Source organism: Lepisosteus platostomus, chromosome 2, assembly GCF_059453375.1.
Source record: "Lepisosteus platostomus isolate fLepPlt1 chromosome 2, fLepPlt1.hap1, whole genome shotgun sequence".
Taxonomy (NCBI): domain Eukaryota; kingdom Metazoa; phylum Chordata; class Actinopteri; order Semionotiformes; family Lepisosteidae; genus Lepisosteus; species Lepisosteus platostomus.
In genome coordinates this window covers 57,787,301-57,931,479 of record NC_142612.1, presented here as the reverse complement: position 1 = coordinate 57,931,479, position 144,179 = coordinate 57,787,301, and the positions used below count along the sequence as shown (strand labels likewise).

The following is a 144,179-nucleotide window of genomic DNA, read 5'->3' as shown; positions in this document are numbered from 1 at the left end:
GGAGATTAAATTTATTAGTTAACACAGGCTCTGTAGCCTAGTGGAAAAGGAGAAGGTCTTAAAGCAGGGAGATGTGAAGTGACAGCTGCTAGCGCCTTTGCCCAACATTTCTGAACTCTCCAGAGCAACAGAGATCAAAAGCCACATGTAAGCAATATTAAAAAGTTGCACCGCGTGACAGAGCAGCAAACATGGTAAGTGCAGTAAATATACTGTTTTGCAGTTGTGTTTAAAACTGTGTTAAATGTCACACCAATCATACTGTACCTTCACACATGTTTCAAAGTTATAGAACAAATATGAGCAGGATAAGACTATTACTTTGGGTAAGTTGTTACAAAATTTGAAGTTATATAAGCCACCAACTCATTTACTGTATGTATATATAGATGTCTTTCTTGTTTATATATCTGTATGTGGATATCACAATATACTTGATATACATGTAAACAGATATAAACAGATATACTTGCATATCTGCCTTAAATCTGGCATTGCATTCTCTCCACAATACATTACTACCATGCCTGCTCCCCGCGTACTGTATCTAGTTTTTCTGGTTCTCTTCTTTCTACTTTCTCTTAGCTTGATGCTGCATGCCTTAGTACTGTAAATTGTTATCACGTATGAAATTTATCACCTGTTTATTAGATTCCATTCTAAGTACTTTATTCCAATTCTGTTTTTCTGCCCTCTGCCCTGTTGTCCTCAATAAAATTAATGAGTCCTTGAGCACTAGAGTAATACCAACAGTTACCCCATGCCAAAAAAACAATAACAAAAACAAACAAATATGGCTATGGACAATCTAAACACTTTTTGTCCTATATCCAACCTAACTTTTTTAGCAAAAATAGTGGAACATGCTGTTCCAATTTAATTAAACAACCACCTCATTGCAAAAAACCCCTTCGAACCCTTCCAATCTGGTTTCAGACAATTTCGCAATACTGAAGCTGCCATTGATAAAGTCACTAATGATCTTATGGCTTCTGATTCCAATTCTCTATCCTTATTCTCCTAGATCTCAGTGCACCTTTTGAAATTGTTAACCATGCCATCTTTCTGACACTGCTCTTAACATCTTGATCTCTTACCTTACAGTGTTTATATTTCAATATAAAGTGAAGAACTTGGAAGTGATTTTTGATCCAGGCATGACTATTGACCCACAAGTGCAAAATGTTTTTAAAAATATCATACTTCCATCTCAAAAATATCACCAGAATGCATCCTACAGTATATTGCCCATGACTGTAGCTGAAAAGCTGGTTAACACATTCGTCTTTTCTAGAATTAATTACTGCAACAATCTACTTGTTGGGGTATCCAAAACCACACTGAACACACTTCAGTATGTCCAGAATTCTTCAGGCAAAATCCTGAGAATCAAGGTCCTCGAGTCCTTTCACTAGCTTCCTATCAGGTTTTGTGTCAACTTCTCAAAATCCTTTCTATCACCTATACAGCACTTCATGACTTTATGATATGACCTGAGTGCCTGTTTGACTTATCTTCCTACTCCCCACCTCTCAGCCTTCGTTTGTCTAATTCTGGTCTCCTGTTTGTCCCAAAACACATTTACATTCTATGGATGACAGGGCCTTCTCCTAGTCTCCTACTATACCCTGTAACTCTGGAATTCTATCCTCAAGCATATCAGAGAATCACCTTCCCTGAGCACTTTCATATCCAAACTCCAACCCTTCTTTTTCAGAAAGGCTTATGTTTAATTAGTGTCAATGTCTGCTCCTTGCATCCTCTTCTGCATTCTAAACTCTTGTTTTTAATTGTGTTATCTCCTTGTCTTGTTAACATTTTCTTCTTTGAGAAACATTTTCTTTGAGAAACTACTTTTAAAGGGACTATGTAAAAACTGTATTATTACAAACCAGCAGCTAATAAACAATTTTATCAAACAAAATACAATATCAGTGAAAATAGGACAAACATGAACATGCAAATACTTTTTTCACATGGTGCAATCAGTGCAGACTAAATTGTTTTTAGAAACAAATCAATTTCCTCGTTTGCTTTCTTAATATTTAGTAGAAAGGATATAGATACATTGTTGCCTGTTAGTTTTTCTTAGACATGTGCTGCTTGCAAGAATATAATTCCACCATTTCTTCCTTTCTCCATAGATATCAAAGAAAATGAAGCATCCAAATACAGGGTAAATCCTGAAATGATGATGGAGCTGTTGCCTAACCAGCCACTCAGGATACTCAAGAGACCATAGTGTTCTGTTCTCATAATGTTTTGCAGCTCATAATTGTTTTCCTACCTCAATATCATGAGGTCTGAAGTAATTTTCAGATTTCTAGTATGTGAGGGGATATTATTTTGAAAACAGCCACGATTTTGGTATGGAAACTCATTTTCTAAAATAAAATCTTATTTCCAGAGCCATCTGGATTTTTAGGAAGTTTTAAGAAGCAAAGGTGGATTTTCTGGTAACGACAAAGGACAAAATAAATGTTTTACTTCATTAAAAAGGCTGCAAAGAAGTTACATTAAAACCAAGCATTATATAGTATATAATAATTATATATACTTTATTCTATTATAATCTAAAGTATATTAAAATAATAATTACCAAGCATTATGTTAATTAATATTATCCATGTCTGCAAGATTAGTAAATCGTTAATACTAACATATGAACTGTCTCTGTTTGAAGAATCTAGGTTCTCCTGTACTTTTCTGGAGTCCAGAGCCCTAACCACTACAACATGTTGCTGCCTTGCTATCACTGCTCCACACTATACTGTATATTATAGTTTTATTTTAACAGAAGAAAATCATGTGTCCTGATTGTATCACTTTGAAAAAAGCCCAGAAGGCTCAACTAAAATGCCACATTAAAAATTAGAGGGGAGAGGGTGTGTGTGTGGGCGCTTCATATCAGCAACCCATCACTTGCTCATGTCATTCATTGATGGAAATCAGAATCAGTTTCAGGGCTCCCTTCCTGTCTGAAGTGCTCTCTGGACTAAGCTTCAAAAAGTAAAGAATAACATACAGTAAGAGCACAGATACTGTGGGTAATATGCTGGAGAGCATTGTAAAGGTTTCTTGGAGAAGTAGTTCAATCACATTATGACATTATTTAGTTAATTTTTTAATGCAGTTTGTTTACATGAAACAAGAACAACTAATTTCTAGGTAATGTTAATTTTAGAAGGAAATTCAGTTTTCTAGCACCTGGTTTGCTTGTACAGCCTGTGTCAGTAAATGCCATGTTTATCAGATTTGGATGCTGTCCATTAGGTAAAACCTAAACAAATTGTTAAAGATTTACAAAACAGAACATAGAACGATAGTAGAATAGTACTTTACTTAACTGGAGTACAAATGCATTAGACTGTCTTTGTAAAATCATTATTTAAGACCTACTGACCATTCATTTGCAAAGACCTTTGTATCAGTCATTCTCCAAACAAGCTACCATTTTCTTTAATTTTTTTTTTTCTGCTCATGTTATATCTGTTATAAAAATTCCCTTTTCTGAATGATTGACATGTTTGGTGTGTTATTACCATTTGAAAAAAAAGTATGTTATGTCAATGTTTTTTTTATTTTTGACATTTCTATGATTACCATGTAAAATATAAAGAATAATGCTTTCAGTCTTCTGAAACAAAATGTATTTATTTATAGAAGGGTTATTTAATCCAATGTAATTTATTAATGAGATAATGAATTAGATAAAACCATATTTTCCAAAGTGCAGCAGCAGCTGCCTGCAATTTGTAATAAGTTTGAAAGTTACAGATTGAATTCAAGAAGGTTTTCATTATTTGTAATAGTATGCAGACATTATAAAAAGTTATCTGTTTGAAATTCATTTATTTAATGCCTACAAACACCATTTTGGTTCACACAATATACATTATATGTTTTATGTCTTTTCATAATTAATGGTCATTGATAAGACATAATGAAGATAGTTTCTTTTTGCTCTCTATGCTGTGCTTACTTTACAGCAACTTTACAGCAACGTGTACTGTGTTTTAGATGCAATCTTACAAAATTATAAAACATTTTACTCTGGAAATATTTTCTTATTATTTATATATCGTTTTTTAAAATACCTCATTATTTCTCATTCTGACACAGCAGTAAGTATAGCTTACTGGCATCTTCTTAATCACAAACAACATTTTTAATAACACGGTTATTAGTCAGGAGAACTGATGTGATTACCTTGTTATTACAGATTTAGATAAATTAGTATGTTTTGAAATTAATTATTTGCCCTTTAGCTTTGCCCTTGCCATTGCAAACTGCAGCCAGGGACTTCTGGCATGACCGACTGCCTGCAGGAAGCAGTGGAGAAAACCCAACAAAGCCAACAGAACAGCAGGAGCTAATTGGTTGAATGTAGAATGCAAAACTGTTTCTTGAAGACGACTCGTTTGTGTTACCAAACAGGTTACAAGATGATCATATTGAAAAAAAAAATTAAGATAAATCTGTGGCACATATACATTTCAGTTCTTTCACTGATTCCTTTGCCTATTTAACACTTGTAGAAGAAACACAATTTCTGTGTGTGTGTGTTGGGCATTAATGATGGGAATGTTATCCAATTGAATTCCAAATTAAACCTGTTCAGAAATTATAGTGACACTGTCTACAAAAGCGTGAATCTTCCAGCTTCCTTTTAACATTCATACAAGCTATATCATTTAAATACCCGCAGGAAATAAGCTGAAGGTTCTGAGTATGCTAATATAAAAGAGATTTCATTTCTTATGAATCATACATAAAGTATCGGAGAATATAAAGTAGGGAGCTGCGTATTGGCTGAAAATGAACAAGTACAGCTTGATTCGATACTGAAAATGGGGAAAGAAACAAATGTGTCGGCTGTTCAGCCTTCTTCAACTTTCAGACTTCAGAACAAAAAGAAAGCTCAACAGCCGAAAAATGTTTCTTCTCTTTACTTTTCAGCACGAAAAAAACCTTTATTTGTTCCTATACGTCAGAAACTATTTGCATGGTACCGCATTACCCATGAGAAGACTTCTAGTAAATCACACATTTTAACCACAAAATTAAACTAAACTGTTTTGAATAATTAACAAATCCTCCTAATTCAGAAAATCAGTAAGACATAAATTGTCTGATTACAAGAAACAGTTTTTTTATTATTATTTTAACTTCAATATTGGAAACTATACCCTTAAACTAATGTGGTTATTCTGCACATTTCTTCCATTCTTAACAGCAAGGGAGTGTTTTGTTTTTTTAATCAATCAGAAAGTATGGTTGTAATTTTCTAATTATTTAGTTTTGATGCATAACACTGTAGCTGGACACACAATATTAATATATCTAATATAGGTGCCTTTACACATGAAAGCACTTCAGTGTTTTACAAGCTAAAGAAGAAAAACAAAAATATATATCTGCCTCACCTACTGCTCAGTAAATAATCTATAATGCTTAAATTGTCTTTATTGATAAGGCATAATGACTATTGATTGACAGTAATTTATATGTTATACTTATATCTGGAAATGTATTTAAGTTTTCTTAAAAACATGTAATCATGCAGCTTTTATGAAGGCTTAAATTTCAGTGTTTTGTGGTCTGATATTTTTATTGATATGCTGAAATTCTGCTTGCTGTGCTGTTCTCTTTTGATGTACTGCACTCAGGGAACAATTTGAATGTCAGTTATGTTCACTGACTGCCTGGCTTTCCTTCATAAAGTGTAAACAGTTTTAGCCTGTGTCTGTTCTGATCCGTCTTTAGAGTAAGTGGAACCCATAACTTTGATGTATTGAACAAAAACCAGTGATATCATGATTTATGCAATTGTCGGTCTTGCTGTCCAGTCACAGTTAAACAGATGATATCAGCCTGCAGGTGGTTCAATAACTAATTTAACCTCCAACCTAATGTCTGAAATGATATATCAATCAAAGCCTTTAAACATCAGGATCTCTAAATGTTCACTGGGCTGCAAGACAACATGATATATTACTTTTCAATTCTACTATAATCTTGCTGCTTAATGGGTTTATGGCCAGGTTTGTTGTTTTATATGCCTATTTCTGATCATTAAAATCTCTGTTGTCTCTGTCAGTGGATTGTTTAGCTGTATTGCCATTTTTTACATTCTGTTCATGTGAGAGGTGATTTATTCAAGACCACTATAATCACCTGTGAATCATAGTCATATATCTAATTCTTTATCTTTGTACATCATTCTTTTCAGAACAAGAAATACAATCTGCCATGATGATCCAACGATATGCATATAATATAAGCATTTGTATTGTTATATAAAATGTAAAATATTCAAATGATGATGGTGATCAAAAACATTTTTTGATTTCAATTTATAGAAGCTGATTAAACACAGAATCAGCTGTGTTCAAGTCATTGTTTGAAATGTTAGTGTTAACTCTTCATCTAACATGGGTGATTTTGAAAGACAATAAAACCATTTTAGAGATTTGTTTAACTTTTGTAGTGGTTCTTGAGTCGTAAGCAATAAGTTGTAAGTTGCAACTTCTTCCATTTGTCCATTGCCTGTCCCATGGTTGTTCTGAGCAGGGCGGTGGCAAAATGGGAGGCTTGGGGACAGTTTGGAGAAAAGATCCTCAAGGATCAAGAATAGAGATGTCATGTGCAGGACTGTGGCAGGAAACTAGAGGACCTGGAGAAATCCTACGCAAACAAAGGAGAACATGTGAGCTGTGCAGATATGAGCACCTGAGGTCAGATTTGAGCTCAACATCCTGAGTCTCTGAGGCAGCAGCACTGACTCCCATGCGCTGCGCCAGCAGGTGGCCCAAGTGTTTGTGATTTACAAAGTGTCAAATTTCTTGAGGAATATTCTCGTAAAATGGAAATTACCATGTGGAAGTTCAATTAAAACTGATTCAAGGAGGCACTTCTTTACCCAGAAGGAGGTGGCAGAATGCAACAAGTAGCCTTTACTTCTTTGACTTCTTTCAAGTAACACCTGGGTAAGTTCTTCGGATCCATTAGCTACTAATTACCAAGTGTGACTGATGGCCTAATGCCTTGCTCTCATTTGTAACTTTCCTCAGGTTCTTAACTTCATATGACAGGGATAGGGACTTTTAGTTTGAAATCAGCTTAAAATGTTTTTCAAAGATAATTTGGTTGAGAAGGAGAACATAAATCTAAGACATACCTTATTTCTTTAATTTCAAAATAAAAAAACAATCATTTCAAAAAAACATTTTTTCAAGGAGCAAAATCGATCTTTTTTAAATCTGTTGTGCTGCTATAGTGCTTGATGAGTCATTAAAGTTTCAAATCATATTATTTTTTTTTCTTCCATGTTAGAAGGTACTCTTTTCTGAACAAAAAAATAATCTAAACTAATGATAGTTTTTTAATGTATGTATAGAGCTCTGATTATAGTAATAAGCTCAAATAAAATAATTCTGAATTATTCAGGAAATGAGAAATAATTCATACACAATGTGAGAGATCAAACAGAGTGAACAGAGCAAAAAAAAAAGAGCACAAAATGGAGCAAACAAAAACTCATGTATTTCTGCTGTATTGGCCTAGTGTGTCATGCAGAGCTGAATATACAGTATATCGGATGTGGTCTAAAGTATGGCAGAAAAACTAGAGAACAGTGCTGATTTTAGTGTTCTTTTAACATCGCAGGGCTCTGTACATGTTGTACACAAGGTAAAGAAAGTGTTCCATAAATGTTAGAAAACTATTTTAAAAAAAATCACTTACAGATAGAAATTATTTAAATGTTAAATTCAAAAAAGTATTTTCAGACCTCGACAGCATGTGGATTGGAATGATAGCAGAACATCTAAAGACATATTCCAAGGTGAAAACAAGCTCTTTCAACTCAGTCTCAGGTGCAGGTTGAAATCAGGCATTAAAGGTCTTTCTGGGTTGCATCTAGTTAAGATTAATTCTGCTTGGCAGGTCATGCAGTTTGGAGTCATGTGATATTAGTGTTAGTTCCATCAAAAAATAGATCTTTTTTTCTGAGGCCTTCAGGAAGGTTAGAATTGGTTTACTGTACTGCACAAAATCATTAATTACATGCCAGGTGAATGAAGATGATGGCCAGGTAGTTAGGGCCTTATACTGTAACTGGAAAGCTGTTGGTTCAAAGTGGGGTACTATAGTTGTACCCTCAAGCAAGGAACTTGACAAACAGCTCTCAAGTAAAATGCTTTCCTGTATAATATTGCCCTCCTGGTCTCCAGGTCATCTCTCTCTTTTACAGGTCAATAAATGAGTACTTAGTTGTTGTAGTTAAAGTTGTATATGATATGGCTGTAAAAAATGTTAGTATTATATTATATTTAATTTATGAAGGAGTGTGCACATGTCTATGTTTGTGTCTGTGTGTGCCCCGTGATGGACTGGTGACCTTTCAGGGTGTATCCTGCTTTGTGTCCATTGTTTGCTGGTATAGACTCTGGCTCCCCCTGTGACTCTGTATTTGATGAAGAGGTTAGGAAATGGTTAGAAATTGGACGGATGTATAAAAGGCTTGTAATCTTCATTTTACTGTATCTTCTCCTCACTTTACTGTCACTGTAGATTAGGGATCAGCAACCTTTCAGTGGGGTCATTCCAACAGTTAGCTCATTCACTTGTTTTGACGTATTTGATGACATTTTTATTTTTAATATCAATAATAGCTCTATTTTATTTATAATATCAATAATAGCTGTACTTACATTTTGATTGATAAATGTATTAAAACATACAGTAGTCATATCTAAAATTAAAAAAATAATAATATGCATATCGTATTATTTAGTGTGATGCTTGCCCTTACTTTTTTCTTCAATATCAAGCTCATAGCTTGACACTTTAAGTAACACACAAGTGTTCAGTTCAGTTGTTAACTGACATCGTATGTGAAAATACCTGTTCACAGAAGTATGTTGATCCATATTCTGAGAAATGAAAATAGAACTTTCATCAAACAATTACATTTCACTGCCAAGGATTTAACAGTTCATATTAGAGATGCTGTGATCAATTTCATTTACCTCAGATGAGTTTCACAGATCCAGTAACTTTGAGTTCCATAGGTCTGAGCATTATAATTTAATTAGTTGCATTTCAAAATCCTCTACACCCATCCACGGAAACCTTGAAAAATTTGTCACTGGTACCAAAACTATCTAGTTTAAGAAAACATTCAGCCAAAATGTTGGAAATGTGCCTGAAAATTCTGAAGCCTGTTCTCACATTTACATTCCAAATTCAACAACACAGATTGTGCAATGTTTTGAAAGATAAGATGTTAGAAATAGTGAAAGTTGAGGTGTCAAAGTCCCCAAGAAAAATGGCAAGATTTGTAAGAAATGTCATCCATGTTTCGAAAAGACCTAAACAGTTTGATCTGTAGTCTGCAGAGGCTGAACTCAAATACAAATGCATGGTGATGAACTTTTTTCTGACAAGAAGATCTTGATTACATCAAGAGAGTACACAAAGTGTGCCAAAGGACTCCCACAGTTTATCCAATGAACTTTTTTGTGAAACAGAATGTCCTTTAATGCACTGTCGATCTCCTGAAGCTGAGTTTGAAACTGCCTGGCATTGAGGCAGATCCAGCAACAAGAAAATTCACTATTTTCACCACTGTAATCATGTTTAAAGTGCATAGTTCAAAATGTTTCTGATCAATAATACAATGACAATTTAAAGTGGGCTGGCCAGTGTATTCTGCAATATGATCTTACGAATCCCTTCTGTTTTCTGACCATAGCAGGGACACCATTAATCATCACAGGAAATATTTGCTTGATATAAATTCCTCAAAATAATAAATAAATATCTTAGCTATATCTTTCCCTGTAGTATTCCTATGCTTAGGTTTTAGACAGAACAGCTCTTCTTGAATTCCATCTGAATCACAGTATCTCTCAAGACTTGCTAATCATGGTACGTCTTCTATCCATGCACTCTTCAAGTGCAACACTAAATACTTTTAAATCTTTTAAAATAATGTCTGTTTCTTGTTAACATTTTTTTGAGATTTACTTAGGCATCTCTCCATCAGTCTAACAGGTAAATCCTTAATTCAACAAATGATTATATCTTTGTAGTCATATTACACTGCAGCTCTCAAATGGCTACCCACTGAAGCTAAGCAGGGTTGAGTCAGTACCTGAATGGGAGACCTCCTGGGAAGCTATGGTTGCTACTGGAAGTGGTGTTAGTGGGACCAGTGGGGGTCGCCCACTCTGTGGTCTGTGTGGGTCCTAATGCCCCAGTAGTATAGTGGCGGGGACAATATACTGTAGTGGGCGCTCTCTTTCGATTGAGACATTAATCCGATGTCCTGACTCTCAATGGTCATATAGATCCCCGGGTATTTCTTGATAAGATTAGGGAGTTATCCCGGTGTCCAGGCCAAATTTACCCCTTCGGCCTTAACTGTGGCATCCAAATTGTCCCCATGTATGATGGGCTTGCACTTGTCCTGTGATGGACTGGCGCCCCACCCAAGATGTACACCTGCCTTGCTCTTGTTGCTTGTTGGGTAGGCTCCAGCTTCCTGCGACAACCACATGGTATAAGGCGGTTTGGCAAATGACATGACATAATTTCTTTGTTGGACAAACCATTAAACGGGACAGCAGAACAACTAAGAAAAGCCTCTTTTATATATTTCCATCCATAAATGGCTTTCCATGTTTCATAGCACATGGTGCAATTTTGTAACTTGCTTCTATAGCTTTAAATTTACTTACACAGAAATCTGTAAAGATGCTGCTTTACTTCCCATGCTATGTTATGCCCCTTTTGATAGATTCAGCCTTGTCCACTTCATCCTTGAAGTGTTGTCGTGTTTTGTCTGAAAATGTCTTTTGACACATGATTTTGTCACAGCAAAGAACACAAACAGCACAGCCTTTGTGTCGAATAAATCCATATTTATTTATTCAAAAAAGCTGAAGAGACCCAACGTGTACGGTAACTTTGTTTTCTTAGCAACCTCTTTTTTGTCCGAAATGTCTGACACTTAAGTGTGAAAAATGTTATAAGTGGCATGGATTGCAAGCTTTCTTGTGAAAACAATAGGTCAACCCTGCTAAAAATGCTGCAGTAAATAAATCAAGTGAATTCCTTCTTTCTAGAAGAGTTTTCATTGGGTAGCATGTCCTAAAGAATTACAGTCAACAGTTAAGCATAGTTTCTATCATTTTTTTCTAATTCATTTCTTTGTGGCCTATTAGACATTCATTGCATGTTCCGCTTTCTTTGCACGTGCTGTTAAAAATCCCTTTGTCTGCCCATAATGGCAAGCGAGCTGTACGTTGCTGACACAATTGATTAATTATGCTGATTTGACAATTCAAAACTGGCATCAATTAAATTTCCATTTAATGGTCAAGAATTGCTCGGGTTCTGGCATAAAAGAAGCTTTCCAACTGTCAAAATTGTCTCTAAATATGTCTAAATATCTCTTTGTAAATGGCAAATAGATTATTTCATTACTCCTCCTTTAATAGACCAAGTATTTTAATTTTTTCAAAATGTCATGTTTGTTTTATTTCCATCAAAACTTCAATACTAGTTGCATGCATTTTGTCATGTCTGGGCTCACAACTGTAATCTCTGGAAATGTAGAGCATTTCTGGCCAAGAGCATCACAAGTCTGAATGGTCTGGAAGTCGCCCGGTGGCATTACTGTTTCATTCAGCCAGGAATGATGCAGAGTAAATCCAGCTCTTCCCAGCTGTGTACAGCTGCTTGGAGAATCCCAAACACACTCAGTCAGTGATGTAAGGCAGGTTCGAACCTGCAGTACTTGGATCATAGAGTTCAACCAGCATTTAGACAAAAGGCTTTTAATGGTTGAGTCACCTGGGATCCCACCATTTCACTTTTTAGTGAAACTAAACTACAAACAAGGCATATCTTTTGCAGAAGAAAGAATTTTCTTTCCCAACTTAAAGCATTATGTAATCTTCAGAGGAGATACAAAATCAATTTTAGGGAGAGGGTGACCTTTTCATTTAGAATGCTTGACTGAAATCATTGGCTAACTGTCATTTTTTTCATCTCAAGGAAGTCATCATCCACAGTTTATAGAGTTTTCCTACCCATCTTTTCTTGATCAGTTGCTACCTGCCTTCTACAGTTTATAAGAATGTAAACCAGAAAAAGCCATATACAGTAGATTATCATTCGATTTAGGCAAGCAGTAGCTTACTGATCTAAGAAACCCATCAAGTCATTTCTTGAAATATTCCAGGGATCCAGCAGCTCTTCACTTGGAAATTAGTTCCACTATCCAACCACTGCTTTTTATTGAAACACACCTACAGGTATTTTGAAATCCAATATTTTATGTACATTAATGCCTACAACTTACAGTAAGCAGCTGCATTTGTGTAGTGCTTTTTATCCTAAAGCATTCCTAAATGCTTCACATAGAGGAGAAGAAACACTTCATTCATCACAAAAGCATGTGGCTGTCATTCTGCACAGCAGACCAGAGGCTGAGAAGTGAGAAATTGGTTTACCAATTGATTTGTGTAAAAGACCGTATAGGTCCCAACTAGAATTTAGCTAGGACACCAGGGTTGACACCCCTAATCTTACGAACAGTGCCATAGGATCTTTAATGACTAAGAAGACAAGCCCTTCATTTAACATCTCAGCTGAAGAACGGCTCCACCGACTATTACCCTGCCGGGACATTAGTTTTTGATAATTCTGATCCAGAGGGAAGAGCACTAGCTACTGGTATACGAGCACCACTTACATAATAGACTGGATGTTCTGTAGAGGTCTTACATCCCAGTCAAACCTGGCCCAGCCTTGCTTAGCTTCTGAGATCTTCTGAGATCAGGCAAATGCTAAACAAGTTTAAAAAAAAAACATTTCTGTTTGTTATGGTTTACAAGAAAAGATTTTGCAGCGAAAGTGCTTGTGTTTAAGAAGGCATATTAGACAGATAAAAATAGATTTACATACATGGTTTGTGTATACAGTACATTAAATTTATGCCATAAGGTTCTGACCATACATTTTAGGATGCAGCTCTATTGATAAAGGCTTTTTCATTATAAGTTGAAGCTCTTTTGCTAAGGAATGGGAATCAGAACACTGACAAAGTGGCTTTATGATGTTAAGCTTGATTTTATTTTTATTCTCCACATATTATTTTAATACCAATTTGCAGTTTTGTCTCATAATCAGAAAGTTAATAGTTCATGTATGGTAAATGTGACTAATGTTTTAACTACATTTGCATGGACCTTCGGATAAAGATGCGTCTGGTTTGATTCCACTTTTTATTATCTTGCTTAGCAGGAAACAGAGTTCTCTAATTAAAGTTGTTTCTCATTATATCTGTGTAAATGTATTTTTTACAATACTAGTGTCTTTTGCTTTAATGGAGAAAGGTAGAAAAAAAGGTTTTAGAATTCAGATTGTAAATCATTTTAATACTTTCTTTTTACTTCTATTTTTATGTGGAACATATTCTATTTTTTACTAGTCAGAAGTAGTATTGATATACACAATATCTTGACCCCATAATTTGATAATATACAGTATATGTACTACAGATACAAAAGGGTTCAGATTTGTTTGTTTTTCTGTGAAGAAATGACTGAAACACATAATATTATGTGAGCATATGACCAGCAATAGAAAGCCACGTGTCAGCAGGAAGTACCTTCTGTAATGTTACTGCCAACATTTATTATAGCTACCCTATAGGCATTAAATAAAAATAAATAAATGATCAGAATTAACTAGAAACATAGAGGATTGAAAGCACTAAAACCAGAAACTCAATGGGTTTGTTCTAATATTGACATGTATCTCTTTGTGAAGGTAAAATGCAGAAACGACCAGTCCCAAATCAACAGCAGATTTTTTTTTCCAAGCTGTGTTTGCAATCATGTTAAAATACACACACACAAAAGGTGAAGTCTATACATTCTTTTTCAAATAGGATGAAATCCCTTTTAAGTGCCATGCAAACAATTTTGTGATGGCTAGTTGACACAATGTCCACATAGAAAAAGATCTTAAACAAAACCCAGGCATTAGAGACCTTGAATACAATAGAGTGTAGCCATAATCTGAAGCATTAATGGGAATTACATTTTTACAGCACTGGAAGCTGAACAAGAGCTGCATCTTTTAAAGATTATGACCTATCTATAGTAAAGGCACACGCAGTGCAGCCATTTATTTCAGGTGTAGAAAGTGCTGTGAAGTGGATATTGCGTAACTGCGCATCAGAAAGTCACACCAATAACACTTAATTATACACCTTTAACAACTGATGCCTTGATGAGGTCAAAGCAGAGATGAAGTGGAGAAAAATGTTTGTATTCAACCTACTTGTTGACTGCAGTTTCCATTCCTTTTCTCATGACCCCTTGGAGACGTTTTGTGAGATATAATAAACATTTCCAAATAATGTATACAGTACTCATGGCAGTGCTTTGGAATATTTGTCATAATGTGTAAAACTTCTTAATCTGAAAGCGAATACAAGCTCTTGTTGTTTAAATTAGGAATGGGTATCTGATCTATTCTAAGTAACATATTCTGTGGTTAATTGCACTTTGGTTATTCCCATCATTCCCCTCTTAATTTGAATTAACCTCAGTTTCAGGAAACATTCAGTACACAGCTCTCTCCTTTTTTCCCATTGATTTTAACACCACTTTTTCAGAAGGTATAATATGATATTACCTTAAATTTTTGAAGTCTTCCCCTGCTCTGCAGTAGTCCACTTTCTATTGCACACTTCTCTGAAAAAAGATCTGGCTTAATGCACTCCGATAGATCATTCTAAATAGAAACATGGCATAGCTGTTAGTCTATTAGCAGATCAAGACACTGAGTGCATCTGGAAATGTAAGCCCTAAAGCCCAGTTACTTGTGAATGTGACCAGATCAAGTGAATATCTCCAGCTGCTGCTCAAATCTCTGTTCCTGTAAGGGAAACTTAAAGAGGGCACCAACAAAAAACACTTTTTTCTGCCAAGAGAAATCATTGCCTGAACATGGTATCTGCCACATTACCCCAGTGATGCAGAAATTCAGGAGTAGAAAGGACATCATCTGTTTTCTAGCTTGTAAGCATTATTGTATTTTAGGGATCTAAAGTAGGTCTAGGTCCAAGAAGAGCCAAATCACCATCACTGTCGCCAATATTCTGTAGTCTGTTGTAACACAGATTGGCTGCACATGCATTTGCTTACTGTTTGTCTTTTCCTTGGCACTGCAGATTTTTAAAGAGCTGCCAGGGCAACCATCGGCCTGGTCTATTTTAACTCCTTTGTGATACGTTTGATTGGTGAGTCCTGTTCAAACAGATCAATTTCACCCTATGATCTACAAGAGATTTTCAAAGCCATAGTGTGTTATTATAAATCAGGAATGCTAATCTTTTCAGTTCAAGGATGTATTCACTTCACTTTTTATACTACATGAAATGTTTTACAATTTACCATACCGGCTTAAACTGGATCCATGCTTTCATAAAGATAAACAAAAAAACATAACAGAGATTAACAGTGTACTGCTTTGGAAATCATTTTAATTACTGTATTTGGACCAGAAGTAGGAGTAGAGGCACCTACAGTATGGTATAGCCAGAAATTGTGCTTGAACAGTAAAGTACAATTCTGTTTTCATAATCCAAAAGAATACATTTACCTGGGGCATGCACATAAACCATTTGAGCTGAAATAAAGCATTTTATAACATTTCTCCCTATATAATATGAATAAGTTAAATGTTAAATATTTAACTTTAAACATAAATTTCTCATTCCACGCAGCAGAAGAGAAAAACTGTCAGATGCTGCAAAAAACGTTTTAATCAGATTGGGAACAATAACATGCTAGTCTTCTTTTCAAAAAGAAAAGAAAAATTAAGGATATCTGGTGAATTACTTTTCATATTTGTCCTTTATAATGATGAAAAATACAAAAGCGAATATCCAGTACTGTCTTGTTTGTGTATTATCCTTGGTGGTTATTGTTTTTCCAATTCTATGTTTAATGTCAATGGTGCACATGTTGCCCTAGTTTGTGATAACACAGAAGGAAGAAAATGAAAGCAGGCCATATTTGTGGCTGAAATCCTCTATATATTATATATATATTTTAAATATCTGAATAATTCACTACATGTGATGTGCTGTTAAAAGGCATGCTAAACCAATGAAAAAAAATGAAATGTTTATGTGTTAACATACATATAAGCTTGTGAAACCAGCAAGTTAAAAAATATGAAAAAATGTTATTCTGAAAAGCATGAAAAAAATGAAAAACAGTATATGAGTTTGTTGAGTGTCTTTTAACACCAAGAATCAAAGATGATCATTCTGTTTACAAGGAGTTAAAATGTATTGTATCAGAAAGAGGCATATGGAGTAGAAAGCAAAAATAAACATTAAAGGTAAAAAATACAACTGAACTCTACTTGGTCATTAATAAAACTAAGGATTAACGAAAGCTGTTTTTCAAACAAAGGCCTGAGAGACAGCATCCTGAAACTGCTGTGTAGTACCTTGAGCTTATTGCATTGTGTAAACATGTACTTATTACTAATACTGCATACATACTAAGCCATCACTAATACTGCATGATGGAAATGGATAATACATGGCTCCAGACCTTTTATTTAAATCTTTTTATAAGAAGGAATGTGAATTGTAAGAACCGCATATGCTTAATTTCATTCCATATTTTGAGAATGAACAACACTTAAAGAAACTAAAAGAAACGTGGAAAAATGCTTACTTTTCTGCTGATATTCTGTGAATCACAATATTTTCAAAACTATTCAAATGTAACTATAGTTACAAGGGAAAATTGTTCATGACTGAAAAGACATGAAAGTCTGAATACATTGCCAGACCACATGTCATATGCAGTATATGTAATTTCTTTTGTCAAGGAATAATAATCTTTCTGATCACATGTTATTGTGATACTGATGACATGTTATTCTGCAAACATACTGTATACTGTACAGCGAACAATTGCTAAAAGTATTAGAAACCTGGAAAAGCAAAACCCAACTGAAAAACGTTTGAATTAAAAAATATTTTTTGGCTACACTGTGTGTCTAGACGTTCCTTTAGCAACACAAATAGTCATTTGTTGAAGCAGAAATTTTGTTGAGTTGTTGAAGTTTATTGGCAAGAACAAAATGAATGGAAAGTGTTCTGTTAAAATTCAGCTGCAGTTGCAGATGTAGTGACAGTGAGATTGACTAGGAAAAGGAACTTGTCAGTCATGGCCATTATCACATTTGCTTAAATGAAAAAAAAAAACATGAATGCAGGGCATTCAGGACCTATTTCTTCCCATATTAAATCAAGCAAATGTATCAAAACCCATATAAACTGAAGCCATGCTAATAAAGTATCAGATATACTGTATGAGCATCACTGTTTTTCTGGTGCTTTTAACCTGTATCAGATTTTATGCTGATCAATTAATAAAAAATACACTTTGAAACTACACCTTTGCATAAAATGACCTAGTTTGACTCATATGTTCCAATATTAAAAACTTGCAGCCTCATAAGTCCCGAGGTGAAGTAGTAGTGATTAAAGTGGCTAAGTATTTTGAATCTAAGGTCAATTAACATTATTAAGTATCAAGAACAAAAATTCATAAGGTTTACTAATTACAAACCAGGTTTTTAGTTCAGGAATCTGCATGGAAAATAAATGAAATTATTTAAAAAAGGTGTAAATAATGCTTGGGTTTCATTCTTATTCTAAATTGCTCATTAAAAACAGAAAAAAAACAGATGACACAGCTGTATGAATGATGCTGCATGCTTATGTGAAATAGTTCTCAGTTTGCTTAATTTTCACACTGAAAAAAGACTCAAACTGCTGCATATGCCTCTGGCATTTTCTGACTCCTCTGATGAATCATTAGTGGGAGGTACTTTTCATTTCTCTCCACATTGTTCTTCTGAGCTCTTTCTGACACCTTTTTGTTTCTTCTCTGCTGTGTAAATTAAGGCCATTATACATCTTTGAGAAATTAGAATAAGTATGACAATGGTGTCTAAATTAGGATTAGAAATATGCAATTGTAATGTGAAACCAATGTTCCACATTGAACCAGGAGGTAAACTGTAATATGAAACACAATTAAAACAAAGGCTGTTCTATACAGCTTCTAATGGCTCTTCATGTATTGAACATATTCATAATTTCTTATCTCTTAATTGTAATTCTCATACAGCATCAATATACAAATCCCCAAGGCACACACCAAAAACAGATGTAGGAAAATTACTTTTTAACTCCCTCACAAGGTCTATACTACAGCACATTTCTATGACAGCTGCTGAAAGAAGCAGGTTACCTGTATTTTATTTGTACCTCCAATGCATATTTATTCATCTATTATCCTTTATTATCATATCTGGTGAATTGCTGGATAAATGGGATAAATAATGAACAATAATAATGAAAATACAATTTTATGTCAAAGGGAATGTCTCCAAATTTGCTTGTAAACGAATATAACGATTTTTTTTTAATTATGGTCTAAGTCCATTTTATGCTTGGGTCATGTAAGAAGTTTCTCATTGATAATCTGCAGAACAAGTATGCAATGTGTTTTTTTCCAATCCACATCTGACAACTTTTGTGCCCTGTAAGAAATCTACTTGAGATAACATTCCTACAGATCAGAAACGGAGATTTTATTGGGCTAAACTCAATAACCTACAGTATGTAATGCATTTTGTATAATTTTAGGTGTTGTCATTGCAAAGAGACTAATAATATGAGGTAACCGTAAAGGAAATGACAGTTAAAATGTTCCTGAAATAAGGTTTCCATATACTGTACACTCATAAAATCAACTGTATTTTTAAAATTAACAATCTTCTGACACCTTGGACAACTTGGGTACACAATATTTGAAGAGTTTTGAGGTTATTTGTTTATTTGCTAATGGTTGTCAGAGTGCAGGCAATCCACTGATTGAACGATACAACTGTCTGTATTAGGATAAACAATAAATTCTTATTGGATGATAGAAAATAAATCCTTTTTTATGGACAGTGCTTGTCTAGCTTTTGTAGCACCATCACTTAGATATTCAGGTACCTGAAAGAATGACCAACGCACAGGTCATAAGTTCTAAAGGACTGCTTTATACAAGCTAGTATTCATTGTTTTGATCCTCCCAAACTTAAGTTTTACATTGTTGATAACTTTTACCGCCGATTTTCTTGTGCATTAAAACACAAGGTAATAGTGGAATAGGGAAAAGTCTCTTGCAGCATATGCAAATAAATCTCAAAATCAATAGACTGAAAGAGAGAAAACCTTACAATAAAAGCTGACTAAGGCTCTTTGATAGTACTTGGAGAGGAAGAATTACTAAATTTCAACTGGGAAAGCAATAATAACCACAATTACTTTTAATACAGCGATTGCGAAAAAGCCCTTCTTTCACTTTCTGACAAAGACTCCTAATACAGTAATGCATTGTGAAATATAGCTCCAGGCTGTTTGATGACAGTTCAGCATTTCATGACTCATTTTAAAGATAAACCCATATGTAGATAGAAAATATTACAGTATATACACCACACATGCTAAACTATACTGCAGTGATCATCGGAAGGGCATTTTTGGTGTTTCTTTTAACAAAGTATTTCATTCTGTTGCTTAAGGAACACATCCAGCTGTACAAAGGAGCACAAATGTAAGTACCTTTGGATAAAATTACTAATAATAGTAGCAGTAGCTGTAGTATGTTTAATTAAATGATGGTGGTTGTGAAGATTTGTCTGATGGCATTAATGTAATGTTATTTTGTTTACTGTTTAACAGTCAATCACTTGTTTAATAGTGCCGAACATTAAGCACTTCAAAGACTGATAAAGACAAATAAAATACCTGAAAGTTCAACCATTGGGTGTGCCTTATGTTCTTAATCCTTCCAATGCAAAGTCGAAAACAACCTTTATTTAAAAGCAACCACAATAGAAAAGAGATATACATACTTATTGAATGCAGAGAGGTGGAGGTCCTACTCAACAGATGATTGGATTATGAAAAAGGCTGCTGACAATGTGTGTATTCCTTTCACCACTATCAACATGGAGGAAAATCCTTCCCATTTTCCAGTGTCTCACATAATGACTTTTTCAAAGGATATCTTCTCAATAACAATATATATGAAACTGATAAATGGAAGTGTTTATCAGTCTTGCATTTTACTGATGATAAAGAAACTATTTTTTTGTATCTAATATATAATACAGACATTGTGAGATTAATATCATGTAAAAAGCAAAATGCATGCATAATAACATGAAAGTTGTTCTATAAATATCTAATATGAACATAGCCATATTACGTTTTGATCCAAAATAATGGACTATGTTTTGAGGTGCTAAAGTATTCATTTTAAAAAGTGGATCGTGTAAAATTCAGTAAATGCACTGACATTTAATGAAGAAATATAAAACAAAAAACAATTCTTGTGTAAAGAAACTAGATTACTAAATTCAAGTGCATTAAAGCAAAGTGTGCTCAAAATAATTAAAATGTTTTCATGTTTTTGGTTGACAAATTCACAACCTGAATTATGCTTGTAAAGATCTGGGCACAACGGTGAGGTGGAATAATTTTGAAATAAGACAAATTAAAAAAAAATAAACAAAAAATACATTTGTTAGTTATTTGTGCATTTATGACCATTTTAAAAAGTTTTTTTTATATAAAATATGTTTTTTTTTCTGAAATCAAATGAAAATTCATAGCTGGAACATATAAAACATAATACAAAATACTCAAACGTGTAAGTTAAACAAATAAAAGTGGTTTGATTTTAAGCAATAATTTGCTTCTTCATTATTTGGAAACTAGTTTCTTCTTTAGACAAAATTGTATTCATTCATAATTTGCAGTGATCAAATATACTACACGTGAATCAAATAGGATTGCTGGAAATAGTTATAGCTCTATAAAATATGTTTATAACTGTTTATTTTTATACTGCATTTATTTCTTATCTATTTTTGTTGCCATCTGCAGCTGTTGAAAAAAAACTCATTAAGAAGCATCAATGATGCCACACAAATGTCATATTATAGTTTTCAGCACATTTCTCTCTTCAGGGTGGAGGTTACTTCAAAATGGCATGATGGAACAAATTAATACATGATGTCATTTCTATTGTAAACAAAGGGAATGCAACTAGAATGTAATGATATGCCTCTGGGTATGTATGTAATTTGCTTTAACTTTCATTTACATCAAAAGTGCCCTTTAAGCTCTTCCTGTAAATGCATCAATTTTGAGAGCCAATACAATTCTCTGCCATTATTTGCAGATATCTCAGTCAGTTATTTGTCTGTTAATTATATTATATTTATTTGCTTGTGTACGGCACTAAAGGAGTCACTCACCATTCATAGTGAACTATGTATTACACCCACTCTTGCAGAAACGATATTAATAGAGTGATAGCATGTTATTATCAATTTGTATTAATTTATTTAATACAATGAAGTACTGCTGGTTTCTTTTATATTACTAATGTTCCTCTCAGTGATGCTGAAATTATGTCTAAAAAAGGTTCAGGTTTTTCATCCTATTTTCATACTGCTTGAAGGTCTAATATGATTTCCTACACAGATGGACCTATGATTAAGCAAGCAAGACTAATGCTGAATCCTCAGGCAGACTGTACCTCACAAGCGTCTGTCCTTTGTATTAGAAATTTGGCTTCAGTTCTTAATTGTTATTTTTTGACAGAGAGGAAAATGGATGTAAAAACACTGGGTAGGTTAACAATATAAAAACTGCTAGAATAAAGTTGGAATATATACAGTATAGAGTACATACACTGATTGTAAAAATAAAACACTCAAACTGTCATTTTATTGAACGGATATGAAATAAGTTAATTTTCTATGCTAATTTTTCATCACCAGAGGTAGTGAACATGGTATCTACTGAGAAAGTAATAGACTCATAGCATGTCAGGCCACAGTTGGAAACAATACCTGTTGTACTGTACGTTTGAGATGCATATTTTTTCATCGTAATACAGATGCTGTCTTTTGCTGCCTTAAATGCTACGCATCATCCCAGTTCATCTCACAGATGTACAGTGGGGGCTCCACCCTGGGGAGCACATCATCCACAGTTATGTTCTCAGCTTGCAAAAAAACATTTGACCCATGAGCAGCAGGTGGATGTGCGTCGCCTGGATGCAGTGTTTTCACATGAGGATGGGCCCGTAGGAAGTGCAGCAGGCGACTTGAGTCAGCTGCCATTAATCCTTTCTTCTGATTCGTGGTATTATTTGAAACGGAACAGAATTGGCAGAACAAAAGTGATCACTAATATTAAGCATGACGATCTTGAACTGGATGTGATGTCACGATTTGTGGTCTACCAGATTGTGCCCTTTCAAATTGCTGGCTGAGAACACGGCAGTTGGAGAGTGACAGTGTGCAGTCAAGCCTCCACCACCCCAGTGGCACAAATGCGTTGCTCTCCTGATAAACAGCTTCCTAAGTAACAAAGTGATTTAGTGCTGCTATATTTCAGTGATTTATTATACTGTATACTATATATTTATTTTTTATATTTGTGACCTTTGCTAATAAACTTTCAGCACTTCTTGTGCTGTGCTTCTCTTTGTGGGCTCACTCTGCTCACTCTTTCTTGTGCGTCATTCATTTTCCATCCCAGCCGCTACCACCACACACATTTAGTCTTAGTATTTGTTTTAAATGAGTACAATGTATTTTAAAAGTCAGAAATGATTCTAGTTCCTTGAAAATTAACTTAATTATGTATTTAATAAGTTTGTCACACAAAATATAAAGAAGCACATGTACAATAGCCTACCGTTCAGACTTAAAAAATCGTGTAAGAATATTTTAAAAGTTTCTGTCACATAAACCATATTTCCATATCCTCTATTTGTAACCTACTAATTACACAAATGTCACAATTTCCAAATTTCCATTACACAACTTCCAAAACCATTTAGAATCAATAGATTTGCTTGTGTGACATGGTTGAGATATTTTGAGCTCTTGTATAGTATATGACATGTGGGATGGGAGTGGGTGGAGTGGAACACGGAGACAGGTGATAGCCGATTGAATCTGCCAGGGGTAAATGGCTGAAAGATTCATCACATCGGATCACTCAGGATATTGATTACATTAACAGAAATAAATCCCAGTAAGGATATTTCATTTGTTTCATAAAATAATACAAAGTGACACATTAATCAATTCAACAGACTAGATGATGCTCTTTAATTCATACTTTGTTTTCTCAACCTGCTCACTGAAAGACACAACTAAGACAGCATGACAGACTAAAGTAACTTGTCCCCAGGGTGCAGTGGTGGACTTCTCTGAGGTCTATTAACACAGTTTGAGTTGGATTTTCTTTTTTTCTTTGCTCTTTTGTTTTGCTTCGTAGCAACTCTGCTATGTCTGCAGATGATTCTCTTCTCTCGTATCTCACCCACTGACTCTGCTGGCTGATCCCTTTCCCAGATTTCCTTGGCTCTCTCATTATCTCTCAGATAGTGTCAGCATCTCCATGTGCAGGAGCTCAGTTTCTCAGTTGTCTTGTGAAAATGTCGTCGTTGATTTGTTTTGTATATCCACATACAGTAAGTGTAAGCTCCACCACACATCTAGGCCAAATTTCAATCTTTTTGTTTCACTTTGTCACAATAGGTTCTGCTTTTAGACCCTTTTTGTCATATATTCTGTATGTGATACTCTCTATTAATTTGTGCCCAGACTGTAGCTTAATGCCAGTCAAGTCTAATAATGATGAATGTAATGTGATATAAAACAATACAATAATTTGTTTACAGCAGTACCATCTTTACTGGACAAAAATGTGTCTGTAGGAAAATATTATACCAAAGAAGCATCTTTTACAGATACAACAAAGACCTGAGAATGTTATAGAATATGTCAAAGTTGATAGAAAAGTCTATTTCTATTCCTGAAATCTCTTGACAACCAAAGTGTCAAGACATTTCAGGAATAGGAAGCATGATATGCAGTAAAACACGAATACATAAATTTCAAAACAATCGTAATGTTAAATGGATTAAGCAGTATCTGACAAGAAATGCTAAAAGCAGAATAACCCAAGATCAACATTAATTTAAATGTAAGTGAATCACATCTCCCAGTCATACTGAACAAAACTGAATCACTACTACTGTATATAGAAATACATGCTTTCAATGGCAACTTTGTGAAGAACAGAATACTTGCTGTTTTACTCTGCTTGACAGAGAATAAAGATGCAATTACAGGACTTCATCACTTGGATTAAATTTTTACTTATACGTGCTGGTAGTTCCTCATTTTAAATTAAAGTCATCCTATGACAGGCTCCCTCAGTGTGCTCAGACAGAATGTCAGCAGGGAACAAATACTAATGAATGCTGTCAGAAAGGTGTAAAGAGACTGATAATAAAATGAATGTATACATATTGTACACTATATGAGGATAAAATATTTTACAGTACTTGGATATTAATTCTGCTGTGACTCTGAGAAATGAATGTGGGATTAAACAAAGTGGCAACACTTTAAAATTTGCAATCAATTACAACTGAATGTAGCTGTAATGTAGCCTACATGTATTAGGAATACTAATGTGGACCATATGCACATGCATTAGGATTAGATTGTTGTTGGATGATGACTAAAACAAGGACTTAATATGTGTGTGTAAAAACACTAATGCATTTTTCTTATGATATCAATTTTCATTTTTAAAAGGAGGTCTATCAAAGATTATATGTAATATAATCTCTTTCTCTATTTCCTGACAGCCCCATCATCTCTTATCGCCGACCACCTAATCCGCATAACCTTCTTGCTCACAGCTCTCTTGATCACCCGCAGCAACCATCCACACCAGGCACTTTCTCCTACAACAGAACTCGCTGCATCACCTGTAAATATATATTGAATACCACGCACATTCAAGGCCTCTCAGGACAAATCCAGACCACACAGATGACATCATGTATTTCAAGCAATCTCTTTTACTGCCTCTTCTGCAGAAAATGTTCAGCTATTTACACTGATAAGACAAGAAGGAGACTGGCAGACCATTTCAGGGTACACGTCAGAACTGTGAGGATCAAAGATTTCTCCAAACTGATAGTTCCCCATTTTCCTGTTAAAGACCTTGATCATACTGATCTCTCCATCTGCATTGCAGAAAGACAACATTTCCCCCTTCTCTCAACAACAGACTAGTCTCCTTCTAAATCCCATCTATTCATTTGCAGTTTTTAACTTTACACCTCTCCTCCTGATCTACCGGACTGTCTATACTTACAAGCTGGGGGGAATGAATATTTATTTTACTTATTGACTAAACCACTCAGTCTTTTCCTGATTTTCACTATTTTTGTAACCCCCAGCCCATTTCTTTCTAAGGTCATATTAAGTTATCTAAGTGTTTTCACAATATGTACATATGTGGACAATCAAAGCCTGTACTCTAAACACATATGCAGTAAAGTGTGTTTTATGACATTCTACAATTCTTTTATTTATCACAGAAACTAAATTATTACTGTACATTTTAAATATGTAGATATCAAATATGTAGATATATTTAATATATGTTTTAAAATTTTAAAATGATAGATTCTGCTATTTTTAAAACGTTATTGTTGATAATGAAGGACAAAGCTTTTATATAGTATTAGAATAATATACCGTCATAATTATCTTGAATTCATACAGTATAGAAAAGCAGTGTTTGTTTTTACCAATTTGCATCTTCAATTCTGATGCCATTACATTGCCTGAGATGCCACACACTCTCCGCTCCCACCTCTATCTTCCCACCACAGACCACTGTGCACGCTGTGCTCAGTCTCTTTGATTCTCTGCCTGACTAAAATACAAAAAAAACAATCTCAAGTACACCTATTTCACTCTATGTAACAGGTATTCATGAATAAACTTTAGTCTCTAAGCAACATGGATTCAATCGATTGGCACTTGAACAGTGTCTAGCCAATTTGTTAAGACATCCAAATGTTACCTCTCCCAGGGGTGAACAGTAAGTGCTAAAAACCACAGCAAGACTCACTGACAAGCTCAGGAAGGGCAGCACATGAGAGAAGGAATAAACAAATTCAGAATGCGGCTGAGCTGCTGACTGCTAGGAAGAACCAATTTGGTCAGGTGGAAGATCTGTAAAATAGTTAAGCTGTTTTAATGAAAATCTAATTCTGCTGCATTAAAGGTTGAGTTCTTAATCAATTCTATTCTTGACTAGCTCCAGGTCCCAGGGTCTCACATTTTGAATTTGGATGAATGTGTACTTACAATAAGGAAAGACCATTCAGAAAGTGATTTGATGTGCAACCAAAATTTGCTAAAAATAAGTCATCATAAACTATGTTAAAATCCAAGTTACTTATCTATTTATCGATAAAAATATTGTGACCATAGCCTCACATGTAGTGATCATAATTAGCGGTAAAGGATGAAGAATCTGTATGATGATTTAATTCTACAGAAATATCATTGTAACGTTTGCTTGGGTTCAAACCTTTAATCTGAAATAATACAGAACAAAACATTACATACAGAGTAAACATAAAAAAATGTTTTATGGGTTTTGAAAATGTTATCATGGGTCCAGATCAAAACTGGGGGAATCATACCAATTTCTTCTTTTGTGGAATTTTATTGCTTTTCTGTAAGATGGGTTTTCAGGTAGGGAGTCCAAGAGCAGGAACTTAATTAGAAAACCAAAGTTCCCTTCTGAAACTATTCTGTTCTTATCTCAATTTACCCCTCTTTGCCCAAAGCAGCACACAGACACTGACATATCCACCTGCTGCTGAGTCCTTAACAGTGTACTTTGTTTCATATTGTTTAAGAGGAATATTCTTTTACTCTTTGCTGTGGTAATACCACAAAACATTGACTAGTAAAAAAACAAGCCATTCCAGAACACATGGGAGAACATGAAAGACAATCAGGTTCTAAATCTGCTGCTGGTCCTCGTTTGGCATGCACAACCTTTTTTTAAGAAATCTGATCAAATGCTTTCTTGTACCTCCTTCACAGCACTTCCCAACTCTGGGAGGATTTTAAGAACAGAATAAAGGTGAAGAATGTGAGCAAGTTGCTCAGGCTGTCATGGTTGTATATTTGATTGGTATATTGGTATACTAGACACTACCAACGGAGGGGATTGTACACAGCTTCTACCAATATATATATATCATGGATTTGCATGGCCAGGGTGTTACTCCCAGTGACAAAATAAATTGGATTTGGAAAAACGAGTCATTAATTTGTTGGGTAATACAGCCCTTTCCAACAGAGAGTGTAGCATGCTTTATCATACACCTAGTCTTTAAAGACTTACTATGTTTGTATCCGGGTCAATACAGTATGGCCTCAACTGAACTTAAATGATTTAAAGACATTATATATTTTCTTCACTCATACTATCAAATTTATTTTACCATAGTCCCATAATTTCACAAAGCAGCAAAACTACTTCTCTTTGCTGCATATACTGTAACTAGAAAGGACTATGTGAATTTTCAATACCTTGTCAGTCTAAATCTATGACCATTGGGAGACCAATATTTAGTGACTAAAACACAAACCTGAAATACACTTTACCTTTTTGTATTGGAAATTTGAGTAAAAAAGCATGTAGACTTTTTCACCAAGTACTTTACAATCATAAACAATGTTTTGAAACCAGAACAATGTATATATAGATGATAAGAAGACTTTGTTAATCTGAAACAATGAGCAGAGGGGATTGAAAAATTGGGGATTGTATGTCCCAGGGCTGATGAATTCTCTCTTTGTTAAAATAGCAGACACTTATATATATTATGTAACTGTTTAGGATTGTCTAACAATACTCCTTCTGGCAAGAAAGACCGCACACTCCTTCAGTGCAGAGAGATAAAACAAATTTTGGCACTCTTCAGTTCACAACTTTGCTGTAAAATCAGACAGCAGTCCGGACTAATCTCCATTTATTGAGTGCTGACTACTACAAAAATCATCTGTACATGTATAAACCTGTTATCTGAAAAACACTGAGATGTGAAATGCTGTAATTTCTGCACAATCACATGAAACTGGAGGAATGGGACAACTGTATACAAATTCAGATGATCAAATTGTGAAATAATAATAATGTTAATAATAAAGTTAGCACTGGTTATTTAGATAACACTGCCCAACATAAACTATCTTTCTGAAAAAACTTATCTTAAACATATAACATAATTATTGTTTTGTTATACTTTAATTTACTTTTTAATTTAACTTAAAAGTACTTTGACAATTAATTCAGATTTACGTACACCACCAAATTACTAATTAATTTTCAGTGATGCATTAATAGCACACTAATTAATAGAGCATTTTAACAGATATTTTATAATTCAGAATGCAGAGGATCTAAACAGCGTTATGGATATTAATTAAAACATTGAATTTACTGTTGTCAGGATGTCTAGATGGCTATAATATTATGCATTAAAAGCTCTGAAGAATTTAAAGACATTTCTGCAGGATACAATCACAATGGCTTAAGACATGAGTACTGTAACTGTAGCCAATCCTATTAGATGAGTTTCCTCAAATGGAAGATTAACCATCACAGGCCTTCACCTTGACCACAAAAATCTGTACATTACGGCCAGCAATGGTATGCGTTATGAGAACGGCACTCCAGAAAGTGAGCTATCATAGCACTTAGGACACTTTGGATATTTGTCTATAATTAATATAAATAAAACAAATACGTTTTTTTCTGCAGCTGAATGTTTTAGAAAATGAAATGGTTGCTAAGATACATTTTTTCAAGAAATACACCATTCTGTGATTTCGAAATGTTCCTTTATTACTTCCATTATTTTTTTAAATATGCCCGAAAGGTTCAGATTTGAATCTTGTAAAAAGGGTGCTAATTTCTCTTAAAAAACCAAGCCAGCCTATTTTACCTATTTTTTATTCAATTGACTGTTCAATTGACTCACTCCATTCAATTGACTGTCCTATAATAACTTATCCTAAATGGGCACAATTTATACTTAAATGCATAATGCTTTTTGATCATGTTAAACAATGCACAGTGACTTTTGTCAAGCATCTATACAAAGCCCAAACAACCCTTGTCCTACTGTTACTTCATTCTCCACAGTAAAATTTGTGATGCTTTCCTTTAATATAAAATATATGATATTATGTTAAATATACATTTATTAAAACACACATTTAAGGATTTTCCTGCTAATTATTTTTTAAAAAAACTGTGTATTTACTACATCAATCAACATTACTTTAGTCATTCTCAAATATTTTGAAATTATCCTTTCAATGATGATTTCAAAATATTTGATTTGAGTAAATTGCTTATATTAGAATAGAAAAATATGCAGATCCATGGATTTTATTTTAGCTGGTGGGGGTCAGCAGAAAAAATCTTATTTCATGGCTCTTAAAGGAATTCATCATTTAGGAATGTTTCCAGGCCAAACTGCAATACAAGTAACAGGAAATCTGGAAAAAAACAAAACAAAATTTAAAGTAGTACAATAGTAAGTTACCACATTTGTTTAATTCACTGGATGCATTAAACCCTAATTGATGCAAATTCTAAGAACCCATAACACACTCGGAAACTTAACATAACAATTTCTTGGTCTTCCTTTGGCAGTAATTATGTCAAACAAAGGTTTTATATATCTCAATAAGAATCTCAACATCATTGTTCTCAATGTTTTTATCATAAGTCTTCACAAAACTGCATTGCAGTTTCAACGCCCTTTATATTTCAACGTTTCCTGGCTCGTATGGCTTGTTTTGGATCAATGCTCTTTTTTGATGAGGTCTGGACTTGGAGTATCTACTCAAAAACCCTGTTTTCTTAAACTAAGTGTAACCCTGTCTTAAGGGGATCTGGGTATTAAAACTGGCTATAATTGATCAAAGATGTATAAGATTACAAACTACAACACCCATAAACACACTGTGTGACTTAATGACGGTGTCTACATCACAGTCCCTATTCTGCCTGGCTATTCTTTTTCTTTAGGGAAGCCAGTAAGCAGCAGCATCATCAGCTAGGTATAAGGCCGAGAGTCCGCCATTGAAGCGGTATCAGTTCAACATTGTCCATAGTCGTCGCGGTAGGTCAAAGCCAGGAGGACAAACAGATGGCTCGGCCACGAGGGAGTGGTTCACAACACCTGTTGTTGACCACTCAGCACTCCAAGCTGAAACAGCTCTCATATCCTCTGGTGGCGGATCCAATCAGACTGGGCGTCTCGAAGACAGGCATGCTGTTGGATGAAATACAATGTCCATGTGATGCGGTAGCCTATTATTCACTCAAACTTTGGCCAACAGAGTGGCAGTAACTTCCTGTTCGACGTAGGTGTGGTGGTGGGATGTTGCTGAGTACCGGCAGCCATGGTAGTGGAGTAGGATGCAACGTTCCAGTGATGGTATGCATAGACATGTTAAGTTGCACGTCAACCAGGTTTGTGTGGGATGATCTGAACCAGATTGGGGCACAGTACTCTGCTGTTGAGTAGCACAGAGCAACTTGGGGAGTATTGGATCAGTGTTCTCGTCGCGCTGCCTGTAAGCACTGTCTCAGCCTCCAACCTTGTTCAGGTGTTGTGAATGATCCAACTAGCAGACCGAATTCCAGTAATGAATCTTGCTCATAAGTCATCACCAACAGAAGGCCCCAACACACCGGTGGACAATGACTTTCAAGCCATGGTGGAGTTCTACAACTGAACGTCGAGGGTTTCTTAGCAGCTAAATGAACTCTCATCAGCACTTTGGCAAATTGCTACAGTATTGATGCAGTCTGGATGTGCTGACATCTAGCAGGTCCCTCCCAGTTCTGGCAGCTTCACAGTTGGTTGTGTTTTGTCACCGGCACGCAGGAGGAATTCACATGGACATCCTTTTTTTAAAAGTTTATGTTCTAAACATATAGAAAAAAAATGAGAGGGTTATCAGAGATAAGTTGGGAGTACAGCAAGTTGGTAGCAATGGTCTAACTACCTGGCTCCACAAGGCACTATTCCCAATTCCTATGCCCCCAACTCATCACCTCGTTACATACTGTAAGCATGGGCGGAAAGTATCATGTGTGTGAAGTCTTTATCTTGTTGGAAGACCCAGACAATGTTGACAAATGAATGAAAGAAGCTTAAATTACTGATATATGTCTGACTTCATCTTCCTTCTGTGATCTCACTGGTGCCTTTTGATTGAGTCCTTCATCAAATGATCAAAAGGGCCCTACCTCAATGCTTCTTACTAGGCACAATGCTTTTTATTTGGAATTCAATATTTATTTGCACTGAACATATTGTATATCAAGTTTGACCAGAAACTTAAATATCAGTCTCTCAGAAGGCTTTGTATTTCTCTTGATAGTTTGACTTCTTTTCACATTTAAAACAAACTTCAATGTTGTTGGGACAGTGTACAGTGGGGGTATGAAGATGTAAGCCCACCACTGAAATGATCTTTTATAGATTTACAAGGGAGGAGACCACCAAACTCCTCTCATTTCAAAAGAAATGAAGCATGTGCATATTCTTTTTTTAAAAAAATCATGCTTATCCTCAACTTAGGACTAGATACGATCCTGCAACAATCAATTAGCTGTAAAAAACAATATAATACTTTGAAGAGGCATCATTTTTAGAACTACACAAAAACTTTAAAGATGTGTTTTTAGAAGCAGTACATCCGAAGATCCACTTTAGACTTAAGACACAATGGTGCTACATAGCAGTGCTGGGGCTCTGGGTTCCGGACCTAGGGTGCTATCAGTGTGGAGTTGTATGTATTCCCCATGATTGTGTTGGTTTCCTCCAGATGCTCTTTTTCCATCCCACAGCCCAAAAACATACTGGTACTGTACTGTAGGTTAACTGGGTTCTGAGAAAATTGTCCCTGGTGTGAGTGTGTGTGTTGGTGTCTATGCGTGCCCTGCGATGGACTTTTCCTGTCGCTTGCCAGTATAGCCTCCGGCTCCCCCACACCCTGTATTGGATGAAATGAGGGGATGGATAGAAGTTCTGTTATTATGAAAGAGAGCAGAAAATTTCTCTAAATGTCTCTGAAAAATGTATTTAAACTTTAGGGACCTAAAGTTCCTTAACAAACCCTTAAATTCATGCACGTTCAAAATTTCTGTTCTTTCTCATTGCAGATCACAACATTTTCTCTTAACACAGAAAATCAATACAATTTGCCCTTTCTAAGTCTTTTATGTAATTTAATTAAAACCGTCTTCTGACATAGCATCATACATAATGATATTACTTCTCCGTACGTCTGCTGACCTTTGAAGAGGATGCCATGGTTACATATGAAATTATTGTTTCTTTCTTTTATTTCATCCATTTTAGCTTTTAGCTTGTTAGTGCAGAAGCAATTTCTCCTACTTGAACCATACTTTAATCTTGCACATAAAAAGTGATATACTGATTTTTTAAGTATTTCTGTCCTTTCTATTCAAGTTCATATTATTCCTTTAGATTTATTGTTTATTTTTCTCTGTTGAATCCCACAAATGCTGTATTTCTTAAAAAAAACAACCTAAAAGGCTGTTTTTGGTCCAAGGGAAAAAAACAATTACCACAAAAATGCAATAAAAAGGGAAGGAAAGGGTTAATTGTTTCTGGAAAAAATGTGTGTGTATTTATATTGACAGACATAATCTTGTTGTATCTGTTATTTGTGCCATAGTGCTTTTCTGTCTATCTCATTCAGTTATCTACAGGATAATCCTAGATCTGTGTCCTTTTATCTATTACATTTTTATGAAGTGTTTAAATTCCATGCAAATGAATTTGCATTTAATAAAGCAGACATTATCTTGTACAAAGAACCCACTTGCTTTGTCAGTTGCGACAGCATTTTAAAAAGCACAGGGACACATCTGAGAGAGGGTACAACCCAGACAAGGTCATTCTAATCTAACTCATTTGGTTAGTTAAGTTGTTAATTGATCAAATAATCTTATTCAGCCACTTCCTTAAAAAAAACAGGATGTTGGCTTCAACAGCATGGTTTTGATAGGTTATTCCATACTCCCAAAAACCATTGGGTAATATAATTCAGATATTCGGTATGATTCAACATTTCATTATAACATTAAGAATATAATCAAAGGTACAAATTACTTTCATTAAGGATTTCCATTTTAGTAACTTGAATTGGAAAAAAAAACATTAGGAATATCAGAAACAGAAATGGCACATGATTGTTTCCTGAATCAGTTTGTCAAAACACCAAATATAAATACTTGTATGGATTTAGTCTCAAACGATAAAAGAAAAAAAAGAATTACGTGAGAGAACATTAGAGCACTGTGCCCATATTATGGTTTCCTTTGAAGTACTGTATATTTTCAAGCTGTACAAATAAAATCCTAAACAAAGATTTACAGCTTCAGAAAAGCAGCGTATGAATTAAAACAAGTAAAATGAGATAGTATAATGGACATTAATGGACGATAATAGAACAGAAACAGATCTATCTATCCCATAAAGAACAAAAAGAAAAAAAACAGTGAAGAATAAATAAAAATAGAAAGGAAGCACTTTACAAAACCATAAAAAAGTAGCAGTGCCCTTCCATCCATCCATTTCCTAAACTGCTTTAACCAGTACAGTGTTGCGGTCGATGCTGGATGCTAGCCCAGCAAGCAGCAGGATCCAGTTCAGATCACCAAGGCAGCTGTGAGGAGGAGCAGGCTGAGCTCTGAAATTGTAATTGGTTGTGGATTCAAGGCCTGTGTGGTACAGTACATTTGTTGTTGTACCTGTAGCGGCGAGGCTTATTAATAAGAAAGAATTAAGTGTTCTGAGCTTTCCCAAATGGTCCCATCTCTGTTCATCTCTGTGGTGCAGCCACAGAGAAACTATTCATGCAGGCTGATTTAAGGTTCCTTTGATAAGGTTTCCTAGGACAGCTCCCAAAGCGGGATGCACTTAGCTAAGCCTGGCTATCATGATCAATGGTCATCCATTGGCGCCTATCTGTCTAGGGAGTGCCAGATGGACATCTGGACTGCGTTCCTAAGTGTCAGGAGTAAGTGATTCATATCTCACCTTGATCAACCAATCAGGGACTGGTAGGGCCGAGTAACCCACGTGGGACTCTGATGCCCATGGAACTTTCAGCCAATCAACGAGCTGAAGTTTCTCCAGGTAAAAACAGGCAACACAGAGAGCCTGAGACTAGATTCTGAGAGATTCTGTGGACTTTTCTAAAGGGAATTCAAAGGAGAATTGCAGGGCAGGATGGCCCAGGAGCAGAAGGCTCCCAAGGGCAGGACATTCTCGCAGCGCCCCTCCTGACCATCCTGAGATTCAGCCCGGACAACCACGGAACGGCCAGTGTGTCCAAGTGCCAGAACTTTCCTTTGTTCTAAGAGTCTAGAGCGGAGGTTGCCAGAGAGTAACCAGAGGATCCACCCGAGGTTAGCACCAGCAGCAAGCCTCGTGAACAGGTTGGGACTGTGGACAGCTGAATCACTATTCAGAACTAGCGCTTCATCAGGAACGAACCGGTCCTCTTCCTGACTTGCTGGGACCCACAGTCATCTTTTCTCCTGTGCACAAACTGTGCTAGTTAAAGCCAACGGTAACTAGCCGGCCAGTGAGCATCTGCAGCGCACCGTCGCAAGCCGCACAGCACAGCCTGGCACCTAGCCAGAGAGCGCGGATTGGACAGCAACAAGCCTGCAACTGTTTCTTTGTGCCCCCAGGAGATCTGAATCCCCAGAGATTGGATGAGTATTCAACTTCAATGCATTACAGCTCGAGAATTCAATTGTTATCCCAACCAGTTGATATCAATTTAATTCCTAAGAGTTATGTACTTGTTTTGAGTATCTAATGTAGAAGTTATAACCAGGTTCATTTACGAAACGGTCTAAATGAATGATATACTGAACGTATGTCCTCTTGATGTGTAACACTTCGTAACTGACTGAATATATATCTTTTGTATTCTGATAACCCTCTCGATAAGATCTGTTAGGTTTATATGCATATTCTATGTATTAATAAATGTATCCTCGTGTATTAGTACCTGTGTGTGGGCGTTGTTTGAGTTATATCGCATGGTTGGATTCTAAAGCCATCAAAAGAATCAATTTTGTGATTTACTGCTACAATTAATAATTGTCCCAGTAAATGCCCAAACCCTACAGAACTGGTGCCTTCAGAGAGCACACTACATTACATACCCTTAGGCAAGATGCTTTGGTAGGAAGTCCAATCATATAAATGGGTCTAAATTTAAGTTGGTTTGGATAAAAGTGTTACCCACATTAATAATAATTGAATTATTTTAAAGCAAAGGTAAAAATAGTTATATTTTGATCCTAATGATCTGCAATCATAAATCTATGGAACCATGGTCATACAGTATGACTTAAAGTGACAAAATATGTAATTGTAGCCTTATAATTCCTTTCATGAGTCACATCTCATAGAAGATGACAAAATATCACATTCTTCAGTATTAGTCTACCATTAAGAAAATGTAAGAGTACATATCAAGATTTAATTCAATATGTTAAAGCAATGTAACTCAGCAGGATTCATTTTACATTATAAAGCCAAATTATGCAGTGTATAAATTGATGAAAACCTTTCCTGATATCTAAACTCCAATATCAGATAATTGTACTATATATGTGATTTACAATCCAAGCTCATTATATATTAATATGGGATATTTTATTCAGTATCAAAGATATTGCTTTGTATAATATGCTGCATATGCTTATGTAGTGCTTACTATAAAATATTATATAATGTTTAAATATGCTAATTAAAATACTAAGCATAATGTTTAAATGCAGTTTAAGTGAAACATAAAATCAACTCTTTGTTAGCCTTGCATTCTCTGTCTTTACAAAGCAGTTTGTAAACAGCTTCTTACCGCAGGCTGTCAGGCTCCTCAACACCCTGGAATCTACTTGCACCCACCCCAGTTCCAGAAATAGGGTTTAAATCCCCCCAGTGTGTTGTGTATATTGTATTGTATGTATTTGCCTTGTAATTTGACCTATCTGCACTTTGCACTAGGTGTATCCTGTCTGCAATGTCCATGTCAGTGTCCTGTCTGTCCTGCCTGTATTTGCACCTTGGACCAGGAGGAACAATATTTCGTTCCACTGTATACTTGTACTGTATATGGCTGGAATGCCAAATAAACGTGAACTTGAACTTGAAGGTAACAATGACAGGAGTACTGCCACCGTACGGACTGATCTCATCAAATCTCAGTATCTCAGCGTTCAATGCTGGGAGAGAAGATTTACAAGGAAAACCAGGTTTCTACTGTAAATGGTGTTGGTGGACCAGTAAGGGGCATCATTCTGGTGACCAGGGACTTTGCCGTAGAAGATACCATCCTTCCTCTGACATGTTTAAACAAGGTCTTGACTGCGTAGTCACTAAAAGTCAGATGTTGCTTATAAGAGTAGGTGTGTCCTAGGTAAATTCCAACTTGTGCTCTCTTAACTGAACTGGTGAGCCAAATTCTGACCTTCTTCCTGTTCTGCTGTGTAGTGGGGTGTTGCAAAATCACTAAGACATAAATATTTAAATCCTTTTAATAGACACCCTTCAATACATATTCATTCATTTGAGCACTGAATTCAATAATTAATTATAAAAACTACTGACATTTTAAACATTTAATTTTTTTCTGATAATCTGATGGAGAAAGGGGATTCTAAGAAGCTTAATTTTTGTTTCTTGCTAGTTATATCAGTCTTTAAGATGAAACAACAATCATCTTCTTGCTTATTTTTATCAGCTTTGTGAAAACCTAAAAGTAACTAATTGCAGAAAAATGAAATGGAATTTAAATGGAAGAATTAGAGACCTTGTTGTTTTACAGATTATATGCATTGTGAAACCTAATGTGCAGTATCATTAATCTAAAGATGTTAACTGGAACCCAAGAGTACTGCAATATTGTAGGTGACATTCAAATGGACTCCATAAAATCATTGACAAATTGCATTAACTTTAAAGTCCCAGCATGCGGCTAAAGTTAAATTGCCAGAGGAAGTTCTATATCAAATAATATTGCTTTGGAATGTTTTCATAATTAGCAGTTCACATTTGTATCTTTAACAAAGTAAACCCCAATTGTTCTTTACTTACTATGTCAATTCATATATAATAACTTATAATATAATATATAATTAAAATTAAAAATAATAATTTATCAGAATGGAAATTCACCAATGTATCAATATCTTTATAGTCCATTTTTACCACAAGGGTATTGTACCAAATAGTGCCCTACATCTCCCTCACCTACTAATGAATCTAGTCTCAATGTAAGAAAAAATATTTAATGCATTTAAAAACTCAAGATAAGACATTGGATATATATGTTAAAAACCATTAAGTTGTGACTTCAGCAATGAGGTTCTTTAATATAATGTACAATATAGAAAGCAGTGAATGATATTCTATAGTTTCAGATAAAAATGTACATAAGATAATGAGAAGTAAAATACACTTTAGACATTTACGGGCATCAGGTTACTTTGCCAGTAAGCCAGTACTGATGGCTCCTGCCCTCTTCAAACAACAGTGACATTTTATATTCCTGAAAGTTTTTCTTATCATAACAAATGATTTCAAAACACTTTACATTAGAGATTACATTAATTAATAAATAAATTGCAATCAATTCTTTAAATCTTCTTCAATTTACTCATTTAGTAGAAATTATTAAAGTGTGCTATTATTTAACAAACAGGACTTCAGGTTTATCTAGATTTAACAATTATCTTTGCTGGTTTACATTTGAGTCCAAATGAACACCACAACAAACAAAATATATAATTCTATGTTCTGAATACATCAGATTTGTTTGGTTCTGGCTAAAATGCCTTATTCTGAAACATGATCTCAACTCCTGAGATTTCCATTCACTTCCTAATTAGCCTTCATTGACAAATGAGTATTCATTTACAAACAAGTGTCTATTCAAAAACTAGCATTCATTCATAAACAGCAAGTCATTCACACAATATCAGCGTAATTGCTCCAGTAATCAGCTACAAAATAGATGCATTCCCCTCCATGTGAAAGTCCAGCAAATCTAGATAATCACATTGTAAACTATTCCAGTTAAAAGAGTGAATCTATTCACCAGATGGCATGCATTGAATTTGCTTGTAGTTCATAGATCCAGTTTTGTCACAAAAGCAGAAAGAAACCACATTTATCTTGAGATTTATATGGGATTGAAAATCCAAACATAAACAGTTGGGTTTTCCCCTTAAGATGCCATGTCATTCTTCTTGAATCACCCTGTGGCAGAATATAAGTTTAGGTTTTGGTCTTAATTGCCTCGGTTGATATTAATATTATTCTGGTGGGTAGCTGCGTCAGCATGCGTAGGCTGCAAAGGAACAAGTAATAGGTTTATTCCATGCTGAAAAGAGAAGAAAGAAAACACAAAGTTTTGACTGTGAAGCCTTCTTCATGTGTGAGCACTCTCTAAAGCACTCTCTCTGCTCACCCCCAAAGAAGGCTCCACAGCTGAAACGTTGTGTTTTCTTTCTTCTCTTTTCAGCATTAATATTATTCTATTAATATTATAAGAAATTGAATTGCTGTGTGACACATATACACCCAAATGTTTCCTGTTGCATAGAAGTATAGAGATCAGGAGTCTCCAATCTGGTCCTAGCAGAACCTAGAAGGGCTCACAGACTATGTTTATATCATCAGTTTCTAAAGGCCTGGAGCAATTGAACTTTTTTCAGTTAAACAAGTGGTGTAAAATCATCTTAGTGTAACTTCAGTATCTAATGTCCTTTAAATGCTCTGTCAAGCTTCTTTTGAAATGTTAGCCATCTTTGTTTGTTGTGAAACTGTACAGAAAGGGCAGTTGTCCCACAATGAATGTGGTGGTAGAAGGACACCTTGTACCTGTCGCAACAGCAGTAGAGGTATCCCCATCCCCAATGCCAGGAAGTCAAGCTAATAAGTTTTTAATTGTCGCCAGGGACATTGCTACATCCTGCAGCAGAAAATAGGTCATCTTGTCATCTTTAAATATAGCTGGGTCTTGTAAGTACTGCAGTACACCAGGTATGCTTCTCAGAAATTCTGGTTCTCAGTGCTTTAGAGATTGCATAGCTAAGAGGTGATATCTGTGATTCTAGTAGATGCAACCAAATTTCAGTGATGCATCAGTGAATTTGGAGAGTTGTGTCTGTATTGCAAAGCATAGCTACTTCAATCACCTGAAGTGCTGATGCAATGTTCAATATTGTACTGAACATTTTCTCTGTGAAGCAGATTTGTAACTTCATATTAAGTGTTTTCTGAAAGCCTTTTATTAATTAATAGAACATTTCCAACATGCCAAGGAAGGAATTCCATCCCAATGTTTTAGTAGTTGGCTGGCAGTGTTAATTTCTTTCCCATGTCTACTATTGCATATCTGGAGAAATGATTTATTTTTTGTTGGAGAGACAGTGCTGTAGTACTCTTGGGCAAAGTACTCCAACCTAATTGTTCCATTAAATTACAAATACAGTACAGTAGGTGCAAAAGTAAGCCACTTTGGATAAAAGCATCAGACAAATATACAGTATTTACAGTTTATTCTTAACCAGTTCAACACAGGATTCAGCAGACATGGTACCTACTGTACAGTATGTACTGCACATGAACAGGGTCTGAATTCCAATTTTTTCCTGAAATCTTCAGTTTGACCTCCTTCTAATATAGTGTATTCTCACTGAATGTCAAACAAGTCTTTTTCCCTTCTTTTTTATCAGCCATCTCTAAACTATGTACAGTATCTCTTTATAATCAACCACTAATTTCTGAATAGTTGTAGTTGGCATCTCTGAAAGCCCTCTGGATTCGATAGCTTGTGCAGAACACACTGAATGGCAATCTATCTCTGGCAGTCATCCACCATGGTGTAGCTGTAAGCAATTCATCATTCATATGATAGTAACTATGATTATTTACCTTAGTTACAGTTATTTTCCTTTTTCTATGTGATGTTCTAGGGATGAACTCAATTTTTCCTGTCTCTTCTGTAGCTGTAGCAGTGGGTAAAGTCTTTAGAACTGCTTTGAAAACTGACTCTGTGATGGTAACTAAATGCCCTTCCAGAGCCCTCAGATGTTTTCAGGACTTCTTTACATTTCACCTTTAGTAGATTGTCTGTTAGCTCAGATCACATCAATTTTCTTTGCACTCCTTTTATCTTGGAGCACTCATTATATTTTCGCCTTTGTCTGTAGTACAGTGACTGAATATTCCCACGTCTCGCTGATTTTATTTACAACAAATAACTGCTTTTGTGTGCTTTTGTTAAGACTAAAATGAAAAATGTTCATCAGCTGCATAAACATTAAGTATCAACATATTATTAGGAATAGCATTGTTTAATTTTTATTATAACTTCTATTAGGATGGTACACACTTTTTGTCTAAAATAAAACTACAAAAGATTATAGGTTGACAATCTGCCTTTCATCCATATACACTGAGATGAGTCCTAGCAGCTTCACTCTAAGGTTTCAACAGCTGAAGCTCATTGTCACTGAAAAGCATTTTCCTTGTGGCTGATATTATTCACAAGGGATGATCTCAAATATATTTTCTGATGAATGAAAATACATTCATTACCACTCACTCATTAACTCTTTACAACAATGAGTTCAAGTACATGTACGGTTTGGTTTTCGCAGTGACAAACACTTAAATCTCTTAAAGGGACTTGGTTATACAAACAGCAATTAATCAGTTTTTATTTTATTTTAAAAATTCCAACTTATTACATTAATTATAACAGAAAAGATAATACCTTTTTGTATATATTAGAACTCTATTATAGTCTCCATTTATCTATGGGGCTATTATCTTTGGTGTTATTTATTTATTCATATTTATTGCTCAGACAAGTGATTCAGAGGCCCACGGTTTAAATGCTATTCATGAATTTATTTTGAGACTGACAATTGGACAAGATACTGTGTCCGTGAAGAGATATAGTGGGTATACCTTTCACAGACTTATTAAATTCAGCAATCTGAATGTTTCACTTCAAATTAGATTTACTTCAGCGCCTGGCTCCTGTTCAACATAACATGTTTTGGTTTAATAGGCAGCATCAAACTAGATATTTACTTAATGAGCAAATCCTTCACATCAAGCCAAACCTTTTTGTCTGCATGGCCCTTCACACAGCCAGTTCCCCTATTGTGTAACAGACAGGGGACTCTATATTCAACGTTCATCCACAACTCAGCATTGTCTTTATGGAAATTTGGCTGTGCAACTGAAGTTAATACCCATACTCTCTTATGAATTAATTTAGTTGTAAGGTAGTATTTGCGTAGTGAAAGAAGTAAATCTATTGTTGATAATAACAGAAATTATTCAGAACCGTTAGAGATTAAATAGGATTCTGTTGTTTTCCAGAACAGAGTGGAATAAAGACAGGGAGACACTCATTTACAGCTTGTCTCTTTCAACCAGTTCATTCATTCACTGTGGTTTTTCAATTACTATTAGCTTGACAAATAAAGATGTCACCACTGTCATTATGTGTTTCATTGAGGAAGAATTGCCTTTAACTATGTTTAGGCTCTTTATTGAATAAGAAAATATGAAAGTTTCTACTTACTATATATTATTCTTAAGACAAAAGTGACCAAACACAGTACCTTTAAATATTGAAACTATAAATTAAACTACACAAAATAACATTTAAACTACACTTTAAGTTGGGCACAATTGAGTTTAAAGCAAAACAATCCAAAGCAGCTATTCGTACAAATCTAACACAAAGCACAGTTGGATTTGCATATTAATTAAACAATTGTTTCTGTTTCAAAAGACTTTCAGGCAAACCTTGCTTAATCTTGACTGAGTTGTAAACCTCTGTTCAGGATTATAACCTTTTTCGGCTAACACTGTGAGACCACAATTTTTCCAGAATAGTTAACCAATATTTCTGATTATTTACCTTCTTTTTGTCCACCATTATATATTTCTCAGATAAAGTATCAACTATTTTCACAACCCTTGTGAATCCTTATGAATCTCACATCTGTTACATAAGTGTAATGAATATTCTAAAGAAAACGGAGAACATCCACATTTTTACGTTCATTGTGAACAAGAAAATTAAATTTAAATTCAACAGTATTAACTTTGTCCAAGATAATAAAAGATTATTTGTTCATAAATAAATATGTAACTACTGTATAAATGTTTAGTGAGATTACATATTCATACATATTAAGTAAAGTAGATTTACTTAAATATGTTAAGTTAATTTTATTTTTAAAGGACTTTTTCATCATTGTAAAGATATGGAAATAGCTTTAGAATTGTTCAGGGTTTATCAACATAACAATTAAGAGCATACATAATCACTTATTATAACACAGCAGAGTGTTGAGAAGAATACTAAAACCTTTTTTGTGTAAATGTCAACACATAATCGGCTGAGTGAGAGTACACAAATTATTCTGTCATATTCATATTAATCAGTATAATTTGGATTAATAGAAAAATATTGTTGCAAGCATTTTTGTGAAACAGGTGCTATATTCTATGAACACTGCAAACCAAACATATTTTTTGTTCTCCAATAAAATGATTAGAAACTAAAAGACCAACAAACAAATATGACATGTAAACACAATAATTCTTTAAAAAAAAACATATGATTTGTACAGTATACCTGAACTCCATCCTGAAAAACAATAACATGTCCAATTGGAAATATCACAATGGTAAACTTTAACAGCTTAAGCAAAAGTTACTTTTTTAATATTTTGAAATGAAATTTAAAATTACTCTACAACAGCTTGGAAAATATACAGGAAGTACAATCAAATTGATACATGGAATTGAACTGCCTATTGTTGTTAATTGCAAAAGCTACAAGATACAGACAGCATTCTACTGTATATCATTTTTTAAAACACTAAAATAAAACACAGCAATATAAATGTTGTCAAAATCAGGTGCCTACTTAACTTAATGCAAAGAAGTTCAGGAGGGTTAAAATTGTAATGACAGAACTGTGGTAATTTCTGGGATTGCTAAATTATTATGATCAGTTCCTCACAATCTACAGCATTACCAGCACTGCATGAGCTACTATGAGCAGACAAGAAGGGGAATTGGTCTAAACCATGTGAAGAAGCATTAAAGCAATGCATGCAATGACTCTTAAATAGAAAGTGGCTAGCATATTATGAGACAGACAAGGCTTTGGAACTTGCATCACCCTGTGGAGTGGGTGCAGTCATAAAACGTTCTTTACCATCAGGTGAGTAGCAACACATTGCTTTTGCATCCAGAACTGTGACACCCAGTGAAAGGAATTATGCTCAAATTGAGAAGGAACCCTTGATGATCATCAATGGAGTTAAGAAACTTCACAAGTACTTATACAGTATGGACAGAAATTTAGTTTGTTGACTGACCACAAGTCTCTTTTGAGTACCATTCTTAGCTGCCCCAAGAATGCAGTTTTGGGTTTTAATTTTGTTGGCATACGATCGTATTTGTGTACATTCTATGGCTCGTGGGAGCACTGATGCGCTGTCTTGACTGCTCTGCAAACATGATGCTGAAGCTAAGGGTGAGGGAGTGGTCTTCCAGCTTTCACACATGGATCAACTTCCTATTTTTTCTAAAGATATTTCTGAAGAATCCAGACAGGATCCTGTTCTTTTTTTAAAAAAGAAACGGGTAGCCTACTTACCTAATGAAAAACTTAAACATTTTATGGACAAGAAGGATCAGCTATCCACTCAAAAGCCATCCATCAGGATATTCAGAAACTCTTATGACACTGTGGATCATGTGGACCGTGTGAAGCTGTTCAAGATCAACCTACTCTAGCACTCTTAGATCCATGGTCTTGGCAGCAAATCCCTGGAAACGAATCCATGTGGATTATGCTGAAATGAAATGAAACACTTTCTATGTGGTGAAAGGGGTTTTCCAAGGTGGTTCCAAGTTGTTCACTCAAAAAGGAATGAGGAAATGCTAAACTCTGAATTTTCTGACAATCATTTGTAAACATCACAAGGTTCTCAAGGGTCAACTGATTTGAATTAGCTGGACAGTGCCCTCAATGACTTTGCTCCACCCTTTTTTTTGCAGGACTCTCTTGCTCAACCTCCAGTGGCTGACTCATATCCAGCTGTTCCTAAAACACCATAAGCAACAGAATCTCCATGTCGGAGATACCCTATATGTCACAGGAAACCTTCCAAGAAACGTGACCTTTAGAATCATTTTTTTTAATTATATAATAACAAATTCAACCTCAAAGTTCAGAATTATCACCTGAACTGGTTCTGAGTTGAATAGTCTCTTTCAACTATTTTCATTTTGGGACACAGTAAATTAATACTATAACTGTTATGAGTAAATTGTGCTGCTAGTCAGAAACAAATGATGGGCTAAATAACAATGAAGAACAGCACGTAGATTTTAGAACTGTTACACATCTTAAGTCTTTGTGGTCTTTGTAGTCTTTGAAGATATGATAGATCTAAATAATAGCTGTCTCAGATTTTAAATTATAAGAAACCAGCATGCAGCAGACAACTGTAGTATTCTTTTAGGATTTACTAAATATTATTGCATTTAAAGTTTTTGATATCAACATTTGTTACTGTATGTCTGGAGCTCATTTGCTTCATAGCCTTTGCTTACATTGCCTTTCAGTTTCTACGTCTTAATGTGAACCTTGTGTGTACTGGTGCAGTTATTTCTTACTGATTGCCACAGGTCGTACGCATACAGTAACTAATCATTTTCTAATGTGTCTGCATTTAGTATATCTTCAGATCCAGGTATTTCTGAGGTAACAGTATGAAATACCATTCACAGCTCAGCTCATGTAAATAAAAGTAACAACTGGCAAAAATATGTTTTTATTTCTTTCAAATAATTTGTAGTAAATGAAAATATATGTATGAATGTGGTTTCTTTATGTCTATGATCAGTTTTAGCTCAATGTTCATTCTTTGTGATTCATTTTGAGCACTTTCCATAACTGACATTTTTAACAATAACTTTGCGTTGATTCACTCTACACTTTGACTGGACTATAGGACAATTAGGCTTTTGTTATTCTTTAGGCTTGCAAATGCTTAAAGCATTCTTAAACACAAATATCCAAAGGGTCCATGTGCATTAAGATGGCTGCAATAAGTCATTTCAGGTGTCGTTCTGAAATTGCTCAATGCAGATATGCCTCTTCATTTAACATAACTATCTAGTCAGCAATGAAATGAAAACATATCCTTTCGATGAAACGCCCACATCAAAGTGCAGAACAGTTGCTGACACTGGTCTGTACCTGTTCTTGTCCCACAGGACTCACAGTGTATGATAAGTACAGTACATGAAATGTATTCCAACCTCCTGTGACCTCAGCGTAGTCATATAGTACAGTGTAGGGGGGGCATTTCTAATCCCAGATAGCTATAACCCATCAAGCTTTGCAGGTCTCCAATATATACCAAATTATAAAGACGTGTCAAAAAATTTTAAGAGTGAGATCAATTTAAGAATTAAATTGATCACATATATCAAGGATGGAAAGCTCTTGTCCTAGAAGGCTGGTCACAAAACTACCTCAGTCAATAAAAACATCACCTACCTAAGTGAGCAGTTATTCCTTGTATTTCATCATTGATGACTGGATGGTTGATCTAGACTGCTGTTCTCTCTGGGATCATGAATGATCATCCCTGGGCCAAAACCTGTTTGATCAGATGCTCAGAAATGTGTCTCTTATCTCAATGAATCTCAATATTTCACTGCAAATCCTGCAATACATACTTTGTGGTTCTGACAAATGCCAAGTGCCAAATGCCAACTCTTCTTTAATGAAAATACATATGCAAAGGTTGAGCCGTATAAACAAAATAACACAACAGGATACACTGGCTTTCATTGGAAAACTTATTATTTTATTTTAAAGAATTAAATATTGAGAATGGTTCAGTTCAATTTTCTGTTTGAGTAGACAATACTTTTATTGAGTAAAAGACAAAGGAATCTGGATTTTATCCTAAAGCTATTTTTGAATTTTTCATACTGCTTGTGATCAACATAGTCAAGTATGTGTTATAATCAATTTTAAGTTTGCTTTTGGATCAGAAAAATGGCTAGATAATCTACCCGGTTTTCACTAATGTACCGATGCTTCCATATTTAGAGACCATAGAAACATGACAGTGTTTTGTTCAGCTTTTACACCATGCATGATAATTATATCTCACTTAACTGTTATAGTAGTTTTGTGTTGATGTCATTAAAATAAAATTAAACTGATACATCCCCTGGGGAATTCGGTGAAACCTAAAACTTTATATTTTACAAGTCTGAAAGTGTAGATAAGAAATATTTAATCTGAATGTGTGTCAAAAACTAACACATATAACAGATTCTCCGCGACAAATTCCGCGTTTGTCTAATTTAAAGAGTAAGTGAAGTGAAACTATGTGCGTTCGTTTTATCAAGCTTTTGCTCCGCAAACCGACCGCTGACAATTAGGCAGCATGAAATCCACAAACAAATCATCATTAAACACAAGGCGAATTTTCCGAAGCTGAAAATGCGAACAGGGTCAATAAACATCTGAGCTCTATGAGTACCTAAGGGAAGGTGCTTTTCAAAACCATATACCGAGTGCTGTATATGCTTCTGGTTAATAGTGATGGAGAGAATGCAGCAATCTATTGGCTGTAGGCTTTGTAAATTTCATTCAGTGTAGTCCAATAGCAACTGGAGAGAGAGAGCGACTGGTACAGCCTTGGTCGCTGCCTCCTTAATCTGTCTTTGCAGACCAGTCTCTCTGTTTCTCTCTATGAAGTCTCTACTACTTGCAATTCCTCTGCAATCTAATGAATTTTCTTCATGAATGTAGGTCATTTACAACCGAAAAGCAGCTATTCTTCTTAGAAGAAGATCTTGGGTATAATCGCATTCACATGGACTGTATTGGATTTTAGAGGACAGGAGACGGACTTTTAGATTTTCCGTGTGATATCCCTTTTTTTTCAATTCCTTGAAGTCCCGGGCTAAGGAAAACGACTTTAGATGTTGCAGATATAGCGAAGGGGTAAGTAGCGAGATCTGATTTTGGCTTGCTTTCAACGATTTCACTGAATCTGCCCTCGGCATGGCCACAATATATTTCCACTTGCTTATGTTTTAAGGATCTTTTATTTAATTGTCGCTTTGATCATACGTGCTTCTACTGCAGACATTTTGCTGTGAACATCTGTTCTCAGAGGAGGGTCTGTTCGTTATTTTTAATAAAGTATCAATGCAACCTGTCTAAAACTAACATGTAAAATAATAAGTATGCATAATGAATGAAGAATGCCGAATTAGATTACCTAAAATTCTGAGATTATACTTGTTAGGTTTCAGCACTTGTTAAATGACTGCGTTCTACGTTCTGTTCTACAAAATGAAAATGAGAAAAAAAAATCTTTAAATTCGGTCTTGCGTAATTCCCGATTACCTAGTTTTATTATCATTAAGTTGACACATTTTATAGACTCCTGAAATAATTAAAAGAGACATAAACCCTATACTGTATACTGTATATTTTGAAAAGATTATATCGGTTTGGGGAAAAGACGATGAAGATTCTCAACTCGGATTCTTGGTACGTGGGCTGATGAGTGAACCTTCTAGCTCAAAGCTGTGCGTTACAATGTACCGCTACTGTACTGTATATGCAGATAATTTAATTCGTATAATCAGATTATTTTACTCGTATTCAGTCGAAGTGTTATGAGCGTGCACGAAAACACAACTTGATTGGTTACTTCTGAGTTTATTTAAAGAATAAATTACATATGATAACAAATTAGTTAACAGGTTCAATTTGAAGTAATGACTGTACACTACAGAGCACTGCAAATACCTCAGTTCTATTTGGATATTCCGCAACCCATTATTATTAGTAGCAAAGGGATCATAGTATCATTCCTAACAGCAAGTAGCAATGAGATTATTATTATTAACAGGATGATTTATTTTCAGATTGTTGGAGATTACTTTAAGCAAAAAAAAAACGTTTAGCGAAAGGGCACTTGGACCATTGTAATACACAGCTACGCATTTTTACGTCAAAACTCACACCTCAGACAAGGTCATAACTCTGTCCCCTCCCCCCATCAAACATGTAAAGGGGAGGGCTTCAGCCTTCAAACCTGGAGTGCTAAATTACGTATTAAAATATAACGTTGTTTCAGTCTTTTTTAGGTCAGTTTAATACATTGATATTACTATTATTTGATTTCAGGACGTTATTGTGCCTACAGCTCAAAATATCCGGATCAGCACATCCTTTTGGGGCAAAATATCTCCCTAAAAGTAAACTTGATATTTACTGATAGCTTAAAATACACCTGTAAAGCCGAATGTTTTTTGGTGGCTACTGGTTTTGACGTGAGTTTGAAATCTCTGTAAGAACGACTGTAAATATTTGTTTTCGGTAAACCTGCTGTTTAATAAACGAAATTCCGTCGCTCAGAAATATAATGCCTTAAAATTTTATTCACTGTGTTACCCCACGTATAAGGTTATGTCACCAGTGTAACAAACCCTAATATGACATGCGATTATTCAACACTAGCTAATTCAAAGAAGAACCACAAGGTGGTAGTATGAACAACTATTGGCTTCAAGAGCTTTAAAAGATTTGTAAAGTGGTTAAATTGTTGTTCAGCAGTCACTGGAAAATTCCTTTGTGTAAGGTTTATCGACTCCTTCCGTTTTAACTTGCATTCTAAAGGACTCATAGATGTTTTAAAGAAATGTACATATTTAAATGCATTGTAACACATCCTCCGAAGAAAACAGGTCGCATGATGAAAATATGTGCGAGAGACTGCAGGACTCAAGAGAGAGAATTATCGATGTAACGCAGGAGGGTGTTAAAGCTCTTTTTGATTGTTACTTCTCAGAGGTAACCTCTCAGTGCAGTAATCCATGTTCTTACTTCTGTTTACGATAGTCTTGTGTATAACGGGCTCTCTGTGTTATAACCTTTGCTTGAATTATGGATGCTTGCATGCTCACAGTAATGTTTAGACACGCTGCATGTATGTGTCTGCATACATGTCAACAGATGGACGCAGAAGGCTATGAGTTATCTGTTGTCAACTCTGGATTTGTCATAAAAACACAAGGAAATGTGTCCTAGTATTAGGAATATGATTACATTTTTGAAGTCAGACTGTGATTTGTATTTTGTTTTTGTTCAAAAGCAGCTCATTCAATATATGAGTTCAGTTTTTTTTTATTGACATTGGAAAGGCTTTAATTATTTGACAGGAAAACAACATAGCTCCACAGCCATAACATTGTGTTTTCTTTCCTTTCCTCATGGAATAAACCTATTACTTGTTCCTTAGAGTTAGCAAAGGCTTGTTTCACATAGATAAAAACGTTTTTGATAATGTGCAAAGAAACAGGAATGTTTTTTGTTGGTTGTCACTGGGAGGGATAGTCCATTTTAATTGTTATGAGAAAAGATGTTCAAAAACAAATTTTAGGTTTTCCATCCTCTGTACCGGTTAACATAAGTTAATCTCTCTATAAAAATTCTATTTAGTAGCTCATTATTTTGGTTTTTTTTGTACATATCTATGTGCATTTATGAAGTTCTAGAAATACCTAACTCTACATATACAATTACAAGAAATATGCAATTCTAATATAATAATATAGTATGCACGCCTTAAAGAGACACTTGGTAGAGGTAATATATTTTTTTTAACTTGCAGTTTTACTCATTCATGTGATATCTTATTTTGTTTAAAGGTCTGTGCTGACAAACTTAAAAAACACTCTGAATTAAAGTATTTTTTGCAATAAGTGGGTTTTATATTTTCTGTCCACCTACTGATGGCTAAAAATGCTGCACAGGATAATTGAGTACAAATTAATGGAAGATACTGTATCTGAATTCTACAGGTTTATATCTGTGGATTTTGTTTTGCAGTATACTTTTTTGACTTTTTTGACCTAAATACACTAAATTTCAGGGTTTAATTTGAAGACTGTAATGATGGTGTACATCCTATGAAATTATCAAATACAATGGAGGAATATAGATTTATTGTGGCACAGAAGTCATGTTGTAATTCTGCAGTGAAAGGAGTCTCAGTGAAGGGAGATTAAGCATAGCAGATTAGTTACATAGCCCAGCCATTATGTAGATTTATCATGTGGCCAGGACAAAGAAAGATTCCCCAAAACTACAGGAATCCCTTAAGCAAAAGATGACTTCTGAAAGGCACACCTATAGAAAGCCAGAGTTAGGCTGTTTAAAACTAGCAGAGAACAAAGTACAAACAAACTGGCTATTGGCTACACAGATCAATATTATTCTCTCAATTCAGTTTGCTGCTGTGCTTTGTCACAGTTCAGCTCAGGTGCATTCAAGCAATGTTTGTAAAGCTTTTATGCTCTGAGCCATTTCAATCCCCACATCTGACTGGGTTATGTACTCAGTCCTGTCGCCTTTTAATAGATCCCTGAATGTTTGCTCTGAGTGCCCCAGACCACAATCAGCAATTCTCATAGGAAATGAAAAATAATATTCACACAGCTAAACATCTATTGTCTAAACATAACAAGTAAAACATTCTCTATTTTCACAGGCTTAAATGAACACAGATTTAATACTACAACTGTGAATACTTATGATGAACTTTTTGGCATTCGGAACAAAATAATGATAACCACTTTAGCGCCATTTTATATGCACATTTAGCACACGATGTGTAGAGTTCCCATTGTTATGAACTTTGTCACCTTTTAAATCAACACAAATATTCTTTGCAATGACATGTACAGTAGGTGCTTCATATGTATTTCTTAACATTCATCGCCTAACCACTGTGTGGTAGATTAAGTAATGCAGTCAATGTCTACTTTCAACAGTACAGTATACTCACAGAGGTCTTTTGAGATGGTGCTTTAACTGATTTACGATTTTCTGTTCTTCACATAAAAAAATCTCTGGGAGGACTGTTTTTGTTCATTCATGTTATGTTTTAAAAGGTAGTGAGTGGTGGGTGACATGGTGGGGCAGTGGTTAGTATTGCTACTTTGTGTTCAATTCTGGCCCTGGGGTGCTATCTGCCCTTTTTAGAAAACTCTGCACAGTGTTTGTTTTTTATGTTTATGTTCATGTTTCTATGTTGTTTTCATGTTCTTTGTGCTTGCCTGGGTTTCCTTTGTGAGCTCTGGTTTCCTCCCGTAGTCCAAAGACATACTGGTAGGTTAATTGGCTTCTGGGAAAATTGGCACTGGTGCGAGAGTGTGTGTCTCTCTGTGTGCCCTGTGATGGACTGGCATCCTGTGTATGTGCCTTTTCCTGGCCAGCTCCTCTGCAACCTTGTGATGGCTAAAGAGGTTAAAAAAATAGATGGACGTGAAATATGTTATTTGCAAAACAAATATTTGGCTGTGTTTTTTTTCCAAATATTTACGCGTTATTTCAAAACAATGTCATAATATTTATAAGAAAATAGGAATAATTAAGTGCTGGGACTATAGTTTAAAGATTTATATCACTTTTCAGTTTATTCAGTGTATTATTAATGAAATCATGTGTGATTAGTGCCTTTTATGTCCTGAATTAGTTTGTGGTAAGAGTAAACTGCCTCACATTTTTCAGACAGTAATCCAAATAAAACAAGTCTTTCAGCATCATTTAGGCTCTGAATCATTTCGTCATATCTTTCATTTGCTGCAGATCCTTCATGTAGCTGTAGTTCCTTGATACAGCTGTAGAATGTAGCTACTGTTTGTGTTAACAATGTTAAAAAAATGCGCCCGTTTTACATTAAGTTCTTTTTCCTTGGATTCCCTCATTATTTTATGATAAAAGCAAAATGAAAGCTAACAAATTGGGCAGGAGAAATTTTGCATCCAATAGAGTAGGATAACTTTTCCTTTTAACACAGTATTCCCCAATAATCAGAATACAATGTTATTTTATGACTCTAATACATTATACAATTAGGCATCATGTAGAAAGAATAAAGCTATGCATTAAGTAGTATGTTTTTCTGTTCTCTCATAATCCATTTTAAAGTCACTTCTACGTACTATACAGCCACACATCAGGGTTTTCAGTACTAAAATACAAAGTCATTGTATCAGTTGCAGAATATGTGGTTGAATTCCAGCTAACAAAATGTTATAACAGCATTTCACAGTGTTCTGTAAGGTTGTGGTTTGTCTGTGTTTTATAATGTCAGACGTCCGTGTTTGACAACATCAGGCATTCAGATAAGGGTTTGTAGCCACATTACAAAACACTTAAGACTTTTATTTCACATTTAGAAAATGTTGACCGGAAAATGTTTTGTAAATATTAGATATCATAATGTTACAAAAAGCCAGCTGTCAAGTTAATGTTGCAACAGTATTGTGTTAATGTTATGTTATTATAGCGATATAATTGAAAAAAAAATGTTTTGATAACACCCCCAGAGTTAGATTTGTAATTTTCCATTGCAAGAACATTTCTGCATTAAGTCATAACTTTTTTTGTGATTTTTCATAATGTTATGCGGTTAGCTAGAATGTTTAGTAACAAAACAATGGAAGTGGAAATCTTGCGCATTCGCTGAAAAACAAATACAAAAGAGGGCCTGCTATCTTTAGTAAGGCAGTCAGTGTGCTGCTTCCTGTAGACATGCATCAGATTTTCAAATTGATATGAAATAAGATATGGCTGTTCACCGGCTGTAGTGGATTTAATATCTTGGACATTAAATAACCTCTTAGCAATATGATTGCTGCTCGAAAGAATAAAGCTGTGTGCATCTCTATTAAGTGCTGCAGGAATGCGTATCAGACCTGCTCATTTGTATTCCAATAAAGAATAGACCTGAAAATAAAGAATGTAACCGAGAACTATCTCCCTCCTCCAAAGTGCATGATTGATCCCACAAATTTCTGCAAGAGTGATTTTTTGAAAGGCGGTGTTAGCTGCTTTGGCTCATAGAAGTCTTTTATCAGTGTCATTTGGTTTTGAATTTTATGTGTTTGCTAAAAGTTTGAATTTTATGTGAATTTTATGTGGGGTGGCTCAATGGCATGGCTATTAGCATGACTGCTTCACACTTTTGTATCCTAGATTTGATTCCAAACTGGGTGCTTTCTTTAGGAGGTTTGGTCATTGTGCTCTGGTTTTCTTGCATCTTTCAAAGACAAGCTAGCTAGGTTGATTGCTGTCTCTAAATTGTCCCCGTATGCATATGGAATAACACCCTGGGCTACAGAATGGGCTCCATGATGCCGTGATCTGTATTGGGAATTACTGGCTTTCTGACAATAGATGGATGGATGTACAGTAGGTTTTTGTTGGAAGATTCTTAAATGCTGCACCTGCAATCATAGAAATAGAGGTGCCATGTAAACACCCATAGCTACTGTACAGTATGTTTGTAGACTGGACTGGAAATAGATGCACAAATATGGAAAGAATGGAGTGGTGTCTCTCTTTGAATTTATGAATTGTCAACAATCCCAGTCTGTAAGATTGTAGCACAGTCCTGACACAGAACCTGCATGACAAAATACTGGGATGTGGCTTTTTCTGGCATGCTTTTGCGGGAATGAGGATGAGAATAGCACACTTGTTCCTCAGGGTTCATGTGTTTTGGCTAAGCAGGCTATATAATTTCCTGACCTTCGTATGGTACAGTTGGGTTACTGAATGATTACGGCTGCTGATGTGAAAAGGAGCTGCAACTTCTGCCCAATATATCAAACTTCTTCCTGAGGGACATCTGTTTATCTATGTCAGGATTCCTCTAAGTTCAATAGCAATTCTTTATTCTAGAATGTGGTGTCAGAGCAACCCCGAGAGTCACAAATCTACCGTGTTTTGTAAATCGTGGGATGTGAACAAACTGGAATATAAGAGAGCAAAAGGAAACACTTAAAGACTGCAGGTCTAAATATCTTGAGTAATAAATAACATAGTACAAGTTAAACTAAATCAATACCCTCCTTTAATGATGTCTTTTGTTGATTTAAATTTATGCACACCCATTCCACCCATTCAGGAGATATTTCATCAAGAATGATCTACTTTCAAAGTTAAATTGCTGTATTATAAAAACATTTAATTAACTTAAAAAGTAATGGTACCCGCTAAACAGAACATCCAATTTGTTCTGAGATTTATCTGAATACCTAAATATTTAACTGCTTGTTTGAAGAATATTGCTTCAATTAATTACATTTTAATTAAAAGAGATAGGAGGATCTGGTAGTGTAAAGGAACTATATAGGAACATTTCTGCTGATTTCAGCATTTGTTTCTGTTATATTTTATAATAGAAGGAACTATTGTTACCTTTTCACACTGCAGTAAGATAGGCCAGTTTTGTGTTATGCACAAGAAAAAATACCTATGCACCTGAGGTGCTCATTTACTCAAGTAAATTCCATATTTTATTTCAATTAATGACACAGAAAACTTCATAATAAATCTATAGCAGTACTGTAGACAACTGTAAAGGTAAACAATGTATTAGCACTGAAAACAGTAATTATAACAATAAAAAAGATGTTCAGAAAGATTCCAAAATGCCTTACTCAACAATTTAGAACAATTAACAGACATCAACTCATCCTATTTTGCTGGAAAGAGCAGTGCAGCGCAATTACTGTAAGTCAAATACATACTAACATATTGGGCATTAGCTAAAATGTGAATACTGCCATAGTCTGTAATTGTGAGTGTGAAAACCAATTAATCCGCTATTCAGATTTAACCAGCAGAGCCTGAAATCCTGCTGACCACTCAACACTCAGCTTGAAGTTCAATGTAGGAACCCATTTAATTTGAAATTAAATTATCTACGGAACACATACAGAGCTGATATATTTTGAAGTCAGTCATTATTTATTAAACTTATATGTCTATAATTCTATAGAAAATGAATAACTTTTACTACTCTATTGTATGTTCAATAATAATAAATAAAATTCATGTATACAAACTATGAAACTTTAGAGTAATAACAGCACTACAGATCAAGCTTTACGAATCATTACTTAAGAAAAACTCAAAGTTTAATCTGCAGCCATGTTAAATAAGAAAATATCCAATATAGTGTCCCTTATAAAGTATAGATAATTCTTTATTCAGTACTGGCTTTGTTACATGTTCCTAGATCTGCCTGCTCAGCAAGAATTATAGATTACAGATCATAATAAGAATAAATGTCCTATCATCAATGATCACAATTGTTTAAAAAGATCAAAGAGACTTAGAACACGTGACAAAAAAATCAGGAATATAAATTGTAAAAAGCACAATTCTATATGTATTAAGAAATTACTGTGGTTAAAAATAAGTACATGCCTGTCCATATACAGTAGGTGCATGCGGCAAAACAGTAGTCTAAAAGTCTATCTAGTAACATAAAGAGCCTAACAGAAAAGTGCAAATAATCTTATTTACTCCTATTGAATATATATAAATAACATTAAGTAGTGAGTAGCTTTTAGTCGAGTGGAATTTTTTAGCAATATGTCTTAATTTCAAAAGAGCTAGTGTAAAGAATTCCAGAGCCTGCAGGCGCAGCATTAGAAAAGCTTGGTTCCCTTGGGATCTCAGTGTGGCTGTGCTTCATTGACAGACCAGTCTCATGTGAGTTCATGGTGTGACTGGGGGCACACTGTGTCAGTGTTCCCATGTTCAAAATCAGGACCCTGCAGAGCCTTGTGGGGCGACTTTACTGTTTTTTTTTTGTAGGCTTATTTATTTACATATTTTCATTCTTTAAAAACGTAGAAAGCAGCTGCTTGTAGAAACAATGCCACCGAATAGACCTACATTACAAATTGATAACCATAGTGAGCATAAATCTTATACAAACAAAATACAAATACTTTTTTTCAAATTGTTGCCTTTATGATGCTCACTAGGATTCTGCAAAATATGATTTTTCTTCTGAATTGGAGTTTTTTGGAGTTCATATTTCAAATGCTCGATTTTTATAGTTTTTCACTTTCAAATTAGCATTAAATATGAAAAGTTAAAGAAATATTTTTTTTATCAATTAGCAACTGAATTTTATTCAAGAGCATCTTCGTCTTCACCAAAAGTAGGTTTAGCTGTTTACCATGCTTATCTCTGAAAAATTGTCATAATTTTATTTGCATTGAAATTCCAGGTCATTTTACAGTATGTGTCATTTCAGCTGAGCCTCAAATGGTCAAACGGGACTATTTTTTTAGAAAGATCAGAAATGTGGAAGAAATTTCTTTGGAAGAAAAGAAGAAAAGAACATGTTCTTAACTGAAGAAACCCTGTCCAGAAATAACCACTCAATCTTACTTAAGAATATGGCTCATTTTCTCCCCACATGGAGAACATAATTGAGAATAATATTCTCTAAGTTAGTGCAACATATTCATGTTTGCATGTTTGCCTTTATTGGTTCCTCAATGAAAAACTGTAATACACATGTAAGATAAAATGCAGTACACTGTTCACACGGTCCACACATGGAGATTAAATACCTGTGAAACACGAAATTTCAGCAGACATCTTTTTGAACTGCATGCATATAGCCACCAGGGGGCAGTGTAGTGTGTACGTTGTTGAACCCATAACAGGTGGGTTGTGGGTTCAAGTCCCTGCTGCAGACATTATCATTGTACCTTGAGTGAGATAATTTATCCCCTTTGCTTCAGTTGCTTCAGGTGTGCAAGTGGCGACCAGTGTTATGAGGGGGTGGGTCATTTCTATGATAGACCGGTGTCCCATTCACATGTGGGGGAGTCACATGCTGTCAAGCCCACTTAACACAACACAACACAAACCAGGACAAACTCTGGACTACTGTAGCAGTGTAGCACTGGTGTGGTGTTTTATGTACTGTATACCCACCATACAGTTTCACAGAAAACATCAGAAAACATCCTAGTGCACACAATAAAGAGTTGTGGAACAGAAAAAAAAATAATACGTAACCTCCTGAAGATTCAGTTCAGACATTCTGGGACCTAATAGGTCAAACTGAGCAGCACTCAGCACAAGGTGTTGTCTTGCTCGCCACAGTTATATGGTCTTTAATGTACTGTATATTGTTTATAATTATCCTTCACAGAGGTAGATTGTGGATTATGAAACATTATTGGAATTAAATATTTATTGTGGATAATAATTTATTGTTAATTGAAAGTTATACTGAATGATTTCTTAAGAGTTGTTGGACTGCATTGAGAAAACATTTGCTGGTAAAAGGAGGAAATACATTCTCCAGTATGTTTAAATATTTAGAAAAAGCAAAAAGTGAAACTGTGATATCTGGGACAGGTCTTGATCAGATCATTTAAAAATAAAGGAATGAAACAGTTAACAAACAGTCTTCTGGAATCCAGAGCTCAGCACATTGCATCAAAAAATGATAAATTGCTTGGCGTATACAACACTATTCCATCTACATCTTCTTTGTAGCCCAAAGGCTGTTTTTTTCCTTTATATTATTTTAAAGGTGTATCATTTGGCATGAAAATACTCTCTGGGAACAAACCAGCATGACAGAAGACTGGTGTTGCCCTAGTTTCATATGCATATAAGGTGTTTTGATCACATTAGTGCTCCTTTTAGTAACATTGGTTTAAAATAGAGCTGCAGTACAGATGTGTGTCTCCCTTGCATAATATGCACTATTGTACTATAGAGAGATGTAGTACAAAAGCCAGTGTTATATAAATCAATACCAGGAGATGAGATTCCGTTAACAGCCCTTTTCTCCTGAACAATTTTTGACAGCTCTGTTAATGGAGGAGGGCATTAATAAATGACTACTGAATTATTTCTGTGATTTATATGCACCTCTTTTCATTATGAGAGCTGTACACCCTGTAAACAGATGTGGTTCTTTTAGAATTCTTCTTATTTTTACCTACAAAATCAAAGAGCCGTTGCCATGCAACAGTGATGGCATCACTACAGTAACCCATTTTCCTCTTTCTTTATATTTAATGTTAAATCTATAGCATTAGCCCATATGATATAATCCTACAGTTTATCCTACAGCCTATCGTCACCCAATTCAGCATAAACACAAAAGAAAAAAACAAAAGGACAAATCAATATATATAATTGTGTTGAAATATATGTCTATCAGACATCGTGTTTCCAGAACTTTCATATATTGTACATAGTACAATTGTTCATTTTTTTTCCAGTTCTGCAATCTGAAAACAACCATTACAATATTATGTAAATACTCATATTTTCCTAGAGGGTTAGAGATGTAAGCTAACAAAAGTGTTTAAAGTAACTCCTATTGTACAGTATATAAGACTTGTGTTGTATAGGAGGTTAATGTCATGTTGAATAGTAGACCGAATAAGCACAACATTTTGGCTGTGGAGCAATTTTCAGATGTGCCAGCTCTCATTCCGGCACCTTGAGGCATCTGAAAAAGGCCAAAACATTGTGACATTATAAGCATGTATGCTGATGCTGCTCACCATTCCATTGGATAGTTTAGAGAGGAAGGACTCCTTTTTCACCTTCCATGAAGCAGAAACAAAATCTTACCTTTTTATTATTATTATTATTATTATTATTATTATTATTATTATTATATTAGCTTTTCCTGTTCGTTCTTGTCACTTTTGTAATTTAGTAACCTCCAACCATATAGTTTCTTCAATAGTCACCTGCTTTGTGACCTTAAGGGGCTAAAAAGTAAATTATTCCTTTAGGAAAAGGCTGTAATTAGGTTTTAGCTAGAGCAATACTGAGCTGCTTCTGAGAAGCTACCATTGATCAGGTTAAATGAGCAAATGTTCCCAGGGCTCCAAAGCAGAGGACAAGGAAGTAATGTGTTTTATTAGACTCTAAAACATAAACAATATCAAAGTTTGTTAATGACTTGCTCCATTCGGTATTTTTTGCTGCTACCTGCACTTTTGTTCCAAACTTCTACTATACAGTAAGTTTAACTTTTAAAACTTTTAGATTTGCTACCAAATTTAATGCCATAAATACATAGTGTGCTTATTTTCTTCTTAATACTTTATAATAATTTTTACTACAACCAATCTATGATCTATATGCCACAAATAACAGTATTTTCTCAGTTGTATTCTAAGAAAGTTGATCCATTACATATATAAGCAGCTCAAATATTTTTCAGTTGCCTTTCTCTGTTCTCTGCTGTGTAATTCTCATTTTTTTTGCTTAGGTTTCTAAACAAACTTAAACGTTTTTTGCTCTGTAGGAAATGTTCACTTTGTTACCAATGCTGTGGGATAGATTTATTATTTCATTTAACTTTTTGGGAAGATATTTCTTTCAAAGGCTCCCCTATTTGCACAGTAATTCTTAGAAGGGTTCAGAGTTGTATTTTAAAAATAAAAAAATATAATTGGCTGCTTTTCAATAATTACTCTTGATTTGAGAAACAAAGCTAATATGACTTTTAATTCACAAAATTTAAACAAGCAGCAGGCAGAAGTCCACATGTAACCTCCTATTTCCCCATCAATATGTGGAATTCTTAATTGTGACAGGTTGAAAGTATAATGGAACCCACACTCATAGAACATCTATGAGGCACTGAGAGCTCACAGCACACAGTAATGCCTTTTGAAGTGTCCTCTACTTTTGATTGAACTGGCAAGCTAAAAATTCAATAAAACACAGTTCGCTGAAGCAGAAATTGCTCAAGTACATAAATCATTTTTCTCAACATGAATGTTTTATTCTGAAGTTACAAACACATTATTGCATGATTTACTTCATGAGTAAAGATAGTCTATCAGCAAATTAAGAATCTCAGATAAAAGTGCAAGAAACAAATAAGCTGACAGATATCAGTTATTCTCTTAATATTTTGCCACATGGCATCATTTCAATTAATACTGCAATAAAAATTTGTTGAGTTGCCAATGGTGAAGTCTTAGTTACTTGCATTTATTTTAAGTAATGGTTTTGATGTGACAGACGCAAAGCTGATGAATGGTAGTGTGGCTTGAGGTTTTTTTAATAATAATTTATATCTACCAGCAACAAAATGAAAGCAGTCATACTATGAAAAGTATAGTACTGTGAAAATTGAAGTGGAAAGGCAATGGCTTAAAACTTTACTAAATCAATTAACTGTATCATTACATTATGTTGGCAGAGTGCAGTGTGTAAACCTTGAGTGAGGTACTTTACCCCAGTTGCCCCAGTTCACCCGGCTGTATAAGTGGGGACCAGCATTGTTGGGGAGTCATCTCTGTGACGCACTGGTTTACCATCCAGGGGGGAGGGGTCATGTGCTATCTGATTGTTTAACGCTACAGAAAGCAGGAGGAGCTCAGGCCTGATGAGCTGCTCTGGGTCAGATAAGGAAATTACCTTTATATTATGACATGTCTAAACAAATAACTATATTAAGTATAGGTCTTTCCATTCCTTATTGTCAAACACATTTGTTGCGCTGACGAATGGAGATAAAGGGTTAACATTCTTGACTGCATCCTTTGCTGTAACTCATCAATATAATTTGTGCACTTTCTCTCACTCGCAGGGAAATCGATCCATCTTTAATCAATCCTGGGAAATAATTTGACCTGGAAGGAAGAGCCACTCCTGTCTTCTCATCAACTGGAACAGGGCGGAATGGTTTGCACTATGAAATCCATGCACTGGGATGGCTACTACTGAGGAGACTGATCTCGGGGGAGGGCACTCTTCATGGCAGTCAGCACACACTGCTAGGTTATAGCCCAAACAAGGAAACTTGGCTGTGGAAGACCGTATCCTGTGAATGTTGCAGTAGACAATGTCGAGGCCAAAGGGAATTGTATGGCTACCCTTCATTTTCACTCCAATCTGTGTGATGCTGAATATAAACTTGATTTTTTGGATCGCCACTCTGGCTGTCAGATTTACTGTTATAAACTGCCAAGCACAATATTCGATAATAACAACAAACTATGGAAAACTGCGGGGATTAAAAACGCCGTTGCCAAATGAAATCCTTGGTCCCGTGGAACAGTATCTTGGAGTTCCATATGCGTCCCCACCCACTGGGGAGAGGAGGTTCCAGCCTCCAGAACCTCCCTCCTCTTGGACTGGTATCAGAAACGCCACTCAGTTCGCAGCTGTTTGCCCCCAGTACCTTGAAGACAGGTTTCTACTCAATGACATGTTGCCAGTGTGGTTCACAGCCAATTTGGATACAGTGGTAACCTATGTACAGGATCAAAATGAAGACTGTCTTTACTTAAACATCTATGTCCCCACTGAAGATGGTAAGTCACATGTGATGTTTTATTCAATATAGTCTGTACCTGTGTGCATATGTTTGTAGAGTCTAAGAAATGGGAGATGACTTGTCTTACACAATTCAGAAATGGATACTGTATCTATTTCTCCTCAAGCACATTATTAAGTGGATTTTTTCAAAGATGACTTTTTTTGCTGAGTCTTCTTGCTATTTTCTTGACTATTTATGGTATACAAATCAAAAGCACACATCCAAGCACATAAACAATAAAAATTGTTACAGTATAAGACTCTTTATATGTTTGTGCATTCATTCCCACTGATTAATGTATACAAGCTAGAATAAACATTAATATACAGCACCTACTGTATATCTTTTTGCTGCAGAATATACAGTATATGCATATAGTACCGCCCATCACTTTTCAATCATTCTTATACAGTATGTAAGAAACATTTTTGTAATAGTGTGACTGATATCACTTTGTTTCTAGAATTAGAGAATTTGCTTTTCATGTACTGTACTTCTGCAATTGACCAGGATCTTTATGAAAATAACCATATACAATAGCAACACACTGGATATAATTTCTGTTATTTAGAACAGAAAGAAACTGACGTATAATCAGATGGATTTTAATGCAGTGTATGATATAAGGGTTAAATATGCAATAATGGTGTAACTATTAAGGTACAATAAATTGTAATTACAGATTTCAAATACATCACTGTGGAAGATCTTTGATTTTAAAAACATTATATCCTTAATCTTTACTTTAACTCATTGGTTTTCATTTAACTAATATGAATAGAAAGCTCCATCATTTTTAATAAACAAAAATAAGAGAAAGACACACTTGAGGATGAGAGGTTGTCATTGAAAAGCTTTTCAGATATACTGTACATGTACTAATAAGCTTCGGTATTGTAAGTCTATATTTTAAGTTCAACAAGGAAAACTAATGGAGCCATTTCATTTTTGAAGATTCATTCTATTGTAACGCTTTGGGGTTCACGTGGGCGCCCTTCGCCGCTGCCGCCTCAGGTCAGCCCCCCACCGTCGGGGACTCGAATCCGGGCCTCCGGCGTCACTCAACAGGGACCCAGCCACTTGAGCCAAAGGGAAATCTCCCGTCAGCCCGGCAGCTGCGGTCCCTGCTATTCACAGGGAAGGGTGGTGACGTCACCACGCTGGTAAGCCGGCTCTCACAAGCAATGGAGGCCGTATGCATTACACTCTCCCCCGCTTAACTCGCCGTCCTCGGCAAAGGGCTATCTCACCCCACTCTGACACCAATGTAACTCTTTGGGGTTCACGTGGACGCCCTCGCCGCTGCCGCCTCAGGTCAGCCCCCCACTGTCGGGGACTCAAACCCAGGCCTCCGGCATAACTCGAGCCAAAGGGAAATCTACCGTCAGCCCGGGGGCTGCAATCCCTGCTATTAACAGGGAAGGGCAGTGACGTCACCGCGCTGGTAAGCCAGCTTTAGTAAGCAATGGAGGCCGTATGCGTTACACCATATATAGATCAAACTGTGAAATCGATATTAGATCTAAAAAAGAGACATAGATAATCTGATTATCTTGATTTACTGTACATCTTTGCCAAACTTTGGTGATGTGTGCTCTTGTCTATGATTAATCAACCATGGTGTTTTACACAGCCTTCCTGTTTTGTTTCTTTAAAGCTTTTGCCTGGCTTAATTAACACAATGACAACGTTTCCTTCAGTGTTTTATCTGTACTGGACATTGTAATGGAGATATGTAATATTATCGTTATTTTGTTTTTAAATGAGCCTGAAAAAACTTGCGTATGCAGCATGTTATTAATTAACTGAGTGCTACGGTTTTTTATACACTTCACAAGTGTAGGAACCTGTGATGTTCGCAAAAGCCGGTCTTTTGGAATAGAGATGCTACTGGGATCCGCGGGGCTGTCATTCCCGTAGTCTTTCCTCTGTGCTGATCTTTTGAAAACCACAAATTGGCAGGTAGCAGAGACACGTTTTGACCTTTTCAAATCTAATGTCATCTTTGAATTCAAAATAGAAGCCGAACGTAAGAAGTGAAACCGGGGTACTGTTTTCCTCCAGGGTTTTTCAGAAGAAAAGGTCTTGCAATTTTAACTGTTGGTACAGGTCTGCTCCTCGCATATAAGCAGATAATCAAATTGGTGAAACAGAAACATGCTGACACCTACAGCATGTATACATTTTAATGCAAATATTACTTTGTCCTGTAGATAGAGTTAGTCATACTATCTTTTCTTGTTAATCATCGTACATTGACACAATCCAGAATTTGCCTTGTGAAACAATTATATAAAGTTTTTCCCTTTAATTAAACAATGTGTATATAACACAGAATTTGTTTGATTTAAACTGAATTGTTTTAAAGCACGTTAAAAGAGCAGCACTGGTTAAATACTGCCCAGAAATCATTTATGAAATCATTTATGATTTCTCTTATTGTGTTTAGATACTATTTTTATCTCACTGCTAATTGTGTCTGACAGCGAGAATTCTCCTATAATAAAATATCTCATCTCCCAGTTTTGTAGTAGGGTCTTGGACAAGCAGTATAAAGTTTTAGAGGAATGTTATCATGCATTTCAGAGCTACCTTTTCTTGAGAAGCATTCTTGAATTGCAGAATATCTATTTTCCTAAATTAAAGAAGAGAATATACTGTAATGGTGCCCAAGAAGCAGGTCTGATTCTAATTGCCATGATTGTTGCAATAGAATCAGGACATTCTCCGAAAGTCACTTGTGCTAAATTATTCAGGATAAGCTTAGGGCTTGGCCTAGAGGAGGCTTCTGGGTGAGACAACAGTGGGGGCGTTTCAGTGTTTATTCTAATTTTACTCAAGACAGCCTGCTTTGCCAAAATGAAATATGGTCCAATACTTGCTTGTTTTTTCTGGCTCAGCCTTTTCTGCTTAAGAATACCCACTTCTTTCCCAATATCATGCAAATGAAGAAGAATTTCTATGAAGATTAATCATGGGTAGGGTTCTCCTGCTGTTTTCTCAGAAACAAAAGTCATGAAAATGTGGTTTCTGTGCACAACAAACAATCGGATGAAAAAATCTCTTAAGCAAACCCATGACTGTAACATGACTGTCTTGTTTTAGTTGTTTAGCTCCTTGTTTTTAGATTTATAGTTACTGGTTTCACAACAGAGGTAATGCTTTCAGCAGTGTAATTTGTACTTTTATAAATATTAGATATGCTATTTATTTTCTAACTAATATAATTAAATCTAGTTATTGTTTGACCATTGAGCTGTAAGGGAATAAGAATTTGTTCATTCCATGTTAAAGTGTATGAAGAAATAGAATGTTTTTTAAACACTGTTTCTCTTTAATCAAATATGGATATGAAGTAAATTCACTCAAAAGTTGTGAAATAGAAAATTGAATGGAAGAAGACTGCCTTAACTTAAAAAAAATATATATTTCCTTTTAGAAAGAAATCATGTACTTATATTTATATAAGATCTAACATAGAGAAAATGTATCAGGTAAAGAAATGTATTAAGCTATACTGTAGATGTGTAGTATCTAGTATATGTTGTGCTCTTATTTATACACAGTTAAAGGTATAAATTCCTTTAAATAGCTCAATATAAATGTTACTGTTAATGACAAACAGTTCACATAGTGTCACTCCTGTTTTTTTAAATATAACTTCACATTGTTTAGAAAATACTGAAAGTTTTGTAAGAATGCAAGATTACATGATGAAATTCTATGTTCATAGATTTGTTATAAAACATTTATTTTTTATATTTTTGGTATTATAATTTAAACACAGCAATTGTGTCATGTAGAAAAATGAAATGTGATAACATTCGTAAAATATACATAAAGTGTCATGGACACTCCAAGTGGAAAAAAAAAAGTGTGTATACCGTATGAAGAAGAAAAAAAAGACCATGGACAGATTTCCTTAAAAATAGGAGCGCCTGGGGATATTTAAATAGCTATAAAATAACGATTTGCACTTATTGTAGCTCCTTGCAGTAGTTGAATGTTACTTAGTAGATTTGGAAATATAAGTTATACTTGTAATGAACGGTGACAACCACTTTTTATAGGACTACATTGGCATTTTTATTGGTGAAAATGAGGACAGCAAAAGAAAATAAGTAGATTAATAAGTTTGATACAGTATACTGTATCTTATTTTTCTGTAGAACTAAAGTAGAAGTCAACATTTCTGTATGCCACCACTAAATGGTAAAATCTCAAATAGATGTTGTGTAATATATCAAAATTCTTTGCTTTTTATCCCAAAACATCACAAATGCTACTGTACACACTGTATAGGAGAGGACCTACTTCATTTACCCTTGACATGCAGGTTAACAGGCCTGCTCTTATAAACAGTGCCATGACGTAGTAAACAAGTAATCAGGAACTTGGTTCAGTATCTCATTCACAGGACTGTACCTCTTACAGTGCACTGTCCATTCTGATTAAAAAGGAAGAAAGCTACCTGATGGTACACCAAAACTACTTACAGAAGCAAACATGATTTTCCTTAGATATTCATCTCAGTACTGACTTGGACAATCTTGCTTAGCTGAGATCTGATGAGATCAGGCTACAAGGTGTTGAATCTTCAGTCTAGCTGTTCTGTGTCCAGAATTCCTTAAGACCTCTCTGGTGCATCTTCACAGCACTTTTTTAAACATTTTCAGAGGCTTGTTTCCCTGTAGTCTTGGATATAGCCAAATTTAGATAATAGTTTTCCGCATCTTTTTTGCCAGGTGGGAAACGAAGGATATGAGAAGTACAGTAGCATGACTCAGAACTGGAAAGGTGGTGAGATGGTCCAGAGTTTAAGAGAGTTCCAGAGATTTGCTGTTGCAATTATAAGAGGAACGAACCATTGTGCAGAATTCACCATAAACTGGTGGTGATTTAAGCATACTCATTTAATTTACTAGTTTAGGCCATGCCTTTGTGATGAGTGTCAAACAGCACAATGATTTTTCTGAATAAAGACTCACTGTGAAAAGCTGCAGGGGTCATATTGACATTAAAATCCCACTTTAACAGCCCTTAGTAAAACTTAGAAAGGATTTGTGAGTTCATCATGCTCATTGTAAAAGAATGTCACATCTCATACATAATAAATAATGTATTCAATTTGAGGAAAAAATAATTTTGTATGAGGGCTTTGTCTAGTTTCTTGTGTAGCTGCCTGGGTGCTTTTCCACTATTGAACTCTGCATGATCTAAAGCCTTACTTAGACACACCATGCCTAAACCCTTTTGGAAACTGGAATTCAAATGTGATCTCTTTGCTGGCATCATAGAAGAGTTTTTAATTTTTAATTTTACATTGATCCTTTAAAATAACTGCATTAGGATCATTTATGAATATTTAGGCAAATACTTAACTTCCTATTGTTCTGTTTCATTTCTTTAATCTTCATATATTCTGCAACATATTCACATGATTTTCCTTTCTAATTTTAGTGCAATAAATCTTAAAACATAATTGTTAATATTATGAAATGTAAATGGTGTGGGTGAGAGTTATTAATATATATTACAGCTTCGGTGACTTGTACATTATATTAAATCTACTGAATTGCTTTAATTCAACAGGCAGCTTTGTATAGTCATGTGGTGTATAACCTACTAACATACAGTACAGTACATACAGTATATCTAGTATCGATTACCGTAAAAAAAATGGTGTGCTCGAGTGATACAGATTGTAGCAGACAAAACGTAGTAAAAAATGATTAATAGTTTTTGTAAAACTATGTTTTAAATTTTTAATTTGTTTTTTTTCTATAGTTCGGCCAAGCCCTAGTTATTGCAGAGTAGAAGTGTGATTCTCATTAGTTGCTTTATTAACTTAACTTGCCTGGCTGAGGGAATCGCAAATTGAGTGTAAGGACAAGACTGATGGAACCTCCTTGTTTTAGGAGGAATGAGCCAGGGAGCTGCTGCAAGGGTGTAAAACAGGAATGGATATTATGCGAGTGGGGTCATGATATACAGTTGCAGCCCCTCAGAGGGTGCGTTAAAACTCTTTGCTGCATTAGAGTTACTGCAGTACATCCCAATGTACTTCACTATGTGGTTCACTGGATAAAGATGATAAATAGGTGGCACTTGTGGTGCATTAGATGTTAGAGAAATGATGGCGTCATTTAACCTGTTTCCTGACTGTGCATCCTTAAATCCACTTGATATGGAATAAGATTATGGAATTATATAACTAAAGGGATATTTTGGTAGCTGAGAATAAAAATAACAGATGTACAGTATAACATCTCTGAGCATCATAAAGGATACTTTATTTGAATATAAACATATAATAAATCATGTATATAGCTGGTAGTGATAGATAAAAAAATAAAATACAGTACACAACAGTATTCCACCTTCTTTATAAACATTTCCTGAATCAAATTCTTTAACTCATTCACTTACTGTGATTATTTTGGAGCAGTTTTGAAGTACTTGTTCTAATTTTGTAATGTTTATACACTTTATATAAAGCTGTAATGTGTTAAGCTTTTCTGTGAAATACTTACTGTTGTTATTGTTGTGAAAACAAAGTTGTAGTACTTTTTTAAATCCACTTAATGGGGAATACTAATATCAAATAATGCAATTAAAGAAATTTTACTAGCTGAAAATAAAAATGTCATTAACAATATTGATTTATGGATCTAAATATAATAATGCTGATTTGGCTGCTAGTGGTACCATATTCCACTTTCTTTGCATCAATTGCATTAACTTGTTCAATTGTAATTATTTTGGAAAGTTTTTCACATGTTCAGTTTAACTACTTTTTTGCTGTCTGTATTTTTGTAATGGATGAAGAAATGCTCAGTTTATAATGTTGCTTGCCCAACCAAGTGTTGCTTTGTTATAGTGGTTAAGTGCTTGCCTGTCACTTAGAATGTCCCAGGTTCAATTCTGGGTCAGGGCACCACTTTTATTTTTAACAAATAAAGGCTCCTTCTCCCTTCAACACTAGGAAGCGCATAATAAAAATGTATTGCACTATTCTAGTTTATACATTTTCACCAACTATCTTCCTTTACCAAAAAACAATAACAATGGCAAACTAACTGCTAACACCCACAATCCAAACAAGATTGCCTAATCCAATTAATAAACACAGCGGGGATGTAACACCCCCAATAAATCATTTTTGTTAAAAAAAGTAGGCTGTTTACAAGATAAACTCCACTAAAAATTTTCATCTTACATAAAAATTCCCCTAAAGCTAACCCTATAACAAAAGTGATCAGGGCATCAGCTACAAGATTCTCCATGCCCTTATCGTATCTAATTTCCAGGGTGTAAGCCTTTTAAATAAGTGAACAGTACATCAGTCAAAGCATTCTAAAGTCTCTGAAGTATGACATCAACACTACTGTAGGTTGCAAACCAGTAATTAAACGAGACTGTAAATGCACAGTATGTACTGGCACTTGCCCATCTATACCCCATCTCTGCGCTTTGCATGACACATTGGAGTCATGAGAAGTCTGGTCCAAAAAGGCAAAACATTTGCAAGAATAAAAGATTGAGAAGCACCAGTATCTCAAAAGTTTGTATTAACTTCCGGTCTTTTGGTTCTCCAGTTCTCCAAAATAAATGGATCATACCCCTCATTGATGACCTGTTCTCCATTACATTCAAACACATAAGGAGATTTCTGAATCAAAGCAACACTTTTGGAACTTACATTACATTCAAACACATAAGGAGATGTCTGAATCAAAGCAACACTTTTGGAACTTTGTTGCTTATGCTTTAACATAAGAAAATCAGTAATCAAATGACCTGTAAAAAATCACTCTTATTTTTCCAAAGTGTGCAAAGAAACAGATCAGATGACGCAGTTAATGCACGAACTGTTGAGTTTTTATCATTTCCCTGAGAGGGTTGGACAGAAGTAGTAAACACATTCTTATGTGTTAGCATACAGTAAATCTGCTAACGCAGCTGCTTTTGAGAGCAAGTTAACTTTCTGTTCATTGAAATAAGTTACAATACGCTCAATACGCTCATACAATTTTTAAAGTCTTCAAGCAAACTTAGCTGTTTAGGATTGATGGTATGCCTCAGGGACTAATATATAGGCCTACTCCACTGCCACCTTAATGGGGAACTGCAATGCTATTGTTATATTTTGGGGTTAGAAAGAATCAGCATTGATGAGTGCATTTCAAACCACAATAAAAGTAAAATGTTCACAATAACTTGTAAAACTGCCAATTTACATAACAAAATAGACAAAATTTCCAGCTCCATATTCTGTAATTCAGAACAAGGCAACAAGACTTTCAGCTGTCCTAGTACATTGTAAACAAGCAGACTTGCGAATACATCTCTTTAAATTCTATAGAAATATTGCTCTCAACTTCAAGATGGTTTTAATAATAATAAATAATAATATAAATAAATGGCACTTACTTGTTAACTCTGATCGTGTTGGAAGCTTGTGGTGAAATGTCCGCTGCACGACATGTAATTATTCGCTTATTCGTTACATTAGTCATTAATTTGTAGGAGCTCTCACTCTCACCAGTGGTGAGACCAGGGATTTGCGACAACACAGCAACTTACAGTACTTTCACAAAGTTCACAATTTTGTGCTTAATTTAAAATTTGTAACATTTTTCTATACTGTCAATTAATTTATTTTGTTACCAAGATTTAATAAACCGGTCTGAGAAATTGGGACTGCTGTTCCTTTTTAAAAGTATCATAATCTAACCCTTCCTCTAAATTCAGCACAGAACGGGCATCCTGAGTCTTGCCAGTAAAACGACACTGCAACAATGGAAGCCAGGTATCCTTTGGCCAAGACAAAGTCACAGTAATATGCTCAAAAGCACTAACAAACAAATCTACCTTGGTTTCCCTAGATAGAGGTACTGTATTAAATTAATATGTTTATGTGATTAAAAACGGTCAAACTCTATTATCATGAGATGGTATGGTCACTTTAAAATTGAACATATTTCCTTCACTTGTGAGGGAGAGAGGGAAAACTCATTTATTTCACAGCATGTACTGTAATTTTAAAATGTGGGCCATGTGAATTGAATACATGAACAAAGACTACAATTCCCAATGTGCCACACACAAGAATCCCATGAAGTCATATCCACAGATATGCAGAAACAATAGCATACATGTCAATGAACAATGCAGTATGATTGATATACTGTAGAACTATACTGTATATACACTAAGTTCAGTATGATACCATATGGTTTTAAAGCCACTACAGTACAATATGTATGAAAGATGTATATTTTTATTAATCAAAATTTAAAGTAAAATTGTTTCATAATTACTGGCTTTTTAAATTAGCATTAAGACAAAATGTAGATTATTTTAATGTGGAGGTAAACCTTGAAAATATGTCATGTTCACAACAAGCTATAATAATAACAACATTTATTTATATATCCGGCTGAACAATTTTGCTTTGTAAAATAACCCTACTTTCATTTCTAATATTAATTTAATATTTAACATACTATAATATACATTTCAGCAATAAATCTTTGCTAGATCACCTGCAGTCTCCCAGTTCTCTCCCAATATAAGTGATAGCAATCAAAATTGTTGAAAATACAAAAAGGCACACACACTCATAATGGTACTGGTATTTGTGTTAGAGTTGCTGGAGTCAGAACCAGCATGGAAGAGAGTAAAGTCTATTTTTTTCTTATTCTCAACATGGGCAATTAACATATGCAGCTCTCCCAAAGCACATGATAAAATTTTCTAGTTTACAATTTTTAGTGAATGTCAATTAGGAAAAAAGTAAGATAACATATAGTAAATGCAGTGTAGAAATATGTGGCATCATCTTTATTCTCTTGCGGATGGAACTGGAGAGAAACGTGTTAAAATACGGTGCCATCTAGGTTTATCCATCGCTCTGATAGCATATTCACTGTTTCCCAAACATACTAAAATTATACTTTTCCAAATATTTCTAAGTCTTTTCTTTGACTTCATTATAAATTAATCATAAACCTTGTATTTATATATTGCTGTTCATTCCACAGGATCTCAAAGCACTTACAATAACCTCGTTTTTTCACCTCTAGTGCAGCCTCTTCCAGGGTGAAACATCAGTTTTTACCTGCCAGCAGCCCTGCTACACTGCACTTCAACATAGAAGTTAATTCCCCCAATTGAATTAAGTGGGATCTTTCAAAAGACCAGATTGCACAAGTTTAATTTAACCAGGACACCATGTGTAACACCCATACACTTTTGAAAAATGTTGTGGGATCTTTAATGACCAAGTAGTCAGGAACATCTTTTAGTGTCTCATGTAAAGAATAGTACATCCTACAGCACAGTGTTTGGAAATTTTGGTCAAAATGGAAGAGTGCTACTTACACAACTGGCAGTAGCAACAGCCTGGTTTTCTTTGGAAGTCTCCCATGCCACTACAGACCAGGTCTTGCTTGGGTTTTAAGATCGGTTGATATCTACCCACCAGTGTAACGATGCATAGTTTAGGACACTGTGCAGACGGTATAATCTGGAAGTGATTGGAAAAGGGCTACGGGGAAAACACAGTCAGGAACAGGGGGCGGTGCCAACAGTGAATCCAGGTGCAAGGGGGGAACACAGACAAACAAGTCCAGAAAACAGTCCAATGTAGAATATCCGAGGCGCAGTCCAAAATCCAAAACCAGGGAATCCATCCAAGACAGATCGATTTAAAACAGGAACGAGGACATGGAACAAGTAGGTTAAAATGGAGTGACGAGGCCAGGTGCTCCGAGCCCCAGACTCAGGTCAGGACGCCATTAGGAAGCCTATGCCCTCAAGCCATGGACATAGGGTGACTTGATGCTAGGTGGGCCTCCAGACGTCCGTCTTCTAATGCAGAGCTCCGAGGTTCCGGACCACCGGGTATAAATAAAGAATGGAACAAGGGGGCAGGTGAACGTGATAATGAACTTAACACAAAAGGGTCAGAGCGCCCTCTAGAGGAGGGATGATGATAATGACAACGAGGTGGTAATGCTGCTTTCAGAAATCAGTTTGAAATTAGTCAAAGCCCTAGAAATAAAATTTATTGCTTCATTGACGATGAAAGGCTTTATTCCATGCTGAAAAGAGAAGAAATGCAGTGTTTTGGCTATAGACCCTTCTTTAGACTTGAACTTCTATTACCTAATGCAGTCTGTGGTATATATTACCCTGCTTCATGAAGTGAACAAATGTGCCATCATTTTATTTTTTTGAGATATTGACAAATCTGATATATTTATGCAATATATTTGTATATTTGTATTACATTATGTTTAGTTGCTTATAATAAATTGTATTCTTGGTCTTGTTTGTTCTGAGTCCACATAGCCTATGTTTGGTTTACAATAAGTGTTATTGAATTTCTGCAATAATGGAATCTAATGCCGGCAGCAGAGTTCTCCTGCTTCTACTGCTGCTCTACTCCCTGACTCAAAAAGCAATGTAAGCTAAACAAAAATTGTACTTTAGTACATGCTCTGTAAAATAAAAGGACTGTGGGGAGACTCAGTTTGACATTCTGAGAAGGCAAATTTAATTAAGGTAAAGTAAGTGGATATTAGAGGCCAATTTCCCTTTAAATATTTCTTTATATTTCTGAATTTCTCCTTTAGAGAGTTTTCCATTAAACAGACACAAGTTTAATGAAACATATCTAGATGGGGTTTGGCAATTTTAAAGATTGTTGATTCACATGCTTTTTATTGTGCGTTGATAAGAACAGTGACAAACCACCACTTTGTGGTGACAAACTACCAGATTGAATTTGTTGCATACATTACATTTTTCTTATCAAACAGTTTGAAACATTTAAAACAACATTCAAGCTGGGTTTTAGAAAATTATCACAAATAGAACATCTTATATAATGTATACAGTATGTCTGTTTATATACAGTCTACAGTATATATAATGTATGATCCTTGTGCTTCTGACAAGCCTGAGTCAAGCTATATTACAATATTTCTACTCGTCTACTGGTCAACTGTTGATTTAATCTCTTCACCATTGCATGTACTTAATTTTGTACTGATAGCAGAGCAACTAGTGAATAAATCAATGCTTGCTTGTTTTAATCATGGGAAATAATTGCCTTGTAAATTGTGTAAACACAACAATTCTTCTCAATTCTTCTTTAGTGAGAAGACTGTAATATACGCCCTTACTGCAGAGGCAAAGCGCATGAAAACCCCAGGATTGTAAACTGTAACCCAGTGATGATTCAATTATGAAATTTAATGTGTTTTTTTTTTCATTTTCATTTTGAAAACTGAAGTATTGTAGAGGATTTCATAGCTCCCTTTTCTGGTTTTCCTGTAAAAATCTTATGCTTGATTTTTGGTTTGAAATCACTGACCTTCACTTTTTTCTGCTCTCTCTGAAATGCAGGAAAACAAAATGGCATTAATTAAATTCTGCTTTGTGTAATGGAACAGTCACCATGATATATTATTGCAGAGGAGTACACTCATAAGGAGAACCAAAAATTGCTAAACATAATAATGTATAATAATAGTATGAAGATTGTAGTGACAAAAATGACATTTCTGTATTTTGCAAGAAAGTAAAAAACAAAACAGCTATACCATTTTTAAACAAAAACTGAAGTCAGTAGCAACACCTAGAAAATGGCAGCAATTTCAGCCATGGATGCAGATTGATTAATTCACAATATTTGGTGCCATACTTAAAGGATGCACAAGGAAAAACCATTGTTATCAGCATCATGCTAATTTCATCCTGTTCTGTCTTTGTAGTTCAAGTAGGTAGCTGCGTCATCATGCATAGGCTGCAAAGGAACAAGTAAAGGTTTATTCCATGCAGAAAAGAGACAACGTTTTGGTTCCACAGCCGAAATGTTGTGTCTCTTTTCTTCTCTTTTCTGCATGGAATAAATTTTTACATGTTATGTCTTTTGCTTTTTTAACAATCAACACTTTAAGATGTGGTATCATATATATAAATAAATCACCATCCTTTGTAAATGCTAGGCAGTATACTGTAAATCAATAGCTAGTGCAGGGAGCATGTGGGAAGTAGAAAGGGACCAATACATTGATTCAGCTTTGAAATTTCTTTACAAACTGTAAAGACAGATTTTGTTGAAAAGGTATTGTAATCTTCTGTGTTCTGTTAAAGTAATACTGAAACTTTGGAATGCTACAGTGTTAGCTTCCTTTTAGTGATTATTAGTAGTATTGATACAATTTTATTTTACATATTTTATTTTAAATAGTAATAATATTTAAATTATTTAGGTACCTCCATGAACAGGATGACCATGAACATTAAGTTTATTGGTTGAGATCTAACATACTGTATTTATAACAGCTTTATCTTACATTTTACACTAGATGTAAAAAGAATAACAGCTTAAGGGTTTTGAAACGAAAGGGTACAACTCTGAATTGTGATTACACCTCTACAACAGAGTATGTTATTTACATGAGCTGAGTTTGGGTTTATGTCAAGCATTTATAGTTTCATTATCAACTGGAATTGGTGGTACGTATTTTGTTCTTGTCAAGTTTCAGCAAAGTGATATGAGTACTTCATATTCATGTTTTTCTACTATCAGCAAGGAAAACTGATTTTATGTATATTTTGCCAAAAAAATGTTGTTTTGTGGTTTTGTTTCAATCTGCTTTTTTGGTGTATTTTTAAAAAATAAATCTTCAATTTCCAAGTACTTCCTCTCAGTGAAGGTGAAGGTGACATGAGGTGGTTATATTTTGCAGGTAGTTTTTTTTTTCAAATTATTGACATTTTTGATGGGACTACTTTTGAATGCATTTTTTACCAAATGTTTTTTTTTTTGAGAAACCTGCTGTTTTTTGAAATCTCTTTTTTCCTTTTACTCTTCTCCTGTTGACCTTAGGAGCCAACTCAAAGAAACAAGCTGATGATATAACCAGTAATGATGGTGGTGAAGATGAAGGTATTTTTTCTTTTTAAAAAAGAAAAAAAAAAGCTTGATACAGTGCATGACAAAAACCTTTTGATTTTTTGTGAATTAATTTGTTTTTTTTCCTTGAAGTGCATACTTGTGGGCACTTCTTGATTTCTCTTTTTGTTTTTCAAACCACTTTCTTCTTTCAAAAAATTAGCATATAGATGACTGCGGTTCCCCTGTGAGATACGTTAAAGGTTATCTCTAAATGTGTGTGAAGTGAGCAATATAATAAACTTTATTTACTATTGAATCCATTCCCTTTCCAGTGCTAGAAAGTTGAGGATGGGAATTGAAACTATGCATGTGTTTTAATTGTTATTTCCCTTTCTAAAACCCTTTGAGAAAAATGGAAAAAGTCATGTTGGTCCTGTTCATTTTACATTGCCCAGTGAAGCATGAAAACTAACCCTTGTTTTGACAGTACGATGCTGTTAATTTGTCCCTGTGTCTATATATATGTTTCTGTCATAGAGATACTGTAGCTTGCCTTTTTGCATGAAACCCAATATAGCTTTTCACCCATTGAAATATTGTATGTACATTGCAGTGTCTACTGTATGTAGCAGGATAAAACCACCATTCATGATTATGTTAAAAAGCCAAAATCAAAGACAATTTATCAAAAAATGAATTTGTTGTGGAAAGATTATTCTACCTATTGGAAACCTATCTCTTCTTCATATTAAAAACAGCATTTTGTTCCACGTTACCTGTACATTGTGGTCTGTTACAAAACATGTTACCATACAGCCACATAATGTTGTTTCAGTGCTTTCCATTATTAATTCTGTCGGATTAGAACAGCAAATCTACATACAATAACAATGTGTGCACACGTGATAAGATAAAGGTAGGCATTGTTATAACAGGATCTCTGCTATTTTTGGAGCAGTGTTAGGAGGTTTTATTTGGTAACATTTGAGTAAGAAAGTGAAGCTGAAAGAAAGAATGTGACATTGAAACTGGAATGTCAAATTCCTGATGCTAGAAAACACTTTTGCAGATTAAAATAAAAATGACCAATGAAAAATGTCCATTTTTAAATTGGCTCCACAGTTTGATGCTTTTGTTAAAAGAAAAATGCAGATCTAGAAAAAAACTGATATAAAAATTAAAAGAAAATAATAAGAATACAAAATCATGGGCATTTTCCAGGCATTTGCTCCTTCTCAGCAATAGTAGAAGCCTTTCAATTTTCCATAGTTCCCACACTCAGAGCTGTTTTAAGAGTCACTGTGATATTACACACTGGAACTAAAGAGTGCTTTCAGCAGTGGCTGTGGTGGTGCTGGCATGTTCTCATAGCTGGGCTCTGTAGGCTTTTACAGAATTTACACAGACTCAGAATTTTGACCTTATTTGCAGCAATATTTTGTTTCTTAATCGTTGGTTTTTAACATCATATGTTTTTTAAATGATTTTACTAGGCTAAACAGATGCACAGAAATAGAACCACTGTGAAATATGACCTTTCTAATACAGAAAAGGCATTATATAGAACATTTAGATCAATGATTTTTCTCATATCCCCACTAAGTATTCATTACATCTTCAAATATTACAACCTGCATGTCTAGTATAGTCTGGAGATGAGTGGGCCAAGGAAATGACTTTGAGGCACATACTGTAGAAGCTCAGCTGAGCAAGTGCAGAAGTTGCTGGTGGAGAGCTAAGTCTTAAAACAGCTGGCAATTCAATATTTAGTGGGTATTTAATAAACAATAAATGGGATTCCAGATTTACTCTAAAAATTCTGGATGAAGCCCTGATTAAAAACATACAAATTTTAAATCATATATGACACATGTTCTATCCACATTAATACCGCATTGAGTGGTCTCTTTAGGGACAGAATTTTACTGATCACTTACTGGCTTTAATATTGTGCATAACAAAGACCATAGCGACATACTAGTTGATAAATGTATTGACATGCACTGCAATGTAAATCTTTACTTACATTTACTTATAATAATCTGTGCGACCTGAGAGCTTTAAAGTAATGGTTAAGCAGTAAAATGCTTTTTGTTAAAAGTCCTGCATTTTATTTCAACCCCACCCTGCGTGAGAACTGTTCTGAGCTTTGTGCTACTTCAGTATGCTGTATACATCTGCCATCTACACAGGTGTATTATAGGAAGAAGAGGTAACTTTAAGGGCCACTATGGAATACAGAGCATCTTGGAAAGAGCCTTAAGTTTAGTGTATGAAATGTCATACTGTATGCTGCATGTACATTAACTCCCATTTACATATTTTTTCTCATATATATTTTATATATATATGGAAAGTGGAAATTCAGGGAATTTTAATAAATAAATGTAAAATTCAGTATATTTTAATATACTGTACAATATTCAATTATTTTTCTTGCTGAATACTGCTTTGAAGCAGCCTGAAGTGCTGTTATCATATGGTTCTCCAGCATATAAAGCCTTCTCTCCCAATTGCTACTGATGCCTACACCAGAGACGTTTCAAGGAAAGCTCTCCTTTCCATAGTAGTACACTGTTAAACCAGTGGCAGTAATATCATACTCATTTCTTCATATGAGCAATAATTTTAGTGAAAAATGTGTCTTGTACACCTGAGCATTGACAAAATGCTTCCAGAATTTGCTGGGAAAAAATAACCAATTGCCACTGGAATGCCTGAGCTCTATTCAATTAATATCTGACAGCCATGTATATTATAATATATTGGGGTGGTAGCACTATTCTTTTAATCCTGTAGAGAAAGCACTGAAAAAAAAAAGAGTTTAGACAGACTTTTGGGTTGGACTAACATCACCGTATTGTGAGGTTAATCCAACCCATTAATCACTGGAATGATTAAGTGAGTATTTAAAGGGTTTTTTAAAGGAGAGAGAGAAAAAAAAAGATTGGGAAAGGTATTTTCACTGGGAAATATGGCAAATCCTACTGGATTAGACTGCCACTTACTACTGTGAAAATACTTCTGTGAAAAAAAAGTAATTGACCAAGAAGAAAAAAAAATAATAATAAGTTTATGATGTATCATGGTTATGATGAATTCCCTGAATTTTATGTGCCTTTCAGCTGTTAATAATAAGTTAGGATGGTTGTCTTAGTATGGAACAGCAATGAAAGCAATGTAATATGACTGTGCAACTTGCAATATACCCTTACAAGCCATCTTTCCAGGACATCACATGCGTGGAATGGACAAATGAGCTATTAGAAAAACATTCTAAAGTTCGCATGCCTACTGTGAAATATCAAAATCCATTTCTCTAATGACATACATTTGGGAAGGTGGAGGAAGCACTGCAGCTTTGCAAGAGTCAATGCAATACGACTGGCATAAATGTCTCATCACTATCTAAAGTCCCATCAGAAGTGAAGAGCCTTAATGGCTCATATGAAATTGCAAAAAAAAAAGAGAAGTAGGCATATACTCAATACATTGGAGAGATTAATTACCTGTCACAATACTTTCTGTAGGAAACATTTAATGGCAGTGGTGAGTGCAATGAGCATAGCCCATAGGGTCGTCCATTCACTGCTGAATGTGCAACGTGACTAGAATTAATTTTCTTCTGCTATCCCACAAGATCAACGGCTTTGATTGCTACTTCGGAAGGAAAAACTACCATTTACCAAACATGGCAGTCAGTGTGCAGCATGGCTCCTGCACAGCAGCACAATCGCAGAACAATCTGATCGTGCCTGAAGTGTTATTGACTGGTTTATTGCAGTAAGTCCTCCTGTCCCTGTTGCTCTGAGCCCTGTGCAGTGGGTGACATAAAGCTAGCCATATTAGAAAAAATAAGATTGATTTGTAGAGCACATAATATTTTCAGAGCTGCAAATTCAGAGAGTGAAGAAGGCACATACAGAGTTCTGTTAAAAGATGATTGTGTTTTCCTGACAAGTGACGAAAAGATACGGGGCATGTTGTATTTTTTCAAGACTTGGCTGATCAAATAAACTCCTGGAAGTGAAAAAAGGATTAAATACAATAGTTTTGTCTTGTGTTTAGGCCATATGGATATTGTTGGATTTCTGGAAGCATCTGCAGTACATAAACATATGTTGAAAGCCAACATGGACTCTGTAGTATGTCAAAATTTGAGCTGCCTTTTAATTAACTGAGCAGCAGCAGAAGAAAAAACCTTTGGGCAACTATCACGCCTGTCACAAAGTATAATGTTGTTACACAAAGAAAAATCATAGTGTTCCACACTTCTGGTGTTTATTTTATAATGACATACATCCTTTTAAAATTCAATTAGCAGACTTTTCTTCTTCACTACTTCCCAAATTAAAAAACTGTGTTAATCGCCTTCTGGACATAAATTTTTTATCCTAGTTAACCATAATTATTTTAAAATATTATAGTTGTAATTATCGGTCACTACATACACTATTGAAGAGGATGTGTGTTGAAGAAGATGTGTCATTGAACAACTGGAAAAATAAACATGTTACCATGTTGAACATCAGTTGGTAAACTGTTGGGCTGAAATGTGAGTGAAATGGGCTCTGTGAGCAGTGATTGACTTCACCTTTAAACTGTGCTTAAAACACTCCGTGGTTGTGATGTGAAGTGGAAAACGTCTCGCCTAGTTTGTAATTAGCACTTTGACTGTTTTCAAGCGGGAGCCAGATGGGCCTAAGGCAAATTTAAAAGATGGACACGAAACAAGAAAATGTGGACTGATAATAAAGTCAGTGCTGAAAGCTGAAAGTCCTGTGACAAAACAGATTACCTTGCATTCATCATTTTTGTGAATTCATGCAATTTGCAAGTTGTACATTTATATTATTTGTAATTTTGCTGTTTTGTCATACTAATATTATAATTTATCATGTACTGTATGTATGTATTAATATATTACATGAATCAAAACTAGAGTGGTCTACATTAATTCAATATTCTTACAATATTAATGTATGCGATTTACCTTCATCTGTAGTTTAATTTGATCATTTATTTGCTCTTAATTTTTATTAAAGTCTATATACTGTATACAGGCTACATACATACTGTAGAAATCCATATAATAAATATGATTACCTCCTAAAAAAAGAGAAAATTGTACTTGTACATCACTCTAGATTTGAAATGTATATTTTTTAATGCTAATTCTACAATTGATTTATAACATTGTTGTTGCAGTACTGAGAAGGCAGAAGTCACTTGCAAAATTACATGACTGAAAATAACTAACACTTCTTTTGCCTTTTTGTATAAAAGATTTTCATATCTCTCTACGAACAAATAAGAGAGATTGTCAACTAGCAAATAATTCTGTTAAAGCCTCATACTTTAGGAAATTTTAACAAATAAAGTATGGCCATGTTTAATAACGCTTGGTATTTCCTTGTCAATAAATACAAAAACTGAACCACAGCAGCAGGCCTTCCTCCTGTAAGGATGGGCTGAAGGCACTAGTGTTTTTTTGTTGTTGTTTTGGTATTGTTTTCAGTTTTAAAAAGGTTCTTGTTATGTTTGCTTTGTAACTTTACGGGGTGTTTTTCCTTTATTTTTAGATATCCATGATGAGAATGGCTTGAAGCCAGTAATGGTCTACATCCACGGTGGATCCTACATGGAGGGAACAGGAAACATGATTGATGGGAGCATTCTAGCCAGTTATGGGAATGTCATCGTTGTCACCCTGAACTACAGGCTAGGAGTTTTAGGTGAGCTGTTGTTTCTTTGCTTTTTACAATTTTGAAACTAGCTTGTATGAAATACAAATGTTTCTTTCTTCCTCCCTCTTATTGTATGCACCTATGTTGTAAGATAGATATTTTAATTGAAAAATAATCTTTTCACTTATCTGGGATGCCAATGTTATATGATTCTGGAGTTTTGTACAGGGGTTCAATGTTATATCATCCTTGATTTGCCACAGTATTAGGCTGAGATACTTGATTAGCATATTTATATGTGGAAAGTCATTCTATAAAAAGAAAATAGGATGTCTAAAAATATTTCAGAACATGGTTAGTACTAATGCACTTACATAGTAAAACCAAAATGAAACCTGACTTGAAACATTTATGAATGTTTAGTAAAATGATAACCGAAGAGTACAAATTGGGCAAAATTCATTTTAAAAGATAAACAGAAATGTGTCAGGGTGATCGTGAGATGTCCAAGTCATACATTCTTATGTTGTTTAGTGTAATGTGATCAGAATATATCATGAAAATGTTGTCAGGTACTTCCCAGAAATAAATATAGAAAACAATGAAATAGGATATTTTGGTTTTAAAAAATTATATATCTATAATGTGCAATATCAATATTTGTACCCTGAAAAAAGCAAATATTAAAGTCTTTATGGTGAGATCAGAATTTATAATATTATAACAATGTCAGGGTTAAAGCAGGAACACAATTAAAGTGACTAATATTTAAAATTTCCATGCTGTAAAATGGAGAGTTGAATAACTCTGCTATGTTCCTTCTCATCTGAATTTCAAAATTCTGGAATGCAATCTAACCCAATAGCTTAAGGGAGGAGAAAGAGTAATAATAGAGCTAGAAAAATCAGACAAGGGAGTGCATTTTTAATATGGATGATGCGAACATGAAGAGAATTGGGATAATACATCCATCTGTCCAGGTCAGCATGTACAGTACATGTTATTTACTTTGATTTTGTGGAAGAATGGTATTTTTTTATTGTACAATTTAATGGTAATGCAGAGTTGGTCCACTTTATTGTACCCTAATTTACACACATATAAAACACCAAAATCAGTGAATACTAAGACCTTGAGTCAGGAATTGAAAAACATTGCCTATATAAAACAATGAATTGTCTGCATAGGGCAATACAAAAATGTTTAGTATTGTTAAGTAATTGTTAAGTAACAAGAGAGAAGGTAATACACCGTTGACCAGCCCTGAAATCAGATGTTCACAAAAGAAGTCAAAGAAATGTGAAAGCAGGCATCCCAGATGAGTTCCTCAAGATGTAACAAATTGAAAAGAATACATTTTCCTTTTTCATAAAGCCTGCCTGTTTATAGTCAACTACTTTGGTCATATAAACCTCTAGTCAGCGTGATGATGCATCAGAGCATACAGCTTGGTGTCTGAGTGATCTGTGCGATGGGATGATTGCTTGCACAAATTGTTAGATCTTTTTTTCAATAAAAGGGATATAACAAAAGTGTTACTGTCCCTCCAGAAAGAGCCTTCCTCAATGGCCATATGCATCATGTCAAGCAAAGTGCACTTAATTGGAGCTAAACAGTCTGGTAAAATGTCCTGTAGCTCCTCTTTTAGCTTAGTGATTTGCACTACAATTGCCTCTGTGGGAAAATGAACAGGCAAGTGAAGTGAGTGGAGAAAACATACACTGTTTCTGATCAAATCTAGTTTCTAAACTGTATACTTATAGAAGGATATGCTAAATGTAAAGCTTGTCAGCACAGAATCTAATAGTACACCCCCTGTGCCAATCTAATGGCAGGAATATCAGCATAACATTTATTCCTGCAGGGTCTCAAAAACTGCCTAGTATGTCAGGCATTGAAATAATGACTCTGCAAAGATATGTGGATATGAAATTCAATGTGATGTCTAAACAGGGAATTCAATTATTTTCTTAAAATTTTGATTTTCAATGCCATGGTCTCAGTCGTGAGGTGCTGTGCAATTCAATCTAGAAAATCCAACTTGGTTTTCAAGTAATTAGGTTTACTTAGTTCAGATTTATTCAGGTGTGAGACAAAAACATTTGAATTGTATTCAATCAAACCTTTGTTATTGACCATACACAATGTGAAGTTCTTTGACCAAGCCATGGCTGAAATCTAGAAAGTATTACAATTTAGCTTGAACTGTTCTAAAAGTCTGAAGGGTTCTAAAAGTTTTATGTTATAGTAGGCTGGTTTTAAAATACCAATTTTAAATTGTGATTGTGCTTTATTTATTTATCAGCAGAAACAAATCTGTAGAAATTGGCCTAGTGCTCCAATAGGGAAAATGCAGTATCTCAGTATAGTGGAGCTCAGAAAAAGAGAGATTGAGAGTTTAAAAATGTAGCACATTCGTCAATGTGATTTATCCCTAGTCGAAACAAGTAAGTCCTCTGGCTGATAAATGTAACACAAGCCATGTATCTACAGCATTCAGATCAGAGATCCAATGTCTCAGTTCTGTAAATGCTTTTAAATGGGAATTCAATTCTATCAGTTTTGATCTGTTGATAATATGACTCGTGACACCATTAATGTCTCCGTTCCAAATTAGAACAAAGTCAGTGGGTTCTTCTTTCTACTTTTCATTGTAGAATTAACCTTTATTTGTTCCATTGATCCACATTGATGCAGGTCCCCACTTGAAAGACACAATGATGTTGATGAGTATAGGTACTGTCGGGACTCGTCAAATTAACACGGTGACTAGAAAGATCCCTTCTATGTTTTCATGAGCTAATTTCCAACGTTTGCAAAATAAATTATTATGGCATATTCTGTTTGCTTATTATTTTATCTTTAGCATAAATTATTTGAAATACTTTATTTTTAGCTGTCTTGAAAAGAGTTAACCTCAGGATACTCTTATGACACATGCACCTTCTTATGATTTATTAGTGATGCATTAAAGAAAAGACAGATGAGTGAAAATTTTATGTCTGTCATATTTTTAAGAGCTGTTGTTATTTTCAAATTATGCTCTGTGATTTTAGCCAGGATGGTTTCAACAATGGTGAAAACATACCCTGACATAATCTGAAAGCAGTTCATTCCGATTACTGTTTGATCCTTAACTGTCCCTGTACCATCTGAATATGCAACAATTGTTCGTAAATATTTTTTTTCTGGTCTTAAGACTGTGCCTTGCTTGTTTTATCACACTTAGAGATGTGAATTCTGCTCAGGGAACCCCAATCACAATTGGCTGAATACATATCCCAGGTCTGATAATGTACTTGGTACTTGTAATGTAAGTTTCAGTCTGCAATTTGGGCAGATTCTGTCATTAGCCACTCTGAATTGTGCCTTTCCAAAGGTGTTTCAAGAGGATTTCATACTTGGAGACTTGTTCCCAGTACAGTTAGTACTGGCTATAGGATTAACAGAGAAGTTGAATGAAATGTTCAGACTGGGCTGGAAACCCTTGTTTCATTTGTGCTGTGGCAGTGGCAGACAGTATTGTTGTAACTTGAGTGAGGTACTTTACCCCAGTGTCTCCATTCTTCCCAGCTGCTAGACTACTGTGTGTTGGGGCTGGGGATGGTGGCATCCCATCTAGAGGGGCAGTCATATGGACCATGAGCTGTTGTGGTTTGACTACCTGTCTACCATTTCCTTACTTAGTCATGGCTGGCCCTTCAAGACAGACCTTTATTCGTCGTTATTGTAGTGCAAATTGAACTGATGTATTCTGACTTTTAAAATGTATCTTTATCAAGAATGTATAATGTCCATGACTTAGCTTATTCAAACTTTCAAGTTTGTTCTTATTGTGGCACTTATTTTGATTTCCATAGGCGTATCCTATGTTTTGCTCTGCGTTTTTGGGACAGGCTCTGAGATTGCAAAATCCTTACCTGCCATAATGAGCTTTCTGATAATGAGTGGATGGATGTGTCTGTGTTTCTATATGAACACTTGGGCTAAGAGAAACCGTCTTGTGATTCCTAAAGTGTGATCTTCAACACAAACTACTCAATTAATAATTATGTAGGGTTTTCAAAACTACAGAAGAGGCATTCATTTCAGAAAATTGTGTAAATGCTCAGTTTGAATGAACACATCGGTTTTAATGATATGCAGAATGTATTTGTTTGTCTGATTTCACAAGCAGGTCCAGTAATTGATGCACAAGTTAAAGGGAATCACGGGCTATTTTAGTTGCATTTAAAGCAGTTGCTGTTGAGACTGATTTGACCACACAAAATGAGAAACATAGAGATTGCACTAGCAGCCGTATGTACCAACTACAGTATACAGTACATCGAGGGGTAATGTCAGGCAGTGCATGTGTGTGGAAGTTTGTATCGTAGGTCATTCATGTCATGCAAGATTTAGATTAGGCCTGGGAGACACTGTACTGTAAGTCTTGTGTGAACATGTAATGCTCTTCCCAAACACATTAAACCATTAGTTTGATTGTGTTAATCAGAGTCTTTCAGAGAAAACAGATACATTTGGTGACAGTAAGCCAACAGTTTGTCAGGTGTTTCAGATTGTGTACACACAAGGCAATTACAGTATATGATTTCCTTGTTGTAGAGGAAAAACTTCAAAATAAGAATGCATTTTTAATACTAATATGTAATACTAGTATTAATTTCCGGTACATAGAGGTTGTACACATGTAATGTGCTGTAGTTTACATGAAAAGAAAGGAAAGAAAGACATTTCATACAACTGACAGATTTGCCATACTAATTAGAGCATTTGATGTGTGTGACTATATTCTGCCATGTTTTTTGCAAACCTCAGGCAATCGCATATCTGATGTCTCTTTCATAACAACAGACATCCACATTGTTTTCTGTGGGTTACTTCATTTTTTAAATAAAAATATATTAAGTCTGAGAAGTATTGAAGTTCAATATTGAGTTTTCTACACAAACACACATACAGTGAATATGATATAGAAAATCAAATTAACAAACTCTGATAGGCATAATTTGCATCATTTTGTAAGATGTACAGTATCACCTACAGCAGAGATGTTGGCGATGCAAGTTTGAGGTGTTTGCAATTTCTCAGGAAGTGTTTTGTAATAAGACTCAGAATCTAGTGTCTGTATTTGTTGTTACTGTTATGTTGCTTGTTATTTGCTCATGGAGAGAACAATTTTAGTGATGTTTACCTTATTTGGACAGTTTTAGTCCCTATTGTGTTTCTTTTCAACATGTACATGTATTTTCAATTTATGTGTCATTCTAATATTCTGCTTTGAATGTTATTCACATATTACACTGTGTAATGAAAAATTGTTTTGACTTTAAAAGCTTTTTTTAAAAGAACAATAGGTTCAAAAACAATTCAGTTCAGGGACACAGGAAACCTGAACTCTACTCCATTTTTCAAATAGGAAATAAAAAGTTGATTAAAGATTTAAAAAGGCATGCAAAACACATGTGGCGACAGTCAGCTGAGGTTTCCACTGACTACCTTGCACTGTTTGAAGAGCCTTCTTGTTCTCAAGACCTTAAAGCAAGCTGAGGATGAACTTTTTCATTTCTTGCACCTGAGCTCGGGAAAAACATTTGAAGAAGACTGATTATGAGCAACTTACCTAACTTAAAGGTCATTGTTCTCATAATGGTTTGAAGAGTGAGAAATGCACTGCATTTTGTTTGTTCAAGATGATTATTTTGTTACTTATAACATTTTGCTTTAGCTGATATTTCCTTGATCAAAATTGTTTCTACCTGAAGCTTAATATATTATTATTATTATTATTATTATTATTAGTAGTAGTAGTAGTAGTAGTAGTATTACATTAGAACTGACTGTCCACAATTGTGATGGTTCAGTAATGGGATCATTTTTTCTTAAGGGCAGTATTTTATTTCACATTGGATGGGATCACACAACAGGCAACACACCAAAATATGAGTAAAATGCATATGAAAATGCAAATGCAATAAGAGATTGTGATAATAATATGTTAAACATTATTTTTCAATTAGGGGTGGCATATTTGTTTGTTTTGTTTTTAATAAATTGAAAACAGTGCATCAAAGGAATAGAAAATGTAATTTTAGACATTCAGAAAAGTGAGGCTGCAATGATTTTCTTTCTCCTTTACCACAGCACTTTGTTTAACATTTATTGCCCAGTAAAATTGATTTGAAACTTAACCCAAGATAGGTGTGGGTGTCTGTTGGTGATGGGTTTGGACAGTATCTTGAAACCAATATTTTCAGTATGTCATGAGTCATTAAACATTTTTATCTTCCAATAAGTATGTTCCTCAGTTAGTGGCAGTGACACAGGTGTTAGGAAGGAAGAGACAGTTGCAGCAAACTAAGGATAATCAAATCATTTTTTTTGCTTTGTGTTGTCTGTCATTTGTATAACTTCTCATTTTCTGTTGTATGATGATATTGGTTTTTTGCCAGTTTTAGTCCACTGTTGCATTACTATTGTTTATTATGAAAATGTCTTTATACTGTTACTCAAAATGGTGGGATATTGTTATTTTCTATTGAGAATTAAAAAAGCTTAATCTGTCTGTGCTCACTTTCAATTTTTAGAAGCCAGGAGGAATAACCATACATTACATTAAAAGTACTATGTAAGACATCAATTGACATACTGTACAGTATTAAAACATCCCTATTCCAATGTTTCCAGTTCAACGAATAGCTTTTTAACTCTTTTCTTTAGCAGTAACATTTTTGAGACTGGAAATCATCATTATAAATACCTCCAATATACTCCAGTCTTATTTTATTCTCTTTTGTCTCTTTCTATTTGTGTAAAATTCAAAATATGATTTTTTTTTCCATTTATTTTATTGATGTGGTCGATTTCAAACCTTACAAAGAAGCAGGATCTGTAAATCCTTTACAGGAGTAAAGGGGTTTAAGATGTTTAAGCAGTTGGCAGGTTGCATTTCCCAGCTAGCCATGGCAACAAAATGAACAATCAATTTTAATAAAACAATTCCTAATTTTCAAAGTTGTGATGATTAGCTTCCCAGTGATTTATTGTCCTGCTAGATTATATAAATGTAATGTTTTGCTTTCAGTGCTTTTATTTTGCACAGATCTCTAAACTTGAGATCTGCTCTTAATACATCAGTCTGCCAACAACTGACTTCTCATTTTTGTTTCCTGGTATAATAAAATCCCAGCATTATTTCTGCACAAAATCTTCTCCAGGTGGTTAAACTCACCTGAAATAATAATTAGATTTTATATCGTATTTATACAGTATTCTTAGAAGGACTTACTGTAATGAACTCTGATTTCAAGTGGGATATTGGACTGTTCTTTAAGAAGTTCAGGTGGGTAGCTGTGTCAGTATGCGTAGGCTGATGACCCGTAGCTCACACCCGAAGAAGGCTCCACAGCCGAAATGTTGTGTTTTCTTTCTTCTCTTTTCAGCATGGAATAAACCTATTACTTATTCTTTAAGAAGCCTTCTGTTTTTTGAGAGATGAAGGATGTGGAAATCTCCACGCTCTGTGCTCCACAACTTGACATAGAGGTTTAATGATGTTTAGATTTGGTGATTGGGGAGGCCATGGAAGGTGGTCGTGGAAGGTTTCGTCCTGGTGTTTCTTGAAACCACTCTCGAATCCATTTAGCAGCATGTTTCTCAACATCTTGAGGGAACAATGTTTGCTCCCTAGGGTGCACCTGGTTGCCTAAAATGACTTTATATTCCTTGGCCATAATTATTTTATGCAGATTAATAATCAGACCCAATGACTCCAAAGAGATGGGTGCCCATACCATAACAGATCCAGTACCAATTTTAACAGGAGGGAATAGGCATTGTGGGTTGAAGGCTTCCTTTGGCTATCTTCAAATATAAACCTGTCTAGATGTAGGCAGAAGAGTTTAAGACAACTCAACAGACCATATTGCTTTCTTCCAGTGCTCAGAAGTCCAGGTTTTGTGCTCATTAAACCAGGTTATGCCTTAGTTATAAACAGTTTCTGAAAAGAAGGCCTACCATAAATATCAGCTTTGTTTTTGATTCATTTCAGTGAAAATTTGAGGCCGTTGTTTTGTGGATTTTTGGGTTAACTCCTCTCTGAATGGTGAGGATTGGGTAAGCTAAATATTACCAAGCTACTTTTTGCATTTTGAATGTGAACCTCAAAACAAAGTTTCACAAAAAAAAATAAAAAAATGTATTCAGCTTGTAGGTGGTAGATACTTTTGGAAAAAAAAACACAACTAGCTGTAGCAGACGTTTGATAGGTGGCAAATTGTTAACAGATGTGTTGATTTCTTCTTTACTCAGGTGTCCTCTAGAAAAGACATCAATATTATATCTCAGATTACCAACCTGACGCACGATGAGTTTGAACAAGCCTGTGTAACTGAAACAGATGCACTGAAAGGATTAGGGGCTCTAAAACTAACAGATCTCCAGGTCCAGATGGTATTTGCCCTGGAGTAGATGGAAAAACAGGGGAAATTACAAGCAAGCCACTATTCAGTATCCTTCTTGAATCCCTAGAGATACTGGATATCCAGACCGAATGGAAACTTGTGTATCATGTCTGTGCTTCACTTATCAGTGCAGATAAATCAACATATAAAAGTCACTGGGATTTGTGGATTTTTTAATGAACAATCATCATTTCAGTTATTGGAAAGGAAAGCAACTTTTCTCCAGCTTCAGATCCATCACGATTGTTACAGTATATACTGTATCCATCACATGTAATTGATAACTACAAAATAAACAATAATAACAAAGAATAAAGACAAACATGCATCATAGATTGCATACAGTATATACTGTTCAGTATCCTGTAATGTATATTAGAGCAGTATGCTTAAACATACTCACATACAGTTCCTCTTAGAAGAAATTACCCTACTTCATTCAAATCAAAGCCATATAAATTTGCAGTTTGTTTAGACCAATTGAAATGTGTAAGTCTATAATTTTTGGTGGTTTACCTTAGAAGGACAGAGCTCACAGTAAGCACTATAGTGCAATTGGTTATGTCAAAGAACTAGAACTTGTTAGGAACTAGAATGCATGGACATGGAGGGATAAGTGCATAATGTCATAAAAATGCAAAACACTCTTCCAGTTTTCTAGTGAAGCACAGTAATTAATAATAATCTACACTGTGAACAAATGCATAGCTTTGTAAGAATGGTTTAGTTCAGTTGAAAAAAATAATTAGTTCAGATTTAGGAATTTTAGATTTAGTCATAATAATCAGCACAAATGGCTGAATGCTTAGGGAAAACTGAAATGTTTAAGGGAAAATAATAGACATATTTAAGGAGTGTACTGAAGATTATTCAAAACCATTATGAGATTCCCCCCTTGCCAAGTTTGTGTAATGAAAAAATCCCATGTAGGCCTGAAAACCTAAATTGCCAAAAACTTGTCATAGAGAGAAACACCTTGCATATATGAGAGAATAAGAGTTAGAAGAGAGCTCAACCCAAGTGATCCATGTTTCTTTTGAAGATACATTTTAAGTCTTCTGAATGGCTCAGCTGGTAAGCATTAAGCAGAGGGGAATCATCAGTACTGCCAGGGCTGAATGGAGCTGAGTCAGCCCAGAGGATACTTGTTGTATAATGTACCTGATGGACCTGTAAGTCTATCTGTTATCAGTCAGGGCTGTATCAGCCCTTTGTGTTGCAGTGGGTAGTGTAAAATAAAAAGAGCTGTCCAGCTTTTGACATGATAAATATGATAAATAAGATATTGTACATGTATGTCTGTCTCGTGATATAGTTGTGTCCGCTTCAACATTTTGGGGACACTGCTTTAGTCACATTGAAGAGGTAGAATGAATGACATCTGACTTCAAACTACAGACTAAATACAATGAAAACACCAAATACAAAATTATATTTTGTGTGTAGTGCCCATAATATATAGACACTGTAAGAAGACATGCATTTACAACTATAGATTTGGTCATAGATTTACAGCTATATTTTGGTTACAGAAAATAAGCAGTAATTAATTTAATTAGTATATTAAGGTGGTATTTTGCTTCTTCCTGTTGTACGGAAAGTTACAGTTGAAGTACACAGGTTTAGCATTTCCATGAATAGCACTTGATCTGCTTTTTTATGTTTTATCTCATTTTTGTATCATATTTAATTTTTGTGTATGTTGCAAGATCCTCTCCTTGGAAGGTAAAACTCGACTGATTATATTTTTATCCACTGTTGTTCTCTACAGCCTGATTTATACTGTATGTTTGCTGAGCATTGAAGGCAATATTTTTTCCTTAATGTACAAGCAGACTTTATATATTTTAATTATTAAGTTGTTATTATTAACATTATATAGTTACTTTATGATGCTTTGTAAGTGGAAAAATGTGAACAGTCATGGATAATTTTGGAAGATCAGTTAAGAAAACTGGTAGGGTCACTCTTAGTCTTTTAAGCATTCTTTATTTTTTTTATGGATGGAAACTGTAATGATTCCATGGCAACACCTAATTCCCTTTCATAGAATGTGTCGTAGTTTGCTATAATTTGCAAATGACAAAACACAAATAGCATCATATAGCTTCAGTTAACTCAAAATGTACAGTTTTTCTGAGTTTCTTTTTATAAGGTAGAAACTGTATTTGCTGTTTATTGCTGTGTATTAATTTAATGTTTAAGTGGTCCTTCATAATTGCAATTTGATTTTCATGAGGCAAATACAACAATTGTAATTTCATAAAAATCTGCTAGTATAGCGGCGGCATTATCACTAGTGTGAGTATTATATTGCTGGATAAACAAAATAAAATGACCCCTGTGCTTTCTTTAAATTATATGCTGTTATATGTTACTGAGAAAAATAATGTAAGAAATAAGTAAGTTAAAATGTATTTGATATTCTAGTAAAACTGGAGAGATGTTCAAGTGAAAAAGGAAAGAAAAAAATCAATCTGAGGTTGATTTTTTACAGTGTTTTTTAAACTAAAGGCACTGCTTTCTTCCAGAAAAAAATACTTTAGAATCTAGAAATATTTAAAATATACATTGATTTACTTTTACTACAGCATACAAACAGCACTAGACGTATTATAGTGTATGTAAAAATCACTTGCTCCATTTCATTTAGCTTGAGTTTCCTGGTGAAAGTTACAGCGAATTTGAAGTAGTGTGACAATTTGGGAATGAGAAAAATATCTGGAATCATGTCACAGAGTATTTTAACATCTGTATACCTGTGAAGTCACATGGAAAGATTGTGCCCTCATTTCTTGTATTGAGGAGTAACTTTGTCAAATAATAAATCCAATTGTACTTTTTTATGTATTTAAAATCAGTACATTTTAATCCTAGTAAATTATGCATCATATCATATATTGTGCTGTAATTCTAGAGTAAACATTTGTAAATAAAGGCATAGTTCCTTACCTGTTAAGGGAATTTGGAAGATGGCTTAGGATCTTTTATTTTCACATATAAATAAGCTTAACACTTGTGTCTTTCTTATTTCAGTGCTTATTTCTTGGTTTTAAATCCATGTTCCCTTCAAATATTCGTCTGCTGAGTCACTGTCACAGATTTTTTGTTTTTAATTCTCTTTGGACAGCACAGTAATGACATCAGGGACCATAGCCCACTAATCTCTTTCCAGCGACGCTGGTACTTGGAGTTCTTTCAAGTAGCTGTAGTGTGTGCTCTAAAGGGATGTGGAATACCAGATTTACTGTAGGCTTGGATAAACCAGATTTTGAAAAAATGAAATGTGTACCTTAAGCCATACTTTCTTCCATTTCTGAATGAAGACTGGAATATATTAAACCTTTTATCACTTTACAGGATATTTTTTCTTGAAAACTGATTCTTTTCAGTCTTCAAAGCTAGCATTTTAACCAAAGTAGACTCTTGAGCTTTTATCAGAAGATATTCCAAAATACCCTTATCTTAAACTCTACCACTCAGACTTAAGTGCTATAGAAATAACAAAAAGTGAGAGCTACATTGCTTTCCATAGCTGTTGCTAGGGGATTATCTGATCATTTTAAGTATGGTACATATTTCTCCGGAGAGTGGCAGCTGAAATAAAAATGTGTTTTTTTCAAATACAATTATGCACAGTACTTACAATAGATATCTGGCTGAAACAGACATTGGGCAGTGTTAGCAACAATTAAGTTGTTCCTTTTTTTATTTGGTGTTCAGAGGCAGAATTTACAGCGATTAGATGAAAGATAAATGTACTTCACAATTCAGAGATTGAAAATAATGCGAAGTCAGCAGCTCAGCAGGCCATGACTGCCAGAACAATTCCCTACCCTCTGGCATTAAACAAGATCTTGACTGGCTGTTTTTTAACTTTCTAAAATGTACTTCTGAGTAGGAAAACAAAAAAGGGTTATAAAACTAGGGGACATAACATTTTGTAGGGCAGCCTCACTTTGATTAAAAGTATAACTTCTTCAAACCATTTGTTAAACTTGTGCTTATACTTCCTTTTCATTAAAAGTAACTTCAGCTGACCATATACTTCTCAGAATAACTAAAGAAGGAAATATTAAGAGAAGTACTGTAACCTCATACATGTTTTGGCCACAATCCATGGTCATTCCTTTAAGTAAATCAACAGGTGTTTGAAGGACATAAGTAGTAACATGTTGCCACTGGGTGTGGCCCCATACTAAGACCAAGACCTTTACATAAGTATCATAGTTTGGTCTCTAGATCAGTCAGTTTCTGAAATCGATCATGTCAGTGAAGTTTAATGTTGAGGTATTGTTGCTGCCATTTTTCATTGAGTTGTCTCATGAACCATGAGTAACACATACTCTGTGATGGGTTGTACAATTCTTTAACAGCAGAATTTTATGTAGAAGTGACTGGCCATTTCACATCACGCCATTAGATGACCGGTCAACCAGAGGTGTTTGAGGAAGTTGTGATACAGGGATATGATTCTAGATGATTAGAACTCAAAGCATGGATAACAGGTTTCAGAGAATGTACCAGGAGACTAGATAGCACAAAGGGAGCCCAAGACAAAGTTTTTCATACATGATTCTACAGTACATCATTAAAGCTGCAATCCCTGTAACATGGCCTTCAGGAATTGTCTTGTGCTTTACAGACTGTTTACCATCAGGCTGCTGGTCTGTGCTAGTTACAGTACGTCAATAGTTACTAACAAACTCCATAAGAAGAGTTTGAGAGCTGGGTGACCTGCCACAGGTTTGACCCACACCATGCCACATGACCAGAACTTGACTGGACTTTGCTTGAGAATTTAAGGAGAAACAACTGGTCTGTAAGAATGACAGCTCTTAATCCCATAGAAGAATTTGTAGGACATGCTGTATAGATGGGTTGTTCAGTGAGAGCACCTGGTAATCATGGTACATGAGGTAACTCGACCTTTGATGAGGACTGGCAAACCATTCTACATGACATAGTTAGAGAAATTACCTGGAAGTATGTCAAATATTACTCCATGCTACAGGGCAATCTAAACGTTAGTTTTCATTTTTCCTCAATTCTGTGTACAACCTGTTGCTCTTTTGCTGCTGACCTTATTTTAGTACAGTATGTTGCTGAAGTGAATTTTTTTTCCTTGTACTCGATGAAATTAAGTACAAATACTTAATACTAAAACTTGCAATTTTGCTTAATTGTCAGCCAAATAACATAAAGGCAGTCTGATATAAGGCACATAATGTTTATGAAGTTCATGTAGGTAGCTGCGTCAGCATGCGTAGGCTGCAAAGGAAAATGTAAAGGTTTATTCCATGCTGAAAAGAAAAGAGACACAACGTTTCGGCTGTGTGCTTCTTCAGAATTCATGGGATTTAATAATATTAGTGAATTTTCTTAATTTTAACAAATGCCTCTAATGATGAAAATTTCATAACGCGATGCATAGAATCATAGAATAAATGTAATATTTAATGTAAACTCACTAATTCAAAACTGAAGTACAATTCAATTCAAACACTTTAAAAACATGAGTGTTCTTTGTGTGCTGTCACATTACTGTATGTTTCAATAAATACCAGTAATTTATTTTCTGTTACTTGCTTTTGAAAAAAACGTATAATAAGATCTTGTTATTTTATTTCTGAAACTTGTGTTGAAATAAAGATGAGTAAGTTATAAAAAGACCACTTGTTTTCCCTAAAGCATCTGTGGATATCCTTCAGTGTTCACTGTTGGCTCAGTATCCTTCAAAGAGGATTCCTAAGAGACAAACTCATCCACTGTTTGAGAATTGGCAGAGTTATTTGTGCTAGAGATGACAGATCATGTTGTTTTCAAGCCTGTCCCTGGGGGAAAATAACTCCACAAGTTTTGTCATTACATCATTCAGCTTTATAGAAGTATATTTATCTCTAGTTTCAATTGTTATGCATTTGCACATGGTTTCTTTTGTGATCCTGTGTGGAAATGAAAGAACAGATAGTTTGCATTGAACAACAGACACAATGTATTCAAGTCTTCTGATGCCTTATTTAGACCCAGATACAGCTTAGTGGGGGGAGGTGCTTTTAGAAAGTTAGGGATTTATCTCTAAAATATAAATGAGGGTTAGAGAGAGAAGAATGGAGTCAGTTTTCAATTTAAGACCTATGAAAGAAGCAACTGAATGAATAGGTTGGCTGAAACACATTAAGCTCTTTAAGTGAAAATACTGTATTTACCATATTAAAATTTTAGCCATATATGCATTATAACATGATCATCACTAGTAGTATAATTGATAATAAAGTGAAAAAGAAATAGCAGAGGTATTAGCAACAGTGAATATTTTTGACAGTATAACAGGATTCATGTTAGGCTGTGAAAAATGTAAGTTGTGCATAATGCTATTAATGTCTCCAGGATAGTCTTTATCCTAGATGAAAAGCTGATTAAAGTATAATGCCATGCACTGACTTGAGGGAAGAAAATTAATATCAAAGCAACTAAAAATAGAAATGATGCACAGAAATTCTGAGAATATTATAAAATGTAATAATAATCAGTACAGGGAATCAGTGATGTGTGTTACTTGCCTAGGTTAAAGAGGTTTGGAAGTCTTAAGTCGTATTCTACTCAATTAAATTAAGTAAAACTACAATCATATAACAAGTAAATAGTATCTAACACTAGTTGTTAGTGGCCAGGTGTTTGTCAAGAGGTCTGTGAACATTTTGCATTTACTTTCTCCAACAATGATTTTAAATCAGTTGCATTATTTAGCATTCGAATCCTTTGTCTAAAAATCTAACCTACCATTTTCTAGGAAGAATGCGAGTCTGTTTAGCTTACTTTAGGGGAGGAATTAGTGAGCCTCAAGAACTAATGCATCCATTGTGCTTGAAATTCATCAAATGCATCAGATTGTATCATTTCTTCTTCATGGTGAGTGGAATACTTCAGACCCACCATGCACATTGCTTGATTCTCAAACAAATTATTGTTTGATTCTATGTTTTCTTGACATTTTTGTTTTAGTTATTGTATAAAGCAAAAATGTTGGAGTAATACTATGTAGCTTTTTTATACATATATATCAAAGCTCAGAACTGTGTTAGGGTGTGCTGCTTTTAAAAATAATTGTATGGGAAGACACTTGACATGACAATGACAGTGTCTTTGAGTTCAATTAATAAAACCTAATCATAGTTTGCAAGCACCTTTCTGTAATGATAAACATCCCTTAGTTAATGCAAATTTCCTTTTGTATTTTGGCAAAAATATAAGCAGTGCTCACATGCTATATGTAATTGATGTGCAGTTGTGAGCAGTCAGTAATAATATATATCTGCTCCATATGCAAGATCCATTAAATAAGTGTTTTGGTGTGTGATTGGCTATTGGCTATGTGAGTAAAGCTACTGTATTTTTTTACTATCGTTCCATCCATTATTTTTCTAATTGCTTCATCATTTTAATTCAGGGTTGCATTATTATTATTATTATTATTATTATTATTATTATTATTATTTAAGTTTACATTGGTAAAATCTATCTATTGTAATATTGCAACAAATTCAGGTTTGGTGAGGACGAACACAGAGACTCAGACTTGTGGAGTTAAAAACTACGCTTTATTTCTTTCTCCGTCATCACCTGCCAGCCAACAGTCCCACGCCCAGCCGAGAGGGAGATACCAGACAGCCCGCCAGCGAGAGCGAGCGAGCCAGAGCGCGAGCCCGAGAGAGAGAGAGCGAGAGAGAGTGCGAGCCCGAGAGAGAGAGAGCGAGAAAGAGAAAAGAGAGAGAGTAACACCCAGGGGTGCGGAACCAGGGAACTATTTACACGGAAAAAGGGCGATTTCCCCAGACTGTACGCCTGTTTTACTGTGGGACAGCTGCACTGGTCAGCGGCCTTCCTAAACCCCGACCTGACCACTTCCACTCCTGTCCTGCCCCTCACCACGTACCCCAGCCGGGCGCTCTTCAGCCGCTGACTGGGGCGAATGTGCTACAATATTATACAGCATACAGTGCTTCAAAAAAGTATTCAGACCCTTTCACTCTTATGTTTTGTTGCTTTAAAGCTTGCAGTTATGACACTTTGGAATAGCAATTAATATGTGTTAGGTACCTAAAAAAAGCAAAAAAAGAAATACATAATATGAATGAAAAATGAAAAAAATCATGATTGCTAACGTATTCAAACTCTTTGCTATGTTATTTGGGGTGGCTTCTGTTTGTGTGTAGTAATAGTGGTTGACAGGACTTCAGAATCATTTGAGGTTTCAGATTTCTTTGAGGTCTCTTTGAGGCTCCTTGGTTAGGTAGTCAATTGCAAGCGAAGACATAACCATGAATATTAAGGTGTTTTCAATACAAGTCAGTGATGTAGTCATTGTACAACATTTTTTTAAATGTTCCAATATTACTGTGAGCATGTTCTACTCAATCCTCGACAAATAGAGGACATATTCTACCACCAAGTGTCACGATCGTCATCCCTCCTCTTAAGGGCGCTCTGACCCTTTCATATTTTAGTTTATTATGTGCACCTGCCCCCTGTTTTGCCTGTTATTATTTAAGCCTGGCCCTCCCGCTATTCCTCACTCTGCATTGGAAGACGGACGCCTGGAGGCCTGCCTAGCACCAAGTCTCCCTACTGTACGTCTGCGGCTTGAAGGCATAGGCTTCTGATCAGTGTCCTGACCTAGCTGAGTCCGGGGCTTGGAGTGCCTGGCCTCTTCATTCTGTTTTTAACTCCCTGTTCCTGTTCCGGATCCCATTCCAGATTTTACTCTTGTCTCGTCTTGGATGGATCACCTGGATTGAATTTTGGACTGCATCCAGATTTCCCCTTTGGACTGTTTTGGACTTTTTTGCCTGCGCTCCCCCCTTGCACCTGATCACTGTCGGCACTGTCCCCTGTTCACCATCCCTTCCATTCCTAGCCATGTTTTCCCCATAATTCTTTTCCATTTACTTCTGGATTATACCATCTGCACAGGGTCCTAAACTACACACTACATGGGAGTTAGGACAGGCTCCCATTACACCTACACTTAGATCAGACTGTCCCTCCAAATGTAGCAGCCAGGCATGGAGAAAACTGGTGTGGTATGCCACTGTGAGGCAAACAACACCTCTGAGTTACAGAACTACAGAGTTTAATGGCTGAGATGGGAGAAAATGCGCGTGAGTCAACAATATCCAGAAGTTCTGACATGAAAGTCCTTGTGAGAATCTGTGGAAATACCTGAAAACTGTTGTCCATGAATGACCCCCAGTTTAACAGAACTTGAGCAGATTTGTTAGGAATCTGAGAATCATCATAAAATGATGTGCAAAGTCGGTAGAAACTTACCCAAAAAAGACTTGCAGCTGTGATAGCTGCTGAAGGTACTTCCAACAAATATTAAGCTCATGAGTCAGATTACTTATACAATAAACATATTTTTTACTCTAGTGTTGTAGTGTTTGTTGACATTCACTATATTTTCCTTTAAACCTCTTCAGTTTGGGCATTCATATATTTTTTTTTAATGTACAGTACATGCATTACTTGTACTTGTACTCACAAAATGGGACACCATAGGAAGTGTATGATTACTTTTGCACAGGACTATATAAATATGCATATAAACACAATAAATATGCGTTAAAAATGGAGTATCACAGTTTTACATTCTGGAATTAAAAATAAAAGTAGCAGAAATATCGTTTTAAAAGACACTCTATTAAATTCATATTCATCAATTCTGTGGCTATGTAAAACCATTTAAAGCATGAGAAGTAAGGTGGATTGAAATGGCAGTGAATGTGTAGCTCAATGTCCCTACACCCTATAGCTTTCAACTGCTGTTAAGTCAGTCTAAACCATATGAATTCCTCAACAGAGACATTTGCCAAATGTTGATCTCTACTAACCCCTCCACTGCATGTAACATGGAACTAATCCCATCTGTGACCTACTGTATGTGTTTACATCTCTTTTTCTTTCTCAACGATTTCATAATTGGTGGCATTCTTTGCATTTATATTTAATGGAAATATTATTCAGATAGCTAAGCTTGTCATTTCAGGGTCACATTTGACACTGAGCTGCAATTTGTCAGCCATTTTAGCATCTTCCTAGAAAGTTCAGTAACACAGCAAGGTTATGGTGTCTTTATCTCAAGTGGATACACTCATTAATCCACTAATCTTTTGCATCAAGACCAGACAGTTTTAATTATTTGTATCCTGGCCCTCTTGACTTTACAAGATTCATCACATATATAATATCAGGGATAAAACCTTTAAAGCAACTTACAGTTGATTTTAGCAGAAACTGATACAAAAAGCCAACTGAAACTTTCCCTGATCCTGGTATTTTAATTATATTTTCAATAGCTTGCCATAGCCATAGTGGTACTACTGTGGGCTAATGGAATCTATTTTTATCATTTTACTCTATGGCAAGATAACTTTTGTATGAGACTAATATGCATATTTATTTGCATAAAATGTAAAAAAGATGCAAGTTACATAATTGTTTCAGTGAAACTGCTTTACAGAATGCTGTTTATGAAATTTTGGCATTTATGAAAGAGGCATTAATTAAAATTCTATTTCAAAAACATTTGCACCAAATCCATAAATATGAGCAAGCATGCAGGCAGGTAATATTATGTGTTTGCTTGTGTGCCAGACAACAGGCAAAAGGAAATGTATCATGAGGAAAAAGCATGAGGACTTCATTCCTTAAAACCTTATACAACTTCTTGTAATACTACAAATATTGGCCAATATCATGGTTCTGTTTTAGGGGTACAATAAAGACATTGATTCTACACTGAGGAAAATTACTTTCTTCCAACTTTGATATTGAAGGTACTGTACATATAGCTGTCTGTTGTTAAATTAAATCATTGTTTTTTTTCTTATGTGATAAGGCTTGCACAGAGGTAAAAAGAGTAAATGGTTTCATTCTGTGAGAATTCTTTTCAGCCCTGTGAGGGCAGATATGTTCCTTTGATTGTTTTATGACTTTGAATGTTGAGAAGAAGGATGGTACATTATTATATACTGTATAAACAGAATCACAACATTAAAGGGAGTAAAAAGTATGATTATATGTGCTTACAGAGTTCTACATGTTGTAGAAATTGTAGTAACAGATTTTCTGGAATATGTGCAGCCATTGTAGCTGCATAATGGTAGGAGATTGTTGGACAATTGGATAGTTCATAGCAACTTCAATTTCCTGTTTGCCTAAAATACTTATTAAATTACTTATTTTGCCACATTACACTGCATGGTAACATCCAACCTTTATTTCTTCAAATAATCTGAGGCAAGACTGCACTACTTTGTAAAACCTTCAGGTGGTACAGTGAATGCTTAATGTGCTGTGTGTTTATTGTTCAGTAAAATATTTTTCCATTAAATACAGTATAAAAATTATTAGTATTTGTGTATAAATAGTAATTAGAAAATATAATTTTATTTTAGGTTTTGATTGTAAAACATATTATACACAGTGGTTTTAAAAACATATTGTATTTAAAAGCAAATACTTTAAAAAAGAGGTCAGTATGTTATGAATGACTTACGGTTGCATAATGTAACCTCATCAATGGGAGTTCTAGGCTATCATGTGAAATACCTGGGTTTGAATCCTTTAATGCCCAACCCCATGGGAATAATCTTTCTCTAATAAAAAAATTTACTTTATATAACGTATTGATATGTGTATATATCTATACAGTAGGTTGTGTATTGTCTGCCTTACTCTTTGTCCTATACAATGAGTGTTGTGTTAGATGTGTACTTGCAGGTGATACAGTGAGCTCTGTTGCAAGGGAAACTGCCTGGTGTGGATGGTTGCTGTGGGCGGTCGAGGTAGCTGTGAACAAGAAGGTTACGCAGATTAGGTGGTCGGCAATATGAGATGATGGGGCAGTCAGAAAAGAGGGCCCCAATGGAGGGATCATCCTGTAGGATGGAAAACTTAATAGTCCTGGGGATAAGAAGTGTGTTGGGGTGGTAGGGAAGCACGAAAGGAATGTGGTTGTTATGACAGGAGTTCCTGATTGAGTTGATGGTCCGAGAGGTGTTTTTGGCTCAGGCAAGGACCCTGTCAGTAACACTGCTAGAGTACCCTCTGTTGATGAAAAAGGAGTACATTTTGAGGGCTTCATTCTGGAGAACCATCAAAGATCAAAGATATCAAAGAAATGATAATTGACTTCAGGAAATACACCTCCAATCCCACCCTAACCTAAATCAGGGAAGATTCAGTGGAGCTAGTAGAACAATGCAAGTACTTGGGGACTGTTCTGGACTCCAAGTTTAATTTTGAAGCCAATACTGACCTGATCCTCAGAAAAGGTCAACAGGGCCTTTTTTTCTTAAGGAAGCTTAAGTATTTTAAGGTCGATGATTCCTTGTTGATTTTGTTCTGCCGGTCCTTCCTTGAATCTGTTCTAACTTTTACCCTGGTATGCTGGTTTGGTAACCTGAATATGAGAAGGAAGAACAAACTGGGCAGCCTTGTGAAAATATGTCAGAAGGTCATTGGTGCTGATCTTCCAGCCCTCTCCGCTATCATTCACGTATTTTGTGTAAAGCAAAAATCTGCAATGATCCTTCACACCCTTTGTTTACTAATTTCCAGTTACTCCCATCAGAACACAGATACCGACTCCCCAACTCCAAAACCAACAGATTTAAATTCTCATTCATACCTATAACCATATCCTTGCTTAACACTTGACCTTCAGTGTAAATATGTACAGTATGTACAGTATATTGTTGTTTCTGTCTTTTTTTTTCTTCTGTCTGTCTGTACACCAAAACTGCTGCTGTAACACCCCTGGGGATAATAAAGACTCTCTCTTTCACTCTAGCAGTAAAACTGTCATTAAAATAAGATGCTGTATTGAGATTTGAGACTCCAGTCTCATTGTTCCAATTTAGGGTGTTAAGTGTTGTACATCTGTGTGTCTAGAAAATTAGGTATTTAAGTCTTGTTAACACGTTTTGTGTAAAACAAGACACCTCAATTTCCAAAGTCACACGGAATATGAAATTTGAGACTTGTTTGCTGAAATTACTTTTACATATGGGAGTTAACAGGACTACTTCTACTTATTAGTAGGTTCATGTTTTCAGTAACATTTAACGCACAACAAGTGTCACCTTTTGATCGTCTGAGTTTTGACTGAAATGTTTTGGAACATTTGGTTATATTTATAACCCTTTGCTCAGTGTCTAAGTTGTTTGTTTAGTTAGTAGGTTTACAATTTTTACTAAAATGATTTTTTAAATATAACAGAAATCTAACAAAACAAATAAAATAAAACTAAAACAAATCGTTACTCATATCTTCTTTATTAGAACTGAAGAAGTTACAATGCCACTCGGGGACTGTTCTGTTTTTATTAATAACGTAATGAAGTGTTGCTGAAATTGCATTCCATTGTGTTGAAATTATTGACACATTAATATTTTATTTGACTTTTCTCTTGGTGCTCTACTGACAATGATTTGTCCTAAAATATATTTTGAATAGCAATTTTTAAAAAAAGGGTGGAGCAGTGGCACTGTGGCTAAGGATCTGCGCCTGCGGCTAGAAGGTTGTTGGTTCAAATCCTGCGGCCGGCAGAGGAATCCTACTCCGTTGGGCCCCTGAGCAAGGCCCTTAACCCCAACTGCTCCAGGGGCGCTGTACAATGGCTGGCCTTATGCTCTGACCCCAAGCTTCTCTCCCTGTCTGTGTGTCTGTGGCTCATGGAGAGCAAACTGGGGTATGCAAAAAGATGAATTCCTAATGCAAGAAATTGTACATGGCTAATAAAGTGATCTTATCTTACCTTAAGAGGACAGAAAGGGTAGGGATAATAAATACATAAGCAGTCACTAGCGTGTCAGTGGTGAAGGGACAGGTCACAGAAAATATTTAATGCTGTGTATTTCTGCTCAAGCTTAATCATGGTCATTGATCTAAACATCAAAACTAAATAAAAGGGGCAGATTTGTTTGCTGGTGCTCTGTTCCTCCTACTGTCAAAGTTAGAAAGCCATTGACTTTGGTTTTAATTTAATATGCAAACAAATCTTAGTTAAAGTTTAATTATGTATATCTGATGATCAAATAGACATGGTAGTCTCCCAGAGGTGGGGAAACAATGTCAGTGTGTTGACCTAAGAAAATACATGCACTGCAAATACCTATTTGCATGGAGTTAACATTAAACATTAACATTAATTTTCAATAAATGGATTGCCTGTTGTCATGTTTGATGCTTTTTTTACATGACAACATTTTCAATCTAGCAGTTTGCTTTCAAACTGAGACATGATCTGGGTCTATCTTTTTTTTCTAAAAGTCTCTGTTCCATGCAAAATCCAATGTTTTAAGCAAGGAGAGAAGCTTGACCTGCCTTAGTCCCTTGCTTCATCCCATGTCTCTGGACATCTGCTGGTGTCAGTGTCACTTGAGCTGGCTCAGACACTACTTCTCAGTCATTGTCATACTGCTTTCTCCACCTGGCCAACCTGTCACCTGCTTAAACCTCTGTACCTTGCCATTAACAACTGTCAAAGCCACTTTTGGATCTGTTAATTCTGCTGTGTAAGAAATTGAAATCTAGCATTAGAGATAATAGCTTACTGTACTGTACATAGAAAGTAAAATGTGCTCTTTTTTTGTTATTTCTCTTTCTTTCTACTCATAAGAAATTAATGGAGACATTTTCATTTCCTGTAAATTGTTAGAAGAACAAAGAATCTATTTTTTTAAATAAAAATAAAGAAATCTGCATCCTACTATTAAAAATATACATTGAAAAGTATAGCCATTGCTCATAAGTGCCATCAGAATGTCTTCCTTTAAAGGCCCATCTGCACACATGATAATTCAGTCTTTTTTATATGATGTATACAGGCTAATGTATACACTATATTGATTTTAAACAATTGCAAGTTCTGACTGATCAAGTGATGTTTAGACATGTTTGAAAACCTTTGTTTAGCATCACCATTGCTTCTAATGTTTTGCAGTTGTCTCACACCTGATGAAGGATCAGATTGTGAGCAGATTATGTTGTTTTTTTTACTGGAATTAGTCTCTGTTTCGTGTTTAAGAAGAGGAAATGCTTCCCTAAAAGCCTCAACTGCAGTCCTTCATTTCTATGATACAGAGCCTAAGCATGGCACTGCGGGATATATGGGTATCAGCCGTTTTCCTCCCACTGGCATATATAATAGAGGCTTTATTTTAGAGGCCACATGAAAAGATTTTCTATCTAGCACAGCTACAGTGCAGAAGCACCATCTGGTCAAAGAGAAATGTCAGGTGCAATTGATTGTATACATGTGCCTTTAAGACCTATGGCACTGGAAGACCCAGTGGATTTTGTCCAAAAAAGGACATCATCCATCAAAAGATATGCCCACTGGGCTATAGGAGACTAAAGAAACAAAACTTCTATTTCTTTATTCTTCATTCAGAAGGAGTTCTTCAGCTCTCATGTAAATATTTACAGTAAGTCCTCTAAGAAAGTTTTCACCCTGCAATGCATCTCTTTTCATTAATGGACAATGTAATTTACTGGAACGCATCTGAAAGTATTCCTAATCAATGTAAAATTTTCCTAAGTGCTGCTCTTTCATTAAGGCAGAGACATTCACTTTTACTGTTGTGGAGGTGTTGTCATTGACTTTGTAGCTTCCAGACAAAGGAGGTTAAATGTGATTGATAGGTGAGAGCAGAAGGGGGCCACCAGCTGTGGAGACACATGGTTGGGGACATACTCATCAAAAATGGGCTTTTCATTTAAATCATGGAGGATGTGACAAAATACCTTCACTTTGAATGTAAAAATCTCTTACAGGCTCTGAAAAATAAATATACAGTATATGTATTTTCAATTAACCTATTGAACTCATTTTCTCATTTTATTATTAATGGTTATTAAAGTGTTTGGGATTAATTTACATTTAAAAATATTTTGTAATTCTGTATGTGGTGCTCCATATAACTTTAAACCACATATCATATGTGCAGATTTCTTTCTTTAAAAATAAATATTCCTGGAAATGAAAGTGAGCATTACAGTAGGTATAAATCTGCTAAATTAAAAGTTACACTTCCTGTTTCTTATATCCTGTAGAGAGCAAATAACCCTTTGAAACTAAAGTGACTTTTCTTTTGTTTGCAGGCACTGTCCTTATTAATTGGATTTCTTGTTTTGCTTAGCTTATACACATATAAGCTGAACTAATCATAAAGCCAAACAGATCAGGATGCATTTTACAAATTGATCTTTTTTTCAAAACCGGAAAGCGAACACTTTCGATTTTAATTATGGATAGTACTTTCAAAGCATTTTTAACATCTAATTTGTAATCCTTTAATCTTTATCATCATAACAGACTATGTTATGACCCTGACCTTTCTTAACTAATTCAAGGATTTTTAAACACTATGTGCAAGAATGCTTACCATTTTATTTGTACATGGGTTGTGTCTTCAATGACAATCAAATTGATCATATGTTGTATTTCCTTTTAATTTAATTAATTAAAGTTAATTTGCAGAAAATGTTACACATCGAAATACATTTATTATATAGAACTATTTCTGTACTTAAATGTTACTTGTTGTCAATTCATTCTTATTATTATATAAAAAATTGGAACAAGTTATGAAACAGATACAAAATAAAACATTCAGTGCTAAGCTTAACTGAAAAAAAATGAAATCATGATTTTACATTTTATGGGTTTACATTACATTTTTTGGGATAATATTAAAATAGAAACTTATTTTAACCTTTCATTTGACCAGCAAAAGTAATTGAAGGAAGACAGAGTGACAAGTTCAGTTGAAAGTCATCCCTGTGTATTTTTTTTGCATTGTAATTCAAGAGGTAGGACAGAAATTCAGTCTATTGATAAATCCTTTAAATATACAACCCTGATGTTCCCAGTGCTGATCGATCTGACCTTGCTTTGCTGCTTCAGAACACTCTGCTTACATGCTTGTGCTTGATAATTAACATTTGGTTTGTGAACAATCTGGATTAATGAATAGCTCCCCTTCTCCTTTAAATCCTTAAATCTATTTACAACATTTTCTTTCTTTTTCATAACTGGATCAAAAGTTTAAAAGTGTATGGAGACCTATCTTTTTCATACGGCTTTAGTCCTGGAGGAGCCGATGGCCTGTGGATTTTGTTCCAGCTGCGCTCTTAATCACTGAGGCCTATTGATCCCTGTTATTGAACACCCGGTCTTTGGTTTCAAAGCAGCTGTGCTGCAGGTGTGTTGTAGTGAAGAAATTTAGCAAACAGAACTCTATCCTTTGTCTCATCAGCTTGCATATCAAGTGGCTGTTCCCTTATTTCCAGCTAAACAACTCTTAGCAGGTGATCAATGTATAAGGAACTCATGCAGGTGGGAGTGACATGGTAACAAACTCTCCCCACTGCTCCCATTCCACACTCCTGAAAGAGAGTACAGTACGTGTGAGTCCTAGAAATTGACTTTAGGGTTGATACAAATTACTTACCCCAACTGACTGCTTTAATAATTAAAAAATAAGGTTTAATTATCCTAAGAAATTTAGAGTTCAGTTTGAGCAAAAATCTGAAAGAACTGGTGTCCTCTATCACTAGATTGATCCAAGATTCACACACAGCGACATATTCCTTTCAGAATTGCAAAGAGGTGGAAAATGGTTGTTTTAAACATAGTCTTCCATAGTATCTGTTAAACTTGTGCCATTTTGACTTTATTCCTTGAATGATGTGAAGTAAACATAATAATCCTGCAATAGTTTCTTTTTTATCATAGGTAATACAGGGTGCCGACTATGGCCATATCTCTGTAAAAAAATGTCCCTCAGCACCAACAATTTTCCATATTCTAGAGATGAGTGCAAAACTGAAAACTGAGGGAGGGGTTGATTTTTATGAAAATGGAAATTCACTCCATCCTTTGCTGAGGACATTACAGACCCCTCGCTTGGTTCATTTATACAGTACCTTGGTACAAGATCTACAGTTCTCTCTTATTCCCTATGGTTTTGAATACCTTTGGAAGTGTTGAACAATAAAAGAACAGGAATAAGTGTAACTTCAGATCACTGGGCTGAATGTGCAAGCACAGATACTTGGTGCTCATGCACATCCACTCTGTCACTGTTGTTTTGGTCATTTAAATCAGTGGACCTTGTAGTACAGCCTGGAGGCAGAGTTGTGTTTCTCAGGCTAAGTCATTATGCCTGCAGCAGCTTGTAAGTTTTTAAGTCCATTATGGCTTGTGCTGTTTTGTCCATCTTTTAGCCTCAGATTTGTCCTTTTTTTTGGTTCTGCAACAGTTTTCTTTTTTCCAGAAAAGTGAGAATCCCAGCATGAACTCTCAGAAAAAAAAACAACAATTATGCTTCAAGTATAATATTTACTTTTGTGAACAGATAAAAGCCAAATATGTGAACATGTGAATGTGTGAAATGTGTTTGCTTCATGAAGTTGTCTTCTGGTGCCATTTTGATTCTTGAATCTGGCATAATATTGTGTTAAATTTCAGCAAGACGAAAATGTTCAAAGCACAAGTTGAAGTAACTTTTTCAGTGGGGTTTGGAGAGATTTCTGCCATGTATGGCAATGATCTATTTACTACAGTCTTGGAATTTTATTTATTCTGTTTGGGGATTTAGGAAACCTTGCAAATCTAGTCTGGAATCCTTGAACTTAACATCTGATTGGCCAACTCAGTTTGTGACCCCAGATATACACTACAATATTCACATGGTTATTATCAAAAATTGTGTAGTTTTACTATAATAGCTCTGTGGTTTACATTTCAGTGTTTATTATGATGTTCTGCATCAGACCCGGCTAGTGTACATTAATGCTGACCGATATGAATGTGTATTACTCAGATCTGTTTTGTGCTTTTATTCTCACTTGTTAGGCCCCTTGTGTCAAACCTCTTATACTTCCTTTGCTTTTAGCTTGAAATTCCATTCCATTCCACTGAGACTAATCCTCTGTTCTCACAATATTAATACAGAATAAAGAATGCATACATAATAAATCTGAATCCCTGTTTTTAAACCTTTTTTAAACAAAGCATGCTAAAATGTTTGATTTCTTATGTTGCATATAGGAATAGGAATATATCAGCTAAGAAGCTGAGTGTATGGCTACATTGCAATGAAATGTTTAATCATGTACAGTATTTTTTCAGAAGCTGAGTTTATGTTTTCCCTATATACACAGCTCAACTAAATTATACTGTATATACAGTATGTGCTTCAACACTTCTATGAGGCCTGCAGGTCAAGAAACTGCTCTTTGGAGCAGTTAAATTAACAGGCTTCCAAAAATCTGGCTGACGTCTCAGATTTACTTCTAATACCTTGATTTCATTTGTGATTTTCTCCACATTTTCTGAACATTTGTGTTCACACAGCCTATGGTGAAGGAATGGGAAAATAAAACTTCACACAAACTAAGACGATCTGAGTAATGGGTGAGAAAAGGATGCCGACAGGCATTTGTAGTGCGACACATGCTTTCATGTCAACCTGGAATTTAGGATTTTCTTTTTAAGTAAGTCTTTTAAATCGGTAAGTTATTGATTAGTGTTTTCGATTATATTATTGGAATTATTTTATAAATGAAATTAATGCAGGTTATTTGCAAATAGGGCATTGAAGATCCAGAAATTAAACTAATTTTCATCACACTGTTAATTTATCTATATAAAAGCAGTTTCAATTTAGCTTAATCACAGCACAATGCCACATGTGGAAGCAATAGATTGGGTAGCAGCTGAAAATTAACATAGAATAGAAACATGAACATTTGTTTTTAAGTTTAACCCATTGAGATACAGTATATAAACTTCCAGAAAAGCTGATGATATCTATTTTTTCTACATAGATTTTATATCTACCTGTCACATCTAGTGTTCATATAAAGCAATGTGGTTCATCTGTATTACAAAATTAGAAGATAATTACCAGCTGATGATTCATTTTGTAACTTGAAAATATTTTATGTAGAAGGATCAGTTTTACTGCAATCTGCATTGTCAATATAATATTTTATTATCACAACACACTGTACATACTGTATGTTTGGAACATGAAAACAGCTTCATCTCAAACAGTATGTCTTCAGCACACAGAACAGAGATAAATGAAGAACTGATATAAAATAAATAAATGAAAGAAACTTTTAATCTTCAAAAAAGAAAGCAGATAAAAATGCATTGAATTTATATGCTTTACCAAAGAATGTGCTACATTAAGTAGATTAATGGAAAACCTAAAATAGGGTAGCAATTGAACTTTGACTTATTACTTCAAATTAGACTAGCACTTATATGTAGTGTCTTTGAATTATGTTTTATTGTGGACTAACATCCAGCCTAGGTAGTGTTCCTGCCCACAATTTCAAGATGAAGAAGGCATCTTGGTTTAAGGATGAGCAAATAGATACATTTAATAATAGCTGGAGGAATGGATATTTTACTCTAAACTTAAATCAAAACTTATTTGTACTGATGTGTGCATGTATGTGCTACAAAACCATAAAACATATTTGTAATTAAAGAGTTAACTCTTAAAAAGGTTAGTAAAATATCTATTAAAATTAAAACTGGTGTTATGCTGGGAATTTACATTTAAATATACAGAAAGCATTTCAAAGCCGTATTTTAATGTCTCTCCTCTGTTCAGAACATGCATATTTCTTTGCATTAATTTTAATTACCTTAAACTTAAGCACTGTCTTTCTTCCTAAAGGTTATTGTTCATTTTAGTTCATTTTCTGGCTAACATCAAACAGTGCTAATATGAATACATTATACTATTTTCTGTATGTTAACTCACAGATTCCTTTCCCATAAGCCTAAGGGAAAAATATTTAGTTATTTTTTAAATATCTGTTTCCTAAAGATGCAAACAAAACAAATGCATTTATTCTAATTGTATTGTATTTACAATATATCAAAATGATATCACAACAAATAAAAATGAATGAATGATGCCACTACAAACCAAATTGAAAAGACACTGCAAATATGCTGTTATAGCACTGGAGTCCCCAAGGTAACACTGGTATCAAGTCTAATGTCAGCATTTTCCAATTCCAAATATTTTCATCATTCAAACCTTTCCAATGCTTCAAATATTCAGTGGCACAAGGGTTATACGGCTCAGATTTCACATAAATAAATCGAATTTCTGAAGAGTCTCACAGCTTTGGATTATATTATTTTTTTCTGGCAGGTATTAAACAGTGTCTCTGTGAAATTATTGTGGGTTTATTTTGTTTTTGACACCCTGCATTTTTCCATGTATTATTTACAAGCAAGGAAAGCACTGCTTTTTTTCTATTTTTTATTATCTTAACATTTGGCCTGTTGTACAGTGTAATGTTGTATGATGGGTGTATTCATCCCTCAAAATAAACAAACATTTTGTAAATAATTCAGAGGTATTGTGCTGAATACCACTATATTTCAAAAGTTTCATTGGAAGGGCATATTGGGTTTTCTAACTGAAATCCAGGTAAGAAAGACCTGATGGCTTTTAAATGTACTATATATACAGTATATACATTTTGTGAATATATGTTGGTTTCTACAAGAAACCTGTGTGAAGGTTTGAAGTTGTTGATAAAACCATTGCAATCTCCACAGTGTCCTTCTTGACGAGACTTAATTTATATATTTTAATGTAATGTACTGTAGATATCTTAATGGTGCCATTGTGAAATGATGGCTAGCACACCTGTCTCTCAGCACATCTGTATGTTCACATTGTTCCTGCAGGTTTTTTTTTATCTTGGTGCATCAAAAGATGTACAGTAGTTGCTAGTTTTACTGGTTTCTTGCTACTGTGCTTGTATCTGTACCCTGCTATGGACTGGCATTCTGTCTCGTTTGCTTTATGCCCTGTGTGTCTGGGATAGTCTAGAGGGTATTACAAAGTGATGATGAGTCCAGAAGCCACTGAATGCAAATGAAGAAAAGAAAACATTTTGTTTAAACAAAAAAAATATATACTTCTACAACAAAATGAATGTGTGAAATTTACTCTCTGGCTTTATAATCCATTTCTGTCACTACACCAGAGAATCCCTCTTTCATAAAGCATTTCTGTGTACACAGCTCTGCTTTCTGCACAGTGACACACTAGTGCATGTGGACACAGTGTCGTCTCCGTAAAAGAAGCAGGGAGCTGCAGTCTGCTGTTAAGGCTCACCCTTCACTGCCAGTGCTGCACTGCTGAGAGCAGGCTGGTAATCTCCTGACCAGCTGTCTGCATTTCGCTTCTATCCCTCCATGACAAACAGGATATGTTGCCTACAAGAGCCCAGGGACTTGTTCTTCTTCATCTGCTTTGTCTTTGGCACCTCTGCCAGTTTCTTCATAAGCCAACCCTAGTGGCAGTGCTGCTCTCCACAATCCAAGGCATGCCTGTTGCTTGGATGAGCACACAGTTCTCATACAAATTCAAATTCTAAATAAATTCCATACATTTCTTCACTTCTTTGCAGCAACTCTAAATATTTATCCACCCAAGACCATTTCCTGATGTGTTTGATTAGAGCCCAGGAGTGTGAATGATGTTGTGCTGGGCATTAATAAGCACTTCAGAAAGACTAAAGTATCACGCTGAGTCTTTGAAAAAGCACTTTACAAGCACATTAAAGAATGTTGCCTCAGATGTAAATTACTGGCTTGATGATAACAAGGAAGAAGTCATGTTTGACAGCCATTTCTTTTAAAAAATGGACCATGGTTCTTTTAAATAATCAATGTCTCTTTGAAATAGGAAAAACTATGCCACTTATGAAAAAGACTTAGGTGATTATGTTGACACATCATTTACAGTACATCTTCTAGGCAGTGTGGGAGCAAATAAAAAGATAAACACAATGTTGGGATATATAGTTAAAAGTGTAGAATTTAAATTAAGGGACGGTATTTTAAAATTGTGTAGTACGCTAGTAAGCCCTAATTTAAAATTCTGTATACAATTTTGGTAACCACTATATAGAAAAGATATTGCTGCCCTAGAATGTGTCAGGAGAACCAACATGCATTATAGGACTTAAATGTCTTACACTGACAGGCTGAAGAAACTGAACCTTTTTAGTCTTGAATAGAGAAGACTGCGAGTAAGACCACAACGTCCCGATTCAAGTATCCAAAATCCCCAATGGTACTGACAAAGTCAACCCAGCAAACTTCTTCAGAATGAGCAGTAAAATAGGAACCAGTGGACACAAGTAGAAACAATGTGGAAGTGCATTTCAAACCCCAAGAGTTGTGGTAGTCTGGAAGAAGCTATATTATTGAAGCTAATACTCAAGAAACAGCTGGATGAAATCCTGGGAGAGATTAGCTACTACCAAACAGGCTAAATGAGCTGAATGGCCTCCTCTTGATTCTAACTGTTCTTACGTTTCTGTACTTAAATCAATGAGAAATATAAACTAATATGTTACTCTTTGTTACATTAAACTACTGTACTGTAAGACCAAAGGCCAGAGTGCACTATGGACACTCACTGGGTGCACACATATAATAACAATAACAATGACACCTGAAGAAGGCTCCACGGCCGAAATGTTGTGTTCTCTTTCTTCTTTGTTTCAGCATGGAATAAACCTATTACTTGTTCCTTTGCAGCCTACGCATGCTGACGCAGCTACCCACCTATAATAACAATAGACACTTAACCTACCCAGCATGTCTTTAGATCCTGGGAGAATGCTAGAGGACCTAGCACAAACTCACACAAACTCACACAAACACAGTGAGAACACGCAATCTCCATACAGAAGTTGCCACAGTCCAGTTTTCCCCAGGACCCAAGAACTGTGAGGCAGCACTGCCAAGCCTCTTATTTGATGTAATAGTTTTTTTTTTAAATATTTATATTGGGGAAGGCACTTCTAACAAAACATAAAAGCCTGTCAATTAAAGCTTTTGACAGGTTAGAATTGTAGCATCATTCTGTCCTTTTGTGTTAAGCAGAAGCTATTTTTTACAGTAAGTAAAGGATAATTTACTTCAAATCCCCTGGATCCAGATTGCAAGGATTTATACTTAATGCCTAATAAAATTTGCTAGTAATTTGTCACAGAGATTAAATGAGCTTAGAAATCTTCACCTCACTTGGGTTCATGGTTTAGCTAAAAGTCACACACAGCTAATTTCAAAGGTCGTAAAGTACAGTGTTCCATGTTTTCCTCTTGAAAGGTAAACATGTCAGAAGTCTCCAGTCTAGTTTCATATACATCCCAAAAAATATTGTCAAAAATATATTTGGAGTATTTGTAGTTTCAGTAACTTTGTCTGGTCGATGACAGGCTCTTATGAAGCAGAAAAAAGTATTTGTCAGAATGTTAATGAAGTACTGTCGAATGAGAGTATCACATACAGAGTTTGAAATAGGCAATGTCATATGACATTACACTTGCTTGACACTTAGTGGAACATGAAACATTCGAGTACCTCACCCATATACATATGCAGTACAAGGTTTCATCCCAGGACTTACAAGGTCCCATATCAATACAAGTGTGTGTTTTTTACATCATGTAATATTAATTATTTGGTTTAATTTCGGTAATGTTGGTGGGTGTCCGTCTTTTACCGAGATTGTTCCATGTTGTCCCAAAATTTAACATCTTTACATAGGGTAGAATTATGGTGTTATAAACCCCCTCATGACTCATGTAGTCAGAGTGATAAACCTGACTTTCGGTTCACTTTAATAGTTTGAAATTCTTTTTTTTTTCAGGTTTCCTGAGCACAGGAGACCAAGCTGCTAAAGGAAACTACGGACTACTGGACCAAATCCAAGCCTTAAGGTGGATCAAAGAAAATATTCAGGCCTTCAAAGGGGACCCCAAGAGAGTTACAATATTTGGATCTGGCGCAGGTGCCTCTTGTGTTAGCCTGCTGACTTTGTCCCACTACTCAGAAGGTGAATCATGTGTAGATATTTATATATCAAAATCTTTGCTGAAACACCTTTATCCTAATTTTCACAGTTTGCACATAATTACACTTTGCTTTTTCTGTCCTTGGTTCTGACTTTTTTACCTGTAGCACATTCCTTAGTGTCCTTTGTCTTTCCACGAAGTGGAGTACAGATAGAAGAGTTTTTGTAACAGTGTCTTTCTAAAACTCCATTATGTTTCAGTCAAGGCAGTTTCCTTATGTGGACATAAAAGTTATGTGAGGAGGTGTGCTGCACCACGTCTTTTTAGAGATAACTAGTGGGGTTACAATTCATTGAAACATACATTAAAACAAATTCTGTACAAGAGATAACACCTGAAAATGTGTATGCTGCTTCACTGGACCATGAAATAATGTTTCAGTCACTGGTTTTTGATATCAGTGACTAGGAAAGTGGCACAGCAGATAACAGCAGGAATTTGACAATGTTTTGCCTTTTTAACTTTCTTGCTGTTTTTCTCTGAAATGAAAATAGCATTCAAGAATCTAAAGGTCATATCATTTTATTGCCAACAGGGAACTTAATATCACTCCCACCGCAACCAAATGCACCAAACCACTGTTGATATAAATGGAAATTAAGGAAATGGTTTCTAGGTATCTTACCTGTGTTTGATATTTGAGTGGTACAGAAAGCATTCTGGTGTCCTTATATTCCACTGGTCTTTTTTTTTTGCTTGCTTGAACTGTATGTGTGTGGTGGTGTTTCTACTACAGGAGGGGTCGAAAGGCTGGTCGTTTTGGACAGTGTCTAAGCATGCTGTTAAAAGCCCCGTAGAGAGATTCCAAGAGCAGAGTACTGCCTGATGTTTTTGCCAGACAATTTGAAATAAAATACCAAAAAGATTCAGGACAGATTTAAAATTGCTATGTATTAATGATCATCAAGATTTGGACTTAATTTTCTATATTATACTAACACCACTATGAATTTTCCATTAACACTTTATTAAAATAAAGCAGTTTTGGCTGTTTTATTTATTTTTTAAAAATCAGGACAATTAATTGCTAAAGTCATTTATTACCAAGGGATAAGAGATTATAACTAATGTTACCTAAAATAGCTGTGCTCCCACACTTATAAACTAATTTACAGTCATTCTTGTTATGGATCTATTTCATAATCTCAAACTCAGTTTTGGTTTTACTTTGTGGGACAATGGCCCATTTTGTAGGCTATAAAGACAACATTATATGTGAAACAATTATAATTCCAATAAAACTCTAGGGTGCACAACCTACAGAAAAATCTGTACCCAGATGTTTGAGTTTATTATAATCTTACTTGGTAAATAGAAATCTTAGACAACCGTAAAGCTCACACCTGCAGAAGGCTCCACGGCCAAAACATTGTGATTTCTTTGTTCTTTTTTTTCAGCATGGAATAAACCTATTACTTGTTCCTACACAGTGTAATGCTTCCTATGCCAGCAAGGGAAAAAGTAATAAAATAAGAAACTGGAGTGCTATAGTCTACTTTATAATCTTATAGTTAAAGCAATGATACATTTTGAACCAATTTCACAATCAATTGCATAGATAAATCAATGAGTAAAGAGCTACAAATATATGACTTCAGGACAAAACAAAAGCATGAAATAACATTGTTGCTGACCAGTCAATGTTAGCTAAAGTTTTATGATGAAAGTGAAATGTTTTATATACAACTCAGAAGTATTCAAATATGTTATCAATGCATCCATCTAATCCACTAGATTTCCAACAGCTCGCTTAAGTGAAATATTAACATTGTTACCTAATTGATACCTTTATTTTTATTTTGTTTTGTTAGAACTAATCAGAAGAAGGTTAGCTAGTATCCAAACCTAGATCTCAAGACAAGCTGGCTAGTCTGGAATGACACTCATGGTTCACCTCTGGAAGATAGTTGGAGCTTGAAATTATGAGCATAAAAATGGAAATTAAACCATTCATCCATTAAAATCCACATTATTTGAAGTAGCATGTAGTATTACTTAATATTGGCCTCAAAATCAAAACCTGTGGAACAATTTAATTATTTTCATTTTAATGTAAGGCTATTAGAAAGCACAGAAGGTCTTGTCTTCAAGAAAGATAAGTCTGAAAACATCAGAAGTGGTAACAAGCCATTCACTACTATCAATAAAGGAACATACCAAAAAATGTCAAAATCACAAGTCTCAGACATGCTCTATATCATCAGGATATTTTAAAACATGAAAAACCCCACATACTGTAGCTCACAGGTCTTGTTTGCTGTTCCATATGCATGGTTTGAGACTTTTGTGTTTGCTTCTTCTCTTACTGGAGAATCACAGACATACTTTAATAAGTAATTGCAAATGAATAATGATATGGGGCAAAACTCAGAGGCATGTGCATTTAAAATAGCATCTGAGTCAGCTACTAACTAGGCCTAGAGGCAGGTATGCCTACATTGGAAACACATACAGTACAGTACTTGTCAAATCACCAGCAGTGAATCATCATGGTACGGTGTATTATGTAAATATAAAAATAGAGGATGAAAATAATCTAGCACGTAACATTTTCCAAACAGAACAATATTTTGTGAAAAAACAGTAGATTCATTAATAAGCAATTATTATAAAATCATCCTAAAATATTCTTATGCATTAAGAGTGTATAACTAGTAATACCCTAATCATAACAAGAAGTACATTTTGTTATTGTTTTTTTTACTTCTCACACACAATTAAATGTTTTAACAAAATATCATGAATAAATGAATATGAAGTGAAATTTTTGTTGCTATTCTGATGCAAGTGTTCTGTCACATGATCTTACTTAATCTTGTGCAATCTTGATTGCTTGATTTGTTTATCCTCTGTTGGCATCAACACATCCTGAGAATCTGGTCCGGTTCCATGAGTTTAAAAATGAGAAACACTTACCACCAATAAGACATCAATTCACTTTCTAAAATTTCATTAACATTAAATTACAATGCAGGGGATGGAATTCATCTTAAACTACCACTACTTACACAACACAACTCTTTCCAGGAAGCAGGGTAAAGATAAATCTATGCAAATAGAATCCTCTTTCAAGGGCACACAAACATTTGTAACCATCTCTATACAAGATTATACTGAAAATAAAATGGAAACTGTCCTTTTGCATTTAGTTAATCTTTAAGTGTTTCAAAGCTTACCATTTGACATTAAATATTATCTTTTAATCTTTACCAAATGGACTTTTGATGTGTTCAGTATCTTTCAAAAAGGTAATGCATTCCTGCCTTTTTATCCTATTAATAGTTTGTCTTTGTAAATTGCTTTTACTAAGCAATCTTTGAAAAAAGAAAATGTGATACTAACGTAGTTTTCAGTATCATAGGAAGATTATGTCTTTTGAACATAATCAAGCTCAAGGATTCATTAATAAAATGAAATTTGAATATGGTCAATCTTTTAAAAAGCTTAGAGCACAAAAGGTTAACTAACCAATAGTTTTCGTACTATCATTGTGGATAGCTAGTTTAAAGCTGCATTTTCTTTCTTATAAAAAATGAAAAAAAATGGACACCTTAGATTTCTTTAGCCAGAAAAAAAGATCAATTCCATCATAACTTTGTATGCCAGATTTGTGGCTTGCTTGTGTTGTGTTTTATTTATTGACATCAAAGTACTGCCAAGCAGATCAAATACCTCTGGTCTCTGTCATTTTTCCTATTTTAATGCCAACATGTCCATTTCTTCCCTCAGATCTTTTCCAGAAAGCAATAATACAAAGTGGAACAGCATTGTCCAGCTGGGCAGTGAACTACCAGCCAGCCAAGTATACCAGGATGCTGGCAGAGAAAGTGGGCTGTAACATGCTCGATACCATTGATTTGGTTGAATGCCTCCAAAACAAGAACTACAAAGAACTCATTGAGCAATACATCACCCCAGCAAAGTACCACATAGCTTTTGGGCCCGTCATCGATGGGGATGTGATACCGGACGACCCTCAGATTTTAATGGAGCAGGGCGAGTTCCTGAACTACGACATCATGCTCGGGGTGAACCAAGGGGAAGGATTCAAATTTGTCGACGGCATTGTCGACAGCGAGGACGGGGTCTCGGCAAACGATTTCGACTTTGCGGTGTCTGACTTTGTGGATCATTTGTATGGCTATCCGGAAGGGAAAGACACTCTGCGGGAGACGATCAAGTTTATGTACACAGACTGGGCAGATAAAGAGAATCCCGAAACACGTAGGAAGACTCTTGTTGCTTTGTTCACTGATCACCAGTGGGTGGCACCTGCCGTGGCAACTGCTGACCTACACGCACAGTACGGCTCACCAACGTATTTCTACGCTTTCTATCATCACTGCCAGAGTGACATGAAGCCCAGCTGGGCTGACTCAGCGCATGGTGATGAAGTACCATATGTGTTTGGCATTCCGATGATTGGACCTACAGATCTCTTCAACTGCAACTTCTCCAAAAATGATGTCATGCTGAGCGCAGTGGTCATGACATACTGGACTAACTTTGCAAAAACTGGGTAGGTAAAAAATGCAATTTTGTATACTTTTAAACTACTTTGGCTGATCTATGATTTCAGGTTATAAAATAATCAGAATTTTAGAACTAATAGCATGTATTATGTCAACAGGCATTAAAAATGCCTGTTGACATAACACATGCTATTGGTTCTAAAATTATATTATGTCTATAAATCCTTTGATCAACCATGTTCATGTCAAATGGATAATGTGTATCTGTTGATGACATACCATACTTGAGATATATTCATGATCAGATTGAGAAACACATTTTTTGAAAATTCTATCTCAGCAGCTTTTGAGATGTCTTATCTTTAAAGAAATTACTTGCATGTGAACATGCAAGAGCCACCTTACAAAAATGGGAAAGCTGCTGTTGAGATATTAGAGAATAGAGGATTAGAGAATAGAGAGCCAAATGGAGATGAATACAAGATCCTGTATAAATCTTATAATTAAAACATACATTTTCTAATATAACAATAAAATAAATTATCGTAACATTCAAAACTTAAACTACATACTGATATTTAAAATTTAAACATTACAAATTGAAAACAGAAAGGAGCAAAATATATTTGTGAGCAAAATCCTTACCCATAGAACTTCTAAACCTGACCTCAGGAAATATAATACAGATTCCAAGCAAATATGGCAAAGCTGCAATGCATTGAGAGGCACTGCAAAGATATTCACAAAGATATACAAGAAATATTGCAAACTGTGTTTAGAGTGTGTAGCATTTATGTATTTCTAATACCTGATAAGGGGATGTTTATTTTTTTGTCTGAGTTTGTTATATGTGGTTGAAAATTCAATTTGCTTATTTTAGCACTGCTTTAATGACATATTAACGTAAACACTTAAGAGGGTTGGTCTTTTATTTAACCTGTGCCTATTAAGCAATCAGATTCTTTCAGGTAGATGAATTGATGAAAGAACAAAAAAGTAGAAGCAGGCAAATATTGTTGAAGAGTTCACAGTTTAATGCTGAGTTTAAGCCATTCTACTGTTATACCTTCCTTTTATGTTTGAACAACATCAGCTGGGAGTCATCCAACAGTCATCTCTTACCATTTTGTTGCTTAAGCCTTACGTACATCTGTGTGTTTTATGTTTCTTTATATGTCTATAAGAAAGTCTTTTGCCTCACTGTGTATTTTTGATATTTTCCAGGGCATCATTTAAAATTGACCCGTTTTGCCTTCTTGTATTTTTTTTACTTTGAACAGAAGGTAAAAAATATTTGATAATACATAGCAAAGTAACAATTCATGAATAATAATACAGCAGATTTCACATTATTCAACATAATAAAGGCAAATAAAAAGAAAAAAATACTTATTTTAAATCTGGTGGAAGCAGGGTGGTATCTGGAATAGCCTGCAACAATTTGTTGTCTGTTCAAATTAGGAATGCAGTAATGTAATTGATAAATAATAGTGTGCATAATAGAAGTCGCTTAAATGGAAAGCTTGGGGACAAATTGCTGCTTTGTACATGGGTTTTATCTAGATGCCCTGTAGATTTATTCTATTTTCTTGCACCCTGTCCTAGAATCAGTAAAATTAAACCCGGATAAATTTAGTTTCTGTATACCCTAAAACACAGCTGGATGCCTAGAAACAAGAAGTGTGCAATGAGAAAAGGAAATGTCAGAGACTTTCCCGAATCACATCTTACACATGAATCAGAGTGCCCGTCAATTACAGTATGTGTGTTCTGCTTGTCATTCAGAGGTTATTAATGGTGAATGTTAAATGTTGAAGTCATTTAAGTATGTACAATGCAGCAGCTAAAGCAATCTTAAAAGATTATAGAGGAACAAGTAATAGGTTTATTCCATGCTGAAAAGAGAAGAAAGAAAACAACATTTTGGCTGTGGAGATTTCTTCGGGTGTGAGCTCACACCCAAAGAAATCTCCACAGCCAAAATGTTGTGTTTTCTTTCTTCTCTTTTCAGCATGGAATAAACCTATTACTTGTCCTTTGCAGCCTATGCATGCTGACACAGCTACCCACCTGAAACTTCAAAGATTTTATTCTGCTTTCTTATAACAAAATGATAACACAATACAAAACATTACAAAAATCACAAATTAAAACTGAAAATGCTCCTTGGTAATATTACAAAAACAATTGGGATGCATAACATAGACTTTTTAAGCAGTACCATTATAACATCTCTTTCATAGATTGGCTGCTTTCCAGTTTATAAGAACACAGCAGGGTGCAGATTGACTGCTTTATCAGCTTGCCGATTGGCAGTACTTTTCCTTTGTGAATGCCTCCCTAAACACTTAAAGGATGCAGGACAAAAAAATCCATCACTTCAAGTTCATGCTTTTTAAAAGTCATTTCAAGCCCAGCAAACATTCCAAAGTGATCCCATCATCAACTGATTCAAAAGAATGAGAATAAACAACCAACTTGACTCAGAAGATGTGAACACATCATTAACTTTACTGATAAGACCTGCTTTTTGTGCTATGAAGTGGTGGAAATCATATTGAAGCTTATGAGATTGCCTAAATGAGGTTTTCATTGCTTCCAGATGATTGAAACATCAGCTTCAAATGCCCTAATGTTGCAGTGTAATCACACAAGCAAAGAAGTAAGCTGGAAAGAATGCCATAGATTCATGCAGCTGATGCTGTTCCATTTATATAATCCTGAAATACTTAGGGGCAGATGCATTTGGAGAAGAGAAAACAATGGAACTGACTTGCTTAGTTTTAAAACAATTGAGATCTTTATTTTTCTTAGATATCACCTAATCCCAGACCACAGCTTTCAGTTGGCTCAACTAGAAAATGCAGCTGTTCTGAGCACTATACTCTAGCTATCACTGAGTCTGGCCTGTATCATTAACTTACACTGCCAGAGCTTTCCCATTTGTTAGAGGAAAAGTCTTCTGTTGGTCTAAAGTTTTGTATTACCTACACATTGGTTACAATGTCTTAATTATGTGCCACCTTGTGTCTACTGCACCTTGGCAATGGCTTGCTGCAGGTAAAAAGATATTGATAAAATAGAGTCCTGACAAAATCTGTAGTTCCCTCTGATTCAAAATTAGCTTCTTTACATATAGATTTGAATAATTTAATTTACTTTCGCAAAGAAAATACTGTCACAGATGTTCTAGTCAAAATTGAAATTGGTTTGAGGATGTTGCCGTTTTGGTTCTAAATAATGTAGAACCCTGTACAGGTGGTTCTAGAAATTTTGCTTGTTTGGTGATTATTTTTTGACACATTGTAGTCTTTGTTTAATGATTTAAATGAGACATTTTATGGAATGTACTGTAAATGTGTGACTTAATGTGCAGCAGAAACAGTAACTGAATTCAAGCTTGAATTCAAGTCTGTTTATTACAATTGAAATATGCCCATGTATGGACTAAGACAGATTTCCTCTCAATCCCCAAACATTTACCGTGGCTCAAACTTTGAACAACTCACCTGTTAGGGAAGTGACTAATGACACATTTATCCCCTGCATTTGAAGTAAACTATAGTCCCATCTCCCCACATTCACACCCACACACTCCATGCATTAGGCAATAATAGTTCCTTTTCTTCCCATTCTTCCAGAGCTCCGACCATCCCACACTTTCATGAAGCAAAGAACCTTACTTGTTTCCCTTAACTGATAGCTAACAATGTTTCAATTGAGATATATCTGTATGTAGGCAAATCAAAGCCTTTTTTTTCCTACTCACTCATCTCTCATTTACAATATTTCAAGGTTGCACTTTGTCATCTCTCCTTGAAAGGCAGCAAATTCACAGCTACAATGTCAAACCACTGCATTTGTTGTCAAACCATAAACTTGTCAAATCTGTTGTGTCAAACATTGCTTAAAGTGTAAATAATTAATTGTGATCATCTGCTCTGCTGAATTGCAATTATATTTCCCCTAGAATAACAATAATTTGAATACCAAATAAGTCTCTGCTAAATAAAGAACACCCTTCATATTTCAGACAATTTGTGATTAACAATTTGAGGGTTCATTAATTTTAACCAGGAGGCCAAACAGTGAAGTCATTGTCTGATATTATATTAAACTACAATCTGTTAGAACAGATGATGAACCATTTTAAGCATATCTAAGGGATATTCTGTTTCTGTAACTTATAATTAGTTTTTTAGCTAAAGGGATTTACCCTTACTCAGGGGTAACAGTTAAGATATTTTACTTTTAATGTTGTGAGCTTCAGTATCCATATACAATGTGCAAAGCAAGGAAACAGTATCAGTCTTTGTGAAACCACTATGTGCAATATGTCTTTAACAATTAAATCCTGTGTATTTTATCTAAATAATCGAAGCTAAATAACAATTTTCATTCCAAAAGAACCCAAACGTTTTACATATAGATGAACATATAGAGATGTGGGAAATGATGTTACTGAATTAAAAGGGAATTTTGTGCACTCTATCAAACAGTGCCATGGAATAGTAAATTATTATAAAGTCAGGAGCTCAGTTCATCAGGAGAATGACAGCTCCTAAAGCATAGTGTCCCCAGTCACCATGGTGGGGTATTGGCTTAGAAGTTCTTGTCCAGAATGAAAAGCCCCCCCTACTAGTCCAGCAACATTGCTTACAGCAGCAATCTGGGTTTCCTTAAGAGTATCTGATCCCAGTACTGATCAGGCCCGGTCTTGCTTAGCTTCTGAGACCTGACAATATCAGCCAACTAAGTAGTAACCCTGCTGTTACAATGTATTGTTTCTTTATGTACAAATGTCAGTTTTATTTATTTCATGCATCACAATCCTGTCAAGGGTTCTCAGTCCTCCTTGTGGCCTGTGCTGCAAGAAGAGGTGGCCACAGCCATAGAGTAACGCATTTTTCTGATGAATGGATGGATTTATGTGTTATGAAACCAATTGTGTATTTAAATATTCAAGTAAAGCCTTATACAACAGTAAATCTACCCTTTATGGGTGAGTGTTGCATCAGAGCTACTGTGTCTGTTACCAACACAAGAAAGATCCAAATGAGAAGAGATCATTAGGCCCATCTCATTTTGTTGGCAGTTTTTTTAGGTAAATGAATCTGAAATTTTGTCTACCTTTTCAAGAAGTACCTCCTGTTCTCAGTTTAAAAACATGTATAGTAAGTTGTATCCTGAAGGAAATGAGACTGAAATGATCTTCATTCTTGAGCTTTAGCTGACAGAACTCCATATATTGTAATACCTAGTTCAACGTTTGTGTAATCTACAACATCAACAACTCATAAGAAAAACCATGCTTAATTTGCAAAGACCCAAGGTCTTCCGATGCTAAAACTATAACAAGAATTTAAGTTTGGTTCTATTTCTAATATAACTTTGTATAACACTGGCTTCTTAATGTAGTTGTTCTGGAGCTTGATTGAAATTGGGTGCTAAATTGTGTTTTTTATACATCTGTAGTCATCTACTGAGAAGGATTTATTTGAAGAGACCCATCTCATTTTTAGTATCTTAGTAGCTTAATTAATCCAAAATTGTGCCCACCATCTCTTGAAAGAGGTAGTTTGCACCTCAACCACCTAGCTGGGAAGGCCTACAATTCTTCATTATTTTAAAAGTAGAGTTAAAATGCACAATATATTTTTTTCTTGTTTTAAATACGGAATTAAATTTTGCAGCTCAAAGAGCAAGAAAGATTGATGTTGAAATACAATCCTCGCCTTGTGTAGAGTCAGCTGGTTCTCCTTATCAGTTTTACTGCCTTGCACACCATAAAAAAAAGTCTTCTTAGGGCCTTGTATGCATAACATTAAATAGTTTTTGTTCCCTCCTGCTCTTCACTACCATTAGTGCTTTTTAAATGCCAACAAGAACTGATAACTAGAAAAATTTAAATAAAAGAATTCTGTATTAAATAATTGTTATATTCTATTATATCTATTATTATATATAAACTCTCTGTTCTATATCCTGCATTTTAAATATATTGAATGCAATTTACAAACAATATTTGCTATATTTAAAATAATTAAATCATTTGATAGTTATAATTTTCCATTGGAAAGGCATATGAATGAACACAACCCATTATGAATATGAATATTTATATATACTGTATATAAAGAACTTGACAGTCAGAGGAAAGATACAATAAGATTATAAAACAGGTCAGCTAAAAGTGTATGTACTTTTTTTTTAAACTACATTATTTTATGTGTGAATCTATGAATTTATCTGTGAATCAATCATAGACCTGAATTTGCACATTGTGTATTCTCAACACCATGATGAGCCTTAACACATCAAAGTACAAAACGTTTAAATGTTGACTATAGATCATAAATGCTGAAAAAGAAATTGAGTTGTTTCGTGTGGACACCCATAACATAGCAATATGCAAGGGGTTGGCAACTCTGGCAAGGATAAATACTGTGCTGTTTATCGTAATGTGTAAAGTACCAATGACAGTTTTACAGTTCCGTGGCAATCGTCTCACACACAGTCCAATTAATTGCTTCTTTTCCAAAGAGGGTTTTATTTATTTATTCTATAAACTTTAAAACATATCATATATAATAGAAAGAAGGATTCTATAACTGGGGTAGGGCATCTTGTCTTCTCACTTCCTTTCCATCGCAAGTGTAGCTGCTCCTTAATTACTGAAGTAATCTTCAGGACTTAGTTCAATTAATCAAGGAAGGACCAATTAAGAAATTAACGGACAGAGAGGACTTAACACCTGTCCCGACGAGCCAGGGTTGCCAACCCCTGGAGTACATGTGCACAACAAGGAAAAAAGGAAAGAAATTCTAATGATACAAAATAAAATGAGCGGCCTCAGACACACCCTATGATGTTGTTTGAGTAGGTGAGAAAGCATTTTGGTACAGACCTTTCATTGACTCACTTGGCTGGGAGAACTCAGAGGACAAGGTTATCGGACTCATTCTTTGGAATGATCCGAGGAGCTGCTTCTTTCAATATCAAGAAAATGTGCTGTTCATTTTCTTTTAACATAATTGGATATCTAGAGACCTAAGGAAAAAATAAAAATAATGGTAATGGAAAAATATAATCACATTGGACTTGCCAATCATGTATGTAAAAAATGTCTGCAGAATAAAATCTAGATTTTTTCATACTTACCATTGCATTAAATACAGAATGCTCTTTGCTTGATAAAATGAAAACTCTGAGTTCGTTAATTTCACAAGTTCATTTCCCTCTAAATTTTTTACAGTACCCTTCAAGTGAGTCACCATTCTTCATCTCTTAATCAACCTCCTTATCCACTTCTAGTTAATGACATCAGAAGTAATAAGGTGAAATGTTGCACTATTAAACCCAAGGTAAAAAGAGCATATTAAATCTTTATAAACAACAGAACTCTATTAAATTGTGATATCAATGATCACATAGTAAAAACAGAAGAAAGAATGAAACTATTCTGTAATATGGTTTACATGATATTTCACCCTGCTATGAATAAACAGTAATAGCATTTTCCCTTCTCTGTAATAAAAAGGTTTCTCAATAATACCTTTATCAGAAAATAATCATTCTATTTTCAGAGGAAGATATTGTTTTGTTTTTTTTAAAAAACATGAAACTGGTTCTTAGTTCACAAGGAACTAGAGTACAGTTGATCAGTTTACCCCCAAAAAAGTGATGCTTTCCAATGAGAACTTTAGTCCCAGGGTACGTTTTATTAATTCAATTGGATGTATTGTGAAGTGTATGCAATTAGTGTTTCCTTTCTTTACATGTAACATTACCTTTAAATGGAAGTTCTTAACTGAGGTTCAGGTCGGATAAAGACAGACAAGCTGGTCTCACCCAGCTGTTCCTAATCACAATCATTACCAACTTTCTCTATTATTCTTGCACACACCTCTTCTTGTATTTATTTTCAAATTCATCCCCCCTTCAAAATACCACTTTGCAGCTACCCCTTGGTTAACTCCTCTCTCTGCATAAGGAGTTGAGCTTCCTCCACCCATGGCCAGAAGGTTACCAAACTAGTCAAGCCAAAACCTACTGTATTATACTAAAATATAATGTTCAATAAACATTTTCCAAGCATCTGATTCTTGGATGTCATTATTCTTCTTGAAATATTTCTATTTGAACATTTCTTGGTTATGACAGTTGAGTGCTTTTTTTTTAAAGGTTTCTTTATTAGCCCTATACAATTTCGTGCATTAGGAATTCATCTTTTCACATACCCCAGCTTTTCTCCATGGAGACACAGACAGGGAGAGAAGCTTGGGGTCAGAACATTGCTCAGGGGCCCAACAGAGTGGGATTCCTCTGCCGGCCGCAGGATTTGAACCAGCAACCTTCCAGTCACAGGCGCAGATCCTTAGCCACAGAGCCACTGCTCCGCCCTAGTTAGTTTTTGCTACTCCGCTTTTGTTAGTTAATATGTCAAAACTCTTCCTATAAGCCATAGATTTCAGGATATTCCCCTTTCATTTTACTGTATTTGTGATCCTAAATATTTGGATCTATTATTTCAACAGAAACATTTTAACAATACACCAAAAAATCTGAAATCTACAGCATTTCAGTATTTAGGTCAAGGAACTATACAAATGATTAATTTTCTCCTTTTATGTAAACAGCCTGACGTAACACAATCACATAATTTTTTTTTTCTTTTTCAGTGACCCAAACCAGCCTGTCCCACAGGACACAAAATTCATCCATACAAAGCCAAACCGATTTGAAGAGGTAGCCTGGTCCAAGTACAATCCGAAGGATCAACTGTACTTGCACATCGGCCTGAAACCCAGGGTCAGAGACCATTACAGAGCCACGAAGGTTGCTTTTTGGTTGGAACTTGTGCCGCACTTGCATAACATAAATGAACTATTCAATTATGTCTCAACGACAACAAAGGTACCCCCGCAAGACACCACTCCTTTTCCTTACACCAAGCGTTTTCCTGGAAAGATCTGGCCTTCAACAACGAGGCACCCAGGAATGACTCCAGCCAACACAAAACAAGGGACAGACACCCACAAGTCCGACCTAGAGGAAACCACGGTCCTCATCGAGAACAAGCGGGATTACTCTACAGAGCTAAGCGTCACCATAGCGGTGGGGGCGTCTTTGCTCTTCCTGAACATTCTGGCCTTTGCGGCTTTGTACTACAAGAAAGACAAGAGGCGTCATGAGACCCACCGGCGGCCCAGTCCCCAAAGGAACACCACCAACGACATTGCACACATTCAGAATGAGGAGATGATGTCACTGCAGATGAAGCAGCTGGAGCACGATCATGAGTGTGAACCCCTGCAGGCTCATGACACCCTGAGACTTACGTGCCCACCTGACTATACACTAACACTGAGAAGATCTCCGGATGACATTCCTCTTATGACGCCTAATACCATAATGATTCCAAACACTTTAGCTGGGATGCAGCCCTTGCACACATTCAACACCTTTAGTACCGGGCAAAACAGTACCAACTTACCCCATGGACATTCCACCACAAGGGTATAGTAACCAGTACCACAGAACTATTTTAAGAAAAAGTAACTCCTACTGAGACTCATCACAGACGTTAAGATATTATTTTGTTACTGCGCCTTCTAAAAATAATATTAGAGACAAACTTTACATACCTGTTAAATGTGAAAAGTGAATGTCACTATTGAAACAATGCATTTGGATCTCAGCTTTGTAATGGAACCAACTGAGCTTCAAGAGACAAGACAAAACCAAGAAAGTTGTTCACTTCAGAAGACTGATGAAGGGAAAATTACATAAAAGTATATTTCTTTATGTAGCAAGTGATGACATGGTCATTTAAAGCTTTGTATGTGCCATACACTGTATGCCAAGAACTACGAACAAGGGGTTCTCTTACAAGTGTGTGTTAAATGAAGAAGAAAATGAAAAAGAAAGTCATTGGATTTTAATTTATATATAAGGGGCTATGCAGTAAAATGGTATAGTTCTGTGAGAAGTGAAAACTTGCCAGCCTGAATTGTATTTAAGATTATTTGTAAAAAATAAAAAAACGTGTAAATAGTTGTCAGTAAAAAAAAAAAAAGCTTTTATTGTTGTTTTGAGTTTAAATATGGCTTTTAAGGAGCTTGTGCTTTCAGTTGTGACGTGTGTAAATATATTGCTCCTAACATTTTTTCATTCAGAAAAAAATGTTTTAAAGGAAGAAAAAAACAAATATCTTTCATTTGTTGGAAAAACATATATCCTACTGATCATCTACAGTATATTTTTTTCAGTGTTACATGACCTCTTTTCCTTTCTGATTACACTTGTTGCATGTTTAAGTATTGCTTACAACTGCATTTCAGGAAAGATTCTGTACTGTTTTAGGTTCAAACTACGAGGGAGAATAAATGGACTGTTTTAATGAACACCAGGTATAATGCACACAAAAACAACTGATTTAATGATATGTGGTATCAATGATATTACCAGTATGCCTAAAACCTTATGTTTTTACATAATCCATCATGTGCTACTTAGTTTAGTTATATTATAAGCCTTTTTTTTGCAACCTAAACACTGCCTCAGCTTCAGACGTGACCAGCATCTTAATGGATTTAGAAAACGGCAGTGGATTTTGGTATCAGTATTAGTTGGATATGTTTGTAAAGAAATATATGTTAAATATTTCAACTCGTCATATGCTAGCAATATGTAAAGTATTGTGCCAGGCTTGTGATATTTTGGGTTACAAAGCAAGTGAATGAGTTAAAATATCATGAACCCAGATTATTTTAATTATGCATCCACTTTAAAAAAAGTCAATAGAACATGAACTGAGGATCATAGAAATACATTTGTAATTTCAAACAAAGGTACCCATCTTGGCCTTAGATCCTTCACCTGAAAAGGCAGGCAGGGTTTTAATCTAGGATATTAAACTATATTGTTTGTCTCTATATTGTTTGCATTTTTTGCCTTAAGTGATGATAGATGATATTTATGGCTGGACACGTGTATAAACTTTTCAGCAGCATTTTTAATAAAATATCACAATATTTTCTAATACAGTGTTTATTTATTTAACATATTTATTCCTAACATTTTGTTTTCCCTTTCAAGGTAATGGACACAGCATTTTGCGTCAGGGCATAGTTACACAGCATCAGCAGAATATCCAACATGAGAGACAAGGGTTTTTTTTAATTAAAGCTCCAAGCTGAAATTGCTTACATTCCACCATTCCAAAATACTTCTATACTATTTTAATGCATTCATCTCTTCCCTATTAATGTAAAAGACAAAAAAAGGCCTGTTTTTGCAGAATCATTAAATTATTACCATATAAATTGTTCTGCTAGTGTAAGCATTATTTTCCTAGATTGGAGAGTGTTCCAAAAATTATCTCTATGAGAAGATCTCATACAAATTTAATTATTATTTTTCCAATTCTTATTACCAACCACTAAATTACATTTCCAGAAGTAACAAATAGGATTTTGATCATTTCAGTGAACTACAAGATGTTTCCTCAGTATTACATGATTTCACTGATCTTGTTTGTAATTAGTAAACATAAGTGACAGAAGAGATACCACAAATCCATATAAATGCATGAATGACCAAATAATTTCCATCTCAAATATTTTAAAGTAGTCAAGGACAGAAAGATCACCAAAAGTATTGTGACAGTGAAATACTGAACTGTGATTTTTGCTGTGGATTCCAATATTAATCGTGAACAAACACGACTGATAAATGCAACTCCCAAGTGATATATTTGTAACAAAATTCAGTTTTAGTCATTTGGACCAACCAAAACAAATTTGCAGTGTTGAACCTCTTTATATTAAGGGAGGAAGAGCATCGAGATAACTGGCTGACAAATGTATTTTGATCAAGTATTTGTGGTTGAGTAATACATCAAATGTGGCTTCGGTTTACTACATTTTGAAAATACTGAAACTTTATTTTCATAAGTGCTGCTAATAATTCATTTCCTGTTTTTTTCCTGGTTTGGACTTGGTGGTTAATCTTTTTTCTGGCTTTTCTGGGCAGGTCACTTCCAACATTTTCCTCAGGCATTTCATTTCAGTTGCACCAATTTCTTTCCTCTTCTTTTCTAAACGCACATACTCCTCAGCAATATGTTTCCACTGGCCAAACAAGCACTTTTAGCAGTCTGTTGAGTAATAAGGTACACATACAAAAGCTTTGAACATCCTAATAGCCTGTTTCACTTAGGCTTCAGTGTTTAAATCCATAGTTAGTAGTCAAAATGAAAACGAAAGATCATAAAATAAAACTGTCAATTTACAAAGTACAAGAAAAGTCGGAACCATAGAACAGAAATTGTGGATAAACCCCAGCGGAACAATCCAGATGTTAAAAATAATCTGTAAATCTTTCAACTGTGAGGCAACCAAAGAACCCAGCAAAAACCCATGTGAACACACAGACCACATGCAAACACATTTACAGACACCAAAGGCCAGTTACTGCAGTTATAACACAGAGGTTCTAACTAACAGCACTGTGCCTAGTTACCTCTGTTTGATAATTTATTGTGATTGTTTCTCTTAACATATACTATCATTATTTTGCTTGTGTGAAACTTTCGAACTTACAAAACCCAATGCTTCGGGTTTGCTGTACTGTGGCAAGTTACCTCACCCTTTGTGGACAAAGAAATTCATGTACGTCCTGCATTTTAAGACAACAATATGCATGTTTCCCTTTCATAATTTGTTTGTTGTCCTTTTTGGAATTACTTCTTATGATCAACTTCAAACTTTTTTATCAAGAAAAAGAGGAATTTCCATTCCTTCTTGAATTTCTCTTTCAACTGTGCCAGATGAAAACCATTGGTGGAAAGAATCATTGTTTTTGTTTTGATTTTTTAATTTAACCAATCTTTAATGAAGCATGCACATGGACATAATGCATTATCAAAAAATGACCTGCTTCAATAAAGCAAGACTGCCGCATTATGGATTTACCTTAATGTTAAGAAGAGGCAAAATGACTGCACCAACTTTCCTCTGAAAATCCTATAATCTTCTGTAGAAAAAATCACTTGGATTCATTGTATCAAAGACTTTTGTCAACAAGTTTGCACTTTTTAAAAATATTTGGAAAGTTTCAAGCTTTGTCCTAGGTCCTTTTCAATAGTTATTTGTTGCTAAGTCTGCTAGAAACTGCCTATTGACTAATTTTCTCTGTTCTGTAGCATTCAGTAATTCCTGAATCTTCTAGCTTAATCTTCAGATCCTTAAATGTTGTTTGGGGGTTTCTTTGGCCTTCTTGAAAAGATATTCTTCTGCGCTTTGAGGTAATCCTCTTGATCTACTTTCACTGAGTGCCTGAGTTGTATTATATATTTCAAAGTGTCTACACACTGTGTTCAAGACATACTCTGGTTATTTTCTGAAAAAAAATTCTGTTTTTTTTTCATTGGAACAAAGAATATTGTGAAAACAATGTATAGTAGTTTATCAAATATTGTTTTCAAAAATATAAACAGCTCATTTTAAAGCATTTTTAAAATTGTTTTCTGCCAAATCTGCATCTTTGAAAAAGTTGAACATTCAACTGTTTTTACATTGCTAATGTGTCACTTGTGCACTAATTCTAAAATATTTCAATTTGTTCTATTGATCCCTTTGGCGTCTGAGTTAATTCCTCTTAATTTAGAAGTCATATTTCTAATTGTTGTCATTTCTTTACAAAGAGTCTGAGTTCTATCTTTCATTTTGAAGACATTGAAATACCCAGTGGCTTATCCCAGAGAGTTTATATTTTACTATTAACACATTTCCTTTTTGATTTTATTCCATAAATACAGTACATATACTCAGCATTGTCTTTGTCTTCTGCATCCTTCACTTTCAGCACCACCAGTTATTTTTAAAGTATTTCTAAATTCTTCTAGGAACTTTTTAAATCATATCAAGACTGTTTTCATTATCTGTTAGTTACTGTAAGTGATCATGATTTAAAACATTCTTTAAAACGTTCTTTTTTATATAGAAGTACAGTTTGAATACAGTATTCTTACTAGAACATACTCTGTTTATTATCCTAATTTTTTATTCATAAATCGTTTCAAGCAGTAAGCTTTATGTGAAATAAAACCATTTGAATACTGTGCACATTTTATTTATGTGCTGTTATACAACATAAATTACAGTAACTCTTTAATACTATTTGTGAATTAAAACATTATTTTGACTTGTCTTGTATTGAGTTAACTTTGAATTTAAGAAATATACAATATCAATTAAAATATATATTTTAATGCAAGTTGCTAAATTAGAAAAAGACACCCCCCACCTTTAAAATAGCACAAGAACTGCTTAAAGTTAATGGACACATTGAAAAAACTGATTCATTTTACAGTCAAGAAGGCTATAGTGATGAAGCCAGTAGTTAGAAAAAAGACAGAACACACGACTTTGAGAAACAGCATGAGGCACAGGAAAACATAATTATGATGATGATCTATGTCACATCAAAGTGAGGAACAGAGCAAGTATGGAGAAGCACAGTGTGAAGGGCACTGGTTTCAGGATGTGAAGTGCTGCTGGCTGGGGAGAGATAAATATTAAACCTGTGAAAAAAAGACCATGAAAAATACATCCCTCGTTAAGATGTACAGATGCAGCCATTCAAAGTGCGCGGTACACACACGTACCGGAGGTAATTGGCTACAGCGTCGCGCATTGTGACGCACATTGACGCACGGTACCGCGGTACGTGATTGGTTGACCGACAGGGGCACTCGTGGTCCGTTGGTCTGTCTTAGAAAGATTTACAGTAAACGTCTTTACTGTGCCCGTTGTAGTATTGAATATTTATATGGAACTTTACCACTGAAGGGAAATCTTAGTGCCTGAGCATAAAAAGAATAGGATCATACTGCAACGCGTGTGAAGGCCATAAACGATATTAATTTTGGAACTTAAACATACAGTATATGGCTGGTCTCGGTACTTTAAAGAAAACATACACACCAGTATTCCATTTCTCCCTCAACATTTTAAGCATCGAAGTCTTTAACTAAAGAGATACCGGAGTCAACAAGCATACTTTTAGAATTTGATTGAAAGGGAATATAATATGGAATCGCGTATCTCCAGAAATTAATAGCGATATCAATTATATTAATGTTGCAAAAAAACTGCAACGGACATAAAAACTCCCTTGCTTTTAACAGAGCGTTCCATAATTTCTAACTACGAAAATGATTTAAACCGCGACACTTATCATTCAACCAGAGCTTGAAATATCACAAGGATCCTCTAGAGCACAGCAAAGACTGTATTAAAAGAATCGCGTATCTCAAGAAATTAATAAGATATAATTATATTCGTGTACTGCGACAGGGCTGTGTAGGGCTGTTTCACCTCTGTCTTCATGTGACTCTATTCAAAAGCCATTTAGCAAAGAGGGGATGAGAAGAGTGACAAACTAGTATACAGTACAGTACTTCAGATCTTTTTTTCTGAACCGGGGAAAATCTGATCATGTTTCTCTATAACAATAATAAAAAACATTGCCACACCCGGACTGTTAAACCAACTCATTAGCACGTCAAAGCCCATTGAGGAGCCGGGCGCAATAACTGTTTTGTCCCTTGATTTACTGATCTGCATTAATAACAGAAATCAAGTTCCTCCTCTTTGCAGACGAACTGGTCCTGCTGTCGCCCACAGAACAGAGGCTGGAGCAGCACTGTCAGACCTGGGCGCTGACAGTCAATCTGGACAAGATCAGAGTTATGGTTTTCCAGAAAAAAAGCCAGACCCCCATTAGTCTTCCTGAGATCGTCGGATTATGAACAAATAAAAGCATCTTATTAAAAACGCGTTTGCTTTTGTCTGGGTATTTACTTTGTAATCTGTGGTTTACATCTACTGTATTGTTTTGAGATGCCACTTTTAAAGGTGATATGTAAAATAAAGTTTTTTATTATTGTTATAGAGAAACATGATCAGATTTTCCCTGGTTCAGAAAAAAGACGATTAAAATCTGTAATCTTTCCACTTGTATGTCATCTGAAAATACAAGAAGTTTCTGCTTTGTGCTAAGACATTAACGAGTACAACCCCCCTCTCTGCGGGAGGGCTGGTTGTGACGAATTAAACCGGTTTCACAGGTATTTTCAAAGTAGGAAGTACAGTAGGACAGCACAAAAAAAAACAGACATTGTGTGGTACAGCACGGAGCTCAGTCAATTCAAACAAGTTCAGTTTCAAAAGAACTGCAACGGACATAAAAACTCCCTTGCTTTTAACAGAGCGTTTCATAATTGCCAACTACAAAATTTATTTAAACTGCGACACTTATCATTCAACTTTAAATAGACTTTATTTTATATAGCGTTTTAAATGAATAAGTAATTAGATTGCTCATAAACCTAATCGCTTTTTCTACATAAACACAGCGTGATTGCTCTCTGAAAATGCTTTTTCTTTATATTTAGGCTCAGATTTCAACTATAGATCGGATTATTATAAACTTTCTTGGAAAAATGTATTTTATGTAAACCATGTTTGCTATTAATTCATTTAGGGCTAGAATATGTTCATTGTCTTCCAATCGAGTCGAATTGACATTAGAAGGTTGCCACGCCCGGACTGTTACACCAACGCATTAGCATGTTAAAGCGATTTCATTGAGGAGCCTAGCTTTCTTAAACTAGTAAGTACTATACTTCCTACTTTGAAAATACCCGTGAAACCGGTTTAATTCGTCACAGCCAGCCCTCCCGCAGAGAGGGGGGTTATACTCGTTAATGTCTTAGCACAAAGCAGAAACTTCTTGTATTTTCAGATGACATACATGTGGAAAGATTACAGATTTTAATCGTCTTTTTTCTGAACCAGGGAAAATCTGATCATGTTTCTCTATAACAATAATAAAAAACTTTATTTTACATATCACCTTTAAAAGTGGCATCTCAAAACAATACAGTAGATGTAAACCACAGATTACTGTTAGGAATCCCTGGTGAGAAGATACACGGATCCTGTGCAGACGCAGGCACGGGTGATAGATGAGGCAGGCGAACAAACCAAAACGAGAGGCAAGGTCGTAGTCAAAAGGCGAAAGGCAAGTCGTAATCCAGGAAGTTCTCCGGTAGCTGACAGTCCGAGGCGAGAGGCGAGGTGCAAAGTCGAAAAGGCAGAAGGGGAATCCAAAATCCAGAATAAACGAGGTACGGGGAAAAACGCCAGGTAGAGCTCTCAAGGAGTAGACTCAATACCGAGCAGTGGGAAGCAGGTGAAGATGGTTTAAATAGCAGTGCGCACCGCAATGAGTGTGCGCAGGTGGTTTAACTCGTGCGGCGGCGTTTGTTAATAATCGCCTGCTGCTGGGGCTGATTAGCTCGCTTACGCTTTGGTCTTGACTGCCTGGTGGTCGTGACAGTACCCCCCCCTTCACGGGAGGCTCCCGACGCCCGAGACGGCCGATCGGGATAGTCCCTGTGGAAGTCTCCGATTAGCGCAGGGTCCAAAATATCCCTCTCCGGAACCCAGGATCTTTCTTCAGGGCCATAACCCTCCCAGTCAACCAGATACTGAAGGGTACCGCGGTTCCATCTAGAGTCGAGGATCTTGTGGACAATATATGCCTGGTGCCCCCGAATGCGACGCGGGGGTGGCGGGCGACGTTGGGGAGCCGCCAGAGGTGAGCGGTAGAAGGGTTTCAGGAGGGAGACGTGGAAAGACGGGTGGATTTTAAGGGTGGGGGGAAGTGCAAGACGGAAGGTAACTGGGGTGATCCGGGAGAGTATCCTGAAGGGGCCGATATACCTAGGCCCGAGCTTCTTGGAAGGCAGGTGTAGGGGTAGGTTCCTTGTTGATAGCCAAACAAACTGGCCTCTGCGAAAACGGGGGGCTGGTCTGCGGTGTCGGTTTGCGAATTTGGCCTGGCGCTGGGTTGACTTGGTGAGAGCTGTCCTCGCCATTCTCCAGGTCCTGCGCTGCTTGGAAATATATTGACGCACCGACGGCACAGCCGTGTCCGGAGGGGTGGCAGGAATGAGAGTGGGTTGATAACCTAGTGAGCAGAGGAAGGGAGAGAGACCTGTGGAGGAGGAGGTAAGAGAATTATGGGCATATTCTGCCCAGGGAAGTAGCGATGACCAGTCATCCTGCGAGTTGGAGGTGAAGGCTCTCAAAAAGGTAAGGAGGCTTTGGTTGGTCCGTTCCACCTGACCATTGGCCTCAGGATGATAACCCGAAGTCAGAGATACATGGGTCCCTAAAGCTTGGCAGAACGCTTTCCAAAAGGCCGAGACAAATTGAGGTCCCCTGTCTGAGACCACATCGTTGGGCAACCCATGTATCCGAACGACCTGTTGCACAAACAGTGATGCCATTTCCTGGGCTGTGGGCAATGCTGGGAGGGGGACGAAATGGGCTGCCTTGGAAAAACGATCAGATATCACCAAGATTACCGTATGACCTTGACTGCTAGGAAGGTCCGTAATGAAGTCCACAGCTATGTGGGACCAAGGGCGGTGTGGGATCGGAAGAGGGTGAAGGAGACCGGTCTTCTTGGCACGCGGAGTCTTGATCCTGGCACAGACCGGGCAAGCTCGGACGTACTCTGCAACATCTGATCGCATGGAAGGCCACCAGAAATCTCTGGTGAGTAGGTCCAGAGTGCGTCTGCACCCGGGATGGCCTGCAAACCGAGAGTCATGCCCCCATTGCAGGACAGCAGAACGCAAGTTGTCCGGTACAAAAAGCTTATCCGGGGGGCAGCACAAAGGAACTATAGCTCCCTTGAGGGCACGTCTGATCTGATCTTCAATAGAGCAGTGGATCGCCCCGAGGATTCTGTTAGGTGAAATGATTGGTTCCGGTGTGTAGTCCAGATCCTGGGGATCATGGAGCCGAGAGAGAGCATCAGCCCTCCCATTCTTCGAGCCAGGCGTATAGGTGATCACAAAATTAAATCGAGAAAAGAAAAGAGACCAACGGGCCTGACGGGAATTGAGGCGTTTGGCCGACTGAATGTAGGCCAGGTTCTTATGGTCCGTGATAATGACAAAGGGGTGATGAGCCCCCTCCAACCAGTGTCTCCATTCCTCCAGGGCCAGCTTGATAGCCAAGAGTTCACGATTACCGACATCATAATTAACCTCGGCAGGGGAAAGTTTCCTCGAAAAGAAGGCACAGGGATGTGGAATCTGCTTATCCCCGTGGCGCTGGGAGAGGACCGCCCCAACCCCATAGGCTGAGGCGTCCACCTCCACTATGAATGGCTGAGTGGGATCCGGGTGTCGTAGAAGAGGTGCCGAACTGAAGAGTTGTTTTAAGCGTAAAAATGCCTGATTAGCCTCCGGGTTCCATTTACCCAAGCCTGGTCGATTGCGGGTTAGTGCGATGATAGGCGCCACGACGGAGCTAAAGTTCCGGATGAAACGTCTATAAAAGTTGGCAAAACCTAGAAAACGTTGAATTTGCTTTAAGTTACGAGGGGCTGGCCAGTCATTGATGGCTGCCACCTTAGCAGAGTCCATCTCTACACCAACTGAGGAAATGATGTAACCCAGAAAGTGAATTTTAGAGGCATGGAAAACGCACTTCTCAAGCTTGGCGTAGAGTTTGTTGTTAATGAGTCTAGTCAGGACCTCCTGGACGTGGTGGACATGATCCCTAGGGTTGGCAGAAAAGATGAGGATATCATCCAGGTAAACCAAAACAAAATTCCCAATAATGTCCCTAAAGATGTCATTCATGAATGACTGGAAGACAGCCGGGGCATTAACAAGACCAAAAGGCATCACCTGATATTCATAATGTCCATGGGTGGTCATAAAGGCCGTCTTCCACTCGTCCCCTTCACGTATCCTGATTAGGTTGTAAGCCCCCCGTAGATCTAATTTCGAGAAGATGGAGGCTCCCCGTACGGACTCCAAAGCGGCTGGAATTAAAGGCAGGGGGTAACGATGTTTAACCGTAATGGAGTTCAGTCCTCTGTAACCAATACACGGCCGCAAGGAGCCGTCCTTCTTCCCAATAAAGAAAAAACCCGCACAGGCTGGAGAAGAGGAGGGACGAATGAATCCTGACTCCAGAGCCTCCTTAATATAATCTTGTAAAGCCTGGTTCTCTGCCTGAGTGAGAGGGTAGATCCGTCCTTTGGGTGGAAGGGTTCCCGGAAGCAACTCTATAGCACAGTCACAGGTACGGTGAGGTGGAAGCGAAAGAGCCTTCTACTTATCAAAGGCTTGTTTCAGATGCCTGTATTGGGGCGGGATGGTAGAGTGCTCCTCCATAGAGGTTACTGCAGCAGCAACCTTAACCGGCTGACGACAACAGTTGACATGACAGGAGTGGCTCCAGGCAATGAGCTCGTTCTTGTCCCAGGAGATGTGGGGATCGTGCTTCTTGAGCCAGGGAAGACCTAGGATTATCGGGTAGGCAGGCGAGTCCAGGAGAAGGAGTGAAATTTCCTCAACATGAGTAGCACCAACTGTTAGAGAGAGAGGGACGGTCTACCATGTAATCCGTCCAGGTGCAATCGGGGATCCATCCAGAGCTTGAATACAGATCGGGGGTGAGACCGGAGCCAGGGGAATATCCCACTTCTTAGCAAAAGTGACGTCTATAAAGTTCCCCGCTGCCCCTGAGTCAACAAAAACCAAAAGGGGAAGTTGTGCGTCAGCCCAAGAAATTTCAGCTGGGAATAAAGGGCCTGATGAGGTTAGAGAAAAAACAGCACTACTGACTCTAACAGTAGGCTGCGGAAGGGTTCGAGAGGGATAAGGGGGTCTCAAGGGACAAGCAGAGAGAAGGTGATCAGGTGCAGAGCAATAGAGACACAGTCCCTCCCGACGGCGCCTTTCCTTTTCCTCCGAGGAAAGGGGTGCATGATGCCGAGTGGGCAACGTGGGGGTAGTACCTTCAGGACGGCCAGGACTGCTTCCATCATGACTCTCTGCTCTCCGCAGCCGAATGCGGGTGTCCAGTTCAACCACCTGAGCGATTGCCGATTCGAGAGAGCGGTTGTGAAGTGGCGAGAGCACCAGGTGGTCCTTTAGATCTTCAGCGAGACCCTTATAAAAAAGGCAAATCAGGGCTTCAGGGTTCCAGTCAGACTCCGTGGCGAGGGCTTGGAAGTCAGCCACATAATCATTCAGAGATCCATCACCCTGACGAAGCGAGGCGAGCCGGAGATGAGTCAGGTCCGGGTTGACTGGAGAAAAACGTGCCTGGAGCTGGAAAAAGCTGGAAATCAGCAAACTGAAAGTCTCCCCTAGCAAGCAACACAGCTGCCCAGTCCAGAGCCTTGCCAGTGAGCAAGGAAAGGGCAAAACCGATCTGCTCCCGGGGAGAAAAAAAATGCTCAGGATGCAACTGGAAAGTCAAGGAGCATTGCGCAATAAAACCCCTACAGCCCGCGGTGTTGCCGTCATATCTGTCCGGGAGAACAAACGGTGAGGCTACGGGAGAAGTGGGCGGGGTTACAGGGATTGGAGCAGTGGTCTGTGCTGGAGGCGAAGGGACAGGGGAGGGCGGAAGGCTAGCGACGTGATTGGAGAGAATGTGAAGCGAAGATTGAAGCTGGGTGAGAGCTTGGGAATGAATAGAGTCACATGAAGACATAGGTGATACAGCCCTACACAGCCCTGTCACAGTACACGAATATAATTATATCTTATTAATTTCTTCAGATACGCGATTCTTTTAATACAGTCTTTTCTGTGCTCTAGAGGATCCTTGTGATATTTCGAGCTCTGGTTAAATGATAAGTGTCGCGGTTTAAATCATTTTCGTAGTTAGAAATTATGGAACGCTCTGTTAAAAGCAAGGGAGTTTTTATGTCCGTTGCAGTTTTTTTGCAACATGAATATAATTATATCGTTATTAATTTCTTGAGATACGCGATTCCATATTATATTCCCTTTTAATCAAATTCTAAAAGTATGCTTGTTGACTCCGGTATCACGTTAGTTAAAGACTTCGATGCTTAAAATGTTTAGGGAGAAATGGAATACTGGTGTGTATGTTTTCTTTAAAGTACCGAGACCAGCCATATACTGTATGTTTATGTTCCAAAATTAATATCGTTTATGGCCTTCACACGCGTTGCAGTATGCTCCTATTCTTTTTATGCTCAGGCACTAAGATTTCCCTTCAGTGGTAAAATTCCATATAAATATTCAATACTTAAACGGGCACAGTTAAGACATTAAATATACATATACATACTGTATACAGTACAGTTTGCATACGGTAATATGTTTATGTTCCTAAATCAATCTCTTTCATGAGCATGTGAAAGGCATGGTGAATCGATTCTCAAAAATTACTGTACTTTGCATGATTGGAAACAAATGCATGATTGCGAAATGCTGTGGTGTTACTTTTACAAAGACGGTCAATGAAAAAAAGAATGTTGACCAGGGCAATACTTTGAGTTTACACTTACAGCTTGTCCAAGGTCATTCATTATTAATACTATTAGTAATATCTTCGTTAAAGACTTTGATGGCCACAGCTCAAACATGAGAGGTTGAGCTTTATTAGCTCCACCTTGCGGAAATTCCGGATACTATTATTTTGCTTGTCGTATTATAGGAGAATTTACGGTAACTAGCGGTATTTACCGGTAACTCGCGGTAGACTGCGTACAGCGTACCGGAAAATAATGCGGTATCGCCCGCGCATTTTGAATGGCTGCATCTGTATACAAGGCAAGTCTGCTGTCACGATCGCTAACCCCTCCTCTTAAGGGCGCTCCAGCCCTTCCTTGTTTTCTCCTATTGTCTGCACCTGTTCCCTGTTCCCGCTCCCCCTTAAAAGCCAGACGCAGACTTCACTCCTGGTTCCTCATTGAATCACGTTTCATGAGAGCTTGGGGTCCTGCTGCGTCTGGCTCCGTTATGGGTTTAACCTTCAGTTCCTGATTTCCTGCCCCGCCGGTCCCGACCCCGCTCATGCTCTTAACCGTTGGATGGATCTCCTGGCTTTGGACTCTACTCTTCCGTTTGGATTCCCCGTTTGGACTTTGGCTTTGTTTGTTCGCCCGGACTCACTTCCCCAGGACACCTGCTCACCTCGGAAACGCCCCCCTGTATCCAGACCCTTTCTTGCATGACTTTCTCCCTAGTGTATCTTCGCAATTCCGGATCGCGTCGTCTGTATAGGGCTCGGAAAGAACTGTCCGTGACATCTGCTTTCTTTATGTAGTGTTACTAACAGTAATAGCAAATACTCTTTATGGTAATATTTCTTTTTTTTTTAATTGCATTATTTATGTAAGATGGGGTGGCATGCTGGCATTTTTAGTATACTTCCAGGGCTTCGGTCCAAATCTGGACCAGTGGAGCTTGTCTGTTGTCACTTTCTTCTAGGGGCTTTTATATCCTTATACTTTTCAAAGACAAGCTGACTAAATTGTGTCCAACAATTAACTGGCAATATGGTGACCATGTGCAGGGTGTAGTCCCACCTTATTCTGTGCTTTCTGGATAGATTATCAATTGCTGCAGCATTTGCCACAGGTAAGTGGATTTATTTGAATAAAGAGAATGATCAAAACGTCCACTGGACATTCAACTAGCCTACAAAAATGACAAGCTAATGGTTAACTCATCAGTCTTCCTCTCTTTGTGTTTTATCATGTTACCTTCTTGCTTTAACTCTGACAAAGGTGAAAATATAAGAATATTTATAAGAGCAGTGACAAACAAAAGGAAGCCATTTGGCCCATCCAGCCCATTTAATAGTTTGCAGGTTACTGCTCCAAGGACTTCATCCAACTGTTTTGGGAAGGGTACAGACCTCAATGTCATGGTTGAGCAGCTTGTTCCACTTTCCCACCAATTAGGCAAATAAATTACCCCTTCCCGTTATTGGTTTAACTTCCATATACAGTAGCTTTCACTTGTGTCCTCTAGTTTGTGGCCAATGAGGTCATGTGATAGTTGTCTCTGTTCAAGACTGAAAGGGTTTAATGTTAGTAATATCCTGCTAATCTGACACTTCATCTGGGTCTGGGGTCAGCTGCGATGACACCCTGGTTTGCAATCTCATATAAAGGCCTCATCTCCATAGATGTTTTTTCTACCTTCTAAGGTAAACTGTCACTCTTAAAAATGGTATTAAACGTCTTAGCATACATAAATAATAGGTTTCCCTCATTTTCCCAACTGCACTCTAACGTAATCCTGACAACAGAGGTAGGAGTTAGGCTTAAGTTCCAAACTTTACATAATTTCCTCATGGGACTCCCCCTCACTTTCTTTGTAAAAAAAAAATAATGTGAAAAGCAGCAGTATACTCATTGTAAAGATAAGGACCGAGAATCCGTTCAATCTTCTTCAATCTATAGCAGACATGTTCTTAATCAGTTTGAAACAGTGCATTGTGTACACCTGTCTAGTGTTCATTTAGCTAAGACTCATCAGAACACAGTCCCAACACGTGTGAAATCCAAGCAAACGTCTTCCTTCTCTGCATCATATGTTTTGGACTGGTCCCAAAGTGATGTCATTCTGGACTTCTGTTATCAAACATGTATCCGCTATTCTGTCTATGCTCTTTGAGCCCACTCTTCTCATTGAAGTCTTTTGGTGTAGTTCCAGGGGATTTTCTGCTATCTAGGGCGCAGTCTGATGTATTAGTATTTGCAACTCTCCTGGCCAGATGTCTCATCCTATTACACTGGAAACAGAGTGTGCCCCCCCTCCCACCTTCTTTTGCACTGTGGATAAGAAATACAATTCAACTCTTTTAATCTAGAATAAATACAGCTCAGCCTCATATAAGCTCCACAGAGGAATCCGATATAACCTGAACTTATTTTATAAATTACTTTGACCACTTGCACTTATGCTTGTCACCTATATCCCATTCACCTTCATTTAGGAATTCATAAGGGGCAAATGCCTTCATTTATAAACTTTTCTTCATTACCATTATTGCAATGCTGTAAATATAATACTAATAATAAGACTACTAATCAGTTGTTTTTAGTGAACCCATTTGTAATTTGGCTTACTGTCACTTATTCTGAATAAAGCCTCTACCTTTCTTTCTCATTTTCCTTTCTTTTTAAAGTTCAAGTTCAGGTTTATTTGTCATTCCAGCCATATACAGTACAAGTATACAGTGGAACGGACCATCGCTCCTACTGATCCACGGTGCAATTACAGACAAGACACTGACATAGACAATGTAGACAGGACCAGTAATA

At 35.7% G+C, this 144,179-nt stretch overlaps 1 protein-coding gene across 2 annotated transcripts; it reads left to right on the top strand.

Moving 5' to 3' along the window:
- Positions 1-46,901: 46,901 nt before the first annotated feature.
- Positions 46,902-130,026, top strand: LOC148676597 (neuroligin-4, X-linked). 2 transcript variants are annotated; one of them, XM_088609353.1, is made up of 7 exons: positions 46,902-47,253; positions 60,728-61,454; positions 75,366-75,425; positions 80,957-81,109; positions 114,306-114,491; positions 118,240-119,029; positions 127,664-130,026. In XM_088609353.1, the coding sequence occupies exons 2-7, from the start codon at positions 60,983-60,985 to the stop codon at positions 128,505-128,507; spliced, it is 2,505 nt and encodes an 834-aa protein (XP_088465479.1). In that variant the 5' UTR covers positions 46,902-47,253; positions 60,728-60,982; the 3' UTR covers positions 128,508-130,026. The 2 variants fall into 2 exon arrangements, with proteins under 2 accessions (XP_088465479.1, XP_088465489.1); XM_088609363.1 differs by lacking the exon at positions 75,366-75,425 and having other exon boundaries at positions 46,905-47,253.
- Positions 130,027-144,179: the final 14,153 nt, after the last annotated feature.

Bases quoted from the DNA above. Each gene is read 5' to 3' on its own strand.
- LOC148676597 (XM_088609353.1), top strand. From the start codon at position 60,983: ATGTCGAGGCCAAAGGGAATTGTATGGCTACCCTTCATTTTCACTCCA. The intron at 75,426-80,956 runs GTATTTTTTCTT...CTTTATTTTTAG, and splicing joins TGATGGTGGTGAAGATGAAG to ATATCCATGATGAGAATGGC. The intron at 114,492-118,239 runs GTGAATCATGTG...TTCTTCCCTCAG, and splicing joins TTTGTCCCACTACTCAGAAG to ATCTTTTCCAGAAAGCAATA.